Source organism: Oncorhynchus keta, chromosome 15, assembly GCF_023373465.1.
Source record: "Oncorhynchus keta strain PuntledgeMale-10-30-2019 chromosome 15, Oket_V2, whole genome shotgun sequence".
Taxonomy (NCBI): Eukaryota; Metazoa; Chordata; class Actinopteri; order Salmoniformes; family Salmonidae; genus Oncorhynchus; species Oncorhynchus keta.
The window spans coordinates 32,269,213-32,401,619 of record NC_068435.1 but is presented as its reverse complement, the minus strand read 5'-3'; the positions used below and the strand labels follow the sequence as shown (position 1 = coordinate 32,401,619).

At 43.5% G+C, this 132,407-nt stretch overlaps 1 protein-coding gene and 1 long non-coding RNA gene across 3 annotated transcripts; both read left to right on the top strand.

Annotated features, from left to right (window-relative positions):
• The first annotated feature begins 543 nt into the window (after positions 1–543).
• On the top strand, positions 544–29,201 carry LOC118395127 (uncharacterized). 2 transcript variants are annotated; one of them, XR_004827902.2, is made up of 17 exons: positions 544–1,332; positions 1,693–1,779; positions 2,069–2,205; positions 2,351–2,409; positions 4,672–4,757; positions 5,054–5,171; positions 9,827–9,922; positions 10,022–10,115; positions 10,603–10,786; positions 11,116–11,184; positions 11,344–11,483; positions 11,581–11,694; positions 11,957–12,099; positions 12,388–12,547; positions 18,834–18,968; positions 19,689–19,847; positions 20,247–20,727. It is a non-coding gene; the product is annotated as an uncharacterized LOC118395127 (long non-coding RNA). The 2 variants fall into 2 exon arrangements; XR_004827903.2 differs by lacking the exons at positions 19,689–19,847; positions 20,247–20,727 and adding an exon at positions 28,131–29,201.
• Positions 29,202–54,949: 25,748 nt separating this feature from the next.
• On the top strand, positions 54,950–108,215 carry LOC118395126 (kelch-like protein 14). The gene is made up of 9 exons (XM_035788901.2): positions 54,950–55,519; positions 56,409–57,312; positions 64,610–64,731; positions 96,622–96,711; positions 96,887–96,965; positions 103,416–103,606; positions 103,939–104,097; positions 106,182–106,339; positions 106,839–108,215. The coding sequence occupies exons 2-9, from the start codon at positions 56,432–56,434 to the stop codon at positions 106,977–106,979; spliced, it is 1,821 nt and encodes a 606-aa protein (XP_035644794.1). The 5' UTR covers positions 54,950–55,519; positions 56,409–56,431; the 3' UTR covers positions 106,980–108,215.
• Positions 108,216–132,407: the final 24,192 nt, after the last annotated feature.

The following is a 132,407-nucleotide window of genomic DNA, read 5'->3' as shown; positions in this document are numbered from 1 at the left end:
TTACATTAATTATGGTGTAATTGCAGCTTTAGCACAAAACGTGAAAATCAGGATGAGTCTCTTTCATTTAATTAATATGCTATCAAAACTTGCTTCGTGACTCATATTTCTACAAGCATTACCCCAATATAATCATATGTATCTGTTATCCCTTTGACTCCTAACCAAACAATTTCAATGTAAAACTTCCATAAACGTAATATTCAACCAGTTAGCCTAGCGGTTAAGCGCGAAAGGAAGCTGAAAGGTAGCTGGTGAAAAAATCTGCAATTCCGCTCTTGAGCAAGGCATTAACCCCAAACATCTGTACCCAGGACCCCGATGACTTGGACGTCGATAAAGCGTCGAGTTTGACACCCCTGCTTTAAATGTTGATAGTGTCTCAAAATGTGTAGACACTTGTCTAACCTTGGTGTAAACCTCTGAATTAATACAATGCATCACGTCCCCTAATTTAAAATGTCAGATGTATGCATGTACCATGCAAAGGGCCTCGAGCGGTCGACAACAACTGCAACATTTGGCATTTTGTAAAGTGAACAAACCTCCGCTGCTATAGTGCTCTTGGATGCAGCCCCGTTGAGAACCTGCGTGTTGCTTAGCAACAACGTGACACGGTAGTTTACGCAACCGTTCAAGGTAGAATATAATCTTATGGTGCATTATTGTATTTTATGTAGCCGCTAGCTAGCTAGCTAGTCAGAAAATACTTTTTTGAACATTTCGCAGGATATGTTGTAGACGGTAAAAGTAGCTGTGGGTGCTACAGTAGCGCCTGAATCAGGACGTTGACATGTAAAAAAAAAATTAAAACGAGGATATATCCATTCTGGGAACAAGTAAATTCATAGCCAACTCAACTCTCTTCAGTCCAGGCTAAATTAACGTTTTTACCTTCCTTCATGCCACATGACACACACCTAGCCAGCTAAGATTACATTTTGCCATTAGTTTACACAGTGGCAAGATGTAGTAGGTACCAAATAATATATTTAATTTCACTAACAATGATTTAACTAACAATTTGTTTTTGCACAGGATTGTGGCGATTGCATACTGCTACTGCCTTAAATGGAACCACTTAATTTCCATCCAGGGAAGGGGGGCCGAGATTACTAGGTTTTAATTATATTTTGCACGATATACCCCTCCCCACGCACACATACCTGAACACTTGAAAAGCAGTTGAAACAGAACAGAGATAGTGGTTCGCATTTTCCTACTATGGTTATACTCTGTCATCACACGTTGACTTCCTCCCAGACAATGAGACAGTTTGGCACAACACCACCGGTGTAATGTACTGTATCAAATTACAGACCATGACAAAAGGTGAGTCACTCACTTGCTTAATAACGTTTCCTATGAGCACTCCACTTGCAAGTATGTTGTACCTTGAAAGCACCGGCCTAAAGTGCATGTTAGACTGGGTAGGATATCTGTTTCAATATTCTGTAGTTAGGCCAGGAACTATACTGCAGCCAGATGGCGCCCTTAAACCACCAAGTCTATATTGCCACATGAGGCTCAAATTAAGCTTCCCTGGCCTGTTTACTGATGCTTACAATATGAACAGTTATGGGTGATACTGGAAGGACATAAGCTCATTATGTTATTGTCATAATAAGTGCATGACTTGGACTGAAATAGGTGACTGTACTAATTTTGGATGCCTGTATTGTTCATATTTAGGTGCAGGAACTCCACAATACTTCTGAGCTAATATTCTGCTGTTCATCACAACAAGTAGATCATTTGATGTGTCAATACTCAGTGCCGGTGAGCTCCTGCCCAAGTCAATCACTGCTTTAAATAATACTATGTCTCTTTCATACATAGTGGATTACATGTCCGATATACCATATGTACCTTTGTGTCTAATTTTAAGGGACAGACATTTCATGTTCATTCCTTATGCTATACAGTCATACTGTTATTTGTATGTATAGCATTTATGAAAATCAGTTATGTGTTTTTGGCTTTTCATCATGCCAACCAAAAGGAAACATGATTTGGGGCATAAATCTTCAATTTGATTTACGGCTCGTAATTTCTGATATCTTTTAAGATCAGGCAGATCTTCAAGCAGTGTGCCCCAGCAGACGTCGCAGTTGTGCCCTGGTTAACACCCCCTCACTGTGTGCCAACAAAGCTGTTTGCCATATTCAGGAGCTGAAGAGGCAACTGGAGAACTGGTGTCAACAGGTAAGATGCTGATGTCATAGTGTGATCATGCAAGAGAGAGAGAACTATGGGGCAAATATCAGTGATATTAACAAATGATCCAATCTATCTAGAAATACTGTAAGGTTGGATGCATTTCTGTAATTTGTCCTGTCCCCTCTATCAGTCAGGAAATGTTCAGCATCAGATGTCTCATGAAAAACAGAAAAATAGCTAAACTTTTAGGTAAGTAGTGTCGTGTTTATCCAATGTTAGTCTTCATCCAAAGCTTTACATTTACTGCAATTAAAGGGATAGTTCACCCATATTGGTTTCCGTACCCTGTTAGCAGTCTATGTACAAGATATGACACCAATACGTCCTTTGGTTTAGCTTCCCTGGTAATGTTTCCAAATGCTCATATTTTAGCAGTTGTGGCACAAATCCCAAATCCCATGTCATGAGATTGATATTAGGAAAGCTAAGGCTAGCTTTTTCAAACATAAATTTGCTTCCTGTAGCACTAATTCAAAAAGGTTTGGGACACTGTAAAGTCCATGGAGAATAAGAGCACCTCCTCCCAGCTGGCCACTGCACTGAGGATAGGAAACACTGTCACCACCGATAAATCTACGATAATCGATCATTTCAATAAGTATTTTTCAACAGCTGGCCATGCTTTCCACCTGGCTACCCCTACCCTGGCCAACATCTCAGCACCCCCTGCAGCAACTTGTCCAAACCCCTCCTCTTCTCCTTCACCCAAAGCCAGACAGCTGATGTTCTGAAAGAACTGCAAAATCTGGATCCCTACAAATCATTCAGGCTAGACAATCTCTCTTTCTAAAATGATCTGCAGAAATTGTTGCAACCCCTATTTACTAGCCTATTCAACCTCGCTTTTGTATCGTCGGAGATCCCCAGAGATTGGAAAGCTGCCGCGGTTATCCCCCTCTTCAAAGGGGAAACACTCTAGACCCAAACTGCTACAGACCTATATCTATTCTACCCTGCCTTTCTAAAATCTTCGAAAGCCGAGTTAATAAAGAGATCACTGACCACTTTGATTCCCACCGTAACTTCTCCCCTATGCAATCTGGTTTCCGAGCTGGTCAAGCCACGCTCAAGGTCCTAAACGATATCAAAACCGCCATCGATAAAAGACAGTACTGTGCAGCCGTCTTCATTGATCCGGCCAAGGCTTTCGACTCTGTCAATCACTGCATTCTTATCGGCAGACTCAATAGCCTTGGCTTCTCAAATGACTACCTTGCCTGGTTCAACTACTTCTCAGAAAGAGTTCAGTGTGTCAAATCGGAGGGCCTGTTGTCTGGACCTCTGGCAATCTCTATGGGGGTGCCACAGGGTTCAATTTTCGGGACGACTCTTTTCTCTGTAAATATCTATGATTGCTCTTGCTGCTGGTGATTCTCTGATCCACCTCTACGCAGACGACACTATTCTGTATACATCTGGCCCTTCTTTGGACACTGTGCTAACAAATCTCCAAACGAGCTTCAACGCCAAACAACACTCCTTCCGTAGCCTCCAACTGCTTTTAAATAATAGTAAAACTAAGTGCATGCTCTTCAACCGATTTCTGCCGGCACCCTCCCGCCCGACGAACATCACTACTCTGGACGGTTCTGACCTAGAATATGTGGACAACTACAAATACCTAGGTGTCTGGTTAGACTGTAAACTCTCCTTCCAGACTGACATTAAGCATCTCCAATCCAAAATTAAATCTAGAATCGGCTTCCTATTTCGCAACAAAGCCTCCTTAAGCCTCCTTCACTCATGCCGCCAAATATATCCTCGTAAAACTGACTATCCTACCGATCCTTGACTTTGGCAATGTAATTTACAAAAGAGCCCCCAACACTCTACTCAGCAAACTGGATGTAGTCTATCACAGTGCCATCCGTTTTATCATCAAAGACCCATATACTATCCACCACTGCGACCTCTATGCTCTCGTTTGCTGGCCAAACCCACTGTCTCCAGGTCATCTATAAGTCTTTGCTAGTTAAAGCCCTGCCTTATCTCAGCTCACTGGTCACCATAGCAACACCCACCTGTAGCACGCGCTCCAGCAGGAAACGAGCCACCTACGTTTCCCCACATGGCAGTTTCTTGTCATTGTTGCTAGCTACCTGGTCATCCAGAATCACAGCATCCTAAAGACTTCTGCCTCATTGAAGTGTGCGCATCGTTTTCATAACGCTGTCAGCTAACCCATTTATAGATGATTTAAACATGCTGCCAACAAATGCTAATTTGTTTGTTGAATGGGATTTGTGCCACAAATGCTCAACGTTAGCATTCGGAATCTGTGCCAGGGAAACTAAATCAAAGCATGGATAGGATAGGATAGCCCTCTTACCTTGTCCATATACTGCTTACAGGGTAAGGAAACCAATATGTAATTTTGTAATTTGTGTCAACTATCCCTTTAATGCGCCTATTTTTTCAGGTATGTGAAGAAATGTGTTCCGTCTTTTTCAGATTTCATTCCAGTGAATCCAAGTCTTCAATTATGTCTACTGAGTTATACATTGAAGACATTGGGCTAAGTGCAAGAACCGAAAGAAGTGAATTATTTTTCTCAAATGAGAGGGATACAGTACACAGCCTCGTGCCACATGATGTCCATGAACACAATGGAATATTTCTAGTAACAAAAATGTCCAGTGTAATGGCATCTATAACGTGCACATTATTCTGAATCGTCCATATGTAGTACAGCCCCTGTTGTTTGCAGATGCAATGAGTCCACTTGTAGTGTATTTTCGTTTAGCTTAGTTTAACTGATAATGACCAATATTTTTCAATAGATAAGGCTACTGGTATACGTATACTGTACAAACATCTTTCTTCATTCATACAGAATGTGGCCTGTTGTCTCCGCTGTGTAAGGAAACTACAAAGTTGGTGTATCTGATTGAACATCTTGAAGCTGATCGCCAGGATGCAGAGGAAGCACTACAAACAGAGAAGAAGAGGAGGTGAACTTTTGGGAGAAAAATGTATACTATTTCACTGTGGAAGCAGCCGTCCAGAAAGGTCAGTCAGTGGCATAAATGTAGCCAGCAAAAGTAAACCTAGCACAGGACACAGACTCATTTGGGGTTGTTTATTCTGTCGAAGCGTGCATTTAAAATAGGACAATGTAGGACGGAAATCACTGCAAGGTGGTCACCATAAAGTAAAGTTCAGTCTAAATCACCATCAAGTGAAGTAAATGTGTTAGTAAAGTGCATAAAAACAATCTGAGTACAATAAGTACAAAGAGAAATGCATAAATGGTAATGGCTCTGCTTTCTATAGAAAAACACAAGAAAATACACAGAACACAATGTTCACAGTTAGAATAGACTAGAATAGACTTTCTAACATTTTTCAAATGTCTGAGTACAAGATGTCCAGAAACAAAATGACATCTTGCATGAAAAACAAAAATACATTTAGTAATAAAACAATATGAGTACTTACAAACACAATGTCTACTTGATACCCAAACCCCACATGGAACAGTAGATCCTCACCACACCCATATAGCACTGGGGGAAATTATATACACTATATACAGTATACAAAAGTATGTCACTATATAAATTACAATTAAAAAATGAAACAAAATACAACACCCTGAGTCTTTACATGAAATCAAATGTCATTCTGATAATTATTCACGCTTCAAATAGTGTTATCAACTCCACAAAGTGGTTCTGAGAGCACTGGTATTCAGCTATGAAGAAGCTAACATCCTCATGTCAATCTGAAAGTATCAACAGGCTAACAGGCTAACAAGACCATCTTACAAGACAAACTCTCATACACTGCAGATGATGATCCTACTCGGGTACAAGAGTAGGATAAAAAATAAAGTAAGGTTGGACCAACGATGGATTTCAACAGCTATCCAGTGTAATTGCTTGCTTTCACTCTTACACACTGCGCATGCGCAATCCCATAATGGCTTGCACACATTATTTATGTAATCGGCAGGATAGAACAGCAGCCTCTGGTAAGACAAGGGGTAGCGGCCTATGTATATTTGTAAACAACAGCTGGTGCGTGATATCTAAGGAAGTCTCAAAGTTTTGCTCACCTGAGGTATAGTATCTCATGATCAGCTATAGACCACACTATCTACCAAGAGAGTGTTCATCTATATTCTTCGTAGCTGTCTATTTACCACCACAAACTGATGCTGGCACTAAGACCGCCCTCAATGAGCTGGATATGGCCATAAGCAAACAGGAAAACGCTCATCCAGAAGCAACGCTCTTAGTGGCCGCAGACTTTAATGCAGGCAAACATTAATGCAGCAAACTTAAATCCGTTTTACCTAATATCTATCAGCCTACTAAATGTGCGACCAGAGGAAAGAAAACTCAAGACCACCTTTACTCCACACACAGAGGCACGTACAAAGCTTTTCCTCGCCCTCCATTTGGAAAATCTGACCATAATTCTATCCTCCTGTTTCCTGGTTACAAGCAAAAATGAAAGCAGGAAGCACCAGTGACTCGGGCAATAAAAAAGTGGTCAGATGAAGCAGATGCTAAGCTACAGGACTGTTTTGCTAGCACAGACTGGAATATGTTCCGGGATTCTTCCGATGGCATTGAGGAGTATGTACACCACATCAGTGACTGGCTTCATCAAAAAATGCATCGATGACGTCGTCCCCACAGTACGTACATACCCTAACCAGAAGCCATGTATTACAGGCAACATCCGCACTGAGCTAAAGGGTAGAACTGCCGCTTTCATGGAGCGGGACTCTAACCCGGAAGCTTATGAGAACTCCCGCTATGCCCTCTGACGAACCATCAAACAGGCAAAGCGCCAATACAGGACTAAGATCGAATCTTACTATACCGGCTCCAACGCTCGTCGGATGTGGCATGGCTTACAAGCTGTTACAGAGTAACAGGGAAGCACAGCCGTGAGCTGCCCAGTGACACAAGCATACCAGATGAGCTAAATTACTTCTATGCTCGCTTTGAGGTAAGTAACACTGAAACATGCATGAGATCATCAGCTGTTCAGAATGACTGTGTGATCACGCTCTCTGTAGCTAATGTGAGTAAGACCTTTAAACAGGTCTCACATTGTAATAACAACATGTTTCAAGCAGACCACCATAGTCCCTGTGCCCAAGAATACTAAAGCAACCTGCCTAAATGGCTACCTACCTGTAGCACTCACATCTTTAACCATGAAGTGCTTTGAAAGGCTCGTCATTGGCTCACATCAACACCATTATCCCGGAAACCATAGACCCACTCCAATTTGCAAAACGCCCCAACAGATCCACAGATAGCGCAATCTCTATTGCACTCCACACCTGGACAAAAGGAACACCTATGTGAGAATGCTATTCATTGACTACAGCTCAGCGTTCAACACCATAGTACCCTCAAGCTCATCACTAAGCTAAGGACCCTGGGATTAACCACCTCCCTCTGCAACTGGATCCTGGACTTCCTGACGGCCGCCCCCAGGTGGTAAGGGTAGGTAACAACACATCTGCCATGCTGATCCTCAACACGGGGGCCCCTCAGGGGTGCGTGCTCAGTCCCCTCCTGTACTCCCTGTTCACTAATGACTGCATGACCAGGCATGACTCCAACACCATCATTAAGTTTGCCGATGACACAACAGTGGTAGGCCTGATCACCGACAACAACGAGACAGCATATAGGGAGGAGGTCAGAGACGTGGCCGTGTGGTGCCAGGACAACAACCTCTCCCTCAACGTGATCAAGACAAAGGAGATGATTTTGGACTACAGGAAAAGGATGACCGAGCATGCCCCCATTCTCATCGACGGGGCTGTAGTGGAGCAGGTGGAGTGGTTTAAGTTCCTTGGTGTCCACATCACCAACAAACGAACATGGTCCAAGCACACCAAGACAGTCGAGAAGAGGGCACGACAAAACCTATTCCCACTCAGGAGACTGAAAAGATTTGGCATGGGCCAGTACATCTCTGGGGCCAAGCCTTCCAGAAACTCTATACCAGGCAACGTCAAAGGCCCTAAAAATAGTCAAAGACTCCATCCACCCAAGTCATAGGCTGTTCTCTCTGCTACCGCACGGTAAGCGGTACCGGAGCGCCAAGTCTAGGTCCAAGAGGCCTCTAAACAGCTTCTACCCCAAAGCCATAAGACTTCTGAACATCTAATCAAATGGCTACCTAGACTATTTGCATTGCCCCCCTTTTACACTGCTGCTACTCTCTGTTTATTGTCTATGCATAGCCACTTCAATAACTCTACCTACATGTACATATTACCTCAATTACCTTGACTAACCGGTTCCCCTGCACATTGACTCTTGTACTGGTACCCTCTGTATATAGCCTCGCTGTTGCTATTTTACTGCTGCTCTTTAATTATTTGTTCATTTTATTTCTTTTTTTAAATGTCTTTTTCTTAAAACTGCATTGTTGGTTAAGGGCTTGGAAGTAAGCATTTCACTGTAAGGGCTACACCTGTTGTATTCAGCAGATGTGACAAACACAATTTGATGCAATCTAGTGGATATAAAGGAATACAGCTATGTGCTTTAACCACCTGGCTACATTCTCCCCTGCTACAAAGTCAACGTCCTCGGTGACTTAGCACAAATTTCTAACTTGTCTTCCAGCTTCTCTGAAGAACACAGTACCCAGACTGGTTATAACCTGGTACAACACTTCGGGACTGAGTGAAATTGCATTATTACAAGCTGATTTAGGAGCGTTATACGGGTTTGATTGTACCCAAGCATTTGCACTGGTACTTCTGTGTGGAGCAGGAACGGGCACTTCACAGAATCATCTGCATGAACTGGCTCAGAAACATCTTGTTCCTCAGTAATATTTTCATGTTCCTCTCTATCTGAAAAATAACTGTCACTATCAGCGTTACCAATTGGTTCTGTGTTTCCCTCTCGAGTTACCTTTGGATAGGAGACACCACACTTTACATTACATTTTTAAAATTTAACCAGGTGAGTTAGTTAAGAACAAATTCTTATTTACAATGACAGCCTACACCATTCATACCCAGTGCTGGGCCGATTGTGCACCGCCCTATGGGACTCCCAATCAGAGTCGTTTGTGATACAGCCTGGATTTGAACCAAGTTGTCTGTAGTGATGCCTCTAGAACTGAGATGCAATGCCGTAGACCGCTGCACCACTCAGTAGCCCTAGAAAAGCTTCTCGAAAAGAAAAAAGCTTCTATTAAAGAAAACCCTCTGAGTTCTATTAGATAGATAGCACTGAATCCATGATATGGCAGAGGTTGAAAAGCCATAACACAAGTTTTCTCAACAACAGATTATGTCCAATAATATCAATGGCTGCACTGAAATCTAACAGTGGAGCTCCCCCAATCCTCTTATTATCAGTTTCTTTCAACCAATCATCAGTCATTTGTGTCAGTACAGGACATGTTGAGTGCCCTTCTCTATAAGCATGCTGAAAGTCTGTTGTTAATTTGTTTACAGAGAATTAGCATTGTATTTGGTCAAACACAATTCTTTCCAATAATTTGCTAAGAACTGTCAGCAAGCTGATAGGTCTGCTGTTAGAACCAGTGAAGGCCATGCACATAAGTTCCTTACTCTTTGCAAATGCAATGTATATTTATGTTTTGGTCACAGGTTGTAGAGTTGAAAATATGAATCGAGGTAGAAGGTAGAACATTTTCACAATTAAAGGAAGGGATTTCAGAGCTGTGGAAAGAAGTCCATGCAACTGTAAGTTATGTCATAGTTATGTTGACATATCATATTTTTCACAATATTTAATTTATTGCATACGATATCCTCCTAATGTTGTGTCCGGGCATATTCCAGAGACTTGCAGGTGAAGCGGCGGTCTCTCACACCGAGGAGGGGTTCCTTAAAAGAAACATCAGGATACCTTGAATCTTCATGAGGAAAACAAAGAGTATTTATTTATTTATTTTTTTTTTTTTACCTTTATTTAACCAGGCAAGTCAGTTAAGAACACATTCTTATTTTCAATGACGGCCTGGGAACAGTGGGTTAACTGCCTGTTCAGGGGCAGAACGACAGATTTGTACCATGTCAGCTCGGGGGTTTGAACTCACAACCTTCTGGTTACTAGTCCAACGCTCTAACCATCACTTTGTTCATATCACAATATTTATATTTATCTAATACTAATCACTAAGGAAAGGAATCCGTGACACCAATATACATTGCAGTATCAAGAACTTGGTCAGTGTTGCTCTGATGGTGGGTCCCTCTGACATGTATGTGTGTGTGTGTGTGCGTGCGTGTGTGTGTGTGTGTGTGCGTGTGCGTGCGTGTGTGTGCGTGCGTGTGTGCGTGCATGCGCGTGTGTGCGTACATACCTGTATGTATGTGTGTGTACCTACGTACGAGTGTGTGTCTCTGTATGTGTCATTCAGTGAACAGGCAGCGAAGCAGCTTCAGAAGAACAGGAAGCACATGCAGCAGAAGTTCAGTGTGAACGAGGACCGGAGAGCAGAGGCTAAGGAGGAGCTGTCCCAGATGGCTACGCTGCACCCCAATGCCAAGGTCAACTTGGAGGAGCTGGAGCAGAAGACCTTCATGGTGGATCAGAGGATGCGAGTATGTGTGAGAAGAGCCATGCACTTAGCTAGACATCCATGCACTCTAACCTGTAGTAAATCCATCCTAGATATAGAGGTGGCATATCCTTATTGACACGTCTAATGTTTAGATTCAGCGCTTTGACCATTAGATATTGCCGATCACATAATCTGCACTAGTTGTCAGTGAAATAAGCACATACTTTTAGAGATTCATCCATGCATGGAGACTCACTAACAAGTTGGGTTTGTGAAAGGAAAGGAGCACTTGAAGATAGACGTTCAGATAGATCCATGTACAATGATGGAATGGGCTTCTTTACTAGTGTTACTGTTGCAACACATCAGTATCTCCTCAGAAAGTGACTGAGAATCCTAAGAAAGACGAGCGAGATGAAAGCCCTGGCCATTCTGAAGGTAAATCTCTTCTGTCTGTTTTCTTTACAGTTTTGAGTTTCACGGGTTGGTTCTGTCGAGTATCTTTTTACTCTCAGGTGTGTTATAAAAACAGTGTGACATGAGACTGATATGATTCGTTGTGTAGAACAGTTTCTTCAGTTTTGAACTGTATTTCAGGATAAAAGAACAACTATTGAAGCAGAATTACACCAGGAGCAAACCAACACAGGAAACGCCAGATGGGAACTTCATAAGGAATTTGAGATAGGCGTTATCAGCTACAAAACAACTGGAAATTGAACCGGAAAAACTGAGAGGTAATCTAACGTTTTATGTTCAGTTTACTGTATTTCTATTTTACTGAGAGATGTTGAGTATTTCAAATTCAATTGCTTATTAATTTCTCTGTTTCAGAAAGTGTGAAGTTTAAGGGAGCAACTCAGTGATTCTCCTACAGAACACAACAACACTTCAGTTTGTCTGTAAAAGGAAGGGAACCTAAAACTTGCCCATCCAAATACAGTCAAGGTATGATAAAGGAAGGGTTTACACAGAGTCACCTACCACTGTGTTTCATTTTCAAAATAGTGAGAAATGTCATGGATAGCACAACACATACCATAACATCTATTACATCTAATAGACATGCATCATTTTCAAGTTATACGGTCATGTATTTTGAATCAGAAGGTGGGTGGGACTTGTTGAAAGTTATCGATGTTGAAATCAGGCTGCCAATTTTCATTGTGGCTCATGGTTCGTTCATTTCAATCTCATTTATCATTGATAGGAATTACACCAAGCTGTTACCGACGGGTTTAACCATGCCTTGAGTAGGATCGCAGACCTCAGTGCTAAGTCCAAAGAGTACAGAACAGGCTCTCACATGGAGGAAACAGCAGCCGCTATGCCAGATGTCATTGAAGAACTACAGTAAGAATCTCTCCTCTCTTCACAACCACCCTCTGTTCTGCCAATATAATATAATAGGCCTTCTACCCTATCTAGAGTATTTGGAATTTATTATCATTGTAAGCCTGTTGCACCAGAGACCCTGGAAAGCTTGAATGTATTAGTTTGATTCATGCTGTTCTCAGAGCGTGAAGCGTCACTATTAACTTTGAAGTCTTGGCTTTTCCATCATTGATATCGCCACAGGAATCAGCTTGACATTATTCCAAATCAATTGATTGCCGTTCACCTGTATTTCACATTTATCAGGTTCGTCTTTGATGCCGTAGAGTTTCAAAACCAAACAGCTGTGTTGATCATGAACACCTTGGAACGTGATATCACCAACTGTCAACAACGGATGGAGCCAACAGTGGAAACTCATATTACTCTGTTCACAACCAGACAGGAGAAAATGGAGGAAACCAAGGTAACTAAACACTGGGTCATTTGGTTGAATACAAGGTGGTTTGGTTTATGTTGTACTCACTGTATTTGACTTTAGTATCACTGTTAATCCTAATACAGAGCATTTAGCTGGAATTGTGGATTTTATCTCTTGAAACCATGTACAATTCTGATTCCCCTGAAATGTTGACTTGCCACTTGTTTTAACGGCAGGTAGGCTGAGTGCTTGAAACTAAAAATGTTTCGATTTCAAACATGCCCATTGGCATTTGTTTTCAGAGTGGTACTGTATATTGGTAACAAACACAAGAGAAAGTCTGAAAGGGTCTTCAGCTTATTGTGTAGTTATTTGTGGATTAGCGTCAGTAGAATTACTCACCACAATCCGTTGTGAGAAGACAACAACAGCAATTAAATTTACAAGCCAAGGCCAATCTTTTTATTTTATTTTATAGGAGTCACAAATAACTGATGAGTGGTTTTAGGTCTCTCCTGTATTGGTGAATCTTTCTTGGTTAGACATTTGCGGTTTCAGTTACCTGTATGTTAAAACATCATATTCATTTCAACAAAAGGCTATTATTTTCAACCTCACACCATTGACAGCACAGTGATAAAAACACCTTTTCATCATTCTAATATTTTTTGGTATTCACCTCAAAAAGAATATGAGTGGGGGAAAAAATACTAGATTTTCTGTCTTGTACATTATTGGATATTTAATTGCTTTGTTTTAAATCCTTATACATTGTAAGGATTTCATCTACAGCATGCAGGATAGGATGATCAGCCCAGCCAGGGCCTCGTGGCTGATGGGAGTCTCACATGGCTTATCTAATGTGAAATCGCCATGTGGTATAGAGTTTCATTAAACGGTGATCAAGAATGCATTAGTTCAAAACAAGAAAAGGCAATGGAGCTTAGGCCGCCATGCATCCGCGAGCGCAGCAACTTTTAAAGAAGTTGTTGGCGTGAGACAATTTAAGAATTAGGAAGTCTTCCTTATAGATACAAGTCCCATTAGCCTGATAAAAGGCAGTCATGCAAAAAGAGCTTTAGCCTTTTTCACTTGAAGAAATCAAATGGAAACAACAATAGACCTATAGTCCCTCTCACCAAATGAAAAGATCAAGAGTTAGAGAGAGAGCTACGTTATAAGGAAATGGGTTACTTTGATCATTAGGTTCAATATAAAGCACTCACATAATATCCACATTAGCGTAACATAATAAGCACACTAAGCATTTGGGAACCGCCGTGCGTGACTCAGAGAATGGCGCACACACTGTAATGGCTGGACACGTTTGAGATATGAAATTACACAGGAGAAAGATGCTGACCTCATATCCTTGGAAGGCCCTGGAGGTCACTATGGATGTTGACTGTTGGGATGTTAACTGTCAGGTAGAGCCAATTAGCATGGCTATCAGCTCAGAGGAGGAGTGTGTGTGTGTGTGTGTGTGTGTGTGTGTGTGTATGTGTGTGTGTTTTTGATGGCATGCTCATCGGGTTTCCTCAGCATCAACAAACATAATTCACCTCTGTTGCTTGTATATACTGTAGACACATTAACAAAGAGTAACACTGAGTCAGTTTAAATTCAATTAAATGGAATCAGCTTGTCTTGTTGTCCTGTAGGTAAGCTGGCTGCCATCTCCAGTCCCCAAACATTTCCGAAGCGTTTCCACCATCAATACAGTGTCGTCCTTCGTTAATTTAATCAAGCGGTTAGCTGACGTTCGACGTAGTCACTGTGGATAAAGTAAACAATGCAAACAAACCACAGACGCCATCAGTTTCTTATGGGCAATGAAGTGTAATTTGTTCAATTTACACTTCAGAAAACAGCACCCATCAGATGGGCTTTGTCAGTAGTGCTGCATGCCTTGCCTGCTGTAATTAAACCTGAAATCAATAGCAGGCATTTGTCATGTTTACGGCCCGTCTCTCTCCCTCTCTTTCTGCTGGGTTAAACTCATCACTTTAGTGCTGCTGCTGTTGTGTTTTACTGCAGAGACACACTTCATTATGTTCCTTCGTTCTGCAGGTACAGTATAGTACAGTGCAGTCGAGATAGGCACCAGGATACAGGGGGGGAGGAGCGGCGAGAAGAGGAAAGAGAGAGAGAGATTGTTATTTATTTGCTTGCTTGATTCCCCCGAATAGTGTCCAGTTTAATTGTCTGTGTTTGTCCCTGTGTGCCCTAGTTTGTAAGACTTACGAGTACACCGGTATACACTTACGAGCACATACAGAGACAGTCTCACAGACATGTACACTTTCCATCTCCTAAACAGCCTATGGCAAAATATGTTATTGGAAATCAATTGTAAGCTCGTCATAATGCTGAGTGTACAGTATTTCCTAAATACATAAATCCATGACTTCACTCCCAGGTCTATGGGATCATAAGAATGCGTATCTCTCCTGTCTGTAGGCCCAACCTGGGACAGTGATCCATATCTTTGATGACTTATATAGTATCTGACATCCAACGTGTACTGGTTTAAGTACAGTATAACTTCTGCTTCAGCATGTGTTGTTCTTTGGTAGAACTGTAGCAGCTCTCCTCCACTAGGGCTTGATGGAACCAACCACCATGATGGAACTCCTCAGGCATACTGTACTCACTTAGAAAACTGCAACCTGCCATGTCTCCCCAATACTCTCTGTGACCATTCTCATAAGCCCTGTCAACTGCTTGATGTGACAGGAAACCTTGTTATCAAGATATGTGAAACCTGGTTTAAAAAAAAGTATAACTGAACTTGTGTTTCTCTGTGTGTGTTGTAGGCTGACCTAAAGGTAGCCCTTAAAGAGAAGGTTGAGTTGGCCCGTGAGTACAGAGAACTTAAGAATGCCTTCATGATCGCCAAGCGGGAGGCTGTGTGTGTGTTTGACAAAAGGAACCAAACAGAGGCTTTTTTTAATGACCATTGAATCATACATTTAAATCATGATATGATAAGATATGAAATTACACTCACTGGCCAGTTTATTAGGTACACTCATCTAGTACCAGGTCGGACCACTCTTTTGCCTGAATTCTTCGGGTCATAGATTCTACAAGTCGGAAATGGTCCACAGGGATGTTTTATCCATGCTGACGCGATGGCATCACACAGTTACTGCAAACTGGATGGCGGTACACCACCGCCACCAGCCTGTACGGTTGACACCAAGCAGGATGGGTCCATGATGCAACAGGAACCAGGATTCGTCCTACCAGGCAATGTTTTTCCACTCCTCAATGTCCACTGGAGCCGCTTCGTCTTGTTTTTAGCTGATAGGAGTGGAACCTGGTATGGTCATCTGCTGCAATAGCCCATCCGTGACAAGGATTGAAGAGTTGTGCATTCCAAAATGCCGTATTGCACACCACATATGTACTGCGCCTTCATTTGTCTGTTTGTTAGCTTGCACGATTCTTGCCATTCTCCTTCAACCTCTCTCATCAACGAGCTGTTTTCGGAGCCCTAGACAATGTCATGCTTGAAAAGCCCAGGAGGACTGCCGTTTATGAGATACTGGATCCGGCGTGCCTGGCACCGACGATCATACCATGCTCAAAGTAGCTTAGGTCACTTGTTTTGCCCATTCTAATGCTCAATCTATCAGTAACTGAATGCCTCGATGCCTGTCTGCCTGCATTATATTTCAAGCCAAGTGACTCACTGTCTGTAGGAGCGATCCATTTTTGTGATTGGGGTGGTATACCTAATTAACTGGGCGTTAAGTGTATATTATATTCAGTTTGCCAGTTGATTGGATTGTTTCTTTGCATGGTCAGTTATTTTCGGATGGTTTTAGTTGGGCAACCACTGAGGAGGTTACTGCAGTAATCTGATCTTAATGCGATAACTTTAGTGTAGGAGGATTATGGATGTGATATAGTAGTATTTCTGCCAAGGGGGAGTTGAGAGAGGCGATGGGTGGATGGAATTCATGCAAACGCATAAAGACTAAGTTCACTATGCAGTCTTGAATGGGTCTCTGAATAAGGATGCATCCGAAATCGCACCCTATTCCCTTTATAGTGCACTACTTTTTCACCAGGGCCCATAGGGCTCTAGTCTGAAGTAGTGCACTATAAAGGGAATAGGGTGCTATTTCGGATGCCTCCTTAGTCTTTATGCGTTTGCATGAATTGTCTTTCAAGGTGTTCCAAGGTGACATGTTTCATTATGTTTATGTTACACATTAGCTTCTGTTCACTAGGTGGTCAATGGGAGAGAGAACCATAGCAAGCACAGGTAAAGAATAGGAAAAGAGAATGCACTTGCAATGCTAATACTCCCAAAGGTTTTAAATGAGAAACTACAGAACAACTTATACTCCCAAAGGTATTGAATAGTTGTGAGACTACAGAATCGTTTTGGTCTTTATGGTCCGGGACGCAATTTAACTTTGATCTTGAGAGGAATTGCAGATGACAACCATATTCTATAGCCTAACCAGGAAATAAAACATGCACTGCCCGGCACTGCACTGGCAATAAGCAATAGACATGATTTGTTTCCCAAAATGACTAATACCTTTACTTGAGCAATTCGTCATCTGACTGCATGAATGTTATCAAGTGAGAAATGCATGCAGAAATAAAATCCTGTGGACAGGATTCTCCACGCTCATGATCAAAGCCTGATTTTCTTTTACTCTGGATTCAGCCTCCCTCAACCATTTCTGTTTGTTTCAAACTCTAGACAGGTTTAGAATAGCACCACCGTCCCAGCATTCACGTTCTCTACCCAAATTAAGCTTGATAATATGCCTGTAATTTACTTAAATTGACTATCATTATAGAATAGACAATGTTTCTCAGTGTTGTTTTTTAAAATCTCATCTAGACTTATTAATGTGTTTACCTAGGTAACCAAAATCTCAAATTTTCTCATTAAAAATACAAAACAGATTTAAGGTAATGTAATGAATTGTTGGTTTTTGATTGATTTGCTGATTTTCATATCCCTCTGCCAATCTCATTTCTATCAGTTGCCATTCTCAATACACAATGTGACACGTTTTTTTCTCCATAGTAGCTGGCTAACAGAGAAGAAAGACTAGTTGCCAAGGACACAGCACACTGGTGGGATCATATCATGGCAGACATTGTTTGACAGCCCATAGCAATACTGTGTACAGGAATGACATGGCTCCCTCCAAACATGTTACAAGTTCTCAGTTGTTTGAAGAGCCGGTAAAATGTTAGATATTCAGCAGAGGGAGCCAATAGAAGCTCTGACTCATCAAACCATGGTTTTACAGGCATTGGCCTGTTATAATACAAACACATGTAGCACCATGGTAATAAGACATTGTACTCACACAGATACCTCACCCGTTGTTAAGACACCGTACGCATTCTGAATGTAGGCATTTGTAATTAGTTGACATAAATAGTAAGTTCATGTTAGCTTTGGGTAAATTTTTTGAATCACCTGCAAATAGCTAAATGCTTCAATGCTCCAACCAAACACTTTTCCTCAAGTGTTAACCTAAAAATGGTTTGTGTTATTTCTCCTCCAATAGGATCAGTTACTTTATGGTTCATGTAAGTGTCCTCTTATCACTGCATTTAAGCATTGTTTTGTTTATGTGGATGGAGTTCTCTGCACAGGTTTTTAACAGGGTACGCCATAAAGAGCATTCCTGTTATTGTCTTTCCTTCAGCAGTTGATGGCTGAGCTAATTTGCTTTAGTTTCTCTATGCACTGGGGAACACATTGCCAAGCAATGATAAGCTTTGTAGGGAGAGAAGAGAAATGGAGGGAGGAAGAAAAAGCAATGGCATCTATCAGAATTGAAAGAAACCATTTTGCTTGAAACTGTGTTCAAATAATAAAGCGAGCAGCATGTCTTTCCAATAGACTAGGAATAATTTCTAGTTTCGGTGGGGGGTTCATGACTGTGTGTATGTGTAAAATATGTCTTGAGGGGATTGGTATAAAGTTAAACTGGGTGAAGTAGAAATATTTTACTCATCAGCTTTGCAGTCACAGAGTTTGCCTCGGCTAGAACAAAACTGCTGAAGCATTTAGAGAAAATTAACCCCCCATCCTGGCAGCCAGATGTGACTGGATTCTGATGACTGCACACGAGTGAGCAGAGAAACCAAGAGACTGTGAAATTCCTGTCAGGCCCGTGTACTGCAGAATGGGCTATTGACTGCGTTCTCTATTCCCCTCCATCATTCTTCTTGAACACTGCCATTAATTTCCTCTCCTGCCTTACCAATTCCTTTTTCTCTCTTTTCCTTTCCTTTCCCTTCCCTCTTTCCTTCTTTCTCCCTGTCTCCCCCACCCTCCTAGCTTTCTTTGTTGCAGAAGAGGATGCACAGAGCTGTGGTGAAATACTTCAGACAACGCAGCCTCTACAGCCTGGCTGAACTGGCCCGCTTCCAGAACCTCTCTAACGAGAACAACCAGAAAATAAAAACCATCCAGGTATGTATGTGTTCCATAGAACTTCTTTCCCGTGTGGATCCACACCCAGACAACATTATAACCATTCAGTTTAATGGGTTTTTCTTAAATTCTTCAATCTGCCTGCCTAGTCCTACAGTATATTTAAAGGGTTGGGAAGATCCATGGGTTGAGTCGATGTTTTAATTGAATGGGAGTATAATCATTTCTAACGGTATAATAACTTCATATAATGCTGAGCATGTGTGGCCTCCCACATCTAAAAACACGGCGAGCTGAGCGTCATGCCTTCATTTGCAAGGAACTAACCAGTGCACTAACCCACAGTAAAACATTCACCGGTCACCGTGGCCCTCTGTGGTGTCATCACACTAGAGTTAAAGACGCCGCCGCCATACATCCAGTCGTCACAACGCCAGCACAGTGACGTGATTGATGATGTGTCGGCGAGAGCGCCAATGGCATGCGGTGACCCGGTGTCTGAGGCTAGCTCTGTCTCCTCTCCAGATAACTATATCTATACATTCACACCATTAGGTCACCTATTTATTCACTACATTACATTTGGCTGTGTAGCTAGCCTACCTTCTGTTTTTTATTGTGTATAGGCTACGTTATGCGTTTACCTCATTTCTCATTCAGGCGTTGGCTGTGTTGGGTGTTACTGCTGGGATACCTATCTATGGTAATACCCCAAGCTACCTTTCTCAAAAAGAGTAGGCACGTATTCTGAATCTGCAGGATTGCATGGAGAAGTGGAGATCTTCGATTACTGGATAATGGGTGTGGCTAATATGTGGTGGGATGTGAGAGGAGGTCAAAGCAGACAGAAGGAGAGTGATGAATCTTTATCAAATGTCCTGTCCTGTAGCACCCTCACCGACCGTCATACTGTAGCAGGTAGGTGCCATTCAACCATGGAACCATTCACATTTTCTCATAGCCATTATATATTTTATGCAGAGGTGTTTACAGTTAGCATTGTTTCCTTCCCCTTGCTCTCCCGGTGTGACAATCAGCCATGTCGATCGGCTGTTCCCAATCTAGCACTACTATTACCTAGGTCACAGTCCCACAGACCTAGACAATACAAGTATTGCGATTAAAATATAATTCAACTGATTTGATTCAATCAGACTTATTCCCAGATAGAATTGATCTCATTCAACATAATTTCAGACCCTCTGTCTCTCTTCTTCTCTACACAGTGAGCAATAACACGTTTAGTGATGATTTTCCTCTCCATCCATTCCTTCCCCATTTTTATTGACAACATGCTTTTTGATGGGTCTTGTCCAGCCAGACATTACAGCCAGTCAGTCATTCAGAGAGGAAGGGTGCAGTCATGTCTCCCAGGCCTAGCCCCGAGGAGCAGAGGGGAGGCTGAGGAGAGGCCCAAGGCAGCTGAACACAGAGCAGAGCAGAGGGGAGAGCAGAGCAGGGAGGAGTGGAGCATGGAGGATGAGGAAAAGGAGGAGGGGAGGAGGGAGGAGCTATCAGGGAGCTGCAGAGTGTGAAGGACAAAAGAGCTGGTGTATTGAAGCGCAGCGCACCGTCACCCGTCACAGCCCAGCACAGGGTCCCTCCGAGCAGAGCAGAGCAGCTCCCCACTTTAAACCCCCAACCCGGCTCCTCCAGACGAGAGCAGAGTTTTACTACGCACTACGCACAGCTTAGACTCAGGGTCCTTACTAAGAGTAATGCACAATTTAACAGAGTCCCCTTAGAATAGTCCACACTAACAAAGAGACATGCCGTAAGCAATGCATACTTGTAACACAAAGACCCTATGAGAAGTGTACACTTTAAAACCAAATTCCCTCAGAGAAGCACATGCTTTGTGCCCAAAACATCCTTCCACAGGAGTTTTCAAACTTTTCTTTCCCAGGGACCCCCCGCCCACGCATATCAGCGACCCAGGGACCCCCCGCCCATGCATATCAGCGACCCAGGGACCCCCCGCCCACGCATATCAGCGACCCAGGGACCCCCGCCCACGCATATCAGCGACCCAGGGACCCCCCGCCCACGCATATCAGCGACCCAGGGACCCCCCGCCCACGCATATCAGCGACCCAGGGACCCCTGCCCACGCATATCAGCGACCCAGGGACCCCCGCCCACGCATATCAGCGACCCAGGACCCCCGCCCACGCATATCAGCGACCCAGGGACCCCCCGCCCACGCATATCAGCGAACCAGGGACCCCCCCGCCCACGCATATCAGCGACCCAGGGACCTACATCGAATGTTAGCTAACAATAAATAAATAGTGTCTTGTCTTATCATCAGGTGAATAATAATGGCAAGTAAATTAATAGATTTTCTAGACAGTTTTATTATCCTGACCTCCCCACAGTCAATTGGAAGAGGAGTGTAAAACTAACATAGAAAGGTCAAGGTATCTTGGTAGAGAAAATGTTGCTGTTCAACAAATGATTCAATTGTACTGAGAGAACATTTAGCCGTTTTGAAGCAAATTTCCGGCAATTCTACAGTTTGGCAATTTCCTGCAATTCTATGCATTGTGCTATCGCTAATGCTGTGTTCCTCTGCTCAAACTTTAGAACAAAATCTATGGGCATGTGCCCTGTATGCTGTTTTCTTCTCTCTTCTCTCGATTCTCCCTGATTGTCAAGCTTTTATTTGATTGTTAGTTCTCAAAGATGAAATTATTTAAAAATATACACTGCCTTCGGAAAGTATTCACACCCCTTGACTTTTTCCACATTTTGTTACGTTACAGCCGTATTCTAAAATGGATTATATATACACTACCATTCAAAAGTTTGGGGTCACTTAGAAATGTCCTTGTTTTTTAAAAGAAAAACAAATTTTATGTCCATTAAAATAAATCAAATCAAATGTATTTATATAGCCCTTTGTACATCAGCTGATATCTCAAAGTCCTGCAATGCAGGTGTAGAAAAACATAGCCTGGCTAGGAAAAACTCCCTAGAAAGGCCAAAACCTAGGAAGAAACCTAGAGAGGAACCAGGCTATGTGGGGTGGCCAGTCCTCTTCTGGCTGTGCCGGGTGGAGATTATAACAGAACATGGCCAAGATGTTCAAATGTTCATAAATGACCAGCATGGTCAAATAATAACAAGGCAGAACAGTTGAAACTGGAGCAGCAGCACAGTCAGGTGGACCGGGGACAGCAAGGAGTCATCATGTCAGGTAGTCCTGGGGCACGGTCCTAGGGCTCAGGTCCTCCGAGAGAGAGAAAGAAAGAGAGAATTAGAGAGAGCATATGTGGGGTGGCCCGTCCTCTTCTGGCTGTGCCGGGTGGAGATTATAACATAACATGGCCAAGATGTTCAAATGTTCATAAATGACCAGCATGGTCGAATAATAGTAAGGCAGAACAGTTGAAACTGGAGCAGCAGCATGGCCAGGTGGACTGGGGACAGCAAGGAGTCATCATGTCAGGTAGTCCTGGGGCATGGTCCTAGGGCTCAGGTCAGTTGAAACTGGAGCAGCAGCATGGCCAGGTGGACTGGGGACAGCAAGGAGTCATCATGTCAGGTAGTCCTGGGGCATGGTCCTAGGGCTCAGGTCCTCCGAGAGAGAGAAAGAAAGAAGGAGAGAATTAGAGAACGCACACTTAGATTCACACAGGACACCGAATAGGACAGGAGAAGTACTCCAGATATAACAAACTGACCCTAGCCCCCCGACACAAACTACTGCAGCATAAATACTGGAGGCTGAGACAGGAGGGGACAGGAGACACTGTGGCCCCATCCGAGGACACCCCCGGACAGGGCCAAACAGGAAGAATATAACCCCACCCACTTTGCCAAAGCACAGCCCCCACACCACTAGAGTGTATAACAACAAATTGATCAGAAATACAGTGTAGACATTGTTAATGTTGTAAATGACTATTGCAGCTGGAAACGGCTGATTTTCAGTGAAATTTCTACATAGGCATACAGAGGCCCATTATCAGCAACCATCACTCCTGTGTTCCAATGGCATGTTGTGTTAGCTAATCCAAGTTGATCATTTTAAAAGGCTAATTGATCATTAGAAAACCCTTTTGAAATTATGTCTTCTTGCTCAATAGTGCACCGGGGCCTTCCACTCCTCTTTCTATTCTGGTTATAGCCAGTTTGCGCTGTTCTGTGAAGGGAGTAGTACACAGCATTGTACGAGATCTTCATTTTCTTGGCAATTTCTATCATGGAATAGCCTTCATTTCTCAGAACAAGAATAGACTGACAAGTTTCATAAGAAAGTTCTTTGTTTCTGGCCATTTTGAGCCTGTAATCGAACCCACAAATGCTGATGCTCCAGATATTCAACTAGTCTAAAGAAGGCCAGTTTTATTGCTTCTTTAATCAGAACAACCGTTTTCAACTAAAGTAACAGATATGGACTCATGTAGTAACCCCCCCCCAAAATTTAAGTAGCCACCCTTTGCCTTGATTACAGCTTTGCACACGCTTGGCATTCTCTCAACCAGCTTCATGCAGTAGTCACCTGGAATGCATTTCAATTAACAGTTCAGTTGTGTTGTGACAAGGTAAGGTAAAAGAGAAAGTCCATATTATGGCAAGAACAGTTCAAATAAGTAAAGAGAAATGACAGTCCATCATTACGTCAAGACATGGAAGGGCAGTCAATCCGGAAAGCAGGCTCAAAAACCATTAAGCGTTATGATGAAACTGGCTCTCATGAGGACCGCCACAGGAAAGAAAGACCCAGATTTACCTCTGCTGCAGAGGAAAAGTTCATTAGCATTAACTGCACCTCAGATTGCAGCCCAAATAAATGCTTCACAGAGTTCAAGTATCAGACACATCTCAACATACACTGCAGAGGAGACTGCGTGAATCAGGCCTTCATGGTCGAATTGCTGCAAAGAAACCACTACTAAAGGACACCGATAATAAGAAGAGACTTGCTTGGGCCAAGAAACACAAGCAATGGACATTAAACTGGTGTAAATCTGTCCTTTGGTCTGATGAGTCCAAATTTGAGATTTTTACTTACTTACTTACTGACTTCATTGTCCCCGTGGGGAAATTCTGTCATGTACACATTCAAAGTGGCGTTTAAATACAAAACACGATTGACAAAACAACTTTCATAACAGTTACGCACGAATTAATAGAATAATAGTAAGAAATAAGAAATAAAACATTGAAACAAATATTAAATAATCTTTTTTTTAAAGAAAAAAAGACTAGCCTGCTGGCCTTACGGGGTCAATGGGAACATTCGCCCGAGCTATTTAGGAGGGATATCACACCTGGTACAAATGATTGTCTCGTTCTATTTTTCCTGCTGAGGGGTGCCCTATACTTGCACCCAGAGGGGAGTAATTCAAAGTCCAGGTACAGGGGGTGGCTTGGGTCTAAAATTATTTTGTGAGCCCTACGGAGGGCCCTGACCTTAAAGATCTCATCCAGGCCTGTCTGGTTGACTCCAAGTACCTTGCTTGCGGTGGTAATAATCCTTCTCAGCATGTTTCTCTGGCTGACAGCGGCATTGCCAAACCAACAAACAATACAAAAAGTTAAAATACTCTCAATAAAGGATTTGTAAAACAGAGTCAATATAGTACAGTCTATATTAAAAGAACCCAACTTTTTTTGGTTCCATCCACCGTGTCTTAGTGAGATGCAGAGTAGGTGAGGGATGATGTCCGTATTTGTGGTTCCCACCATGAAGCATGGAGAAGGAGGTGTGATGCTGTGGGGGTGCTTGCGCTTAGTGGGACTATTGTTTGTTTTTCAACAGGACAATGTCCCAAAACACACCTCCAGGGTATGTAAGGGCTATTTGACCAAGAAGGAGAATGATGGAGTGCTGATGACCTGGCCTCCACAATCACCAGACCTCAACCCAATTGAGATGGTTTGGGATGAGTAAAGTAAAGAAGCCAATAAGTGCTCAGCATATGTGGGAACTCCTTCAAGACTGTTGGAAAAGCTTTCCAGATGATGCTGGTTGAGAGAGTGCCAAATGTGTGCAAAGCTGTCACAAGGCAAAGGGTGACTACCATGAAGAGTGTATAATATAAAATATATTTTGATTTGTTTAACACTTTTTTGGTTACTACATGAATCCGTTTGTGTTATTTCATAGTTTTGATGTCTTCACTATTATTATACAATGTAGAAAATAGTAGAAATAAAGAAAAACCCCCGAATGAGTAGTTACAGTTGAAGTCGGAAGTTTACATACACCTCACCTTTAATACATTTAAACTATTAAAAAAATCCCTGTCTTAGGTCAGTTAAGATCACCACTTTATTTTAACAATGTGAAATGTCAGAATAATAGTAGAGAGAATGATTTATTTCAGATTTTTTTTCTTCCATCACATTCCCAGTGGGTCAGAAGTTTACATACACTCAATTAGTATTTGGTAGCATTGCCTTTAAATTGTTTAACTTGGGTCAAACGTTTCAGGTAGCCTTCCACAGGCTTCCCACAATAAGTTGGGCGAATTTTGGCCCATTCCTCCTGAACGAGCTGGTGTAACTGAATCAGGTTTGTAGGCCTCCTTGCACGCACACGCTTTTTCAGTTCTGCCCACAAGTTTTCTATATTGATTGAGATCAGGGCGTTGTGATGGCCACTCCAATACATTGACTTTGTGGTCCTTAGGCCATTTCGCCACAGTTTTGGAAGTATGCTTGGGGTCATTGTCCATTTGGAAGACCCATTTGCGACCAAGCTTTAACTTCCTGAATGATGTCTTGAGATGTTGCTTCAATATATCCACATATTTTTCCCTCCCTCATGAAGCCATCTATTTTGTGAAGTGCACCAGTCCCTCCTGCAGCAAAGCATCCCCACAACATGATGCTGCCACCCCTGTGCTTCACAGTTAGGATGGTGTTCTTCGGCTTGCAAGCCTCAGCCTTTTCCCTCCAAACATAATGATGGTCATTATGGCCAAACAGTTCTATTTTTGTTTCATCAGACCAGAGGACATTTCTCCAAAAAGTACGATCTTTGTCCCCATAAGCAGTTGCAAACCGTAGTCTGCCTTTTTTATGGCGGTTTTGGAGCAGTGGCTTCTTCCTTGCTGAGCTGCCTTTCAAGTTATGTCGATATAGAACTTGTTTTACTGTGGATATAGATACTTTTGTAACTGTTTTCTCCAGTATCTTCACAAGGTCCTTTGCTGTTGTTCAGGGATTGATTTGCACTTTTCACACCAAAGTACTTTCATCTCTAGGAGACAGAATGCGTCTCCTTCCTGAGTGATATGACAGCTGCGTGGTCCAATGGTGTTTGTACTATTGTTTGTACAGATGAACGTGGTACCTTCAGGCATTTGGAAATTGCTCCCAAGGATGAATCAGACTTGTGGAGGTCTACAATTTATTTTCTGAGGTCTTGGCTGATTTCTTTTTGATTTTCCCTGCATGCAAAAAGGCAGTGAGTTGGAAGGTAGGCCTTGAAATACATCCACAGGTACACCTCCAATTGACTCAAATTATTAGAAGCTTCTAAAGCCATGACATCATTTTCTGGAATTTTCCAAGCTGTTTAAAGGCACAGTCATCTTAAGTGTATGTAAACCACTGACCAACTGGATTTGTGATACAGTGAATTATAAGTTAAATAATCTGTCTGTAAACAATTGTTGGTAAAATTATTGTGTCATGCACAAAGTAGATGTCCTAACCAACTTGCCAAAACTATAGTTCGTTAACAAGAAATTTGTGAAGTGGTTGAAAAACGAGTTTTAATGACTCCAACCTAAGTGTATGTAAACTTCCGACTTCAAATGTAGGTTAAATTAAGTTAAAATAAAGTAGAAATAAAAAAGGATATATATATATTCCTGACTGACATTGCTCGTTCTGATAGTCCTTCATTTTTATTTTATCTTTTTGGATTATGTGAGTATTGTTTAGTATTGCTATGTTTTATTACTGCACTGTTGGAGATTTTAGAAAATACAAGTATTTCGCTGCACATGTGATAACATCTGCAAATCTGTGTATGCAACCAATAAACTTGGATTTTATTTTGATTCTCAACTGTATTTCAATCCCAAAAATTACCACTTAGGTGGCCTGCCTAAGAATTTTCTTCCCAGAAAAAAAACCCTCCAATGACTGTAATGTCCTCCATATTAAAGGGATTGTTCGAGATTTTGGCAATGAAGCCATTTATATACTTGCCAAGAGTTGAATGGACACGAACAGCTAGCATGTGAACAGTTCCTCTAGACCTCCAGTAATTGCGCTAACGCTAGTTAGCATTGGCTCATGAAACTACCTCTAACTTCCTTCATACTGGGCACAGAGACATAATAATGGTATCCACGATGATATTCTGTTGCAGCTAGCGATATTCCTAAAATTATTATTTTTAACAAGAAATATATATATTTATTTTGTATATATATTTTAATCGCAGGCCGGCCTTATGAACCATTATTGAAAACTGCACAATACAGATTGTGATGGCCTCACAGACAAGGAGGCAGTGGACGGTGGGTTGGGGAACCCGGGGAGTGTGGGATGGTGGGCGTGTGGGTGCGTTTGTGTGTGGTGGAGGCTCTGTCATCCTGTAACACTGCTGCCAGAACTGGCAGTTGAGTTTTTGTGTTCTGCCAGTTTTCACCAGGGATGGCATAATTGACAATGGTTAACAGCGGCAAGGCTCACAGTGCAGAGTGCTTGTTGAATGGCCAGTAATGATAGCAGCAGACGAGCACTAGCCCCGGTCTCCAGAGACAGTAATCCAAAAATCCTGTTTCTGATATAATTGTTAGTCAGAGAATGTCTGCATGGCTAGGCCGGTTCAGATTCCCAAGCTGGTTGACAGTGCCAGGCAGTTTAATAGACAAACTGGATTCTGAGGTTTTTAAAACAGAGGCGCACTGAACCTTTACCACGATTCAACCAGGAGCCTCTCTCTCTTGTTCTCATTATTGCTCTCTCCTTCAAGACGCTGGGTGTAACCTACTCTCACTATCTCTAGACAGCCTGATGAGCAAACAGCAAGTAGTGAAACAGATAGACCGAGAACCGAAAGAGTATCAAATCAACACTAGAGTTATCTGTATGTCTGTGTCTGTCGCCAAAACGGCTGCTTCTCTCCTCTCTAGCCTCCTCGACTCAACGTCATCCATCGACTGTCGTCACTCTGTTTTCTTAATTAGCTGGTATTCATTGACTCTGTTTGCTCCCTCATTCAAACAGGAGGAGTTGTCAGAAGCAATCCAGCGCGTCTCTGCTTTCCTTCAGTCAGTGGCAGATGACTCAACTACAGTAACAGTGATCATGCTGCGACAATAGAGACAGCAGCAGAGAACAAACAAGCGGGTCCGGATGCCATTGGATTGAACAAGAAGAAGATTCCTACAGTTCAAATAACAGTGTAATTGGACATTCACCTGGTCCCAGACAACTTACTTACCCCAGCACGCTTCACTAATTCACTATGCTCCCTCTCTCTCTCTTACCAGCAGCAGATCCATAACAATGAAACAGGTGACTTTCATGCTGCTGTCAGGACTGATCTAATTTTAGCTGGGTGAATGATTGCAATTGGCTTTGCCTCATCAGATAATTAATCTATGTCACCATTAATTGGAAAAGAGAATAATTACAGGCAGTGTTGACAGAAACTCTACGCTTCTCCAGATTTCGAGATCTAATTACGACTACTAAAACCCTCCGTGACCTTAACTAGCACTTAGTACATCACCTCGACCACCCTGACCAATGCCGAAGCAAAAAAACTTCCTCTCAGTAGACATTAAGCCCTGTTTTTGTTGTTTCATTTTTTTCTCCCTCTCCCCTTTTCTCTCTCACTCTGTGCTCTCCTCGAAAGCTGTCTCCCTCAATCACTTTTCAATGTTCAATCTTCATTTTGTGGAAGTTTAGCATTTTCAATGAGCTGGATATGAATGATTAATGAATAAATTTAAATGCTTCATTTTGTCCATGGATCATTAGTTAAGTCCTTTGTGTGAAGGACCTGAAAAAAGGAGTAAAAATTATTGAGACATTAGCCTGGAGCAATCTAGGGGTAAATAGTGTGCACATTATAAAATAATGTTGTGTAGCGGGTGCAGTATCCTACTGGCTTTCTAACTGAAGAACCCCCAGGTAACGCTGCTTTCAATTTAGGCTGAATCCCACATAGTATTTATTTGTAGGAGAAAATGTATTATTTCATCATGCATGTTCCCATTGCTTTATATGCCTACTAATGATGTGGCACATTAATATTTATTACGTTTAGATTTTTCTGTTTGATAAAATTTGTGATACAAATATTGTACGACAACATTGTTTATATTAGATTATTGTGATGATACAATTTCAAACTATGGCGGAAATGAGCTATTGGGCTATGGAGATGGCCATTGGATTTATGTATGATATTTTCTCACCAAGATGTTCTTGAACTCAACTCAAGAACTAGTGACAGTGTCACTCAGCCAGGTGATGGATACTGTTGGTCCATTCAGGTATGCTGTCTTCTGGTTCGCTGTGTGGTTGATAGAGACGTTGTTTGTTTGTTGATGGCACCGAAGCCTCTGTCCCCTCCCTGCCTGCCAGCCAGGACAGAGGGGGGCAGTATGAAACAACAAGCTGAGAGGGAGACATTGACATCACCATTGACTTTAGCAAGACAAGCTCCATTTCTTCCTTAGCATGTCCACGTTCATGCTTTGTCATAGAATAGCATCTTAAAGTGTGTGTTCAATTTGATCATTTGGTCTTTTTAAATATAAAGACAGATAGAGTTAAAGTTAAAGGCCCAGTGCAGTCAAAATGTGATTTTCCTGTGTTTTATTTATTTCCACACTGAGGTTGGAATAATACTGTGAAATTGTGAAAATGATGATAATGCCCTTTTGGTGTTTGAAAAGACTTCCTGAAATGTCAGCCTGTTTTGATGGGACGGAGTTCTGACCTGTCTGGTGACATCACCAGAAGGTAAATTAGTTAATAGACCAATAAGAAATGGAGTTCCAAACCTCTGCCAATAACAGCTAGTCTTCAGTTTCCTCTCCCCAATCAGACCACTCCCAGAAACCTCTGGCAAGATTCTTGCTTAAGAAATTGCTCTTTGCTCCTTTGTTTCTTTTGACAATTTTAATTGAAAACAATCAGAGTAATGAGAATGGTGCCGGAGGAAATGGCTGCAGTTTTATGGGCTTCTAACCAATTATGCTATTTTGTGTGTTTCTTCACATTGTTTGTAACTTATTTTGTACATATTGTTTCTGCCACCGTCTCTTGTGACTGAAAAGAGCTTCTGGATATCAGAACAGCGATTACTCACCTCGAACTGGACAAAGATTTTTCTTTAACGAGTCGGACGCGAAGGATTTACTGCTGTCACCGGACCAGGCCCAATTCCCCTTCATCGCATGAAGAAGAGACGCCGATACAGGGGACACAGGTCCGGGTGCCTTGTAAGAATAGTCGGCAAGCGGGTAACCCGCCTCTACCATCCGTCCTATTGGCCAACGTGCAATCATTGGAGAATAAACTGGATTAGCTCCATTCAAGACCATCCTACCAATGGGACATTAAATACTGCAATATCTTGTGTTTCCCTGAGTCGTGGCTGAACGACGACATGGATGATATACAGCCGGCTGGGTTTTCCGTGCATCAGCAAGATAGAACAATTGGTGGAGGTCTGTGTCTATTTGTCAATAACAGCTGGTGTGCCAAATCTAATATTAAGGAAGTTTCAAGGTTTTTCTCACCTAAGGTAGAGTATCTCATGATAAGCTGTAGACCACAATATTTACCAAGAGAGTTTTCATCTATATTTTTCGTAGCTGTCTATTTACCACCACAAACTCCTGCTGGCACTAAGACCGCACTCAATGAGCTGTATAAGACCATAAGCAAACAAAAATGCTCATTCAGAGGCAGCACTCCTAGTGGCCGGGGACTTTAATGCAGGGAAACTTCAATCCGTTTTACTTTGTTTCTACCAGCATGTTACATGTGCAACCAGAGGGAAAAAATTAGACCACCTTTACTCCACACACAGAGATGGGTACAAAGCTCTCCCTAGAACTCCATTTGGCAAATCTGACCATAATTCTATCCTCCTGATTCATGCTTACAAACAAAAACGAGAGCAGGAAGTACCAGTGACTCGCTTAATACGGACATGGTCAGATGACGCAGATGCTAAGCTACAGGACTGTTTCGCTAGCAGAGACTAGAATATGTTTGGGTATTAATCCAATGGCATTGAGGAGTTTACCACATCAGTCACCGGCTTTATCAATAAGTTCATCGATGACGTCGTTCCACAGTGACTGTACGTACATACCCAAACCAGAAGCCATGATTTACAGGCAACATCCGCACTGAGCTAAAGGGTAGAGCTGCCACTTTCAAGGAGCAGGATTCTAACCCAGACACTTCTAAGAACTCCCGCTATGGTCACCGACAAACCATCAAACAGACAAAGTGTCAATACAGGACAAAGATTGAATCCTACTACACTGGCTCCGACTCTCATCGGATGTGACAGGGCTTACAAACGATTACGGACTACAAAGGGAAGCTCAGCTGCGAGCTGCCCAGTGACACAAGCCTAACAGATTAGTTAAATTACTTCTATGTGTGCTTCGAGGCAAGGAACACTGAAGCATGGATGAGAGCAACAGCTGTTCCGGATGACTGTGTGATCATGCTCTCCGTAGCCAATGTGAGGAAGACCTTCAAACAGGTCAACATTCACAAGGCTGCAGGGCCAGATGGATTACCAGGACATGTACTCCGAGCATGCGTTGACCAACTGGCAAGTATCTGCACTGACATTTTCAACCTGTCCCTGACTGAGTCTGTAATACCTACATGTTTCAGGCAGACCACCATAGTCCCTGTACCCAAGAACACCAAGGCAACCTGCCTAAATGACTACTGACCCGTAGCACTCACGTCTGTAGACATGAAGTGCTTTGAAAGGCTGGTGATGATTCACATCAACACCATCATCCCTAAAACCCTAAACCCACTCTAATTTGCATACCGCCCCAAAAGATCCACAGATGATGCAACCTCTATTGCACTCCACACTGCCCTTTCTCTCCTGGACATAAGGAACACCTATGTGAGAATGCTATTCATTGACTGGCCATAAGTCAGTCAGTTCAGCAGGGTTATGTCAACAATGCCACAAATTGATCAAAAACCATGGCAACTTGGCTTTGGGTCTCATATTTCTCAGTGTTAGTCTTAGAATTGGCCCCTGTCATTCTAAGCTGAGACATGCTCATTAGCTTTTTAGCTATTCTGAAAGGTAACCTTATGGGCTTTCTGTTTCAATGACAATCTAAGCTACGGACCCTGGGACTAAACATTTCCCTCTGCAATTGGATCCTGGACTTCCTAACGGTCCACCCCCAGTTGGTAAGGGTAGGCAACAACACATCTGCCACACTGATCATCAACATGGGGGCCCCTCAGGGGTGTGTGCTTTGTCCCATCCTGTACTCCCTGTTCACCCATGACTCCAGCAATATCATTACGTTTGCAGACAACACAACGGTGATAGGCTGATCACCAACAACGATGAAACAGCCTATAGGGAGGAGGTCAGAGACCTGGCAGTTTGGTGCCAGGACAACAGCCTTTCCCTCAACGTGATCAAGAGAAAGGAGATGATTGTGAACTACAGGAAAAAGAAGGCATCATCAATGGGGCTGTAGTGGAGCACGTTGAGAGCTTGAAGTTCCTTGGTGTCCACATCACAAACAAACTAACATGGTCCATACACACAAACACAATCGTGAAGAGGGCACAATAACACCTATTCCACCTCAGGAGACTGAAAAGATTTGGCATGGGTCCTCAGATCCTCAAAAATGTATACATCTGCACCATTGAGAGCATCCTGACTGGTTCTACTGGGCCGTAGTGTGTACGGCCCAGTACATCACTGATGCCAAGCTTCCTGCCATCCAGAGCCTCTATACCAGGCGGTGTCAGAGGAAGGCACTAAAAACTGCCAAAGACTCTAGCCACCCTAGTCATAGACTGTTCTCTTTGCTATCGCACGGCAAGCGGTACCGGAGCACCAAGTCTAGTTCCAAAAGGCTTCTTTAACAGCTTCTTTTTAGACTGCTGCTACTCGCTGTTTATTATCTATGCATAGTCATTTTACCTCTACCTACATGTACATATTACCTCGACTAACCTGTACACCCGCACATTGACTCAGTACCGGTAACCCCTGTATATAGCCTCGTTATTTAATTTTTAAAAATTGCATTGTTGGTTAAGGGCTTGTAAGTAAGCATTTCACATTAAGGTCTACACTTGTTGTATTCTGCGCATGTGACAAATACTATTTTATTTTGAATTGTTACCCAGAAATGATTTAATATTGAGTTAAAAACGGCTGCGTTGGACCTTTAAAGATGTTCCTGTTCGGAGAAGGAGGCACCCTAGGTGCAATACTACTAAGTTGTGTTATTTTCATCACATGTAAAGGGTAACAATTAAATTTACTATAGATCAGGGATCATCATCTAGATTCAGCCAAGGGCCGTTTTTTCTTTCTTGAGCGGATAGTCAGGTGGCCGTAAACACAATGACAAATAATTTGTAGACATGCAAATTGACCGCAAGAAGCCCCAACAGATATAATACTGTATTTGACAAAAATATATTTTTATTAATTAAAAACAATACAATAAATACAGACAATATAAACAACACAAATGGCCGCTCCCACAGCAGGTGTACTGGTCAGAGGGTGCGCTCGCCCCTCCCTTCTGAGGCGCCGGCAAGGCTCCGCTCATGGTCCAAAGGGATTTTCCACAGCCGGGAAAAACCAAGCCCTGCCCGATGCCCGCGCAGGCATGGAAGCGAGCGCACCCATAACTACCAGGACCAGCACAGCATGAAGCCAAAACACAAAACATAAATAACGAAAAGCAAAACATACAATAATCACATCCCCACCCTCGACATGATTGGAGGACCTCAAACACTTACACTGTGCATTTGTGTATATAATTATTCCAACACACATCAATTCCACCCTTCAGACAGCCACAGATCAACCTATCTTCCCCAGTAAATCATCATTCTTCCATTTCCTCTTGCCATACTCCATTCTCCATTGGTGTCTCATGAAGGACTTAAACCTTCCGATCTGCAACATTTCTGCTGAAATTGCCCCCAAAATAAAAAATTTACCCAAGAGCACAATGATATTTCAAACCTTGCTTACATTTGTATATGATCACTTATATCTCTTTATTATGCATGGGAATACTTTGGAACAGATTTCGAAAATGTAAATCACTTGGAGCGGATTTGCTGGTATTTTTGGTGTTTTATGTGCCCCCCCCTCAAAATAGATTTTTTTGGTCAAAGAAAATCACCCACGGGACAAATTTGGTTGAGGAACCATGCTATTTTGTTGTATTGTATCATCCGATTCCTCAACAGACATGTCTAAGACACTCACATCGGTTAATGGTGCTAAGACCGTGTTTCAGATCAGCGTCTTACTAAGGTGGGAACCGGTTCACTCTCTAAAAGCACCTTGAGGACATGGGAGTGTTTTGAAAAATGCACTGACTGTCTGCTATCTCTTAAATATTATATGGCAATATATCAAATGAAGGCACCGCCCCAACACATTCATCTCCTCTCCTCGCATCTAATCAATCCCCCAAATAAATGACACTGAACCGGCGCCGGCTGTCATCACATTTGTCTGGAGGCTAGACTCAAGGTACACACACCTGAATGTTGCTACATTTTAGTGGGTGTACTGATGTATACTTGTGTGTGCACTACTGTAGTGTGTGGAGATGTTGATGGAAAAAATGCTTGACAACTGAGATATACACATGTAGGCCTACTGTACAATAGTTGACATTTATTACATGTTATATACACACTGGTATTATTATGTAAAGTCTATGATGAGCAAACAAAATTAAGAGCATGTCTTGCAAACATAAAACAGCACACACACTTTATGGTACCTGAGGCATTTTTATTGTTGCCATAATTTGTGACATGTCACAGTCAGTGAAGGGGCTTTCACTATTTCAAACAGACGGGTTGTAAAGATATGGTGGGAGGAACTGATTTACAGGTAGTCTAATACTGTCTGTCTGGGATCATGGAAAATGGGGGTCAGTTTGCTCCTTGTCCCATAAAGCCTTCCTCTCTGGTTGTTCATGAGAGACCATCACTTAAAAAGAGTTGTTTCTGTGTGTGCCATTAGGCTTTTTACTAAGTTCTACAGGAAGAAAAAGTGGTTATGTTTTTCAACAACCTGGATTTAGGGGTAGACGTAACATAGTAAATGTATATCCGGGCCACTCTAACTAGTATAATATGTTACATTTAGTATTGCATGTATTCATTTGTCGATGTACATCATCCATTTCCATATGATATGTTAGGAATTACAATTCGTATGATACGTTTTGAATTGCAATTCGTACAATTTTGCCTCAACTTACTGTAAGTGACCTTCTGTCTTATGTAACCACACCAAACGTAACATATCCTACTCATTTGAGTGTCCCTGAATGACTTTACTAATGTTATGTCTTGTCTATGAGTCCAGGCTAGTTTCAAAATGGCTGGAGTTGAGAGCAGTAGAGAGCTCATGGAGGCAAGGAAATAATAGACTGGAGATGCAGCTGTGTCTAACATATCAATGAGGGAGATGCTGCCAAGTTTTAGTAGACACAACAGGAATAAGGTCTGTGCTTAACAAAGAGAGGACCAATTGCTACTGTAGGTTCCTAGATGAACCTTTTTAGACTTGTAATTGTGTAGACATTGCAGCCAAGCAGAGTTCTCAAGCTTTCGGGAGATATACAAGTAGGGCTGCGGTAATTTACCAAAGTTACCGGAATCTTCAGTAATTTTGGTAATTAACAGAAAATCTATGGCAATCTATCGTAACTTTGGTAATTTATGCTTGACTAACTGTAAAAGTATATATTCTTATCGTATTCATTTATTATATCTGTATTCATATTTTCCACGAGTTTCTAGTAGATAGAAAATAGCCTAATTAAGGAAAAACAGCTAATCAACAATGCCACTATTTTCAATTAACTCTGCAACTCTTCCAACTATTGACTTCTTTCACTACTTCAACCAGTTTGATGGCAAAATATCGACAAGAAATACATATTGACATAGTCAAATAAAATAGAATATATATAAATAAAGGATATTTCTTGCTGAAACCCTCATATTAAACACCAATGGTATTTTACAGCTTTGTCATTCTATTCTTTATTTTAAAATCATCTTGTTCAAGGCCTCACAGAGGGCCAGAGACTATTACAGACACCTGTGATAATCTGAAGTACCCAAAAGGGACACTAGATGTCTTGAGATAGATGACATAAAATCCTTGAAAGATAGCAAAATTCTGGTAGTTTACTGGTAAACTTCAAAAGTTTCCAATAATATACATTTCCTCTGCAACCTTATGTCTAAGAGGGTTCTCTAAAAGGGTGGCATGTAGACTAGTGGTTGGAGCATAGGGCCAGTAACCGAAAGGTCGCTGGTTCAAATACCCAAGGTGAAAAATCTGTCGACATTCCCTTGAGCAAGGCACTTAACCCTAATTAGCTCCAGGGGTGCCGTACTACTGTGGCTGACCCTTTAAAACGGCACCTAACTGCTGTATGTGACAATAAAACATCTAAAGTAACTAACACGCCTCTATTTTCTGTCTTTCCACCATCTCAGTGGAAGACCATTTATAAGTTGTATTCTTTTTTTTTTAAGAGTAGACAACGGAAGTTTAGATAGTACATAACTTTCCATTCATTGATAACAATATCAATCTTGCAGGCCTACCAATATATTCATGTTGTTAATTCTCAGTCAGACTTTTGAGAGGAAATTAGAAATCTGCACATAAGGTTTCCAGGCTACTTTTGCAATGTGTGACCAACACGTAAAAAAACATGCCAAACAAAATGTATCACGCAAATAATACTACATGTTGATAATAATAATACTACATGTCGATAATAATAATACTACATGTTCCCTGTGTTTCCACACTCCCTTGATGTCCAATACATTCATCTTAACAGGATAATCATTTGTGAAAGTCTGTGACATTTGTGGCTAGCTAGCATGATAATAAATCCATGGCTCTCAATTTTGTTGTTGTTAATTAGAGTCAATCAATCCAAACTTTGCTCACTTACCGGTGTGAAACCAAAGTATAATGAGCAGAAATCAACATGGCGATTGGGAAACAACAAATTACAGCTGTTAAAGAAAAAGCATCCACTCCTCTTTCTGTTGATGTCAAATCCGGCTGTGGGGATTTAAACATGGTATGACATTATTTTAATGGATGTTAGAAGGGAGGGAAAAAGTGATCCACAATTATTTCAAAGCCTTTCATATCCCATGGTAAAACTGCCTGCCAATACAGTCAAATCATCAAATCAAAATGTATTTGTCATATGCGCCGAATACAACAGGTGTAGACTTTACCATGAAATGCTTACTTTCGAGCCCTTTCTCAAATAATGCAGAGGTAAAAAGTAAAAACATTTGCAAATTATAGTAGAAAATACTAACACAATAAATAACAATAATGAGGCTATATCCAAGGAGTACCGGTACAGAGTCAAAGTGCAGGGGTACGACGTAGTTGAGGTCATATGTACATGTACAGTACCAGTCAAAAGTTTGGACACACCTACTCATTCAAGGGTTTTATTTTTACTATTTTCTACATTGTAGAATAATAGTGAAGACATCAAAACTATGAAATAACACATATGGAATCATGTAGTAAAACAAAGTGTTAAAGAAATTAAAATATATTTTACATTTGAGATTCTTCAAATAACCACCCTTTGCCTTGATGACAGCTTTGCACACTCTTGGCATTCTCTCAGCCAGCTTCATGAGGTAGTCACCTGGAATGCATTTCAATTAACAGATGGACCTTGTTAAAAAATGTTTTGCTTCTTATTGCGTTTGAGCCAATCAGTTGTGTTGTGACAAGGTAGGGGTGGTATACAGAAGATAGCCCTATTTTTTAAAAGACCAAGTCCATATTATGGCAAGAACAGCTCAAGGAGAAATGACAGTCCAACATTACTTCAAGACGTGAAGGTCAGTCAATCTGGAAAATTCCAAGAACTTTTTGAACTTTTCTTCAAGTGCTTTCGCAAAAACCATAAAGCGCTATGATGAAACTGGCTCTCATGGGGACGCCACAGGAAAGGAAGACCCAAAGTTACCTCTGGTGCAGAGGATAAGTTCATTAGTGTTAACTGCACCTCAGATTGCAGCCCAAATAAATGCTTCACAGAGTTCAAGTTACAAACACATCTCAACATCAACTGTTAAGAGGAGACTGTGTGAATCAGGCCTTCATGGTAGAATTGCTGCAAAGAAACCGCTACTAAAGGACATCAATAAGAAGAAGAGACCTGCTTGGGCCAAGAAATATGAGCAATGGACATTAGACAGGTGGAGATCTGTCCTTTGGTCTGCTAGGTCCAAATTTGAGATTTATGGTTCCAACCACTGTGTCTTTGTGAGACGCAGAGTAGGTTAACGGATGATCTCCATATGTGTGGTTCCCACTGTGAAGCATGGAGGAGGAGGTGTGATGGTGCTTTGCTGGTGAAACTGTCTGATTTATTTAGAATTCAAGGCACACCCAAAACACACCTCCAGGCTGTGAAAGGGCTAATTGATCAAGAAGGAGAGTGATGGAGTGCTGCATCAGATGACCTGGCCTTCACAATCACCCGACCTCAACACAATTGAGATTGTTTTTAGATGAGTTGGACCGCAGAGGGAAGGAAAAGCAGCCAACAAGTGCTCAGCACAAGTGGTAACTCCTTCAAGACTGTTGGAAAAGCATTCCTCATGAAGCTGGTTGAGAGAATGCCAAGAGTGTGCAAAGCTGTCATCAAGGCAAAGGGTGGCTACTTTGAAGAATCTCAAATATGAAATATATTTTGATTTGTTTAACACTTTTTTGGTACTACATGATTCCATATGTGTTATTTCACCATTGTGATGTCTTCACTATTATTCTACAGTGTAGAAAATAGTCCAAATAAAGAAAAACTCTTGAATGTGTAGGTGTGTCCACACTTTTGACTGTTACTATAGGTAGGGGTAAAAGTGAATAGGCAATCAGGATATGCCTGTATAATAAACACAGTAGCAGCAGGATATGTGGAGAGTGTGAAAGTGTGTGTATGTGCCAGCGTGTGACATCGATATGTGTGTGTATGTGTGTGTGTGTGTGTGTGTGTGTGTGTGTGTGTGTGTGTGTGTGTGTGTGTGTGTGTGTGTGTGTGTGTGTGTGTGTGTGTGTGTGTGTGTGTGTGTGTGTGTGTGTGTGTGTGTGTGTGTGTGTGTGTGTGTGTGTGATGGAAAAAGTACCCAATTGTCATACTTCAGTAAAAGTAAAGGTGCCTTGATAGAAAATGAAAGTAAAAGTGAAAGTCACCCAGGAAAATACTACTTGAGTTAAAGTCAAAGAGTATTTGTTTTTAAATATACTTAAGTATCAAAAGTATATGTAAATTCCAAAATATACATAAGATCAAAAGTAAAAGTATAAATCATTACACATTCCTTATATTAAGAAAACCAGACGGCACAACTTTCTTGTTATTTTTATTTAGCCAGGGGCACACTCCAGCAACATCATTTACAAACGAGGCATTTGTGTTTAGTGAGTACACCAGATCAAAGGCAGTAGGATGACCAGAGATGTTCTCTTGATAAGTACGTGAAATGGACTATTCAACTGTCCTGCTAAGCATTTAAAATGTTACCAGTGCTTTTGGGTCTCAGGGAAAATGTATGGAGTAAGTATGTGTGCGTGTGTGGGTAGAGTTCAGTGAGTGTGCATGGAGTCAGTGTAAGAGAGTCACTGCGTTTTTTGGTTGATCTAAGAATTCAACACGTTACAAGTATTACTTTTATAAAGGTAAAACTTGATCTGCATGATGTGTATTGGCAACTCTTACCAAAACCCCTCAAACTTTGTCTTGTGTGTTGGTATTGTGATTGTGTGCTTGTACTTTGAGCCTGGGTTATATTTATGTTATGTGTGTTTCTGTTGTGTCTGTGTATGCTGTGCTCTTTATGTGAGATTGTGCTACCTATGCGCCTGTATGTACAGTACCATGCCTCTGTGCTGGTCAGTGATGACCTTGCCTGAGTTGCTGGACATCGATGCATGTCCATGATGTACAGGACAGGACAGTCTGTGCTATGAAGGGCACTGTATGTACTGTACTGTATATTTACGGTCAGGTTGTATTCATATTGTTCCTGCCATCCACCAGAGCGTTATCAATGTAATGGTGTGAGCAATAACCTGGTAATAACCTGATGATATTAATAAGGTCTTGTAATGGGACCTATATCCATTCTATGGTCGGAAACCAGACTGAGAATGTCTGTCCATCCATGCTGTGGACTGTGGTGACTACATCATCAGCAAGGATGACCTCACGGACTGTGTGGTGACTACATCATTCTCTATAACCTCTCATTTAGCAGGAAGTAGTATTTTCCTCTCTATCAAAGAGCTATTCTAAATGGGAGAGCTTATGTTTAGTTTTGTCCCCGGGGTTGGTCATAGCAGCTTGCCATTGTATTAATCATTGTTGGGGTATCCAAGGGGTGTAGATAATACAGAATGCACTGGTTGGTCCCCATTTGTTTTACTTGTCAGTGGAGTGAATAATTGGGAGTGCTGACAAAATTAGCCACAAAGAATATTCTAAAAGATACAAAAAATGAAAAGGCATAATGTCTGAGAATTTTTCGAATCAATATGACATCGTGTGTAAGGTCCTCGGTGCCAAGAGCATTTACTATGTCTGTTATATATTATATATCAGTTCTGTCCTGTATCACAGCCAAACTCTGCTTTATGATAGAAAATGATGCTATACATCCCCTTTCATACTACTATGGTTTTAATCAGTGTCGTAAAGTACTTAAGTAAAAAATACTTTAAAGTACTACTTAAGTCATTTTTGGGGTATCTGTACATTACATTACTATTTTTCTTTTCCAACTTTTACTTTACCTCACTATACATTCCTAAAGAAAATAATGTACTTTTTACTCCTTACATCTTCCCTGACACCCAAAAGTGCTCGTTACCTTTTGACAGGAAAATGGTCAAACTCACACACTTATCAAGAGAACATCCCTAGTCATCCCAACTGCCTCTGATCTGGTTGACTCACCAAACACAAATGCTGTGATTGTAAATAATGTTCGAGTGTGCCCCTGGCTATCCGTCAACAAAAATGTAAAAAATAAAATTGTGATGTCTGGTTTGCTTAATATAAGGAATTTTAAATGGTTTATACTTTTTCTTTTCTTTTTGATACTTTAAGTATATTTGAGCAATTCCATTTACTTTTGATCCTTAATGTCACGAGTCCGACCGAGGGTGTTTCCCCTTCCCGGGCGGTTGGCGCTCGGCGGTCGTCGTCACCGGCCTATTAGCTGCCACTGATTGTTTTTCCTCTCCCTCCTTGTATGTTTAGTGGTAGCACCTGTTCATGGTTAATCAGTTAATTAGTTTGTCTTTATTAGACAGCCGGCCCGCCTGGTTGTTGTGCGGGATTATTTCAGTGTAACCTTCGGCTCTGTTGTTAGAGGTACGTGTTAGTGCCTGGTCGTTACTTTTTCCGTTGTACATTCTCATTCCCTGTGTTTGGGGCCGTTACTATTGTGAGCACCCTGTGATGCGTTGGCGCTATTAAAGACGCACAGCTTTGCACTCACTGTCTCCTGCGTTTGACTCCACACACCTACGACACCTGAAGTGTTACAGAATCCCGCACCTAAATCAAATCGAATGGAGTCAGCAGGAGCAGCAGCCAACCCTCTCCCATCGATGGAGGAACGGGTTCTCCACCACACCACCATTCTCCATCGGATCGGATCCGCGATGGATCAAGTGATGGAGAGAATGGACCGATGGGAGAGGAGTGGTCTCCTCTCTCCACCTTCGGCACCCCGACTCCGGACTCCCCATCACTCGACTCCAGCACCCTTCGTCTGACGCTACCGAGGGCTTATGATGGAGCGGCGGCGGGTTGCCAGGGGTTTCTGCTTCAGCTGGAGCTATACCTGGCCACCGTTAGACCCCCTCCCTCAGGAGCGGAGAGGGTGAGTGTCCTCATCTCCTGCCTCACGGGTCGTGCTCTGGAGTGGGCGAACGCAGTCTGGAATGGCCCAGACTCAGCGCGGGAGCACTACCCAGAGTTTTCCTGCCGCTTCCGTGCCGTATTTGATCACCCTATAGACGGCCGAGCGGTGGGAGAACGACTTTTTACGCGCTGGAGTTCCGGACCTTGGCAGCCGGATCTGGGTGGAACGACAGGGCCCTTATGGACCACTACAGGTGTGGTCTCCGAGAGGACGTCCGCCGGGAGTTAGCGTGTCGGGACACCACTCTGTCACTGGATCAGCTGATTGACATGTCCATTCGACTGGACAATCTGCTGGCTGCCCGCGGGCGTTCAGAGAGGGTCCTGTGCGTTCCACCACCCAGCCCCTCCGCTCCCATTCCGATGGAGTTGGGAGGGGCTGCGCCGAGGGGTACCGGAGGAGGAGGCCTTCCCTGCACCAACTGTGGTCGGAGAGGACACACGTCTGATCGGTGCTGGGGGGGTCCGTCTGGGAGTAGAGATGGCAGGCGGAACGCTTCTCGGTCACCCCAGGTGAGTCAGCATCAGACTCACCCAGAATCCCTTGTTGGCCATATGTTTGTCTTAATCTCTTTCCTTCACTTTTTTCCCTCTTCCCAGCATAGGGCGCTAGTCGATTCAGGCGCAGCTGGGAACTTTATGGATCGCGGACTCGCCCTTAAGTTAGGGGTTCCGCTGGTGCCGATAGATTCTCCTTTCCCCGTGCACTCCCTAGATAGCCGGCCATTAGGGTCAGGGATGGTCGGGAGACCACGGTCCCACTGGACATGGTGACGCAGGGGAATCATAGGGAGCGTATCAGTTTTTTTATTATTGATTCGCCTGCGTTTCCAGTGGTGCTGGGGACTCCCTGGCTGGCCCGGCACAATCCTAAAATTTCGTGGAGACAAGGGGTTCTCCAGGGGTGGTCAGAGGAGTGTTCTGGAAGGTGTTTGGGAGTTTCCATCGGTGCCACGTCGGTGGAGAGTCCAGACCAGGGTTCCACGGTGTGCATTCCCCCGAGTATGCCGATTTGGCAATCGCTTTCAGTAAAGTGAAAGCGACTAAATTACCACCTTATCGACCGGGAAGGGATTGTACGATAGATCTCCAGGTAGACGCTGCGCTTCCCAAGAGTCATGTGTACCCGCTGTCCCAGGAGGAGACGTTGGCAATGGAGACATATGTCACGGAGTCGCTGGGACAGGGGTACATTCGGCCCTCCATTTCACCCGTCTCCTCGAGTTTCTTTTTGTGAGGAAAAAGGAGGGAGGTTTGCGTCCGTGTATCGATTATAGAGGTCTAAACGCCATCACAGTGGGGTATAGTTACCCTCTACCTCTCATCGCTACGGCGGTGGAATCGTTCCACGGAGCGCAGTTCTTCACAAAACTGGATCTCAGGAGCGCGTATAGTCTGGTGCGTATTCGGAAGGGAGACGAGTGGAAAACCGCATTTAGTACTACATCCGGCCACTATGAGTACCTCGTCATGCCGTATGGGTTAAAGAATGCTCCAGCCGTTTTCCAATCCTTTGTAGACGAGATTCTCAGGGACCTGTGCGGTCAGGGGGTGGTTGTTTATATCGATGACATTCTGATCTACTCGGCCACTCACACCGCGCATGTGTCTCTGGTGCGCAAAGTGCTTGGAAGACTGCTGGAGCATGACCTATACGTCAAGGCTGAGAAATGCGTGTTCTCTAAACGAGCCGTCTCTTTTCTGGGATATCGCATTTCCACCTCGGGGGGTGGTGATGGAGGGTGACCGCATTAGGGCCGTGCGTAATTGGCCGACTCCAACCACGGTAAAGGAGGTGCAGCGGTTTTTGGGTTTTGCCAACTACTACCGGAGGTTTATCCGGGGTTTTGGCCAGATAGCGGCTCCCATTACCTCACTGCTGGGGGGGGGCCCGGTGCGATTGCAGTGGTCAGCACAGGCGGACAGGGCATTCAACAAGTTGAAGGCGCTGTTCACTGATGCGCCCGTGTTGGCGCATCTGGATCCCTCTCTAGCATTCATAGTGGAGGTGGACGCGTCCGAGGCTGGGGTGGGTGCCGTGCTATCACAGCGCTCGGGTACGCCACCAAAACTCCGCCCCTGCGCTTTCTTCTCAAGGAAGCTCAGCCCAGCGGAGCGTAACTATGATGTGGGGGACCGGGAGTTGCTAGCGGTGGTTAGAGCTCTGAAGGTGTGGAGACACTGGCTTGAGGGGGCTAAGCACCCTTTTCTCATCTGGACCGACCACCAGAATCTGGAGTATATTCGGGCTGCAAGGAGACTTAACCCACGTCAGGCAAGGTGGGCCATATTCTTCACCCGGTTCCGGTTTACTTTGTCTTATAGACCGGGCTCCCAGAACGTGAAGGCTGACGCACTGTCCCGCCTTTACGACACCGAGGATGGGTCCACCGAACCTACTCCCATCCTTCCCGCCTCTAAGCTGGTAGCCCCAGTGGTATGGGAGGTGGACTCGGACATCGAGCGGGCGTTACGGGCTGAACCCGCGCCTCCTCAGTGTCCAGCGGGGCGAAGGTACGTGCCGCTTGATGTTCGGGACAAGCTGATTCGGTGGGCTCACGTCCTACCCTCCTCGGGTCACCCTGGGGTGACGAGGACAGTGGGGAGCCTTCAGGGGAGGTATTGGTGGCCTACGTTGGTTAAGGACGTTAAGGGTTATGTCTCCTCTTGCTCAGTGTGCGCTCAGAGTAAGGCTCCTAGGCACCTTCCTAGAGGGAAGCTACAACCCCTCCCCGTTCCACAGCGGCCATGGTCACATCTGTCCATAGATTTCCTGACCGATCTTCCGCCGTCTCAGGGGAACACCGCGGTTCTAGTGATTGTGGATCGGTTTTCTAAGTCCTGCCGTCTCCTCCCGTTGCCCGGTATCCCTACAGCCCTGCAGACTGCGGAGGCATTATTTACCCATGTCTTTCGGCACTACGGGGTGCCGGAGGACATCGTTTCTGATCGGGGCCCCCAATTCACGTCTCGGGTATGGAGAGCGTTCATGGAACGCTTGGGGGTCTCTGTCAGCCTGACCTCCGGTTATCACCCCGAGAGTAATGGGCAGGTGGAGAGATTGAACCAGGAGGTGGGTAGGTTTCTGCGGTCGTATTGCCAGGATCGGCCAGGGAGTGGGCACGATACATTCCTTGGGCTGAAATGGCTCAGAACTCACTACGCCACTCCTCTACTAACGTGTCCCCTTTTCAGTGTGTGTTGGGATACCAGCCGGTCCTGGCACCATGGCATCCGAGCCAGACCGAGGCTCCTGCGGTGGAGGAATGGGTACAGCGCTCCAAGGAGACCTGGAGGGCCGTCCAGGAATCTCTACGACAAGCGAGTGGACGGCAGAAGAGGAGTGCTGACCGCCACCGCAGTGAGGCCCCGTGTTTGTACCGGGGGACAGGGTCTGGCTCTCGACCCGAAACCTACCTCTCCGCTTGCCCTGCCGGAAGCTGGGTCCGCAGTGTGTAGGGCCCTTTAAAGTCCTGAGGAGAATAAACGAGGTGTGTTATCGATTACAACTCCCTTCCTATTATCGAATTAACCCCTCGTTTCATGTGTCTCTCCTCAGGCCGGTGGTAGCTGGTCCCCTGCAGGACAGTGAGGTACCGGAGGTCCCTCCCCCCCCTCTGGACATCGAGGGGACCCCGGCGTACACGATCCGGGCCATTCTGGACTCAAGACGCCGGGTGAGGGGCCTGCAGTACCTCGTGGACTGGGAGGGGTACGGTCCGGAGGAGAGGTGCTGGGTACCGGTGAGGGACATCTTGGATCCATCCATGTTGAGGGATTTCCATCGCCTCCATCCGGATCGCCCTGCACCTCGTCCTCCGGGGCGACCTCGAGGCCGGTGTCGGCGCGCTGCGGGAGCCGCGCGTCAGGAGGGGGGTACTGTCACGAGTCCGACCGAGGGTGTTTCCCCTTCCCGGGCGGTTGGCGCTCGGCGGTCGTCGTCACCGGCCTATTAGCTGCCACTGATTGTTTTTCCTCTCCCTCCTTGTATGTTTAGTGGTAGCACCTGTTCATGGTTAATCAGTTAATTAGTTTGTCTTTATTAGACAGCCGGCCCGCCTGGTTGTTGTGCGGGATTATTTCAGTGTAACCTTCGGCTCTGTTGTTAGAGGTACGTGTTAGTGCCTGGTCGTTACTTTTTCCGTTGTACATTCTCATTCCCTGTGTTTGGGGCCGTTACTATTGTGAGCACCCTGTGATGCGTTGGCGCTATTAAAGACGCACAGCTTTGCACTCACTGTCTCCTGCGTTTGACTCCACACACCTACGACACCTGAAGTGTTACACTTAAGTATATTTAAAACCAAATACCAGTATTTTACTGGGTGACTTTCACTTTTATCTTGACTCATTTTCTATTAAGGTATTTTTACTTTACTTTTCCACCACTGGTTTAAATTGACATGAATACTATAGGGACTGGACTGTATGTTCCATATAAATGATTGATTCTATAATTTGGTATAAAAAAAACATCTTACCAAAACTGGAAATACAGCATTTGTTTTGCAGATACCACATTTTCTTTGCATCCCTACATTTGTGGCTCAACAGCATTGATACAATTTGGGGTGGGGTAGTGAGGGGTTTGCTAATACAATGGGGCTCATCTTACAATTCTCCCAAGGAATAACTATCAGTCGTGCAACAGCAGCTCCAGCGTCCCTAGGTGACCGCGCCACTGAGCCCGTGCTTGCTCCACCGCACCCCACTCCACGTCTGCTGCCACCCTGAAGGTAGATGCATCACGCGGGGGAGACTGCACATTGGCACCCCCTTTCTCCCCCCAGTCTCCAGCCCTCACACACCACACTAGTCTACACCACCGTGGCTTTGGTTGGCCCTTCTGTCCTCCACACCTTGATGTCCTCTCCAGTCTCCACCACACCTCTTCCTGTCCCAGTAGCCTCTCCCTAGGTGAGTCTTTCCTCCCTCCGTGTCACTTCCCGGTCCCCTCTGTCTTTCCCTCCTCTATCGCTCATCCACTCTCCTTTTGTCATTTGAGAATGCCTCGCTCCCTCTCACACACACACACACACACACACACACACACACACACACACACACACACACACACACACACACACACACACACACACACACACACACACACACACACACACACACACACACACACACACACACACGTACGCTCCTGTGTTCACTCTGGAGGGGACACCGCCTGTTCTTCTCTCTGCTCACCTCCCGGCTGCTGGCTGACTCTGTGAGCCGTGTCTGTGTCTATGGTGCCTACACTCCGCCATGTGTGAGGATCTGGGGGTTTCAAAAATCAGCAGCAGGCCCTCTCCATGGTCCCAGAGTTACCAACGGCAGCAGTAGAATTAATACACGGTAGACTTTAGATGAGTACCAACACTAACTTTTCGCTGACATGAAACCTGTACTGTAGCCGTCCACATATTAGAGGAGTTGATCATTTTATATACATCACAGCTTTACTTCTCCTTACAGTGATGTATTAGCAGCTGGTGCTGTACAGACAACCGCACCTTTCACTGTGTAAATGAGGGACTTCCTTCCCATGGTTATGGATCATTTTCAATAACAGAGCAGGCCAATAACTGACTTTGTTTATAACTGGAATAGTTTGTCTCCAGCAAATTCCAACTGCTCTTTTTGTGACTAGACTGTGCAGAGTGGAGATGATTGAACTGGTGAAACTGGCGTCGGAGACAGTTAACAATGCTTAATGTTCTGGAGCAGTGAATCAAATCAAATCAAATTGCATTTGTCACATGCGCCGAATACAACAATCTTAGCGTGAAATGCTTACTTGCAAGCCCTTAACCAACAATGCAGTTTAAAAAAATAGAGTTAAAAACATATTTACTAAATAAACTAAAGTAAAAAAATATGTATAAGTAGTAACACAATAAGATAACAATAATGATGCTATATACAGGGGGTAGCCGGTACCGAGTCAATGTGCGGGGGTACAGATTAGTCAAGGTCATTTGTACATAGGGGTAAGGAGTAAAGTGACTATGCATAGATAATAAACAGCGAGTAGCAGCAGTGTAAAAACAAAGGGAGAGGGGGGTGGTCAATGTAAATAGTCCGGGTGGCCATTTTATTAACTGTTCAGCAGTCTTATGGCTTGGGGGTAGAAGCGGTACCGATTGCTGTGTGGTAACAGAAAGAACAGTCTATGACTTGGGTGACTGGGCCTTCCTCTGACACTGCCTAGTATATAGGTCTTGGACATCAGGAAGCTTGGCCCCAGTGATGTACTGGGCTGTAGCACCTTACGGTCGGATGCCGAGCAGTTGCCATACCAGGAGGTGATGCAAACGGTCAGGATGCTCTCGATGGTGCAGCTGTAGAACTATTTGAGGATCTGGCGACTCATGCCAAATCTTTTCAGTCTCCTGAGGGGGAAAAGGCGTTGTCGTGCCCTCTTCACAACTGTCTTGGTGTGTTTGGACGATGATAGTTTGTTGGTAATGTGGACACCGAGGACAACTTGAAACTCTCGACCTGCTCCACTACAGCCCCATCGATGTGAATGGGGATGTGTTTGGGCCTCCTTACCATGAACTGTATTTGTCCCCCACTTTATCTTGAACTGCCTTTACTCACACTAATAATATCCCTCCAACAGGAGTGAAACTCTTATCAAATACAATGAAAGCCTGCAGTGATTAAATAAAGAGGAAAGTGTTTGAGTTTACAGTAGACATCAGATGCAGAGGTCATTTGAGGTTACACCTGGGAAAAACTGCAGTTGCTATCATATTGTCAATGAAAGCTGTTAAATCAATAGTAACTGAATTCATAAAACATGAACTGTACACATGTTATGTACAACAGACATTCTGTATGGAATTACTATTTGATGTGTATAATTTATGCACGTTAAAATGGATAGCGTTGGTGATCAAACACAAAAAAATGTTTTTTTTTTGCCACATAATGAGATTTTAGAAATGTGCTTCGCATCGCAATATCTTCAGATTTTATTCATTTTCCAAAGATTTTTGGAGAAAGGAATATAAAGTCTTTAACCTAGAACACTTACATTGAAAATCTCTAAATTAGAACTTTCCCTCTGATCCAAGGTTCCCATACCACCACACTTAGTTAACAAAATATTTTTTACAAACAAGATGATATCACCCTCTCCATGATATTAATATGATATGTTCTGTGATCTGTAAACAGCTGGTTATCTTGCTTTTCCATGATAAGAGAAAGTGCTGAGGATTTCCGGTTTGTGAGCACATTTGGGCTGAATCTTTCACACGTCACAAATTGCAGATGGGAAGCAGTGATCTTGAACAGCCGATCACATTTCCGTGACCATCTGACACCTTCCATTTAGGAAAATAATACTTTCTATCTTAGCATACCCTCTGCTGCTGTTGCAGCAGCCAGCAAAATGAATTATGCCTGGTAGACTTTGTTATGCTTTAACTTCCAGATAGATTCTCCATGTTTTGTTTCATTGGGATTGATTAGATGGAATGCTTTAATCTTTTATCTGTTCATTCTGGGCGGTAATCATTTTAGCAGTTTTGTATTATTTCGGTATTTCTATGTATTGCTGTTGATATGCCTATCGCCACAATGTTATTTCCATTATTGACATTGTAAGAGCGTCGATATATTTAGTGATATCTTTCACAAAAGTAAACAGCTTAGTTCACATTTTGTTGAGATGCACAAAGCGTATCGCATTCACATTTCTTAACCATTCCTACATATTTCACACGAAATATGTTTTCTTTCTCTGCATATCCTCTATGTAGAAGAGCAGTGGGCAGCAACCCTAGTCTTTGACATCTACAGGGTGTCAGCTTTTCTTTCAGCCTACCACAAACAGAATTGATTCTGCAAATCAAGGTCCTAATAATTAGTTGATTATTTCAATCAGGTGAGCTGAGCTGGAACAAAAGCCTGCATACCCTGTGGTTCTCAATGACCAGGACTGAAAACCACTACTAGGGTTAGCCCCAGCCTTAGAGCTCACACTAAAGCTCAAAACACATTCATATATTCCATACATAAGCAGTACATCAATAAGTCAACTCCGGTCAACAGAAGTAAGTTGATATTCCGGTCAACAGAAGTAAGTTGATATTCCGGTCAACAGAAGGTCAACAGAAGTAAGTTGATATTCCGGTCAACAGAAGTAAGTTGATATTCCGGTCAACAGAAGTAAGTTGATATTCCGGTCAACAGAAGGTCAACAGAAGTAAGTTGATATTCTGGTCAACAGAAGTAAGTTGATATTCCGGTCAACAGAAGGTCAACAGAAGTAAGTTGATATTCCGGTCAACAGAAGTAAGTTGATATTCCGGTCAACAGAAGGTCAACAGAACTCCGGTCAACAGAAGTAAGTTGATATTCCGGACAACAGAAGGTCAGTTGATATTCCGGTCAACAGAAGTAAGTTGATATTCCGGTCAACAGGAAGGTCAACAGAACTCCGGTCAACAGAAGTAAGTTGATATTCCGGTCAACAGAAGGTCAGCAGAACTCCGGTCAACAGAAGTAAGTTGATATTCCGGTCAACAGAAGTAAGTTGATATTCCGGTCAACAGAAGGTCAGTTGATATTCCGGTCAACAGAAGGTCAGCAGAACTCCGGTCAACAGAAGTAAGTTGATATTCCGGTCAACAGAAGTAAGTTGATATTCCGGTCAACAGAAGTAAGTTGATATTCCGGTCAACAGAAGTAAGTTGATATTCCGGTCAACAGAAGGTCAGTTGATATTCCGGTCAACAGAAGGTCAACAGAAGTAAGTTGATATCCCCGTCAACAGGAGGTCAGTTGATATTCCGGTCAACAGAAGGTCAGTTGATATTCCGGTCAACAGAAGGTCAACAGAAGTAAGTTGATATTCCGGTCAACAGGAGGTCAACAGAAGGTCAACAGAAGTAAGTTGATATTGGAATTATGTCTTGAGGTGGTTGTAAAAGCATTTTGCTTCTGTTTGATAACAGAGTGGATATAGTGTTCAATCTTATTTTTCAATTACCTTCCATAAAATAGATTGTAATTCCCTCTTCAAGGAATACATACGGTACAGTGTATGTAATATGAATGTGACAGATAAATATGAGTTGGGTTAACTGGTATAGAGAGAGTTGTAAATCACTGTACTGTGATTCTCTGTCTCAACGGGTTTAATTAGTCCAGAAACTCTTCTCTTGTCTGATGACTGACCCCCCCCCACCACCACCACCACACACACTTCCTCCCTCCCCCTCTCCTCACTGTAACAACCTACCACCATATAAATGCCCTGCAATTTGAAGACCAGTGGCCTCGGGAGACTGAGTTGCTACAAATAGCTGAAAGAGTTGGAAATTGTCATTTCATAGCACTAGAATGGCTCGCCTGAGACTTGCGTAATGCCATCCTAATTGACTGTTGTATTTTCTTTGGCAAATATTGTAGTCCCAGACATACCACAAAATGGGTTATAGCTAGGCACTAGAATGTGATTATACTGTATGTTGAGTCCTTTGGAAGGATTGAAGTATAACCAAAATTATTGTGTTTTAACATGATAAAACACTAATTCATTTAACAATATCTAGTGATGGACATTGCTTGAAACATGTACAGCCAAAGCACCAGATGAGTACGCAGGATGCTCAGATGGCCTGGTTCCACTTTACAAGAACAAATTGCTCTGGTAACAACATGATCTTATACACCACACTGAGTTGAGAAGTGGTCCTGTCCTGTTGTCAAACATTCAACCATCAAAAGGCATCAAGAAGGATTATCTTTGAACAACGTTATAAACCCACTGTTTGCGTGGCCTGCTATTATCTGATGGTTGCCTGTGGTGTTACTCTATTTCATAGTACGTGAACAAGCCCATTTATCCCTATCTGTCATTTTCGAACTTGTGAGGAGGTATCTGTCAGTTCTCGTCCCAGGGGACAACTGGATGTGCAGGTTTTTGCTCCAATTGAGCTCTTCATTTAATTGACAGTTCAGTCCAACCTAATAAGTGCTTCAACAGATTTGAAATTGATTTGCTTGAAGGCTTTGTTTTCACTGTTTACTTTGTGTGAAATACATGTTTGATTGACTTGCTTCGTTACACATGGCCCCTCGATATGACAATTGTGATGAGGCACCATTTTAATGCAGCATATAGTCAATTAAGAATGACAATTGAATTGTAAGTGATAAGATACGGTACTACATAGTGGAAACACCAAAAAGTTGAACCAGACAGTTCTGGACATAAGATGTTACCTCCCAAGATGCGTGTAGTGTTACAACAAAACTTTTAGAAACAGAATTATGTATGGCTTTTTAACATACAGTGCCTTGCGAAAGTATTCGGCCCCAATGAACTTTGCGACGTTTTGCCACATTTCAGGCTTCAAACATAAAGATATAAAACTGTATTTTTTTGTGAAGAATCAACAACAAGTGGGACACAATCATGAAGTGGAACGACATTTATTGGATATTTAAAACTTTTTTAACAATCAAAAACTGAAAAATTGGGCGTGCAAAATTATTCAGCCCCTTTACTTTCAGTGCAGCAAACTCTCTCCAGAAGTTCAGTGAGGATCTCTGAATGATCCAATGTTGACCTAAATGACTAATGATGATAAATACAATCCACCTGTGTGTAATCAAGTCTCCGTATAAATGCACCTGCACTGTGATAGTCTCAGAGGTCCATTAAAAGCGCAGAGAGCATCATGAAGAACAAGGAACACACCAGGCAGGTCCGAGATACTGTTGTGAAGAAGTTTAAAGCCGGATTTGGATACAAAAAGATTTCCCAAGCTTTAAACATCCCAAGGAACACTGTGCAAGCGATAATATTGAAATGGAAGGAGTATCAGACCACTGCAAATCTACCAAGACCTGGCCGTCCCTCTAAACTTTCAGCTCATACAAGGAGAAGACTGATCAGAGATGCAGCCAAGAGGCCCATGATCACTCTGGATGAACTGCAGAGATCTACAGCTGAGGTGGGAGACTCTGTCCATAGGACAACAATCAGTCATATATTGCACAAATCTGGCCTTTATGGAAGAGTGGCAAGAAGAAAGCCATTTCTTAAAGATATCCATAAAAAGTGTTGTTTAAAGTTTGCCACAAGCCACCTGGGAGACACACCAAACATGTGGAAGAAGGTGCTCTGGTTAGATGAAACCAAAATTGAACTTTTTGGCAACAATGCACAACGTTATGTTTGGCGTAAAAGCAACACAGCTCATCACCCTGAACACACCATCCCCACTGTCAAACATGGTGGTGGCAGCATCATGGTTTGGGCCTGCTTTTCTTCAGCAGGGACAGTGAAGATGGTTAAAATTGATGGGAAGATGGATGGAGCCAAATACAGGACCATTCTGGAAGAAAACCTGATGGAGTCTGCAAAAGACCTGAGACTAGGACGGAGATTTGTCTTCCAACAAGACAACGATCCAAAACATAAAGCAAAATCTACAATGGAATGGTTCAAAAATAAACATATCCAGGTGTTAGAATGGCCAAGTCAAAGTCCAGACCTGAATCCAATCGAGAATCTGTGGAAAGAACTGAAAACTGCTGTTCACAAATGCTCTCCATCCAACCTCACTGAGCTCGAGCTGTTTTGCAAGGAGGAATGGGAAAAAATGTCAGTCTCTCGATGTGCAAAACTGATAGAGACATACCCCAAGCGACTTACAGCTGTAATCGCAGCAAAAGGTGGCGCTACAAAGTATTAACTTAAGGGGGCTGAATAATTTTGCACGCCCAATTCTTCAGTTTTTGCTTTGTTAAAAAAGTTTGAAATATCCAATAAATGTCGTTCCACTTCATGATTGTGTCCCACTTGTTGTTGATTCTTCACAAAAAAATACAGTTTTATATCTTTATGTTTGAAGCCTGAAATGTGGCAAAAGGTCGCAAAGTTCAAAGGGGCCGAATACTTTCGCAAGGCACTGTATGTAACATGCTCATAACAGTGGATGTGTTCAAGAGCTCCTTCATTGAGGCCTTGAAGATGGCTGACTCATTGACCCACCTGAATATGAGTTATAAAAGACCAAATATCAGACAAATATGTGGTGTGTCTTTATTCAAGTTGACAGTGCATCTGTACACCAACTCTAAGGTGAAATGACTTACAAATGCTGTCAAAATAGGTTGAGGCCTATTTTGCATGGGCTCATTTGTAGTGATGTGTAGGCGGAATATATAGAAAGAGTATCTTCTTACATCAAACCTATCCACACAGGATGGATCATGTGAGTCCGGTTCATATTACACTCATCCCTTCTATTGTGTAGGCTCTACAGCAGGACTATATCCATGCAGGACTACATCCATGCCACAATAATTAGTCTATCAAGCTGCAAGTATCTGAAAGTTAACTTCTGCTTTTAGATAATAATATAATGGATGTTTTTATGCATAGGAATTTAAGTTGATACAATGTGGCTGGTTACTGGAATGATGGCCTTATGATTTGTCAAACATAGAAAAATATGTTTCATAATTAAATTTTGACAAGTATTATACATGTAATACGATACTCTATGTTCAAATGTGATGCATATAAAGCACTAAAGTTTGTATAGAGCATTTTTTGAAGGACTAGCAGGAGCAGAATGAGATGAGGGGTTATTTTGGTGATGGAGATTAAGGCAGCCTTTTTGTCATTTGTGCGAGACAAGCCATTCATCCATCCAGTTCACAGCCAAAAAAAGGCTGGTCCCAGAAATTAGCAGTTTCAGCTCAGCAGCAAAGTCGTCGGGCTGTGAAGGCAGAGAGAAATTGACTAATTAGCAATGCGCACTAAAACTTGACGGTTCTCTCTATAACAGCGAGGGAAAGACTCGGTTTTTCTCCCCCTTTCTCTTTTCTTTCTTCCATAGATGTTTGAAATCGCAGTCATTTACGCTCGACAGTTTTTACAATAGCCTTGAGCCATAATTTTGCGAGTCTCTTCAGCATCCATACCCCTGCATGGTCTCTCTCCACCGGCCATGCACGACCGTTTCTCTCCCCAACCGTGGATTTCCTATTACTCTCGTTACGACTCACTGAGCCCCAGGCCCAAGGATAATGATGTGTTGTTTCTTGGTAGCATAATTTGTCACACGTATATTTCTTCTTCTTCTTCTCTTGCAGAAAGCACAGCTCCCTCTCACACACTCACACACTTCTTGTTAATTCAGAAGAACAAATTACCAACGTCAACAAATAACCTGAAATAGTGACTTTATGAGTTGAAATCAATCATTATTTTGAGGCACCGACCATAGACTTTTAAAGGAAAGGAATACAGCAAAAGAAAAAGGAGAACAAAGGAAAGCCAAGTGAGAATATTGGGAACCTAAAGCTTTACTTTCTTTTTTTGTCAAGATCGTAAGTCAGGTAAGTTTGGCTTGTTCTCAAGCAAGCTGCTCACATCATTTAGTTGTGACAGGCGCTTTAGAAAATGTGGCGACTATGAAACGAGGTAGTACAGGACGCTTATATCAAGTTTACAAACATATTTCATACAGTAAATGCATGTTTGGCGTTATACAGCAACATACCCATGTGCGTGTTTCATTTATATTTGAGGGATAGCTGCATTGAATTAATAATTTCGGATACTCAAGTCTGAATAGTCGTAACTCAGGTATAAGGGAAAACGCACACGCACAGTGATGATGTCGGCTGTGTGTGGGACAAACTAATTGCTTTTGTATCACTCCGTGCGTGCATTTGTGGATGTGTAAATTTCCTCATTGTGGGAGTGCAGCAAGATAAGAGGAGAACGATAAGTGTTAGCTGAATGCTGCATAGTATCCGTGCACGGCACCGTAGGGGTTGCCTTTTCCTCTTATCCAACAACTTAAATTGCGTTATCGAAGATAAATAAGGCGATGCAGCATCTCCTATAATATTTTGTTTTGACAGTGCGCTTCAAACAACAGCGTCCATTAAAAATGATCTTGTCTTGAACGACTGACAATATCAAGGGAATAGCACATTATTGGGACTATACGTTTTTGTTTTCTCTTCCGACCTGAGCCAAAGTTCAAATGATACCGGACTGAACGATATTGTTCACTGTAGAATAATATCGGAGGGAGCAGCATGACGGTTTCCAAGTTCAGTCGTGTGTATATCCACCATTTAACCATTTTGCTCGGTATAACGTGAATGTATAGAGACAATTCCATCCTGACTGTAATGATGATATCATGTTATGTTATTCACAATTAAATGGGCTAGCGGTAGGCTAAATGGCTTGCATGGTGTATTTGTTGCCTAGGTGGCGTTAACAGTCAGGAAGTCATGTCCAGATCCGGTGATAGAACCTCCACCTTTGACCCTACACACAGTGACACCCTGCTGCACGGGCTCAACCTGCTATGGAGGAAACAGCTTTTCTGTGATGTGACTCTCACTGCCCAGGGACAGCAGTTCCACTGCCACAAAGCCGTGCTGGCATCCTGCTCACAGTATTTCAGGTGTCTCTTCTCCAGCAGTCATATGCTAAACAACGAAGGGAACAACAACAACAAAGACCAGGGGAGCAGTGGTACCCCGTCTTCCTCCCCAGATGACAAGCTGATGGCCAGCCCCCGGTCCATCAACAACCTGGTCCTTCAGGGCTGCTCCTCCATCGGACTACGGTTAGTGCTGGAGTACCTGTACACTGCCAATGTCACGCTCTCCCTGGACACTGTGGAAGAGGTGCTCTCGGTCAGCAAGATCCTCAACGTCCCTCAGATCACCAAGCTCAGCGTGCAGTTCCTCAACGACCAGATCTCTGTGCAGAACTACAAGCAGATCTGCAAGATCGCGGCGCTGCACGGCTTGGACGAGACCAAGAAGCTGGCCAACAAATACCTGGTGGAAGATGTGCTGCTGCTGAACTTTGAGGAGATGTGCGCCATGCTGGACGCTCTGCCGCCCCCAGTGGAGTCGGAGCTGGCCCTCTTCCAGATGTCGGTCCTCTGGCTGGAGCATGACCGGGAGACTCGCATGCACTACGCCCCGGACCTGATGAAGAGGCTGCGCTTCGCCCTCATCCCAGCCCCAGAGCTGGTGGAGAGGGTGCAGTCGGTTGACTTCATGAGGAGTGACCCTGTATGCCAGAAGCTGCTGATGGACGCCATGAACTACCACCTGATGCCCTTCAGACAGCACTGCAGGCAGACCACAGCCAGCAGGTGAGGACAGATACACACACACACACACACACACACACACACACACACACACACACACACACACACACACACACACACACACACACACACACACACACACACACACACACACACACACACACACACACACACACACACACACACACACACAAATAAGGGTTAGGAGTGGTGTGTAAGATGTTGTTAGCAAAGGTTAGTAAAGGTACTAATATTGCATACTTGCATAAGGTTAGGGTTAGTGAGGATGCTTTAGAATGGTCTACCTTATTTTGCATACCATCTCAATTCCAACGCTACACTATATAACTTAGTTACTCTTGGTAAAATAGTTTTTTCTCTGTAAAGGTTTTAAGTCCATAACATATGGAGGAACATACATTTAGTCAATAGTTGTACAGTACATTCAGGCATTTCTTCTGAAATAAGAAATTATTCTTATTTCCTATATATTCCAAAAATATATAGGTCACTCATAACTAAAAATATGACATAAGAGCACATTAACATTTGTGTTGACATAACTTGGGTAGATATCACCTATATCACTTATAACCTATTTATACACAACCAGTAGGTATATTTCTTTATTAGCAAATAATGGAAAACAACTCATGGGTTATAGAGTTATAGGTCTGAGTGATCCATACTTAGGAAAGTTGCTTGGTCTGCCTCACCTACAGTACACAACCATGGGAGATACAGTACTGCATGGCCAGGTATGCTTGTTATGGTCTGTTTGTCATGATGAGCATTTTCAGAGATAATTAATGGACAGGATGTTGACAGGAAGATGATTGATTGGCAGTGCTTTATGATGCCGTTGTTTATAGAACACAATTTAGTTTTTATAAGTCTCAAGTATTATGGAGCAATTTTGACTTTTATATTTGTCTAACGTTATCTGCTTCATTCAGAAACAGTAGACTATATGATTGGAAAAATATTCGCACAGTATTGTAGAAAATAGAAATCAACAATTCTCTTGCAGATGTGGGGTACTATTTATTTACCAGGGTAATTTCACTATTTCTTTCTCACAATATCTTTATAGAGCACATAAGTGGAAATCCAATAAACAGTTTTATCATAAATCCAGAGAGGAAACAGCTGTGATATTACAAAGCTGATTTTCTGTATTCAGAGGTAACACTATTATTTGGAAGTATTATCATGTACATTCACATGATTGTTAAGATGTTACAGCTATGATCTACTGGATATAGCTCATATTACGTTGGCCAAAATGGACTTTTTCTCCATGATAGGGAACATTATTTTGTTATCTAAGTCTTCCATATAGAAAATGGTTACTGTGCATTCGGAAAGTACTCCAAAAAAATACATCCAATAAAAAGTTATGTGGAATGGAGAGGGCCTGCATGTGCTGTAGCATGTAGCCATTGCCTCGTAGTCTCAGTGAGATACCCATAGATGGGTCCAGACACAGCACAGATCTAGGGTCTAGACTGCTCATGTTCATATCACAATCCACTGTTTCTCTCCCCTCAATGAATTAGCCTTATCTATGTTTAGTGGCCATTTGCAGGTGAGAATAACCCCCCAAAACACGAGTCGGCCAGTATCCAAGTGGGTGCATGAGAGGGCGGTCATTTAGTCAATCGTAAAACGAGAACGGATGCAAATGCCTGGAATTAATGGCCAATGTTGTTTAAACGACTGTTACTTTGTGGTTAGTTGTTTAATTGCATTGCACTTAATTAGATGACCGGACTCAATGTACAGTAAAGTATGTGGCCCTGAAATTGTGTTTCACAAACCAACCCCACAGCTCAAGAATACGCTGCACAATTGGCTCAGAACTATCACATGGAGAGTCTTTGCCAATGGAATAGCAAGATTTTATGTAGTAGTTGATCTACTGTGTATTGTCCAGTCATAATATTATTTGCCTCACTGTATGGAACCCTGGCACCCTGTAGAAAAGTTCTGATGAATTCACACCTAATTGAACAGATATCTTTAGGCTGTAAACCCTCTTTAGACCGAAACCAAATGAAAAACAAGCTTTATTGAAAGCTTTATCATAAATTCAGAGAAAAAACAGCTGTGATATTACAAAGCTGATTTTCTGTATTTAGAGGTTACAATATTATTAACATGTTACATTTACATTTAAGTCATTTAGCAGACGCTCTTATCCAGAGCGACTTACAAATTGGTGCATTCACCTTATGGCATCCAGTGGAACAGCCACTTTACAATAGTGCATCTAAATCTTTTAAGGGGGGTGAGAAGGATTACTTTATCCTATCCTAGGTATTCCTTAAAGAGGTGGGGTTTCAGGTGTCTCCGGAAGGTGGTGATTGACTCCGCTGTCCTGGCGTCGTGAGGGAGTTTGTTCCACCATTGGGGAGCCAGAGCAGCGAACAGTTTTGACTGGGCTGAGCGGGAACTGTACTTCCTCAGTGGTAGGGAGGCGAGCAGGCCAGAGGTGGATGAACGCAGTGCCCTTGTTTGGGTGTAGGGCCTGATCAGAGCCTGGAGGTACTGAGGTGCCGTTCCCCTCACAGCTCCGTAGGCAAGCACCATGGTCTTGTAGCGGATGCAGCTTCAACTGGAAGCCAGTGGAGAGAGCGGAGGAGCGGGGTGACGTGAGAGAACTTGGGAAGGTTGAACACCAGACGGGCTGCGGCATTCTGGATGAGTTGTAGGGGTTTAATGGCACAGGCAGGGAGCCCAGCCAACAGCGAGTTGCAGTAATCCAGACGGGAGATGACAAGTGCCTGGATTAGGACCTGCGCCGCTTCCTGTGTGAGGCAGGGTCGTACTCTGCGGATGTTGTAGAGCATGAACCTACAGGAACGGGCCTTGATGTTAGTTGAGAACGACAGGGTGTTGTCCAGGATCACGCCAAGGTTCTTAGCGCTCTGGGAGGAGGACACAATGGAGTTGTCAACCGTGATGGCGAGATCATGGAACGGGCAGTCCTTCCCCGGGAGGAAGAGCAGCTCCGTCTTGCCGAGGTTCAGCTTGAGGTGGTGATCCGTCATCCACACTGATATGTCTGCCAGACATGCAGAGATGCGATTCGCCACCTGGTCATCAGAAGGGGGAAAGGAGAAGATTAATTGTGTGTCGTCTGCATAGCAATGATAGGAGAGACCATGTGAGGTTATGACAGAGCCAAGTGACTTGGTGTATAGCGAGAATAGGAGAGGGCCTAGAACAGAGCCCTGGGGGACACCAGTGGTGAGAGCGCGTGGTGAGGAGACAGATTCTCGCCACGCCACCTGGTAGGAGCGACCTGTCAGGTAGGACGCAATCCAAGAGTGGGCCGCGCCGGGAGATGCCCAACTCGGAGAGGGTGGAGAGGAGGATCTGATGGTTCACAGTATCGAAGGCAGCCGATAAGTCTAGAAGGATGAGAGCAGAGGAGAGAGAGTTAGCTTTAGCGGTGCGGAGCGCCTCCGTGATACAGAGAAGAACAGTCTCAGTTGAATGACTAGTCTTGAAACCTGACTGATTTGGATCAAGAAGGTCATTCTGAGAGAGATAGCGGGAGAGCTGGCCAAGGACGGCACGTTCAAGAGTTTTGGAGAGAAAAGAAAGAAGGGATACTGGTCTGTAGTTGTTGACATCGGAGGGATCGAGTGTAGGTTTTTTCAGAATGTTGTTACCAAATACATAGGAAGTATTATCATGTACATACGCGTGATTGTTAAGACGTTACAGCTGTGATCTACTGTAATATAGCTCATTTAGCATTGGCCAATATGGATTTTCCACCATGATGGGAAACATTATTTTGTTATCTAAATCTTCCATATAGAATACAGTTACAGTGCATTTGGAAAGTATTCAGACCCCTTGACTTTTTCCACATTTTGTTACTGTACAGTTTTATTCAAAAATGTTATTCAATCATTTTCTTCCCTTGTCAATTTACACACAATACTCCATAATGACAATGCAAAAACATAATTTTTGCAAATGTATTAAAAATAAAAAACATTTACTTAAGTATTCAGACCCTTTACTCAGTACTTTGTTGAAGCACCTTTGGCAGCGATTACAGCCTCGAGTTTTCTTGGGTGTGACGCTACAAGCTTGGCACACCTGTATTTAGGGAGTTTCTCCCATTCTTCTCTGCAGATCCTCTCAAGACTTTCAGGTTGGAGGGGAAGCATTGCTGCACAGCAGTTTTCAGGTCTCTCCAGAGATGTTCCATCAGTTTCAAGTTTGGGCTGTGGTTGGGCCACTCAAGGACATTCAGAGTCTTGGGCCTCCTGGGTGGCGCAGTGGTTAAGGGTGCTGTACTGCAGCGCCAGCTGTGCCATCAGAGACTCGGGGTTCGCGCCCAGGCTCTGTCGTGACCGGGAGGTCCGTGGGGCGACGCACAATTGGCCTAGTGTCGTCCGGCTTAGGGAGGGCTTGGCCGGTAGGGATGTCCTTGTCTCATCGCGCACCAGCGACTCCTGTGGCGGGCCGGGTGCAGTGCGCGCTACTAGTCCCCTAGTCCCTACCACTGAAAAACATCTCCACAGCATGATGCTGCCACCACCATGCTTTATCGTAGGGATGGTGCCAGGTTTCCTCCAGACGTGACGCTTGGCATTCAGACCAAAGAGTTCAATCTTGATTTCATCAGACCAGAGAGTCTTGTTTGTCATGGTCTGAGAGTCCTTTAGGTGCCTTTTGGAAAACTCCAAGTGGGCTGTCATGTGCCTTTTACTGAGGAGTGGCATCCGTCTGGCCACACTACCATAAAGGCCTGATTGGTGGAGTGCTGCAAAGATGATTGTCCTTTTGGAAGGTTCTCCCATCTCCACTGAGGAACTCTGGAGCTCTATCAAAGTGACCATCGGGTTCATGGTCACCTCCCTGACCCTTCTCCCCCGATTGCTCAGTTTGGCCAGGCGGCCAGCTCTAGGAAGAGTCTTTGTGGTTCCAAACGTATTCCATTTAAGAATGATGAAGGCCACTGTGTTCTTGGGGACCTTCAATGCTGCAGAAATGATTTTGGTTCCCTTCCCCAGATCTGTGCCTCGACACAATCCTGTCTCTGTCCCTGTCATGTCTTTGTTTTTGCTCTGTCAACTGTGAGACCTTATATAGGTGACAGGTGTGTGCCTTTCCAAATCATGTCCAATCAATTGAATTTACCACAGGTGGACTCCAAGAAAGTTGTTGAAACATCTCAAGGATGATCAATGGAAACAGGATGCACCTGAGCTCAATTTCGAGTCTCCGAGCAAACAGTCTGAATACTTATGTAAATAATGTATTTCTGTTTTTTATTTGAATACATTCGCAAAAATGTCTAAAAACCTGTTTTCACTTTGTAATTACCGGGTATTGTGTGTAGATTAGTGAGGAAAACATTTAATTTCATACATTTTAGAATAAGGCTGTAACGTAACAAAATGTGGAAAAAGGAAAGGGGTCTGACTACTTTCCAAATGCGCTGTCCCTGGTGTCATGACTGTCCAGAGAATCCAAATAGATCAGGTTTGCAATGAATAACTTCAATCAGACCCCCTCTCACCTGCAGAGAGGGGAGAAAATAACTAGTGGGGTTTGACATTCACGTCCTGTTGTAAATGAAGGGAGAAGATCCAGGCCTCTGCTCTCAAGATTCACCAAAGGAATGTGCTTTGTTTCAACAGACCCTTTTTCCTGCTGAAACTCTAACATGTTCAAAAGCGAATAGTGGAACAATATTTCTAACGTAGAACGTGGGGAATGGTCTGAGGCGAACTATAGAACACTAATGTAATTTTGTTTGTTATTTTGTGATGTCATTAAAAATGTTATGAAGGAAATACTGTAACTTGGAAAGTATACACACTACATATATGAAGTTTCCACACTAAGCGTTGTGCATGTAATATGAAAATGATAAGTGTTTAAGTGTTTTCCATAACTTTGCACAGTGAGTAATCACCGCCCTGGAGTGAGGTCAGGGAGCGTGCCAGCCTGCCGGAACCGCCCCTTTCGAGCAAAGGGTATAAAGGATGGGTTAAGAAGTTAACACGGGACCAGAAAAGTGTGAAGCTTCAGCTACATGTTTAAAATGGTTTGAACTTTGAATCTCAACACGAGGTGGAGACGATAAACTCACCTCCCGGACAATCACTGGTATGGCGGATTAGCTGTCCTAAGTAAAGTTACTTCGAAAGTGAATTTATGCTCAAACCATCTTATTACGCTACTCTCATCACCACACTGGGGAACCATCGATACGGCTGGCCATTATTTCTTCAAAGAAGCATCTTCAAGAGAAAATGGAAGGAACATCAACTCTGTAGTTCTGTTCAGGACCCAACGACAAGTCACCGGATACCGGATAACTACGAAGAAGGACAACAGTAGAAGACTTGTTGGAACCCATTTCGGATTGTCAGAGCTTTACAAGCATGCCGAGAAAATTCCCTACCCCCTTTCCAAGGCTGCCCGGTTCACTGAGAGACCCCCGGCGAACCCAGGCATTTCACGTAAATACATTAATGATTTTTTTCTCAAAGCGGGCGGCGGTTCGTGTGCAAAGTATATGGTTACATTAGGTGGTAGTAGTTTCTGAATGTTGCAATGTTAAGTGTCTATGTCTCTCTATCTTTTCTTTAACAAGAAGCCATGTTGTTGTCATTCCGCTAGGGACCTATTTTCAGCGTGTTAAGTCTCCAGTCAATAATCGTTGCAGAGTGTGTATGTTTATCTGTATTCCCATTTAAGTAGCTAATAAATAAATAATTCAACCAATTTGTGTAGTACTGAATCATAATTAAGGCTCAGGTTTTTGCAGATGCAAGGTTACGACTGTTCAGAATGACATGATATGAGGTTCTGATTAATACGTTGACTGGTTATAGATGTGACTGGGAAAGACCTTTTAGAGTTTAATTCGGGAGAACTCTTTAAAGAACCACTCTTGTGGTGCCCCAGATCCTAATGAGTTAGTTACATGATTAATTGAATTGGGCAACAATTAAACATAGTTAGTTCATTAGATAAATAACAGTCTTCAGATTAATGTTAAAGTCAAGTCACGACAATGGGCTACAATTCAATGATTACCAACACAATGACGTTGTTGGGATTAGTTACAATTGGCTTTCTACTCAACAAAAACGGTTCTCTGTATGTTTATGTGTGCAACTGGTTGTTTTATTTAATCTATATCTGTTATGTAATCTATGTTTCCCGGCTCTTGTCCCCCCCAACCCACTCCATACCCTAACCCACCTCCACACCCCAACGCCTCCACCCGAATCGCTCCAAATCCCAACCCCCTCTACACCCCGAAACCCTCAACACCTCCTCACCCACACTACTCCAGGATTCGTTCCAATAAGAGGATGCTGTTGTTGGTGGGTGGCTTGCCCCCTGGACCCGATCGACTCCCCAGTAATCTGGTCCAGTACTACGATGACGAGAAGAAGACATGGAAGATCCTCACTAGTGAGTAGAAACCCGATCTTTTACCGATATGCTCTTTCTGTTATAAGCTTATTTAATAAAGAGGAATCAACATGCCAACGTGTCAACGTACACATTTTTCTACTTCATATTCATCATCTCCATCTCCAGCAACACCCCAACTTCAACCTATGTGATAATGGAGTGTTTCTATGTTTTGTGGTCAGAAAGATAGAGGAAGATAAGTGTTTACAAACCTTTGCCTACTTATAGTTGGTTAGAATCACATAATGCACACCAGATGATGTCAAAATGGCTTCTAATGACATTGTTGATCATCTGGTGTGCATATTTTTGACTACAAAACATAAAAATACACCGTATTCACATTTGTTGATGTTGTGGTGGGGCTGAAGATAATGAACCTTAAATTGAACAATTGTGAAATGTCCCTTTAATCGATTTTTGGGTTGAATTCACAAAAAGTAATCGACATAATAATTTAACCAGATTTCAACCACAAATCAATGACAGGATTTTAAGAAGTTGTTTTTTTTCAAGTTGAACATTCCTAAGGTTTTGTCTTGAGCACAGGTTCATTTCCAGGTAAATTGAAGGGAAGAACAAAAGGAGTTCCTTAAATCCTAGAGGTAATGATGTATCACTATCACTTTGAACATACGTTTTTTAAACTGAGCGTGGCTTTACAGTAACAGCCCTGTGGCGTGGAGCTTTCTGCCTGGTTTCCCTTGTTTTTGCTGAAATCTCTTGGCAAAGATGCATGGCCAGATTTATAATAATCTAATAATCTTGTGAAGTGTAGATCTAACATTATATAATTACATGTTACTGTCCAGCTGCTTTAAAATACAATAATATTAAGTTATAATATATTATTATAAAATATTGAACATGCCAGATAGATAGCAGAGCGAGGGAAGGAGAAAACATCCCTCCAAGATGATAAAACCATTTGGTAATTGGACATGCATGGACGTCTTGATAAACCTTGCAAAGCCAAAAGATAATTGTGTGGGTCTTTTTTGCCCAATAATATGTTAAAATATATTTTTTCCCGCAAATGTTTGACAATGAATTGAATAATTCTAAAATTCATAATTATATTGATTTTATGGTACAGTTGAAGTCGGAAGTTTACATACACCTTAGCCAACTACATTTAAACTCAGTTTTCACAATTCCTGACATTTAATCGCAGTAAAAATTCCCTATTTTAGGTCAGTTAGGATCACCACTTTATTTTAGGAATGTGAAATGTCAGAATAATTGTAGATAGAATGATTCATCTCAGCTTTTATTTCTTTCATCACATTCCCAGTGGGTCAGAAGTGTATATATACTTAATTAGTATTTGGTAGAATTGCTTTTAAATTTTAAACTTGGGTCAAACGTTTCGGGTAGCCTTCCACAAGCTTCCCAGTCTAAGTTGGGTGAATTTTGGCCCATTCCTCCTGACAGAGCTGGTGTAACTGAGTCAGGTATGTTGGCCTCCTTGCACACACACGCTTTTTCAGTTCTGCCCACAAGTTTTCTATAGGATTGAGGTCAGGGCTTTGTGATGGCCACTCCAATACCTTGACTTTGTTGTCCTTAAGCCATTTTGCCACAACTTTGGAAGTATGCTTGGGGTCATTGTCCGTTTGGAAGACCCATTTGCGACCAAGCTTTAACTTCCCGTTTGATGTCTTGAGATGTTGCTTCAATATATCCACATAATTTTCCTACCTCATGATGCCATCCATTTTGTGAAGTGCACCAGTCCTTCCTGCAGCAAAGCATCCCCACAACATGATGCTGCCACCCCTGTGCTTCACGGAAGGGATGGTGTTCTTCGGCTTGCAAGCTTCCCCCCTTTTCCTCCAAACATAACGATGGTCATTATGGCCAAACAGTTCTATTTTTGTTTCATCAGACCAGAGGACATTTTTCCAAAAAGTATGATCTTTGTCCTCATGTGCAGTTGCAAACCGTAATCTGGCTTTTTTATGGCGGTTTTGGAGCAGTGGTTTCTTTCTTACTGAGCGGTCTTTCAGGTTTTGTCGATATAGGACTGGTTTTACTGTGCATATCGATACCTTTGTACCTGTTTCCTGCAGCATCTTCACAAGGTCATTTGCTGTTGTTCTGGGATTGAGTTGCTCTTTTCGCACCAAAGTACGTAATCTCTAGGAGACAGAACGCATCTCCTTCCTGAGCGGTATGACGGCTGCGTGGCCTCATGGTGTTTATACTTGCGTACTATTGTTTGTACAGATGAACGTGGTGCCTTCAGGCGTTTGGAAATTGCTCCCAAAGATGAACCAGACTTGTGGAGGTCTACAATTTTTTGGGGGGTCTTGGCTGATTTCTTTTGATTTTCCCACGATGTCAAGCAAGGAGGCACTGAGTTTGAAGGTAGGCCTTCAAATACATCCACAGGTACACCTCCAATTGACTGAAATGATGTCAATTAGCCTATCAAAAGCTTCTAGAGCCATGACATCATTTTCTGGAATTTTCCATGCTGTTTAAAGGCACAGTCAACTTAGTGTATGTAAACTTCTGACCCACTGGAATTGTGATACAGTGAAATAAATCGGTCTGTAAACAATTGTTGGACAAATGTCCTAACCTACTTGCCAAAACTATAGTTCGTTAACAAGAAATTTGTGGAGTGGTTGAAAAACGAGTATTAATTACTTTAACCTAAGTGTATGTACATTTCCGACGTCAACTGTATACAGTTGATGGTAGAACTCCAGAGTATATAATGTGCACAGAACATAAACAAATGATCTAATGGCTTCTGCAAATACAAAGAACAAGCTTTCTATTATAGTACTATCCCTTAATGAAAAAGCAAAAACAGGCTTTTAGAAATGTTTGCAAATTATTTTAAAAGACAACTGAAATATAACATTTACATAACAATTCAGACCCTTTAATCAGTACTTTGTTAAAGCACCTTTGGCAGGGATTACAGCCTCCAGTCTTTTTGGGTATGACGCTACAAGCTTGGCACACTTGTATTTGGCGAGTTTCTCCCATCCTTCTTTCCAGATCCTCTCAAGCTCTGTCAGGTTGGATGTAGAGCATCGCTGCACAGCTGTTTTCAGGTCTGTTTTCAGATGTTCGATCGGGTTCAAATCCGGGCTCTGGCTGGGCCATTCAAGGACATTCAGAGACTTGTCCCGAAGCCACTCCAGTGTTGTCTTGGCCGTGTGCTTATGGTCTTTGTCCTGTTGGAAGGTGAACTTTCACCCCAGTCTGAGGTCCTTAGCACTCTGGAGCAGGTTTTCATCAAGGATCTCTCTGTACTTTGCTCCGTTCATCTTACCCTCAATCCTGACTAGTCTCCCAGTCCCTGCAGCTGAAAAACATCCCCAGAGCATGATGCTGCCACCACCATGCTTAACCGTAGTGATGGTGCCAGGTTTCCTCCAGATGTGACGCTTGGCATTCAGTTCAAAGAGTTAAATCTTGGTTTCATCAGACCAGAGAATCTTGTTTGTCATGGTCTCAGTCCAAGCGGGCTGTCTTGTGCCTTTTACTGAGGAGTGGCTACCGTCTGGCCACTCTACCATAAAGGCCTGATTGGTAGAGTGCTGAAAAGATGGTTTTCCTTCTGGAAGGTTCTCCCATCTCCACAGAGGAACTCTGGAGCTCTGTCAGTGTAAGCATCGGGTTCTTGGTCACCTCCCTGACCAATACCCTTCTCCCCCGATTGCTCAGTTTGGCCAGGCGGCCAGTTCTAGGAAGAGTCTTTGTGGTTCCAAAATTCTTCCATTTAAGATTGGTGGAGGCCACTGTGTTCTTGGGGACCTTCGATGTAGAAATGTTTTGGTACCTTTCCCCAGATCTGTGTCTCGACACAATCATGTCTCGGAGCTCTGTCAACTGTGGGGCCTTATATAGACAGGTGTGTGCCTTTCCAAATCATGTCCAATCAATTGAATTTACTCCAATCAAGTTGTAGAAACATCTCAAGGATGAGTGGAAACAGGATGCACCTGAGCTCAATTTCGAGTCTCATTGCAACAGGTCTGAAAATGTATGTAAATAATGTGTTTCTGTTTTTTATTCTTAATACATTTGCAAAAATGTCTAAAAACCTGCTTTCACTTTGTAATTACGAGGTATTGTGTAGATTGATGAGTAAACCTTTTAATTTTATCCATTTGAGGACAAGGCTGTAAGTCAAGGGGTCTGAATACTTTACAAATACACTGTATAGCTTTTTATTCAACCTTTATTTTACTAGACAAGTCATTTTAGAACAGATTCTTATTTATAATGACGGTCTACTTGTAAACCCTCCCCTAACCTGATGCTGGGCCAATTTTGCACTGTTCTATGGGACTCCCGATTGCAGCCGTTTAGGATTGAACCCGGGTCTGTAGTGAAGCCTCTAGCACAGCGATGCAGTGCCTTAGACTGCTGCGCCAAGTTTCGTGTCCTATGCTCAGTCTCAGTTTAGTATGTTCACCCTTTGAGATACACCATTATATTCTTGCCACATTCCAAAGATCAAACAGGTGCTAATGGGAAACCTTATCTGTCCTTTGCATCATCATCATCATCTTCTGTCTCTCAGTTGAGTTGTTGTCCTCTTGTCTGGCGGGGAGCATCTCTCACTAATGTCTCTCCATTCATCGGTATTAACCACTGGCCGATGCTGTCAAAGACCCTCTATACTCTCTCACAATACAATACAACTTTCTAGTCCATTTGTCACAACTGCTCTCAATCCCACCCCAGACAACACACAAACAACACTCACTTTGTGGCCATAGTTATTTCTGGTCCTGGTCTGGTGGTGCGAGTATCATGTACCATGATTCCATTTTAACACATACCATCTGTAGCTAGATAGAAATGTAGTGGTGTTCCCAAATATTACCCACCTGTTTACTATCTGTCAATACTCAACAAGTTAATCGTCTGCTCTATTTGGTGTTACATTAATGGTATTTTAACATTTGCCTCAGATTTTTTCATACATGTACCTGTTTTCGAAAAACATTGATATTTCACTGTTGACATTTTTTTCCATTAAAACTCATCGATATGTGTAACCGTGTAAAACAACTAAAAGGTCAATGGGGATTACCATTATTCAAAACTTAAAGTTAACGCTCAAATGGTCCGTGTCTGAGTAGAAGAACAAAACTGCAAAATCATCCCCTTAACGTAACACATCGATCGCCACTTGATGTAGCTGCTACACAATGGATGTGGAATAGAGCATGATTAACATTCAATCGTAACTTTTCAATAAGGCAAACGCCTGAGATGGACAACGTTTGATTAAGACTTTTATCAACACGGTTTAAGGAGAATCTGATCCCTCTCGTCGCGTCAGATCACTGCAGCTCGTCTGTTCTACAAACTAGAGGAACACTTGCTTGCCATCTAGTGTACCTATAGCACCGCGAAGAAGCAGGAGAGGAAAGTAAGACAAAGACAGTGGCTCATTTAAAGTAGTGACTGTCTGTCCACGGGCTGATTCTACAGTACCTGAGTCAACATTGCATTAACACCTCATGGCTTCAAAAATCAATCGTTATCCCAAGCACAGTACTGAACAAAAGAATGCAATGTGGTGGGATGCAACACTAATGACGTTAGATGGCAGTAGTAACGCAACGTTGGTTGGTCCAGTTGCCGTTGAGTTATTCTGTCGACCCCGAGCAAATGTGTTTCAATGCGAGGTATCTAACTCCCTCTAGTGAGCCTGAGAGCGTACTGTAAAGCTCAGACAAGTCCAATTCTAAGGGGCTGGGTTTGTGCCCCATAGTGGTCTTACTGTTTCGGCTCCAGTGGTAAGTTAGGGGACAATTCATTGACAAAAATGTTTGATATCAACATCTTTCAACATCATGATCCCTGATCAAATGAATTAGCCAACTTGAACGTGTGTTATGGATAGTAAAACCGCTGTTTTGAGTCATGTTATTACCTTTACCCCTTAATGGAGGCAAAGTGTCTGGTTACCTATGTAAATAAGGTGTCTGTTTTGTATTTTTTAATAAATTAGCAACAAGTTCTAAAAACCTGTTTTTGTTTTGACGTTATGGGGTATTGTGTGTAGATTGATGAGGGGAGAAAATGATGTAATCCATTGTAGAATAAGGCTGTAACGAAACAAAATGTGGAAAAATGACGGGGTCTGAATACTTTCCGAATGCACTGTTCTAAAAAATATATATGTTTCTTCATTATATATTTTACTTCCCTAATTGGAGTAAACTAATGGGCATCAATATTTAGGCTACTACTTCCAGCTTATACATACTATGTACATTTTACGGACACAGTATTCTTTACATTAGTTATCTTGTTGTTTTTTGTCCCACCCTTCAACTGAACCCCTCCCATCTATCTCTGAACACCATCCAGTTTTGATTTCTGTTTTCCATGTATTTTCCAACTGTGCTGAGATGTTTCACAAGTTATGAACCTTTCTATCCTCATAGTTTTTCAAGTTTGTAACTTATATTTTTTTTGGTTAAGAGCATTATTATATTATTGATCGATTGACTATGACTTTTTACATCACCCATTAGTGCTATTTGCAGAGTTAGGTAAATGTTGCAATTATTTAGCCATTCCTGAACCTGTGACCAAAATCAAGTCACATACTGTATGGACAGTACCAAAACAAATGATCTAATGGTCTAATCTCTTCGCAACAAAATCTGCAGAGCTGTGATGGTTTATCCCCCCTATATATAACATTCTATTGGTTCCAAAGATTTTGTATAATCATTTAAATTGAAACATTTTACGTTTTGAATCAAGTGTTTTTCATAAATCATGTGTCATGGAATCGGTACAAAGAAAATCTCTTCCCAACTATTTTGCAATCTATATGGCACAGTTGTCAAACCTTAAAATTAACTGGTATAATTTTCTATTATTCACAATTTTCTTTAACCAATTTTGGTCTTTAATGCAGAAAAGTTCCTTACTTGTTCCCCCTTCCACTTGCTCTCTTCCATTTTTTGCCGTAATGCTGCAATAAGTTGCCTGTAATTTTGAGTAGAGCAGACATTTCCTACCCTAACCAGAAACCGTGGATGGATGGTGGCATTCGCACGAAACTTAAAGCGCGTTCCACTGCATTTAACCATGGAAAGAGGTCTGGGAATATGACTGAATATAAACAGTGTAGTTATTCCCTCCGCAAGGCAATCTAACAAATGCCAGTACAGGGACAAGGTGGAGTCGCAATTCAATGGCTCAAACACGAGATGTATTTTGCATGGTCTACAGGAAATCATGGACTACAAAAAGAAAACCAGCCATGTCACGGACACCGACGTCACGCTTCCAGACAAACTAAACACCTTCTTTGCCCGCTTTGAGGATAATACAGTGCCACCGTCGCGGCCCGCTAACAAGGACTGCGCCTCCCCCACTCCTTCTCAGTGGCTCACGTGAGTAAAGCATTTAAACGCGTTAACCCTCGCAAGGCTGCTGGCCCAGACGGCATCCCTAGCCGCATCTTCAGAGCATGCGCAGACCAGCTGTCTGGTGTGTTTACAAACATATTCAATCGCTCCCTATCCCAGTCTGTTGTCCCCACATGCTTAAAGATGGCTATCATTGTTTCTGTACCCAAGAAGGCAAAGATAACTTAACTAAATGACTACATATCATCAACCCTTTTGAAATACTTTGCCCATGGGAGAACTATATTCTGTTCCTCATCAATCTACAAACAATACCCCATAATGACAAAGCAAAAACAGGTTTTTAGAAATGTTTGCAAATGTATAAAAAAAAACTGAAATACCTTAGTATTCAGACCCTTTGCTATGAGTCTCGAAATTGAGCTGTTTCCATAGATCATCCTTGAGATGTTTCTACAACTTGATTTGAGTCCACCTGTGGTAAATTCTATTGATTGGACATGATTTGGAAAGGCACACACCTGTCTATATAAGGTACCACAGTTGACAGTGCATGTCAGAGCGAAACCAAGCCACGAGGTTGAAGGAAATGTCTGCAGCGCTCCAAGACAGGATTGTGTCGAGGCACAGCTCTGGGGAAGGGTACCAAAACATTTCTGCAGCATTGAAGGTCCCCAAGAACACAGTGGCCTCCATCATTCTTAATTCCTAAGTCTAGGCGTCCCGCTAGCGGGAGGGTGCGCAATTCGAATAAAAATCATAAAAACTATGGATATTAAACATTTAGGTACATATAAGTGTCTTATATCGGTTGAAAGCTTAAATTCTTGTTAATCGAACTACACTTTCTGATTTACAGTAGCTATTACGGCGAAAGCATGCCATGCGATTGTTTGAGGATGGTGGCCCAAATCAAAATATTTTTCCACCGGCACAGGTTTCATAAATTCACAAATAGCGATTAAATATTCACTTACTTTTTGAAAATCTTCCTCTGATTTGTCATCCAAAGGGTCCCAGCTATAACATGTAGTGTTGTTTTGTTAGATAAAATCCTTCTTTGTATCCCAAAAAGTCTGTTTAGTTGGCTCAATCAATTTGAGTAATCCACTCTTTCAACATGCAGATAAAGGAATCTGAAAATCTACCCCTAAATTTTGTTTCAACAAGTCAAAATACATTTCTATATACTCCTCAGATACCCTAAAATGTAATCAAACTATAATATTTCTTACGGAAGGAAGTATGTTCAATAGGAAACCGATTTTAACAGGTGCGTCCTGTCTACATAGCGCGTGCAAACACACATTTCCAAGACAGTGTCCCTGTACTAAAAGTGATATTTCTTATTCATTTTTGAAGTTACCAGCTTGAAACCTTGAACATACCTTGAACCCTGTGGAAGCCATAGGAATTGCATCCAGGGAGCTAATTATCAGCATGACCTTATACTTTCCATTGTAAGAGGATGGTCTCTCAAAAAAAAAAATCCCTACGGTAAAGCATGTTGGTGGTAGCATCATGCTGTGGGGATGTTTTTCAGAGCTCTTTGATGAAAAACTGCTCCAGAGTGCTCAGGACCTCAGACTGGGGCAAAAGTTCACCTTCCAACAGGACAACAACCCTAAGCACACAGCCAAGACAATGCAATGCAATGCTTCAGGACAAGTCTCTGATTGTCCTTGAGTGGCCCAGCCAGAGCCCGGACTTGAACCCCATCGAACATCTCTGGAGAGACCTGAAAATAGCTGTGCAGCGACACTCCCCATTCAATCTGACAGAGCTTGAGAGGATCTGCAGAGAAGGATGTCCTCAAATACAGGTGTACCCAACAAGACTCAAGGCTGTTATCGCTGCCATAGGTGCTTCAACAAAGTACTGAGTAAGGGGTCTGAATACTTATGTAAATGAGACATTTCAGTTTTTATTTTGAATAAATTTGCTAAAATATCTTTTAAAACAGATTTAGCTTTATAATTATGGGGTATTGTGTGTAGATTGATGAGGGAATTTTATTTTTATAATCCATTTTAACGAAACAAGAAGTGGAAAAGTCAAGGGGTCTGAATACTTTACAAATGCGCTGTATATTTGAAAATCTAGCATATCTTAATTTATTTCCACAATTAACAAGTAATATGTGTAATAATGTAATTTCATACGAAGGATTGCTACCTATAATCAGGATTGGCATTACAAGAATTACATTTTTGGCAAGCAATTATTGTGATTCATCCTATATTGTCCCTAACATTATTACCCTGTGGGTTACAGATGTGGGACACACACACACACACACACACACACACACACACACACACACACACACACACACACACACACACACACACACACACACACACACACACACACACACACACACACACACTCCCCACCCTTCCCCCACAAACAACCACAAGATCAGATGTTCAACAGTTCAAATCAAATGTTGTTGTTCACATACACGTGTTTAGCAGATGTTATTGCAGGTGTAGCGAAATGCTTGTGCTTCTAGCTTCGACAGTGCAATAACATCTAACAATTACACAACATACAGTGACTTGCGAAAGTATTCACCCCCCTTGGCATTTTTCCTATTTTGTTGCCTGGGGGTCGTATCATTTGATTTACACAACAAGCCTACTACTTTGAAGATGCAAAATATTTTTTATTGTGAAACAATAAAAAACTGGAAAAAAAACGGAAAACTTGAGCGTGCATAACTATTCACCCCCCCCAAAGTCAATACTTTGTAGAGCCACCTTTTGCAGCAATTACAGCTGCAAGTCTCTTGGGGTATGTCTCTATAAGTTTGCCACATCTAGCCACTGGGATTTTTGCCCATTCTTCAAGGCAAAACTGCCCCCAGCTCCTTCAAGTTGGATGTGTTCCGCTGGTGTACAGCAATCCTTAAGTCATACAACAGTTTCTCAATTGGATTGAGGTCTGGGCTTTGACTAGGTCATTCCAAGACATTTTCCCTTAAACCACTCAAGCGCTGCTTTATCAGTATGCTTAGGGTCATTGTCCTGCTGGTAGGTGAACCTCCGTCCCAGTCTCAAACCTCTGGAAGACTGAAACAGGTTTCTCTCAAGAATTTCCCTGTATTTAGCGCCATCCATCACCATCTATCATTCCTTCACACCAGTTTCCAAGTCCCTGCTGATGAAAAACATCCCCACAGCATGATGCTGCCACCACCATGCTTCACTGTGGGGGTGGTGTCCTCGGGGTGATAAGAGGTGTTGGGTTTGATCCAGACATAGCATTTTCCTTGATGGCCGAAAAGCTCCATTTTAGTCTCATCTGACCAGAGTACCTTCTTCCATATGTTTGGGGAGTCTCCCACATGCCTTATGGCGAACACCAAACATGTTTGTTTATTTCTCTCTTTATGCAATGTCTTTTTTCTGGTCACTCTTCCGTAAAGCCCAGCTTTGATACTCCAATCACTGCTGTGGAGCTTTGCAACTCCTTCAGGGTTATCTTTGGTCTCTTTGTTGCCTCTCTGATGAATGCCCTCCTTGCCTGGAGGTTTGGTGGGCGGCCCTCTCTTGGCAGGTTTGTTGTGGTGCCATATTCTTTCCATTTTTTAATAATGGATTTAATGGTGCTCTGTGGGATGTTCAAAGTTTTGGGTGTTTTGTTATAACCCGACCCTGATCTGTAGTTCTCCACAACTTTGGAGAGCTCCTTGGTCTTCATGGTGCCGCATGCTTGGTCGTGCCCCTTGCTTAGTGGTGTTGCAGACTCTGGGGCCTTTCAGAACATGTGTATATATACTGAGATCATGTGACAGATCATGTGACACTTAGATTGCACACAGGTGGACTTTATTTATCTAATTATGTTACTTCTGAAGGTAATTGGTTGCACCAGATCTTATTTAGGGGCTTCATAGCAAAGGGGGAGAATACATATGCACGCACCACTTTTCCGTTTTTTATTAAATTTTTATAAAATACATTTGGGGACTATTTTGTATATGTCCACTACATGAAATCCAAATAAATTACAGGTTGTATTACAACAAAATTCAAAAAACGCAAAGAGGGATGACTACTTTTGCACGGACCTGGATACCCAAATACACACAAATCTAAGTAAAGGAATGGAATTAAGAATATAAAAATATATGGACCAGCAATATCAGATCGGCATAGAATAAGATACAGTAGAATAGTATAGGATACAGTATACACATACAGTTGAAGTCAGAAGTTTACATCATCTGAGTCAATTGGAGGTGTAACTGTGGATGTATTTCAAGGCCTACCTTCAAACTCAGTGCCTCTTTGCTTGACATCATGGGAAAATCAAAAGAAATAAGCCTCAGAATTATTTTTTTAGACCTCCACAAGTCAGATTCATCCTTGGGAGCAATTTCCAAATGCCTGAAGGTACCACATTCATCTGTACAAACAATAGTACGCAAGTATAAACACTATGGGCCCAACAGCAAAGGACCTTGTGAGGATGCTGGAGAAAACAAAAGTACAAAAGTACAAAAAAAGTACAAAAGTACAAAAGTATCTATATCCACAGTTAAACAATTCCAATATTGACAAAACCTGAAAAGCCGCTCAGCAAGGAAAAAGCCACTGCTCCAAAACTGCCATAAAAAAATCCAGACTACAGTTTGCAACTGCATATGGGGACAAAGATCGTACTTTTTGAGAAATGTCCTCTGGTCTGATGAAACAAAAATAGAACTGTTTGGCCATAATGACCATCGTTATGTTTGGAGGAAAAAGGGGGAGGCTTGCAAGCCGAAGAACACCATCCCAACAGTGAAGCATGGGGGTGGCAGTATCATGTTGTGGGGGTGCTTTACTGTAGGAAGGACTGGTGCACTTCACAAAATAGATGGCATTATGAGGTAGGAAAATTATGTGGATATATTGAAGCAAGACATCAGTCAGGAAGTTAAAGCTTGGTCACAAATGGGTCTTCCAAATTGTCAATGACCGCAAGCATACTACCAAAGTTTTGGCAAAATGGCTTAAGGACAACAAAGTCAAGGTATTGGAGTGGCCATCACAAAGCCCTGACCTCAATCCTATCGAAAATGTGTGGGCAGAACTGAAAAAGCGTGCGTGAGCAAGGAGGCCTACAAATCTGACTCAGTTATGACTAATTTATCGGCCATGGAGAATGAGAGCCAATTGTTCTTGGTAGCGGGCAGCGTCGGTGGCACGGTGTTATCCTCAAAGCGGGGCTGGGCGTTATTTTCTCATGTTTTGACCCAGTCGTTAATTCGAATCATTCTATTCATTTGACGTTGCTATGCTAAACAAATCATTGGCATGTCGCTAGCTAGCAGAGATTCAACGATGATGAGAGACAAGAACTCCAATAAATAATGATTGAATAAATATCCAATAGGCCTACATAGACCGCACTGCACTGGTTAATGATTGAATGGAATTCTAATGGTTTCCGGTTTCCGTGGTGAATTATTAGCTAGCTAGCCTACTGGCATGGGAGAGATCGCGTTTGTAAAATGATACATGCTTGCACAAGCCGTAGAGGCATACAGGTAGGTTTATACAACCCCCAACTGTTGCGAGCCAAATAGTAATAAGGAAAAAATAATGTGTAGGTGCTTTTTTCCCGAGCGAGATTACGTTTATGAATTTCCTGCATGGGCTGCGGGACAGTGGAATTATGACATTTCCCAAACCAGAGACCGAGAAACAGCTTCTATATCCAGGACATCAGACTGATTAACAGCCACCACTAGATGACCTCTGCTCAATACCTTGCCCTCTGCCAAGTACTCTACTCTGCCCCTCAGTCACTGTCACTAGCCAGATAGCACCGGGCACTGTACCCTGCACCTTAGGGACTTCTGCCCTATGTACATAGTCATTGAACACTAGCCACTTGAATTATGTTTACGTACTATTTATATATCTTCTGCTGTACAAAATGTTGGATTATTTTAAAATGTTGGATTATTGTGTGCTTGTTGACATTTACTGCATTGATTGATAGGAACTAGGAACATAAGCATTTCGCTGCACCCGGCATAACACCTACTCAACGGTGCACGCGATCAATAACATTTGATTTAACTAAAAGAACCACTCGTTCAAATCTTTAAACATCAACTGAATGTTAAATATTAAGGCATTTAAGGAAATCTGACACCTACACGCTCCTTCCATTGTGATGCACTGAAGTCAGGGACTATAATCCCCTTTCCTCATTCAAGATAAAGCTGTGTTAGTTCCCCTATCTGTCTGAGGCTCAATGGAAGACCTCCGCGTGTCAGCCACACACACACACACACACACACACACACACTCACACACACACACACACACACACACACACTCTCACACACACACACACACACACACACACACACACATTACACACACACATTACACACACAGAGAAGATAAAGCTATGTTAGTCAGTCCCTATCTGTCTGAGCTAGACTCCCCTCAATGAATGGAAGACTTTCGCATGTCAGCTAGCCACAGCGATTGAGATTGCAGCTGAGGAGTGAAGAAAATAAATTAGATTCAAGGCTGTCTAATTTTACAGCAACTGTGATCCATCAGACTAGCGGGAGGTGACAGTGGAAATGACGGATGGAGACAGACAGGTGGCCTTACCATTTCACTGATTTACGCTCAAAAGCACGGCATGGGCCCCTAGATTTATTGAGTGAACATGATCCTGTTCATTATGACTGTCACCTAAGACCATTTCTCTCCATCTCAACGGGGGTCACTTTAGCAGGGGAAGATGGAAAGGAGAACATGAGAGGGATAGGAGGACAACTTTAACATATAGACAGTGTACAGGCAGGGAGGTTGGGGGGAGTTTTTTTGGCCCTGTGAGCTGCCGAGTGTTGTCAAATATAAAACAACAATCAATGAAATGTATTTTTTTAAAGCCCTTTTTACATCAGCAGTTGTCACAAAGTGCTTTACAGATACCCAGCCTTTACAGATACCCAGCCTTTACAGATACCCAGCCTTTACAGATACCCAGCCTTTACAGATACCCAGCCTTTACAGATACCCAGCCTTTACAGATACCCAGCCTTTACAGATACCCAGCCTTTACAGATACCCAGCCCAAATGAACAAGCAATGCGGAGGCAAAAGCAGAAGCACAATGGCTAGGAAAAACTCCCTATAAGTCAGGAACCTAGTAATAATAATAATAATACTATTTGCACCTTTCAAGATATACAAGGACACTTACAGAGTAAAACATAAAATAGCAAATATAAACATGGCAATACTAAAAGCAAAGGACCTGATTCCGACCCGAGCTAAGTGCGCATAAATGGAACGTAATTAGATTTGTATGCACTTTTCTCTCTACACATATTCTGACCTTGAACTTAAACATGAGAACAGCATGCTGTTCACCCGCTATTCATTTGGGGTAGAGATCAAAGACCTGAAGGTGCTGCGGAGGTATTCTGATCTTGACTCAATTCCCACATAATTCAACCGCCTTTACGCACAATGAAATGATGAATAAGGTCGAGGAACCTACCGGTTCCAAGTGGAGCAACATCTACTTTCTTCTTTTTCAGATAGAAATAACACCATTCTTCATGCAATGTCATTTTTTAATTGATAAGAGCTAGGTAAATGAGTAAGCCGTTTGGATGACGAGATTTTATATATAAATGACAATGGATTTAGATCTATTTTACCTTACGATCGCTGGAGACCAATGTGAAACCTGTCATATGGCAGCAAACTGAAGCATATCAACATATCACCTTTTCCACAGTGAAGTTTATGACTTTGGATGAAATTTGGAGACCCATCGTATAGGCTTCTGTAGCCATGCACAAATGACAGTATAGTACCAAACCTACCGAGTTGACTTATGATTTCTAGAATGTTTAAATCATAGGTCCGCACTTTTCACTGTATTTGTATTTATTTATTTATCGGTAGCCACCGTCAGTAATACCCACATCAAAGATGAAGGCACGGGCCCCATGGAGAGTAGTCTGGTGAGTGGGGTTACCAGTAGGCCAGAGTCAGAGGATCGAATACTGTGGGTGGGGGTGTAGCATGTTGGAGAGATAGGAGGGAGCCAAGCCTTGCAGGGATTTGTCAGTGAGGAGAAGGATTTTGATTGGAAACCATTAGAGGAGTGTGGGTGTGATGTGTTCCCAGGGTTTGGTGCGGGTGAGGAGTCTCGCAGCTGAGTTTTGGACACACTGAAGTTTGTTGAGGGAGTTGGCAGGGAGTCCATACAGAAGAGCATTGCAATAGTCCAGGCAAGAGGTAATGAAGGGATGTATAAGTGTTTCAGCAGCTGAGTCTGTAAGGGAGGGGCGAAGGCTGGCAATGTTCTTAAGATGGAAGAAGGCAGATTTAGTGAAGGTTTTAATGTGGGCATCAAAGTAGTGTTGAATCGAGGAGATAGGGCAGGCGTTGATGTTGAGGTCAAACTCCTCCACCTTCTTTAAGAGAGATCTGGGGGCCACCAACATGGCCTGTGTCTTATTGCCATTGAGCTTCAGAAAGTTTGACCTCATCATCCATCATTTTTATTTTAGGCAGTTGATGAGGGATGATGGGGAAGGTCAGAGGTGAGTTTGGAGTGAACATAGATCTCTGTGTCATCAGCATAGCAATGGACTTGGAGACTGTGTTGACGGATGATTTCTCCGAGGGGTATGATGTAAATGAAGGAGAGGCCCTAGGACTGAGCCTTGGGGGACCCCCTGGTGGACAGGTGCGTGGCCGGATTTAAAGTACCCCAAACTCACAAGTGCTGGAGTCCACATGGATGTTTAAAGTGGAACTTACATCATTTTAGCAACATGAAACCAACATAAAAAAATCTGTTCATATACACCCCCAGGAAGAATATGACACAATGTTTTACATTTTCTGACAAGCGAGCACTAAGATATGGTCATTTTCACCTTTTCATCAATTCATGGAATTTTTGGGAATGATTTATATTTAACAATTTGTGAAAGTTCTATAGCAATACAGGGTGGGAAAGCCACTGCAGTAAATAAAACCAACAACAAAAACATTTGTCTTGTCCAGGACCGGAGTCTACGCAGATCGTTGCGCCAATCAGAGCTACAGTAGGGCTATATGCAAACAAGCCATTTGCCACACGGGCCTGCCATCATTCACTTTAAACTGGACTGTGTGTGTACAGTCAGTAGCAACAGCACAACTTTAGATCGGTAGAACGCATTCGCCAAAAGCCACAAAATACACCTGAATGGATTTCTGCAAATAAGTTTTTCCTAGCCACCGTGCTTCTACACCTGCATTGCTTGTTGTTTGGGGTTTTAGACTGGGTTTCTGTACAGCACTTTGTGGCATGATGTAAGAAGGGCTTTATAAATACATTTGATTGATTGATGTAAATACGACGGGAGTCCTGTTAGATTTGGGAACTTCACAGTCCTATTGAGCAAACAACCAGGTAGGCTCTCTCACCCTCAGTTGCCTATGAACATCAACAACAACAAGATCAACAACTAATGCTAGCCAGAGCAAGATGAGCTACATTCTAACAAGGGAACATTAGATAAACCCTCTCAAACTTTTTCAGCTAGTTGGCCATCAAAATTTCACTGATAAATGATGGGGAATAGCCTGCTCCTACTTCTGCAGCTTGCCTGCCAATGCATGCTTGTCCCAACCCACGCTTTGACAACTGAATTGGAACTTGCCTCCCTCCCTGCCCATTTGATCGATGCTCGATACATTTGGTTGACAACTAAGAGATATGGATAGCAGTTGTTCAAGTTCAGCCTAGCTAGCAAAGCGATTCACCTTTCTTGCTAGCTAACCAAAAGACATCGGCATCTCTAGCTGTAGCCAGTACCCACCGAAAATTACAATATGATGGGAAAAGGTCGGTCACTCACCCACTCCTCCAATGACATAACATCTTCCCAGAAGCGAGTTAGCTAGCTAACGTTAGGCTTCATGTTTTTAGCTTGCTAAATAAATAGATAAGCTAGCCCAGGGGAGTCAAACTCAATCAGCGCATGGGCCATATTGAAAAAATAAGGAATTTGCAGGCCAGACATACAGTAGATGATTCTTATTTTTTCTCAACCTGCAACTGCGACCCAAACTGGCCATTGTTTGAACACATATGGCCCTTAATAATGTCTGCTTACAGCAGTGCTTCTCAATTATTTTCTGTTACACTTATCAGCGTGATTGGGGTGTAATGTCTTTAAGTGATGCCTTCATTTATCTGGCTTCATGCTGTCCGCTGCCAACATTTTTAGACAGAGTAAACATACCGGTCTTTCCTCATCTCCCACCGTAGTCACAGTGAAGCCAAGCGCTACATACGCTTCGTCATATTTCCTCGTCTTAGCTTTCGATTGTCTCATTATCTCCGTCTCTCTCCACCTTTCTTTTCATCCCTGTTAAATATTTTAAGGGTTTGTTATCTGCACTCTTAAGGGTTTGTTATCTGCACTCTCAAGGGTTTATTATCTGCACTCTTAAGGGTTTGTTATCTTCACTTCATATCTCCTGATCTGTGCTGTGTGCTCTTGTTCGGTACAACAACAAACAAAAAAACTACTCCCTGCGGCAAAAAAAAAAAAAAAACATGTTCCCCGGGGTCACACGCGCCCCCCCCCCTGGCATCGCTCGCCCCACTATTTGAGAAGGACTGGCTTACACCTTAGCCAAATACATTTAAATACAGTTTTTCACAATTCCTGACATTTAATCCTAGTAATAATTCCCTGTCTTAGGTCAGTTAGGATCACCACTTTATTTGAAGAATGTGAAATGTCAAAATAATAGTAGAGAATGTTTTATTTCAGCTTTTATTTCTTTCATCACATTCCCAGTGGATCAGAAGTTTACATACACTCAATTAGTATTTGGTAGCATTGCCTTTAAATTGTTTAACTTGGGTCAAACGTTTCAGGTAGCCTTCCACAAGCTTCCCACAATAACTTGGGTGAATTTTGGCCCATTCCTCCTGACAGAGCTGTTGTAACTGAGTCAGGTTTGCAGGCCTCCTTGCTCGCACACGCTTTTTCAGTTCTGCCCACAAATGTTCTATAGGATTGAGGTCAGGGCTTTGTGATGGCCACTCCAATACCTTGACTTTGTTGTCCTTAAGCCATTTTGCCACAACTTTGGAAGTATGCTTGGGGTCATTGTCCATTTAGAAGACCCATTTGCGACCAAGCTTTAACTTCCTGACTGATGTCTTGAGATGATGCTTCAATATATCCACATATTTTCCCACCTCATGATGCCATCTATTTTGTGAAGTGCACCAGTCCCTCCTGCAGCAAAGCACCCCCACAACAAGAAGCCCCGTGCTTCACGGTTGGGATGGTGTTCCTCGGCTTGCAAGCGTCCCCCTTTTTCCTCCAAGCATAACGATGGTCATTATGACCAAACACTTCTATTTTTGTTTCATCAGACCAGAGGACATTTCTCCAAAAAGTGCGATCTTTGTCCCCATGTGCAGTTGCAAACCATAGTCTGGCTTTCTTTTATGGTGGTTCTGGAGCAGTGGCTTCTTCCTTGCTGAGCGGCATTTCAGGATATGTCGATATTGTGACAACACAGAGGCGGATGCAAGATGCAAGCAACGATGATTTAATGAATACAGTTTACAACAGCAACAGGACAGACAGACTGTACTTAGACAGAATCCGACCCAGGGACTAGGGCGCATCTTCCAATGATAGCGTGCTGAGAAATCCAGGGGAGTGTGTCCGGATGGGTAGGAAGGAGCACAGCAGATAATCCACACAAGGACGGCGAGAGAAGAGCACAGACACACAACACAACCTCAGGAAGTAACAACGATCTGACAACAAGAAACACTGGTTACAGAACATATAAAGGGAAGATAAGTGGTTTCAGCTGGTCGCAGACAATCAGGCCGAGATTGGGAACCACGCCCACACAAACACGAGAGAGAGAGAGAGAGAGAGAGAGAGAGAGAGAGAGAGAGAGAGAGAGAGAGAGAGAGAGAGAGAGAGAGAGAGAGAGAGAGAGAGAGAGAGAGAGAGAGAGAGAGAAAGGGAGGCAGTGGATTCATGAACCGTGACAATACCCCCCCCCCTAGGAACGCCTCTTGGCGTTCCCAGGCGAATTTACCTGTCGATTGAAATCATCGATAAGGGAGTGATCCAGAATGTCCCTAGCAGGTACCCAACTTCTCTCCTCCGGGCCGTAACCCTCCCAGTCCACCAGGTACTGGAATCCGCGTCCCCTCCTTCTAGAGTCCAAAATACGATTGACAGAAAGGTGGGTTCCCCATCAACAAGTCGTGGCGGCGGGGAACCGGGACCGGCGGGTTAATGCGTGCCTGAAACACAGGTTTTATTTTAGACACATGAAAGGTAGGATGAATTCTCCTATACGCTGGAGGAAGCTTGAGCCGGACCGCCACCGGACTAATGATCCTGATGACTTTGAACGGGCCGATAAATTTGGGGGCAAGCTTGTTGAAACGGATCGGAGTGGAATGTTCTTAGTAGAAAGCCACACTCTTTGGCCAACGACGTATACCGGAGGCTTCGACCGGTGGCGATCAGCCTTAGCCTTGGTGCGCGCCCCCACCCAGAGAAGAGTCTCACGGGCTCTGCTCCATGCGTGACGGCACCTCTGGATGAAAGCGTGAGCGGAAGGAACAGTGACCTCGGACTCCGTACTGGGAAAGATAGGTGGCTGGTAACCTAAACTACACTCAAACGGAGAGAGACCCGTAGCTACCACTGGCAACGAATTGTGAGCGTACTCAACCATAGAGAGTTGTTGGCTCCAGGAAGAGGGATTCTTAGAAACCAAACATCGCAACACTCTCTCCAAATCTTGGTTGGCCCTCTCCGTTTGACCGTTGCTCTGGGGATGAAACCCTGAAGACAGGCTGACACTCGCTCCCAGTAACCTACAAAACTCTTGCCAAAACTTGGACACAAATTGGGGCCCCTGTCAGAAACTACGTCCATCGGCAGGCCATGTAAGCGAAGACGTGATCGACGACAGCTACCGCTGTCTCCTTGGCAGATGGTAATTTAGGCAAGGGAATAAAATGAGCTGCCTTCGAGAACCGGTCCACCACGGTCAACACCACCGTCTTGCCCTGGGAGGGCGGGAGGCGGTAACAAAATCTAGCGCGATGTGGGACCAGGGTCTCGAAGGGACCGACAGCGGTTGGAGTAACCCATCTGGGGGTCGATTAGAAGTCTTCCCAGTGGCAAAACCGAGCAAGCCAAGACAAAACTGTGAATGTCACGAGCCATCAGTGGCCACCAAAAGCGTTGCTTAACCAAAAGCTAGTGCGGCTGACTCCTGGATGACACGCTACGTTGGAGCAATTCCCCACCGAATAACATCGGACCGACACCCCTCCGGCACAAACAACCGATTAGGCGGGCAACCGGGCGGAGGCGTGACCCCTTCTAAGGCCGTTTTGACCCTCGATTCAACCTCCCATGTGAGTGTGGATACTACTAGGGTCCCGGGTAGGATGCACTCGGGAGTGGATGGGCGTTCGGAATGGTCAAAAATGCGAGAAAGGGAATCGGGTTTGACATTCTTGGAACCCGGGCGATACGAGAGAGAGAAGTCAAACGTCCGAAAAGAGTGCCCACCGCGCCTGCCTGGAGTTGAGTCGCTTGGCGGTTCTGATATATTCCAAATTTTTGTGATCGGTCCAAACTATAAAGGTACCCCGAACCCTCTAACCAATGGCGCCACTCCTCCAGTGCTAACTTCACTGCCAACAACTCTCTGTTGCCAATGTCGTAGTTGCGTTCCGCAGGTGATAACCGATGGGAAAGGAACGCACAAGGGTGCATCTTGTCGTCAGAAGAGGAACGTTGGGAAAGTACCGCACCTACCCCCACCTCTGAAGCGTCCACCTCTACTACGAACTGACGCGAGGGATCGGGAGCTATGAGGATGGGAGCCGAAACAAAGCGGCTCTTGAGTTTGGCGAATGCAGCCTCGGCTGTATCGGACCACCTGAACGTCACTCTGGGGAGGTTAAGGCGGTAAGAGGAGCGACTATCTGACTAAAGTTGCGAACGAAACGCCGGTAGAAATTGGCGAATCCCAGAAACCTCTGTAGGGCCTTACGGGAATCTGGGCTTGGCCAATCCACCACAGCCTTAACCTTGTCAGGATCCATGCGAATACCTTCAGTCGAGACGATGTAACCTAGGAATGGAACGGATTGTGCATGAAAAATGCATTTCTCCGTCTTGACAAAAAGTCCATTCTCCAACAACCTCTGAAGCACTCGTCTGACGTGCTGAACGTGTTCCTGGAGAGAAGAAGAAAAAATCAGTATGTCATCCAGGTAAACATATATGAACTGATCAATCATATCTCTCAGCACGTCATTGACGAGTGCCTGGAAAACCGCTGGGGAGTTGGATAGCCCAAAGGCATGACCAAATATTCGAAGTGCCCTCTGGGGGTGTTAAACGCGGTCTTCCATTCGTCCCCCCTTATGCGAACCAAATGATATGCATTACGTAAATCCAACTTAGTGAACACGGATGCTCCCTGTAACCTTTCAAAGGCTGAGGACATCAACGGTAAGGGATAGGTATTCTTCACTGTGATGTTATTCAACCCACGGTAATCAACGCAAGGACGCAGAGATCCGTCCTTCTTCCCCACAAAGAAGAACCCCGCCCCGCTGGAGAAGAGGAAGGACGAATGAATCCAGATGCCAGAGAATCAGAGATGTATCTCTCCATAGCCTCCCTCTCAGGAACAGAGAGTGAATATAACTTGCCTTTAGGCGGAGACTCACCTGGCAATAATTCTATTGCACAGTCATAGGGACGATGCGGAGGAAGAGAAGCAGCACGGGACTTACTGAACACCTCCTTCAGGTCGAGGTATTCAACGGGCACGTTAGACAAATCCACTGCCTCCTCTAGAAACACAGAATCAGACACAGACGAACAGGCAGACACTAAACAGGACTCAAGACACTTGTTACTCCACATGGATATAGAGTTATGACCCCAGTCAACTCTGGGGTTGTGTTGGGTGAGCCAAGGGTGGCCGAGGACTAATGGTGCAAGGGGTGAGTCCATGAGTAGAAATGATAGTGTCTCAGTGTGATTGCCAGAAGTGATGAGTGTGATAGGTTCAGTGGTGTGAGAAATGTTGGGGAGTTCTTGACCATTGAGAGCGTTGACGGATATCTTGTGCGTGAGTGAGGTGATAGGAATCTGGAGTTTGTGAGCGAGCTTGAAGTCCATGAAATTACCCTCTGCTCCTGAGTCCAGTAAGGCTTGGGTGTCGTGCGTGTGGGTGGCCCATCTTAGTCTTACCGGGAGGAGAGTAGATGATGAGGTCTTCTCTGTGGTGACACCACCCGATAGTAGCCTCATGTTTACTACCGGGCCTGATCTTTTACCGGGCAGGAGTGGATAAAGTGGCCCGCTCTACCACAGTAGAGACAGAGTCCTTGGGATCTCCGCCTCTCCCTCTCTTCCCGGGAGAGGCGAGCTCTCCCAGCTGCATGGGTTCGTGAGCGGAGGCTGAACTGGCCGTGTTCCCGCCGCTGGCATGCCCGCCCTCCGTGTCGTTATACGGTCTGTTAGGGCATGCTCGGCGGCCAATACGACTCAGACGAGCGTCGACCCTCAAGGCTAGTTCCACTAGTCCGTTTAAACTCCTGGGAAGGTCCAGAACATAAATCTCCTTCTGGATCCGGTCCTCCAGCCCATGCAGGAACATGTCCCACTGCGCCTCCTCGTTCCACTGACACTCTGCGGCCAGAGTGCGGAATTGGATGGAGTATTCCGATACTGAACGGTCTCCTTGGCGAAGGTCAGCGAGTAGTCTGGCCGCCTCCCTACCCGCCATGGCCCGATCGAAGACCCTTCTCATCTCCTCGGAGAGTGTCTGGAAAGAGGTGCAGCATGGGTCCTGGTTCGCCCACACCGCCGTTCCCCAAAGGGCCGCTTTGCCTGATAGCAGTGTGAGTACGAATGCTACCTTAGACTGTTCACGGTTGAAGGTCCGTGGCTGCAACGAGAAATGCATGGAACATCTCGTAAGAAAGGCTCTGCAATAGTCAGGATCACCTGAATAACCCTCTGGTGTCGGTAGCCGTGGCTCTAGCTGGGAATCCGGCTCTGGCGGGCGGGTTGAACTGCCGGTGTAGGTGGCGTGGCGGAACCCCTCAGATGGTGTAATTGTTGGATCAGCTGGGCTACCTGCGTCGCAAGGGCTTGTACTGCCTGACCGGTGCTGGAGATGTTCTCCTCTTGTTGATCCATTCTCGTGATACTGCGGAAATGAATTCGGTCAGACTCGTTGAACTCGCTGCATCCATGGTCTGGTCAGATCGTTCTGTGACAACACAGAGGCGGATGCAAGATGCAAGCAACGATGATTTAATGAATACAGTTTACAACAGCAACAGGACAGACAGACTGTACTTAGACAGAATCCGACCCAGGGACTAGGGCGCATCTTCCAATGATAGCGTGCTGAGAAATCCAGGGGAGTGTGTCCGGATGGGTAGGAAGGAGCACAGCAGATAATCCACACAAGGACGGCGAGAGAAGAGCACAGACACACAACACAACCTCAGGGAAGTAACAACGATCTGACAACAAGAAACACTGGTTACAGAACATATAAAGGGAAGATAAGTGGTTCCAGCTGGCGCAGACAATCAGGCCGAGATTGGGAACCACGCCCACACAAACACGAGAGAGAGAGAGAGAGAGAGAGAGAGAGAGAGAGAGAGAGAGAGAGAGAGAGAGAGAGAGAGAGAGAGAGAGAGAGAGAGAAAGGGAGGCAGTGGATTCATGAACCGTGACAGATATTGGCCTTTTTTTGCTGTGGATATAAATACTTTTGTACCTGTTTCCTCCCTTTTTCCTCCGAACATAACAATGGTCATTATGGCCAAACAGTTCTATTTTTGTTTTATCAGACGAGAGGATATTTCTCCAAAAAGTACGATCTTTGTCCCCATGTGCAGTTGCAAACCGTAGTTCGGCTTTTTTAATGAGCGGAATTTCAGGTTATGTCGATACAGGACTCGTTTTACTGTGGATATAGATACTTTTGTATCTGTTTCCTCCAGCATCTTCACAAGGTCCTTTGCTGTTGCGATTGATTTGCACTTTTCACACCAAAGTACGTTCATCTCCAGGAGACAGAACGTGTCTCCTTCCTGAGCAGTATGGCGGCTGCATGGTCCCATGGTGTTTATACTTGCGTACTATTGTTTGTACAGATTAACGTGGTACCTTCAGGCATTTGGAAATTGCTCCCAAGGGTGAACCAGACTTGAGGAGGTCTCCAATTTTTTTTCTGAGGTCTTGGCTGATTTCTTTTGGTTTTGCCTTGATGTCAAGCAAAGAGGCACTCTGTTTGAAGGTAGGTCTTGAAATACATCCACAGGTACACCTCCAATTGACTCAAATGATGCCAATTAGCCTATCAGAAGCTTCTGTCATAAAATTATTTTCTGGAATTTTCCAAGCTGTTTAAAGGCACAGTCAACTTCGTGTATGTAAACGTCTCACCACTGGAATTGTGATAGTGAATTTTAAGTGAAATAATCTGTCTGTAAACAATGGTTGGAAAAATTGCTTGTGTCGTGCACAAAGTAGATGTCCTAACCGACTTGCCAAAACTAAAGTTTGTTAACAAGCAATTTGTGGAGTGGTTAAAAAACAAGTTTTAATTACTCCAACCTAAGTGTATATAAACTTCCGACTTCAACTGTATATATATAGCATTTTACGTATTAAATCAAAAGAAGAGATAAATCATATTTGTCCAGCCTTTGCTGCTATGCTTGAGATGTGCATAATATAATGCAACCCTAATCAAAAATAACAAAAACTGAGCTATACTGTGGGTTGTTGTAACATTTAAACTTAAAACATGTTTTAATTTTTTTGCACAGCATGGATCACAGGTGTGGTTGAATGCAGCAGTACTGTATGGTGCACTCAAAATGTATTGTTGTTGAGTAGCCAGCAGTGGTATAAAGTACTTAATTAAAAATACTTTAAAGTACTACTTAAGTCATTTTTTTGGTATCTGTACTTTACTTTTACTTTTACTTCACTACATTCCTAAAGAAAATAACATACTTTTTTTACTTTATACATTTTTCCTGACACTGAAAAGTTACATTTTGACAGGAAAATTGTCCAATTCACACACTAATCAAGAGAACATCCCTGGTCATCCCTACTGCCTCTGATCTGGTGGACTCACTAAACACAAATGCTTAATTTGTAAATTATGTCTAAGTCTTGGTGTGTGTCTCTGGCTATTCGTAAATGAAATTTAAAAAATGGAAATTGTGCCGTTTGGTTGACTTAATAGAAGGAATTGGAAAGATTCATACTTTTACTTTATATTAAAACAATTCTATTTACTTTTGAGACTTAAGTATATTTAAAACCAAATCCTTTTAGATTTTTACACAAGTAGTATTTTACTGGGTGACTTTAACTTGAGTCGTTTTCTATTAAGGCAGCGTTACCCAAGCGTTACTCAAGTATGACAATTGGATACTTTTTCCACGAGTGGTAGCCAGCCTGGGTTACCTGCTCAAATGTTGCTGTAATATACCTGCATGTTTCTCCTTTGCATGGTGTTTTGTTCCAGGTTTTTTGGGGGGGTTATTCATGGTTGAGCTTTAAAAACCAAAGCCAGACTGCAACAGTTTGGTAGCCTAGCTAGGACTCTGGCATGTGTCTGTACACTTTCCCTGTAAACGGGACACACAAAAGCAGCGCAATTGAAGTTGAATTCACTGGTTTATCAGGCTGTAATTTCATATAGTAGATGACAACTGTTGACTCATTTATGGTCCCTTGTGTGTCCTAGCCTATTAGCCACGTTATGACTGACTTTTGATCAATGCCCTTGCTAGATTGATTGCATTGACATTCCCAGCCGTAAGTACAGTCGTCCGTTTTTTCTCAAAATATTGCGTCATTTAAATTTGAACAGTGCATCCCGAATGGGTGGAGGCAGCAAACAATGTACCAGGTCAGCTGTGATTTGCAATCTGATAGCAATATTTTTGGGACTACAAAGAAATATACTGTATTCATGAATTATATTAATCATGCATTGAACTGCATCCATCTATTCTGCCAAGAATGCCTTACTGTACATCATGGAATTTTGAGTCAAATATAACCTATTTTTAAAACATCTTATAAAGTTGGTTTAGAAGCATGAACTAGGAATTTGATATTTTTGACTGATATTATGATTGTCTGTTTCATATCTACAAAGTAGTTCAAATACTGCCAGTTGCACTTTAAAGGTCCAATGCAGACGTTTTAATCTAAAAATCAAATAATTTCTGGGTAACATTTACCTTACAGTGATTGTTTTCAGTTAAAACGGTCAAAAAGAAACTTCTTAGCAAAGAGCAATTTCTCAAGAAAGAATTTTGCTAGGACTGTCTGGGGGTGACTTGAGTGGGGAGGGGATAACTGAAAACAAGCTGTTATTGGCAGAGAGGTTTGGAACTGTCTTTCTAATTGGTCTAATTTACCACCTTGTGGCCAAAACTACTTCCCACCAAGACTATTTCCCACGAAAACAAGCTGATAATTCAAACAGCACTTACAATAAAAGAGCATCATAATTTTCACAATTTCACAGTATTATTCCAACCTCATAATGTGGATATACAGTACCAGTCAAAAGTTTGGACACACTAAAAAACATGTTATATTTGAAATTCTTCAAAGTAGCCACCCTTTGGCTTGATGACAACTTTGCACAGTCTTGGCATTCTCTCAACCAGATTTATGAGGTAGTCACCTGGAATGAATTTCCATTACCAAGTGTGCCGTGTTAAAAGTTCATTTGTGGAATTTCTTTCCTTCTTAATGCGTTTGAGCCATTCAGTTGTGTTGTGACAAGATGGGGTTGGTATACAGAAGAAAGCCCTATTTGGTAAAATACCAAGTCCATATTATGACAAGAACAGCTCAAATAAGAAAAGAGAAATGACAGTCCATCATTACTTTAAAGAAATGAAGGTCAGTGAATCCGGAAAATTTCAAGAACTAGGTGTCACGCCCTGACCTTAGAGATCATTTTTATCCTCTATGTTTGGTTAGGTCAGGGTGTGACTCAGGTGGGAAAGTCTATGTTTAAAATTTTTTAGTTTTTGGCCGTGTGTGTGTGGTTCCCAATCAGAGACAGCTGTCTATCATTGTCTCTGATTGGGGATCACATATAAGTTGTCATTTTCCTTTTGGGTTTTGTGGGATCTTGTTTTCTGTTCAGTATCTGTACCTGACAGAACTGTGTGCTTTCGTTTTCACGTTTGCTATTTTGTTTGAGTGTTTTTTGAAAATAAAAATCATGAACACTTTCCACACTGCGCTTTGGTCCACTCCTTTTGACGAGAGCCGTTGCAAAAGTGCAGTTGCAAAAGCCTTCAAGCGCCATGATGAAACTGGCTCTCATGAGGACCACCACCGGAAAGAAAGACCCAGAGCTACCTCTGCTGCAGAGGATAAGTTCATTTGAGTTACCAGCCTCAGAAATGGGCAATTAACTGCACCTCAGATTGCAGCTCAAATAAATACTTCACAGAGTTCAAGTAACAGACACATCTCAACATCAACTGTTCAGAGAAGACTGCGTGAATCATGCCTTCATGGTTGAATTGCTGTAATGCAACCACTACGAAAGGACACCAATTATAAGAAGAGACTTGCTTGGGCCAAGAAACAGGAGCAATGGACATTAGACCAGTGGAAATCTGTCCTTTGGTCTGATGAGTCCAAATTTGAGATTGTTGGTTCTATCCGCTGTGTGTTTGTGAGACGTAGAGTAGGTGAACGGATTATCTCCGCATGTGTGGTTCCCACTGTGAAGCATGGAGGAGGAGGTGTGATTGTGTGGGTGTGCTTTTGCTGGTTACACTTTTAGGGATTTATTTAGAAATCAAGGCACACTTAAGCAGCATGGCTACCACTGCATTCTGCAGCGATACGCCATCCCATCATACCATCATTTGCGCTTAGTGGGACTATCATTTGTTTTTCAACAGGACAATGATCCAAAACACACCTCCAGGCTGTGTAAGGGCTATTTGACCAAGAAGGAGAGTGATGGAGCACTGCATCAGATGACCTGTCCTCCACAATCACCCGACCTCAACCCAATTGAGATGGTTTGGGATGAGTTTGTTTAACAATGTTTTTGGTTACTACATGTTTCCATAAGTGTTATTTCATAGTTTTGATGCCGTCTTCACTATTATTCTACAATGTAAAAAATAAAATAAAAACTTGAATGAGTAGGTGTCCAAACTTTTGACTGGTAATGTATATATAAAACACCTTTAAGTCCCCAAGCAGCACTGTGGCAGGGCATGTGGAGCAGGAAGATGTTAATACCGTAGATCCTTCAGAGACTAAGACAGGGGAGGATTTGGCAGGCCTTTATATCAGAATGAGGAGCAGTGGTTTTGGGCCAGACAGTTTGAGCGCTAGGCATTCAAATAAGGTCAGATTCTGTACCTGCGTTAATGACATATGTAGGTCTGATCGGTGGAGAACAGCAACACCCCCTGCAGGGCATGTGGAGCGATGTTTCCCTGTGTAGACGTAGCCAGGAGAGGCAGAAATGTTGAGAGACAGAAATTCTTTGGGTTTAGTACAAAGGTTTCATTCAGACAACGATTGCATTTTCTGTGATGACATTGTTAATTAGGTTTTTGTTATTGAGGGATTATGTGTTAATTGGAGCAAACTTGAGTTTGACAGAGGGGGCTGGTTCAATGTGGAATAGTCAGATTTTGTAGCTTAAAACTCATTAAAACTCAGCAGCCTACAGCAGTAAAAATCGGTAATCCCCAAAGAAACGCTAAAAGGTCTGATCTGCATCTGAGTTTCTATATTTCTATGACTTATGACAGGATGGCAGGTAGCCTAGTGGTTAGAGCATTGGGCCAGTAGCTGAAAAGTTTCTGGATCGAATTCCTGCGCTGACAAGATAAAAAATCTGTTCTAGCCCTGTTCTATCCCTGAGCAAGGCAGTTAACTCACTGTTCCCCGGGTGCTGAAGACATGGATGTCGATTAAGGCAGCTCCTTGCACCTTTTTGATTCAGAGGGGTTGGGTTAAATGCGGAACACACATTTCAGTTGTACAGCTGAATTTAGTTAATTACAATATGAGTGAAATAGTTTTCCTTCCCAAAAATTGTAATGAAGTATTTTAAAAAGCAGCTTTTCTGTGTTGGAAGGGTGTGGGCATTATTTATGCTTTGGCCTCAAATACGAGTATAGGATTAGTCAACAACTCTATTTGGATATAAATTAAATTAATATTATCTTTTAAAAACAAGATTTTAACTGGACAGTTACTTTAATAGTCCATGCAAAATGTGATACAAATTAAAATGAGAAACAGTTCGAGAGAAGCTAGCAAGAATCTAGGAAGACACCTACAGAGAAGAAACCTAGAGAGGAAGAAACCTAGAGAGGAACCGGTCTCTGAGGGGTTGGACAGTCCTCTTCTGGCTGTACCAGACAGAGATTTAAGAGTACATGTGGCGTTTCAAGACGTTCAGATGTTCATAGATGACCAGCAGAGACCAGCAACACTCAACGCTTCAAGATTCTATGTCAGTTGACTTTTTATAAGAACCCCAACACACCAATGTCTGAATAAGTTACAACAATGAATTGTTTTGAATCTTTTGGTTGATTTTGTGCTAATGTTCATTTTAGATGGATTTCTAGCATTTAAACTGCAAGAACATGCTCAGTTTACGAACATATGATTTATCAATTATCCCAGGTTTTCTTATTAAGTTTCTGACTTACAGTTGAAGTCAGAAGTTTATATACACTGAGGTTGGAGTTATTAAAACTCGTTTTTCAACCACTCCACAAAATTCTTGTGAACGAACTATAGTTTTGGCAAGTTGGTTAGGACATTTACTTTGTGCATTACACAGGTCATTTTTTCAACAATTGTTTACAGACAGATTATTTCACTTATAATTCACTGTATCACAATTCCAGTGGGTCAGAAGTTTACATACACTAAGTTGACTGTGCCTTTAAACAGCTTGGAAAATTTCAGAAAAATGATATGTCATAAGCTAATTGACATCATTTGGGTCAATTGGAGGTGTACCTGTGGATGTATTTCAAGGCCTACCTTCAAACGCAGTGCCTCTTTGCTTGACATGATGGGAAAATCAAAAGAAATCAGTCAAGACCTCAGAAAATAAATTGTAGACCTCCACAAGTCTGGTTCACCCTTGGGAGCAATTTTCAAACACCTGAAGGTACCACGTTCATCTGTACAAACAATAGTATGCGAGTATAAACACCATGGGACCACGCAGCTGTCATACCGCTCAGGAAGGAGACACGTTCTGTCTCCTGGAGAATAACGTACTTTGCTACGAAATGTGCAAATCAATCCCAACAACAGCAACAGCAACAACAGCAAAGGACCTTGTGAAGATGCTGGAGGCAACCGGTACAAAAGTATCTATATCCACAGTAAAACAAGTCCATATCGACATAACCTGGAATGCCTCTCAGCAAGGAAGAAGCCACTGCTCCAGAACCGCCATAAAAAAGCCATACTACGGCACATTGGGACAAAGATCGTACTTTTTGGAGAAATGTCCTCTGGTCTGATGAAACAAATATAGAACTGTTTGGCCTTAATGACCATCATTATGTTTTGCGGAAAAAGGGGAAGCTTGCAAGCCGACAAACACAATCCCAACCGTGAAGCACAGCATCATGTTGTGGGGGTGCTTTGCTGCAGGAGGGACTGGTGCACTTCACAAAATGCATGGCATCATGAGGTAGGAAAATTATGTGGCTATATTGAAACAACATCTCAAGACATCAGTCAGGAAGTTAAAGCTTGGTCGCAAATGGGTCTTCCAAATGGACAATGACCCCAAGCATACTTCCAAAGTTGTGGCAAAATGGCTTAAGGACAACGAAGTCAAGGTATTCGAGTGGCCATCACAAAGCCCTGACCTCAATACTATAGAAAATGTGTGGGCAGAACTGAAAAAGCGTGTGCGAGCAAGGAGGCCTACAAACCTGACTCAGTTACATCAGCTCTGTCAGGAGGAATGGGCCAAAATTCACCCAACTTATTGTGGGAAGCTTGTGGAAGGCTACCTGAAACGTTTGACCCAAGTTAAACAATTTAAAGGCAATGTTACCAAATACTAATTGAGTGTATGTAAACTTCTGATCCATTGGGAATGTGATGAAATAAATAAAAGCTGAAAGAAATCACTCTCTACTATTTGTCTGACATTTCACATTCTTAAAATAAAGTGGTGATCCTAACTGACCTAAAACAGAGAATATTTACTTGGATTAAATGTCAGCAGTTGTGAAAAACTGAGTTTAAATGTATTTGGCTAAGGTATATGTAAACTTCTGACTTCAACTGTATGTCCTGCACCATTCTGTGTCCTTTTATAACCCATTTCTGACATCCTCCACTATGTCGCGTTGTGTCTTCCAGTAATGCCTTACAACAGTGCCCATCATTGTGTGGTAGAGGTGGAAAACTTCATACTACTTCTGGGTGGAGAGGACCAGTGGAACCCCAATGGTAACATCACTACTGATACTACTACTAATACCAGTAGTAATACAAATGAATATATATAAATGTTTAGTATTTATATTCATAATTTGCACTTTATTTCCCATCAACATTGTTTGATTAGATAAGTGTGGCCATATGAACTATTTATGGATCTTGATTATGTCGGGTATTTTTGCAGGAAAGCACAGCACCAATCATGTCAGCCGTTATGATCCACGATTCAACAGTTGGATACAACTTCCCCCGATGCAGGAAAGGTAAGTGAATGCGAACAAGATTGACAAAGTAATGCAATACGATAGATGTGCTGCATTATTCCACTGATTATTAACACTGAATGATTACGGTGTCTGTGTGTGACATTACACTTTTAAGGAGATGAAATCTGAACTTTTCTGGAGTATAGAAAGACTTCATCCTGGGATGTTTTGAAACATAACATGGTGTCTTGTCACACCACTTTAATCAAGTGTTGTGCAACACCTTGCCAGGGACTGGGAGCATTACTGTGAAAGGCAGAAAACACTCATTTGGTGTTTCAAGTTTAGTGCAGAATTAGATACCTTCTTTTGTGTTGTTTCCTCTCTAAAGCTCCTAAACACTATTATGCTGTTTCAAATCCTGTCTCGTGCAGAATTGGATCACTTGTTCTGGTGTATTTTCATATTTAAAAACGATTTACATGTATCGGATTATTTGACCAGTTTAACGCATTTTGGCAGGCATTGGTGAGCACAGTGCTCAATCCACAGCAAGCATAGCAGGATACTGTATTTGCCTCTACCATTAGATGTTGGATTTGTGGGAATGGGTCGTCTCATCATTGATCGTTCATCATGATCCATTACACCTCATGGCAAGCTGCTCAATACTAATATAGAAGTACACTTTTTTTTAAAAACATGCATACATTGTGTTACCCATAATCCTCTAAAAACCTAGCCACGTGGCAAGATATTATAAAGGAGCATTTTTATGGTGAAAATGGTCTTCCCCAAACTTGAAATTCACGTGCCGAGTATATATGCCAGTTAAAAAAAACATGCGCTGTTTGCCTTAAACTGTGCATCATTCACAAGTGATAATATATCATTAATTAGTGATAGGCTAATATTGTCACCCATCAGACAACTCTTGATTTAATCTTGGCTTGTACTCAACATGTACTCAACAATGCATGTGTGAAATTAGTTTTGATTTAGAATGGACCATTATCATGCACCTGTCTCGAAACTGGGGCAGGGGAAAAATACATGTCATCTATGCACTTAATTAGCGAATGTAGGACGTTTTTGCCGTGGTTCATTTTCATGCCAGCCAGGTAGGCTATACTCCTGCTGTAAAGCAAAGCAATGTGCTTAATATTAGAAAAGTTGATAAATAACTATAGCAGGCCTAGCTTATAGAAAGCTGATGGAATACTCCACTTTTTAGTGTTTTAGTGTTTTTTTTTGTTTTCTTGCGCGATTGCATAGCCAAAATGACGGCGGAAGAAATGGCAGCAGTTTTACGGGCGCCCAACCAATTGTGCTATTATTTTTTTGCGTGTTTTGTAACTTATTTTGTACATAATATTTCTGCAACCGTATCCTATGGCAAAAAAGAGCTTCTGGATATCAGGACAGCGATCACTCACCTCGGATTAGACAAAGATTTTTTCTTCAACAAGCAAGATGCACAAGACATTCTCCAAACACCCGACAGGGCCAACATCCCCGTTATTTGCAAGAGGAAGCGACGCAGGTACAGAGGACAAAGAGCCGGATGCCTGGTCAGGACCCAGAAAAGGCGAGTGGGAAAGCTGCCTTTACCGTCAATATTACTCGCCAACGTGCAATCATTGGACAATAAACTAGATGAGGTACGATCACGAATATCCTACCAACGGGGACATCAAAAACTGTAATATCCTATGTTTCACGGAATCGTGGCTGAATGACGACATGGATATTCAGCTATCGGGATATACGCTGCACTGGCAAGACAGAACAGCACACTCCAGTAAGACGGGGGGTCTGCGCATATTTGACGAAATCTAAGGAAGTCTAGATTTTGCTTGCCTGAAGTAGAGGATATTGTGTTAAATTGCAGGCCAAACTACTTGCCTAGAGAGTTTTCAGCTATACTTTTCGTGGCTGTTTATTTACCACCAAAGACAGATGCTGGCACTAAGACCGCACTCAGTCGACTGTAAAAGGAAATAAGCAAACAGGAAACCACTCACCCAGAGGTGGCACTCCTGGTGGCCAGAGACTTTAATGCAGCGAAACTTAAATCAGTTCTACCAAATTTCTATCAACATGTTAAATGTGCAACCAGAGGGAAAACAATTCTAGATCACCTGTACTCTACACACAGAGACGCGTACAAAGCTCTCCCTTGCCCTCCATTTGGTAAATCCGACCACAACTCTATCTTCCTGATTCCTGCTTACAAGCTAAAATTAAAGCAGGAAGCACCAGTGACTCGGCCTATTAAAAAGTGGTTAGATGAAGCAGATGTTAAACTACAAGACTGTTTTGCTATCACAGACTGGAACATGTTCCGGGATTCTTCCAATGGCATTGAAGAGTACACCACATCAGTCACTGGCTTTATCAATAAGTGCATCGAGGACGTCTTCCCCACAGTGACTGTACGTACATACCCCAACCAGAAGCCATGGATTACAGGCAACATTCGCACTGAGCTAAAGGGTAGAGCTGCCGCTTTCAAGGTGTGGGACTCTAACCCGGAAGCTTACACGAAATCCTGCTATGCCCTGCGACGAACCATCAAACAGGCAAAGCATCAATACAGGGCTAAAATTGAATCATACTACACCGGCTTCTGACGCTCGTCTCATATGGCAGGGCTTGCAAACTATTACAGACTACAAAGGGTAGCACAGCGGCAAGCTGCCCAGTGACACGAGCCTACCAGACGAGCTAAATCACATCTATGCTCACTTCGAGGCAAGCAACTCTGAAGCATGCATGAGAGCATCAGCTATTCCGGATGACTGTGTGATCACGCTCTCCGTAGCCGACGTGAGTAAGACCTTTTAACAGGTCAACATACACAAGGCTGCGGGGCCAGACGGATTACCAGGACGTGTGCTCCGGGCATGTGCTGACCAACTGGCAGGTGTCTTCACTGATATTTTCAACATGTCCCTGATTGAGTCTGTAATACCAACATGCTTCAAGCAGACCACCATACTCCCTGTGCCCAAGAACACAAAGGCAACCTGCTTAAATGACTACAGACACGTAGCACTCACGTCCGTAGCCATGAAGTGCTTTGAATGGTTGGTAATGGCTCACATCAACACCATTATCCCAGAAACCCTAGACCCACTCCAATTTGTACCCTCAAAAACTCATCACTAAGCTAAGGATCCTGGGACTAACCACCTACAACTGGATCCTGGACTTCCTGGCGGGCCGCCCCCAGCAACACATCTGCCACGCTGACCCTCAACACGAGCTCCCCAGGGGTGCATGCTCAATCCCCTCCTGTACTCCCTGTTCACCCACGACTGCATGGCCAGGCATGACTCCAACACCATCATTAAGTTTGCAGACTACACAACAGTGGTAGGCCTGATCACCAACAACGACTAGACAGCCTTTAGGGAGGATGTCAGAGACCTGGCCGGGTGGTGCCAAAATAACAACCTATCCCTCAACGTAACCAAGAATAAGGAGATGATTGTGTACTACAGGAAAAGGAGGACCGAGCACGCCCCCCGAGCAATAAAAATATTTGGCATGGGTCCTGAGATCCTCAAAAGGTTCTACAGCTGCAACATTGAGAGCATCTTGACTGGTTGCATCACTGCCTGGTACGGCAATTGCTCGGCCTCTGACCGCAAGGCACAGTACATCACTGGGGCTAAGCTGCCTGCCATCCAGGACTTCTACTCCAGGCGGTGTCAGAGAAAGGCCCTACAAATTGTCAAAAATCCCAGCCACCCCAGTCATAAACTGTTCTCTCTACTACCACATGGCAAGCAGTACCGGAGTGCCAAGTCTAGGACAAATAGGCTTCTCAACAGTTTTTACACCTAAGCCATAAGACTCCTGAACAGGTAATGAAATGGCTACCCGGACTATTTGCATTGTGTGTGTCCCTAACCCCTCTTTTTACGCTGCTACTCTGTTTATCATATATGCATAGTCACTTTAACTATACATTCATGTACATACTACCTCAATTGGGCCAACCAACCAGTGCTCCCGCACATTGGCTAACCGGGGTATCTGCATTGTGTACCACCCGCCAACCCCTTTTACTATACTGCTACTCTCTGTTCATCATATATGCATAGTCACTTTAACCATATCTATATGTACATACTTCCTCAATCAGCTGTACTGTATATATAGCCTCGCTACTGTATATAGCCTGTCTTTTGTACTGTTGTTTCTTTACCTACCTATTGTTCACCAAATACTATATTTTTTGCACTATTGGTTAGAGCCTTTAAGTAAGCATTTTACTGTAAGGTCTACACCTGTTTGTATTCGGTGCACGTGACAAAGAAACTTTGATTTGATTTTGAAATGTTGATCAACATAAGCTTATAGGTTCTCATTAAGTTTTTGATTAGATTTTCGATTACATTTGCATTGATGTCAGAGTGATTAGAGGGGCAATAGTGTGGAGTTAGCAAGTTTGGTAGGCTACTAACTTGCAGAATCCTACAGTAATTACCGTGACTAAATGGTCACGTGGAATTTGACTGCCGTCACGACTGGTGATTGCCGTTGTGGTGTTAATACGGTCACCGTAACAGCCACACACACACACACACACACACACACACACACACACACACACACACACACACACACACACACACACACACACACACACACACACACACACACACACACACACACACACACACACACACACATTAGTTTTAATATCAACAATACCTATGATGAAAAATACTTTTCAACAAACTGTTTTTCCTGATGAAAACAAATGACAATAACGAGATGCCCTGAAAAAAGGAGAACTATTACCAATGGCTTTTCATTTTAGTTTACGAAAAGGTAACGAGATGAGAATTCCATGTGAGACTAATGGTCATTCCATTTGACATGAAACGCCTTTTCATCTGTTTTGTCCAATCATAAGCATGCATCCCTGTGCATAATATATAACGCAATCCTCTCATTGGCTGCTAAAGTCTTTCTGTTGCGTGGGCTGATTGCATTGATCTGGCTCCCCACACGCTCACAGCTCCCGGTCACTTCAATCACTCATCTCTGTTTTGAACGGATGCACTTGTAACAAACTAACCTAAATTAGAAACAATAATGTCTTTATCATCTTTGCTTTTTCACATCAGAAGCTCTGTTTTGCCATGTGCGCTGTTATTCATCTGTTTTGACAATAACGAGTTTTGCTGAATATTAGGACTGCAGTAATACTTCTGACATTGTTGCAAAGCTCATGTTCTCCACTTTTCAAGGACATCACTGTTATTTAACCCCTTCGATGCTTATGATGCTGAAAAAATCGGAACCTAAATTGTTTAACCTGTAGGATTTATATCCTATAGTCTATGGTAAATTATGGCTGGCATTGGTTACTAGCTAAGGTATACATGGTGATAGTGGCGCCTCTATTTGGACAAGGCTATCTGAGTGTGCACATGGTGCAAGTAAGAGCTAAGAAATGCACCAACTAATATGTGACTAAAATGACTGACTAAACCAGACTAAAATTGTCCAGCGTTTTCGGCGACTGATAATAATTAAAATGAACGAAGGATGAAAAGACTAAAATGTGACTAAGACTAAAATATATATATATTTGTGTTGTTACTTTTTACACCTTTTTCTCCACAATTTCATGATATCCAATTGGTAGTTAGTCATCCCATTGCTGCAATTCCCGTACGGGTTCAGGAGAGGCGGAGGTCGAGAGCCATGCGTCCTCTGAAACACGACCCCGTCAAGCCGCACTGCTTCTTGACACACTGCTCGCTAAACCCGGAAGCCAGCCTCACCAATGTGTCGGAGGAAACACTTTACAGCTGGCGTCCGAAGTCAGCGTGCATGCGTCCGGCCCACCACTAGGAGTCGCTAGAGCGCGATGGGACAAGGACATCCCGGGCCGGCTAAACCCTTCCCTAACCCGGACGTCACTGGGCCAATTGTGCCTCATGGGTCTCCCGGTCGCGGAAGGCTGCAGATCGAACCCGGGACTATAGTGACGCCTCTAGCACTGCGATGCGGTGCCTTAGACCGAATATATTTTAAGATCAGAACTCCATCTAAAATAGCTGCAGAAATGAACACTGACACACACACACCACTGGCATAGCACTTACCCCCACAGCCCCTGGGGGGGCCCAAGAGCTATATATATTTGTTTTTAATTACAGGAAATGTGCTTTATAACAGCAACATTTTCTCTCAGCCTCATGGCAAAATGTGTAAAATAGCATGAGATTAGCTATAAAACTGCACATTTTTCTCTCTGCCCCATGGCAACAACAAAAAAGATGTGACCCTTGCTCAAACCAAAACTGTGCATACCACACACACACACACACACACACACACACACACACACACACACACACACACACACACACACACACACACACACACACACACACACACACACACACACACACACACACACACACACACACTGTCCTGCTTATTTTAATTATGTTGTCTGGTTTGACACCTCCTGCTCAGGAGAGCCAGTTTCTTCGCCTGCTGCCTGGATAAGCACCTGTATGTGATTGGCGGGAGGAACGAGTCGGGCTACCTCTCCAGTGTGGAGTCTTACAAGCTAGAGACTAACGAGTGGAACTACGTGTCCTCCCTGCCCCAGCCTCTAGCCGCACACGCTGGAGCAGTGCACAATGGGAAAATATACATCTCAGGTCAGACCTCACTCATTTTATAGAACCTTTATTTTACAAGGTTGTCCCATTTGTCCAAATACCTATTTTTCAAGGGACACCCACTGATCATCTTATTCATGAGAAATTAGTTCATGTTGGAAATTAAAAGCTGAAAAATTATTTACTCAGACACAGTCAAAATGAGAGTACAAAATCTACTGATCTGCAGTATTGTGATGAGTGCAGGACTGCTAAATTTCACCTATCAATGCATACAGACTTTCCAAAAGCAGAGTGATGTGTCCATGGATCCTGATCCTGCCATTCGCAGCTAATAGGTCTTTATGTGTGTATCTGCCATACCACTATAGGAGGAGTCCACAATGGAGAGTACGTATCCTGGCTGTATTGCTACGACCCCATCATGGATGTGTGGGCCAGGAAACAGGATATGAACACAAAGAGAGCTATTCATGCCCTGGCTGGGATGAACGACCGCCTCTACGCTATCGGGGGCAACCATCTGAAAGGTAAGGACTGGCATGTCTCAGCTACTGTACTGTGCAGAATAGACTATGTGGAATACAAGATGGATTTTTTGAATAGTTGTTCTTATTATTATATTATTATATTATTATTATTATATTAGGGTTGTTGCGGTGAGCATATTACCACACCGGGAGTCATGACTGTATTAAAATTCTACGTGACCGTTGAGCCACGATAATCTCCTCTTATGCACTCTGGACCTGCGTACCCTTAGTACCCAACTCGCTAACGGCCATCAGGTCGCTGATGGTTTGGTACTCAGCACTCTATTGTCCCTCTAACCACTCTGACATCAATGCAAATACAATCGAAAATCACATCAAACACTTATCATCAAAACAGTATGTGCTTTTAAAACTCACCTCAATGTCAATTGATCAATTTGACGAAAGAAGTTCCAACAACAGGTTGAAACTCAGTGGAAAATATAGTAGTTGTGGACGTTGTTTCAAAGCCTAACACAACGAAATGGACAGAGCTTTCTAAAGTCATTATTAATTCTAAACACCTGTAGGCATATTATGCAAATGCATAGGCCTATGAACCCAAGCCCGTAAAAAAAATATGGAATTAACATAATGCTGTTATACACTATATAGCCTACCACATATACACGCAAGAAAAACATTTCCGTGTTTTTATTTATTTAAGATATTTTTCGTACATAATTGGTTTAGCCTATACATCAAAATTAAACCAATTCTAGTAATCGCCTTTGTGTAGTGTGTAGTGTATTATGCATACTGGATGGACTTGTTACCTTATACTACGCTCTAAACTTTCTATCCATGAGTCTGGGAGATAATGTATAGGCCTAGGCGATGCTGTTTGTTCATTGATTGTGCAGAACGGTTTCCAGAGTTAGCCTAAAATTATAGTGAATTTCTATTTGAATAATTAATGTGCTGACACATTACCTTTAGCTGCAGAATATCTCACCAATGTGAGTTTCCATCTCCTTCCTTCTCTTCTTCATTCTTTTCTTGAACCCGCATAGAGAGGAGAGGGGCGGTCAGAACTATATTGAAGTACAGAAATACATTGACATTTGTTTGGTAAAAACAGTAGGAGTCTATTCCATTCCAACTTTGATGTTGAAGTATAGACACCTGAGTTGCCTAACCCGTTCACAGGATTGGTTAACTTTTGAAGTTCCTAGGGTCTCTCCACCAAGTTTGGTATATCTGGTTTTAGTTTTAATGTGCCGTATTGCTGGAATAAACTCAAAATACATTTCATATTCATGTTCTGGTGCCGTTCGGGCAGTTCAGAGTATTGATTGGGGACTTGTGGAGGAATGTAACTGTTTTTCTGGGTGATGTGTGATGATTTATTTGTGCTTCCCATGATTGTGTTTTTGTATTTTGAAGGAAACTTCCACCCAAAAAAACTAGTCCCAAAATGTTTTTCTTGTCAGCGATCAAGTTTTCAAGATATGTAACTTTCAAAAACATTTATCATACCCGTTTGATGCATTTTACATCATATAATACTTTGTTTTGCATCATATGATACTTTGTTTTACATCATATGTATCATTTCTGTATTTTGAAAGTTTTATATCTTGGAAACTTAATTGCAGACAGGCAAAGCATTTTGGGACTGTCAACAATGGACCAATGAAACAAATACCAAGAGATCGTTTTTGGGTGGAATTTTCCTTATGTATATAGTACAGTACCAGTCAAAAGTTTGGACACATTCATTCAAGGGTTTTTCTTTATTTTTTTCTTTATTTTGACTATTTTCTACATTGCAGAAAAATAGTGAAGACATCAAAAATATGAAATAACACATATGGAATCATGTAGTGTGATAAAAGTGTGAAACAAATCAAAATACATTTTATATTTGAGATTCTTCAAAGTAGCCACCCTTTGCCTTGATGACATGTGATAATGTATCTGTGACATTCTGTAGCAGCTGATGTTGTGACTTCTTACAAGGGTCTCGGGCAGGTGTTTACAGAACATTAGGGCCTATCTGCGATCGCTCTTCTTTTTTTATTCACCTGTAAAATCCCATTTACAATCGCATGTATCATTAACTGTTATTTTGTGCTCAGGGTTCTCTCACCTGGATGTGATGCTGGTGGAGTGTTACGACCCCAAAGCAGACCAGTGGAACATCCTCCAGACGCCCATCCTGGAGGGCCGCAGTGGCCCCGGCTGTTGCATACTGGACGACAGCATCTTCCTAGTGGGCGGATACAGCTGGAGCATGGTAAAGACGCATCTCACTCTCAACTTGATATCATTCATTCACGGCAAACCTAGGTAGGTCGTTTCACAAAAAAGAGTGCCTTTTGCGTCCCTTTGATATTTTAAGTAGTCATTTTTTGAAGATTAAATTAATAACAATGTGATTAGTGATTCATTTATGCTTGTCCCTCATTTGAAGGTCAACCCTGTTATGTGAACTGAACTCTCGTTTTAATATGGTGAAACAATATTTTTTGTGGTGGTGGTGGTGGTGGTGGAAAACGGAGCAGGTCTGGAATAACACTTCAACCCCGTTGACAGGCTAGAATTTTTTTATAAATGTCATACATTTTTTTGTGAAGGTTGTGTTCAATTGCCACTCACTGTTGTACATAACAAGCTTCCATTCCCTCTGTCATGAGGGGATTTATGGTTGATTTAAGAAAATCGGCAACTATATTTCGTTCATCGCTATTATTATTATTATTATTATTATTATTATTATTATTATTATGTTGCAGGGAGCCTACAAGTCTTCCACCATATGCTACAGCCCAGAGAAGGGGACCTGGACAGAGCTAGAGGGAGAGGTGGCTGAGCCCCTAGCAGGCCCATCCTGCTCCACTGTCACACTGCCTGCCTGTCTGCCCTTCAACAAATAACACATCGCTAGGTACAGAGCAGGATGAGGAGGGAAATAGGTGAGGAAGAGGATGGGGGATGGAGAAAAGGACCATCGATAAACGAACATTTGTAAACAAATTTTGTGATGAAGTACTCCAATCAGCCAATGGGATGTGTGTAAATTATTTTTTTACAGGTTTGACAAAAGAGCACTTTCGTTATTATTGCCTACTGAAGGTTTGAAAAAGTAAGTAATCATGTATTTCATGTATTTAAATCCCCATCTGTGTTGAACATTTTCCAGACAATAGTCACATTTCATGTCAGATTTTTTCTTTAATCGATAGTAAGTGTTTTTGGCTTATCTTGATATAGCACGCATAGTGTTTAACTGAATTGTTATAGCTTTAAAAAATCAATTTGTATCTTGTTATTAGTAGGAGACATAAATCCAAAACAGAATGCAGTGTTGTTAAAAAGAATAGACACTGGAAACAAACTGTCTGTCGACCAAATCACACTGAAACTGAGTTCTGGTTAATATGCTCTTTTTTTCCCAACCAAAATCATGATTCTGTGTACAGTATATTGTAAACCAGAGACTAACTAACAGTTCATCTGCAGCAAATGAATCATTCTTTAAGCTGCAAGCGAGAACAATTTTTACATTCAACATCGATTCTGACCTTTGTAAAAACGGCACTAAAAAACTAATATGGTTATTTAAGGATGTTACAATCAAATGATTATTATTCATTGCTAGCCATTGGTATACACGGGTAGCAATTTTAACTGAGTGATAAGGTAGGTTTTATGTTTTATGTTCAATGTTACCTGTTAATGTTTAACAGAGCCTATTTCCAGAGAGCACACAATAAATTCCTCAAAAAGGGTACATCCCATTTACGATTATGATAAAGCACAGAGTGGTCCTCAATGCACTAATGGTGAACCTTAAAAACAGTTGTGTGTAAGAATGGTTCACAAAACTCAAAGTTGAATTGCTGTTACCTTTAGTATGCTATGTTCAGAAACATGATGAAAAGTGAATTCAACTGTCATGTCCGCGTTCTACTATTTTGTCTAAGTAAGTGTGCAAGGTCCACACCTGAATATTGGTACCTGTTGAGTTACGTATAGATACGGTATGTTCCTTTTTTCTTGTAAATAATAGCTTGCAGTGGAACATTTTTGTGCACTCAACCTGGGATTTATTCTCAAATCCTGTTATGTCCTTTGCATTTTAGAATATGAAAATAAAAAGGAAACTTGACAATTACAACAATCTCTGCAGTTTGTTTCAGGTACTGCAAATATTTCCAGTCAACAGACACTCACTTCACATTGTACTTCCAGTATACAAGGACATTCACAGATCCATTCAAACAAAGTAGCCATTCAGACATCTCTTGAATGTAATAACTATCAAGCAGGGTTGGGTAGGTTACTTTCTTAATGTAATCCATTACAGTCACTAGTAACCTGTCCAAGATTTTAATCAGTAACGTAACTTTCGGATTACCAAAATTCGGTAATGTAATCTGATTACATTCTGTTACTCTTAGATTACTTTCCCTTTAAGAGGCATTAGATGAAGACAAAAATGTATGTTTCCATTTGAATGACATCTATTGCAGGATAAATCAATGTTAAGGCTTACATACCTGGCATATATGGATGTTACATTTTACCCTATGGGCTGGTTATGTAGGATTCCTCTAACCCATTCCTTTCTATTACAGATAATAATACGATTAAATTGTCTTTACATTAAAAATCTATCAGAATTCTAGTCATTCCAATAAATGTTATACCCCTTAGGACTTGGAAATATTGAAGTATAGATTAGCCAAATTGTTTTACCTGAACATGACCCCAAAACGAAGGACTTATTAGCCAGCCCTATTCTGTTTATGATTTTGTTGTCATGGAGGACTGATTGGGCTCATTGATTCGAGTTGAAAAATAAATGCTACGCTCATGGAATGACATGCTTTGAGCACTACTGAAAAGTGCTATTTACATGTGAAGAATGAATGCCATATGCTGCATTTGCTATAGGCCTATTGTTTACATTCTTTGTTGGTGACACTTTGATATCTTCATAATATGCAGCTGTTAAAGGGCAAGAAATTGCCAAGAAACTGAAGCTCTCGTACAACGCTGTGTACTATTCCCTTCACAGAACAGCACAAACCGGCTCTAACAAGAATAGAAAGAGGAGTGGGAGGCCCCGGTGCACAACTGAGCAAGAGGACAAGTACATTAGACTGTCTAGTTTGAGAAACAGACACCTCACAAGTCCTCAACTGGCAGCTTCATTAAATAGTACCCGCAAAACACCAGTCTCAACGTCAACAGTGAAGAGGCAACTCCGGATGCTGGCCTTCTTGACTCAAATGATGTCAGTTAGCCCATCAGAAGCTTCTAAAGCCATGACATAATTTTCTGGAATTTTCCAATCTGTTTAAAGGCACAGTCAACTTAGTGTATGTAAACTTCAGACCCACTGGAATTGTGATACAGTGAAAGTGTAATAATCTGTCTGTAAACAATTATTGGAAAAATTACTTGTGTCATGCACAAAGTAGATGTCCTAACCGACTTGCCAAAACTATAGTTTGTTAACAAGAAATTTGGTTGGTTGAAAAACAAGTTTTAATGACCTAAGTGTATGTAAACTTACGACTTCAACTGTATATATATCATTTATAAGTCCAAAAATGGATGTAGCAACTATTGTCACGCCTTGGTCTTAGTATTTGTGTTTTCGTTATATTATTTGGTCAGGCCAGGGTGTGACATGAGTTTATGTTATTGTATTTTCGTATTGGGGTTTGTAATATTTGGGATCGCGGCTGATTAGGGGTGTGGTATAGGCTTGGCTGCCTGAGGCGGTTCTCAATCAGAGTCAGGTGATTCTCGTTGTCTCTGATTGGGAACCGTATTTAGGTAGCCTGGTTTCGCTGTGTATTTTGTGGGTGATTGTTCCTGTCTCTGTGTAGTTTCACCAGATAGGCTCGGTCACTTTGGTTTTTCTTTTTACTTGTTTTGGAAGAAGAGAACGAGCGCCATTCTCCTTGCGGAGATGGTGCTAAATACATCAACACGGTCGGTCCCTGGGATTGGGCTGGCCAACACGATTCGGTTTGCTTGGAAGGAAATGGAGTTGGAGCCTTTAGGACGGGAATCTTTTGGAAGGATAATATTGATGGGGATTCTAAAGCCGACGGTGAAGGACGTGTTTTGTTTCCAAGGCAACTCGTTGGAGGGAGCATACGACGTGGCACTATATACAGAGGAAAAACACGATGATATCCTGAGAAGGGCAAGAGCAGTGGGAGGTGAGAGGCCGATGTGCCACTATGAAATAACAAGCCTGGCGAAGAATAACTTTAGGGTTGTAACTGTCAACATTTACAACCCTTACGTTAAGGACGAAGAGGTGAGGGCTTTTCTGGGGAGATACATGGATAACGTCTCCTCAGCAAGGCACCTCAAAGACTCCCTTGGGTTTTGGAATGGGAGGAGAGGCTTCCAGGCCCTCCTCAGAGAGGACCCAAAGGGACATGGTGGCTACCTCCATCCTCCTGCTATGTTCTCCCTAGGGGCTGACAGGGGGACGTTGTTTTATGCACGTCAGCCCCCATTTTGCAGGCGATGTATGGCCTACGGTCACATATTCGCCTCGTGCAGTACAAGAAAATGCAGATTTTGTGCATCTGAGGATCATGAGGCGAGGGATTGTGACAAGCCTAAGACGTGCCATGGGTGTGGCTCGTCAGCACACCTGTGGCGGGAGTGCCCGGCCCGTCAGGTCATATGCGTCTGCGGCTGGGGGGGGAGCAGGAGCGGGGGATGGGGGAAGAAGAGGAGGGGAAGGAAGCACGCCTCATGACCAGAGTACAGGTCCAGAGGGGAAGGCCACAAGGAAGGAAGAGGAGCAAGAAGCGGCAGATGGAAGAGAGAAGGAAACGGAAGGCACGGGAGTAGGAGAACCAGGAAAAGCGGCGGAAGAAGGCAACCGAGTGGAGGAGCATGAGAGAGAAGAAAGCGAGGGAGGAGTGGTGGAGAAGGAGACGGTGGAAGAGCAAGTGGACTGGGGGGAAAGTGCCCTGGTGGAAGAGATGATGGGTATGGTGGAGGAGCTGGAGGGGGGTATCTCTCCACTGCCGTCATCACCAAAGAAGAGAATGAAGAGGAGGGTGCGATTGGCCGACAGTGAGAGGGAGGGGATGGCCAAGAGAGTGATGGGGGTGGGAGAAACCTCTGGGTTGCTGCTGGTTTCCCCAGGCCCTCAACTTCTGTTGGGTGGGGACACACCTAACAAGACTCAGGACTGGGTACAGGAGGAGGTGGGGAGTTTTTTGTTTGGGGACTCAGCCTCCCCGATTTTTTTCCAAACCAGCTGCAACACTGGGGAGGGGGAGGATTGTGCAGGGCACCCCGGAGCCAAACACTATTCCTGCATCCTGGGATGGTGTGATGGAGGAAGAGGGGGGGATGTCGGGAGTACGGATGGTGTTCTCACCGGTAGATATGGAGCAGGGGAGCATCGGGTGAGTCTCCTGTTTTTTTTTCTTTTCTGTCTGGGTTTAGAATTTGAGTGTAATACATGTTTTTATTTTTTTCATGGAGTCTAATTTTACTTTTGTTAGTTTAAATGTAACGGGTTTAAGGGATTTTGTCAAGAGGAGGGCGGTTTTTAGTTATTTGGAGGGTGTGGGGTTTGATTTTTGTTTTTTACAGGAGGTTCACCTGAGGGATGGAGGGGATGTTAGTAGGTTTAAGAGGGAGTGGGACAAGGGGGAGTCGGTTTGGGGTGTTGGGGGGGTGCACTCATCAGGGGTAGGGATTTTGTGTGGGCACAGGGAGGTAAAAGTGGAGGATTCTTTTGTGGTAATGCAGGGGAGGGTTATAGGGGTGGATGTCACGATAAGGGATTGTAAATTTAGATTAGTGGTGGTGTATGGGCCACAGGTGGTGGCAGACAGGAGGGAGATGGTGGACTGTCTGACGCCCCTGTGTGTCACAAATAGGAAATTAGTGATAGGGGGGGATTTTAATACAGATTTAGGAAGAGGGGGGATAGCAGTGCAGGCGCCATTGCCAGGCTAATGGCTTGCCATGGTCTGGTAGATGATGGTGGTCTGCACACTACTCCGAAAATGGACGGTCCTACATGGCGCAACTCCAGGGGGGTTGAGCGGAGGCTCGACTATATTTTTGGACCCAGATCTTTGGGTAAGTTGTCTGGGCGGCTGTTGCCTGTTTTCTTTTCGGATCACGACGGGGTGCTCCTGCAGGTGGGGTCGCCAGTCTGCCTCTTTGGTAGGGGGTACTGGAAGCTAGATCGGGATGTGCTGGAGGAGCATGCTTTTGTTGACGGGTTTTATGGTTTCTTTTGGAGGCTTGAGGGCCTCCGGTCCATGTGCGAGGGGGTGTTAGAGTGGTGGGAATTAGTTAAGGTGAGGATTAGGGCTTTTATAATAGGGTATTGTAAGAGGAAAAAAAGGGAGGAGAGGAGGGAGGTGGATCGTATCCAAAGGTTAATTGAACTCGAATACGAGGCAGGCAACCTCGGCGGGTCGTTTGACTGGGAGAGATCCGCAACCCTAAAGGCGCAGCTCAGGGAGTTGCAGGAGCGGAAGGCTCGAGCTTTCCTGGAGCGTGCGCATAGTGGCTTTCTAGAACATAATGAGACTTGTTCTGCTATGTTCTTTAAGTTGGTTAGGGCCAGACAGAGTAGGAAGGTAATGCATGGTGTTAGGGAAGAAGATGGTAGTATAGTTAGAAAACCAGAGGATATGGTCAGGGTGACAACTGATCATTTCCAAGGTTTATTTAAGGAAAGGGAAATAGATGTAGAGCAGGGAAATGTGTTTTTAGAACACTTGTCCAGGCGGTTGCCGGAGGACATTAGAGAAGTGATGGAGGCCCAGATCTCACTAGAAGAGGTTGAGAGCGCTCTTAGGAGGATGGGAAAAGGGAAGGTGCCTGGGATGGATGGGCTGCCGGCTGAGTTTTATCTCAAGTTTTGGGGTATACTTGGACCAGTGGTCCTCGAAGTCTTGAAGGCCATCCTTGAGACGGGGGTCCCGGGGGGATCAATGGCTGTTGGTGTGCTGCCACTTTTATATAAGAAGGGGGAAGTAACAGACCTTGGCAACTGGCGGCCGTTGACCATGCTGTGTGTAGATTACAAGCTACTTGCAAAGGTTTTAGCAGACCGGTTGCGCACAGCCCTTCCCTACGTCGTTCATGAGGATCAGACGTGCGGGGTAGAGGGCCGCTCTATTAGATGGAACCTACAGTTAATCAGGGACTCCATCGCTTGGGTTGAAGATAGAGGACTGCCTTTAATGGTAGCAGCGCTAGATCAGGCGAAAGCCTTCGATCGCGTGAATAGATCCTTTTTATTCAGAGTGTTAGGTCGATTAGGATTTGGGGAGAAGTTTATAGGATGGATTCGTACATTATATGTCGGAGCGGGGTGCCGAGTTTGTGTAAATAGTCACTTGGGTGACATTTTTGACCTCTCGTCTGGGGTCAGGCAGGGGTGCCCACTCTCGGCTCTCCTCTTCGTTCTGTATATGGAGCCTCTGGGGGCTGCCATTAGGGCAGACACAGGGGTGGAAGGTTTGCTGATCCCTGGAAGTGGTGGGCTGCGTGTTAAGATGACGCAGTACGCCGACGACACTTCCTTGCTGTTGTGCAAGGACTCGTGCCTGACAAGGTCTCTTGCCATCTTTGGGGATTTCACCCGAGCGTCGGGAGCAGTTCTGAACCATGCAAAGTCTTCCGTCAAGTTTTTCGGAAGATGGCGCGGTAGAACAGATGTGCCTGGGGGGTTATCTCTCTGTGAGGGGGCCCTGAGGATTCTCAGGGTCCATTTTGAGACCTCCGGCTCAGCGACGCTAAACTGGAACATGCGTATCGCAGTGGTACAGAGGAAGCTAGCAATGTGGAAAGCTAGGTATTTGTCTTTTATGGGCAAAGTCCTGGTCCTAAAGGTGGATGTGTTGCCGTATCTTTTGTTTTTGGCATACATCTACCCATTGCCGGCTTGTCTGAGGAGGCCTCTAGTGAGGCTTGTGTTTCAGTTTATGTGGAGTGGCAGGTGCGAGTGGGTCGCCAGGGCACGCATGATCTGTCCCATCGGGCAGGGAGTTAGGGGGGTACCACATTTCCCCCTCAAGCTGGACACAATTTTTGTTTCTTTCTTGTTAACGGAGCTTGCTCAGCCAGTGATACACCCGTCCGGTTACTTCCTGCGGGTGTTTTTCTCGTATCAGGCGAGAAGCATAATGGTGTGGTTTAACACGGGACCTCGGGCGGAACAGCTGCCGTGGCACTTTGGTCATGCGGCCACGTGGCTGCGTGTGCACCCTGAGGTTGAAGTTGCCCGAGTAGGTTTAGATCACAAGCACCTGTACGAGGAGGTCAGAAAGGCAGGGAGTCCGGCGCCTGTAGTGGGCATCTCGGAAGTGGTCTGGGAGGGAGTGCAGGCGCGGGGTCTGGACAACAGGCTCAAGGACCTGAATTGGTTGAGCCTTCATAAGTGTTTGCCGGTACGTTCCATCTTGTCCAAGATCCTCTTGTGGCAGGGAGGAGACTGTGCGCCATGTCTTTTGGGACTGTGCCTTTGCCGGAGTAGTATGGGCTAGGGCACGGGTGTTGTTAGGTTTGGTAAAGGGGGATTTTGTATTGACGTGGGCCAGGTTAGAGAGGGGTGTAGGGAGAGCGAGAGGGACGGATAGGGACAGGTTTCTGTTCTGGCTTCTCATGAGTCTCTTTAAACGGGGGCTGTGGGAAGCAAGGCAGAACATGGTGAAGACAGGAAGAGATTGGGGGGTGGAAGGGATAGTGAGGAGGGTGGAAGGAGATTTGAGGGGGAGGATGAAGAGGGAGGAGAGGAAGTGGGGGCAGCATGCTGCTCGGGAGAGGTGGAAGGGGGGTTTAGGGCTGGGTGTCATTTAGATTTGTAAGAGGATAGATTAGGGACGGGGAGATAGGGAATGGTATTTTGTAGGGTGACGGGGAGGGCAGATGCTCCCCTGAGGTTTTGTTTGGGGTTTATGTTTAGTTTAATTAGTTTAATTAAAATACCATTATTTGAGTATGTATGTAAATTATGAGTTGTAAAGAATGAATGGTATTGAAGATAATAAATTATTTTTATTTAAAAAAAAAAATAGGCTGTAATAGGTTTCACGTTCCGTTTGTTGTTTTCGTATTTGTATAGTTATTTCATGTATCGCTTTTTTCCTTCATTAAAGACATGAGTAACCACTACGCTGCATTTCGGTCCAACTCTCTTTCCACAAACGAAGAACGCCGTTACAGAATCACCCACCACACTCGGACCGAGCAGCGTGTTAACAGGCAGCGACAGCTTGAACAGCGAAGGGAGGACGTTATGGATAGCAGAGGCATGGAGTATACGACGTGGGAAGAAATCGACAGGTGGGCGGCCGACCCAGAGAGAGTGCAGGTGCCCGCCTGGGATTCGCTGGAGCAATGCGAAGGGCTATAGGCGAATGGAGTCAAAAAGAAAGACACGTCGGCGCAGAGCGAAAACCGAAAGGAACCCCCAAATATTTATTGGGGGAGGGCGCAGAGAGAGAGTGGCTGAGTCAGGGTTCAGACCTGAGCCAACTCTCCCTGTTAATCGTGAAGAGCAGTTGCAGTGGGAGAGGCTGCACCACTTGGAGAATTGGACATGGGAGGAGGAATTAGACGGAAAAGGACCCTGGGCTCAGCCTGGAGAATATCGCCGTCCCAAGGAAGAAATAGAGGCGGCTAAAGCGGAGAGGCGCTGGTATGAGGAGGCAGCACGGCGACACGGTTGGAAGCCCGAAAAGCAGCCCCCAAAAATTATTGGGGGGGGGCTAAAAGGGAGTATGGCTATGCCAGGTAGGAGACCTGTGCAAACTCCCTGTGCTCACCGTTGGGCTAGAGAGACCGGGCAGGCACCGTGTTATGCTATGGAGCGCACAGTGTTTCCAGTGCGGGTGCATAGCCCGGTGCGGCACATACCAGCCCTTCGTATTGGCCGGGCTAGAGTGGGCATCGAGCCAGGTAAGCTTGGGCAGGCTCGGTGCTCAAGAGCTCCAGTGCGCCTGCACGGTCCGGTCTATCCAGAGCCACCTCCACACACCAGTCCTCCGGTAGCAGCTCCCCGCACCAGGCTTCCTGTGCGTGTCCTCGATCCTGTAGCACCAGTTCGAGCACCACGCACCAGGCCTTCTGTGCGCCTCGCCTGTTCAGCACAGCCAGAGCCTTCCTTCCCTCCTGCGCTGTCGGAGTCTCTCGCCTGTTCAGCACAGCCAGAGCCTTCCTTCCCTCCTGTGCTGTCGGAGTCTCCCGCCTGTTCAGCGCTATCAGAGCCTTCCTTCTCTACAGCGCTGCCGGAGCCTCCTGCCTGTTCGGAGCAGCCTGAGCTGTCAGTCTGCATGAAGCAGCCAGAGCTGCCAGTCTGCAAGGAGCTGCTAGTCTGCAAGGTGCTGCCAGCCTGCATGGAGCAGTCAGAGCTGTCAGCCTGCATGGAGCAGTCAGAGCTGTCAGTCTGTATGAAGCAGCCAGAGCTGTCAGTCTGCATGAAGCAGCCAGAGTTGTCAGTCTGCAAGGAGCTGCTAGTCTGCAAGGAGCTGTCAGTCTGCAAGGTGCTGCCAGCCTGCATGGATCAGTCAGAGCTGTCAGCCTGCATGGAGCAGTCAGAGCTGTCAGCCTGCATGGAGCAGTCAGAGCTGTCAGTCTGCATGAAGCAGCCAGAGCTGTCAGTCTGCATGAAGCAGCCAGAGCTGTCAGTCTGTAAGAAGCAGCCAGAGCTGTCAGTCTGCATAGAGCAGCTAGATCCGCCAGTCAGCCATGATCTTCTAGATCTGCCAGACAACCAGTCTCTTCCAGATCTGCCAGTCAACCAGTCTCTTCCAGATCTGCCAGTCAACCAGTCTCTTCCAGATCTGCCAGTCAACCAGTCTCTTCCAGATCTGCCAGTCAACCAGTCTCTTCCAGATCTGCTAGTCAACCAGAATCTTCCAGATCCGCCAGCCAGCCAGGATCTACCGGAGCCTACTACCTACCTGAGCTTCATCTCAGTACTGGGCTTCCTCTCAGTACTGGGCTTCCTCTCAGTACTGGGCTTCCTCTCAGTACTGGGCTTCCTCTCAGTACTGGGCTTCCCCTCAGTCTCGAGCTGCCCCCTGGGCTTCCCCTCAGTCTCGAGCTGCCCCTCAGTCTCGAGCTGCCCCTCGAGCTGCCCCTCAGTCCCGAGCTGCCCCTCAGTCTCGAGCTGCCCCTCAGTCCCGAGCTGCCCCTCAGTCCCGAGCTTCCCCTCAGTCCCGAGCTGCCCCTCAGTCCCGAGCTGCCCCTCAGTTCCGAGCTGTCCCTCAGTCCCGAGATGCCCCTCAGTCACAAGCTGCTCCTCAGTTCTGTGGGGTTCTGGGTGAGGACTATTAGGCAATGGTCGGTGGCGAGGGTGGATTATCCCAGGACGCAAAGGGGAGGAACTAGGACATTAATGGAGTGGGGTCCACGTCCCGAGCCGGAACCGCCACCATGGACAGACGCCCACCCGGACCCTCCCTATGGTTTTGAGGTGCGTCCAGGAGTCCGCACCTTAGGGGGGGGTTCTCAATCAGAGTCAGGTGATTCTCGTTGTCTCTGATTGGGAACCGTATTTAGGTAGCCTGGTTTCGCTGTGTATTTTGTGGGTGATTGTTCCTGTCTCTGTGTAGTTTCACCAGATAGGCTGTAATAGGTTTCACGTTCCGTTTGTTGTTTTCGTATTTGTATAGTTATTTCATGTATCGCTTTTTTCCTTCATTAAAGACATGAGTAACCACTACGCTGCATTTCGGTCCGACTCTCTTTCCACAAACGAAGAACGCCGTTACAACTATAGATTGCCCATTTAAGTCTCTCAAAAGTGTGCATGTTTGAGCATGTCTCCATTAGTCATATATATATATATTTTATCAGCATGAATTAGATTGAGCAATAAAAGCCCCGCTTTTATTCCATAGGCTTGGATCCGCACTATGCAGCTGTTGTTCCATAGGCTTGGTTCCGCGCTATGCAGCTGTTGTTCCATAGGCTTGGATCCGCACTATGCAGCTGTTGTTCCATAGGCTTGGTTCCGCACTATGCAGCTGTTGTTCCATAGGCTTGGTTCCGCACTATGCAGCTGTTGTTCCATAGGCTTGGATCCGCACTATGCAGCTGTTGTTCCATAGGCTTGGATCCGCACTATGCAGCTGTTGTTCCATAGGTTTGGATCCGCACTATGCAGCTGTTGTTCCATAGGCTTGGATCCACACTATGCAGCTGTTGTTCCATAGGCTTGGTTCCGCACTATGCAGCTGTTGTTCCATAGGCTTGGTTCCACACTATGCAGCTGTTGTTCCATAGGCTTGGATCCACACTATGCAGCTATTGTTCCATAGGCTTGGATCCGCACTATGCAGCTGTTGTTCCATAGGCTTGGATCCGCGCTATGCAGCTGTTGCAAGAGCGCAAGTTTCACTGGCTGTCCACTGGTTTCAAAAACAATGAGCTTAGACTTATTGAATTCAACCATTGTGTTCAAAAACACATTTAGATTTGTGAACAGCCATCCACAACAACCATGATCCGTGAGGCGCTAAATGAGAGAGCAGAGGTGTGATTCACGTATCACCGCAGACTACACCACTGCTTTCATCCTTACCGCCAAGCGTTTATTCAAGTTGGATAATCTTTGGATGCCGACAGCAGTCGCACCATTGGAAGACATAGCTTGGACTGTAGCCTTCAAAAGCCTATTCTTGCTTTTTTCCCGCGATCCAAACACATTTGGTGTGTCATCATAGCGGTCTCTGGTTGGTGGTCATCAATGTGGTCTCTGACTTGTGGTCAGATACGCTCAGGTGGAACAAACTTAAACTTGCACCTTTTTTTCAATGCTGATTTGAATGTCATTGAGAATACAGAGAAGTGTCCAAGATTTTTTCCCGCAAATATCATAAAATTTAAAAGTAATCCTTGAAGTAATCATCTAGTTTTTCCAAAAGTACCTGTAATCTGATTACAATATTTTTTACTGGTAACGTAACAGATTACAGTTAGATTACATGTAATCCGTTACTCCCCAACCCTGCAATTAAGTAGTACTGCATCTTCTTGAGAGATGATATAGATACATCTGCATTACAGGGGTGAATTGAGTTTGGATGATGCAGAGTGAAAGCCTGTGGATTTAAATAACCACTGTAAAAAACTGCAGACAAGAGTTCTGAAAGATTACTGACAACCTTAATTTCTCCTACACTAAGCAACAATGAGCAGCAGTAAAACAACAATAGCAAGGGGGGGAGGTCAATGCAAATAGTCTGGATAGCCATTTGATTAGGAGTTCAGGAGTCTTATGGCTTGGGGGTAGAAGCTATTTAGAGGCCTCTTGGACCTAGACTTGGCGCTCCAGTACCGCTTGCCTTGCGGTAACAGAGAGAACAGTCTATGACTAGGGGGGGCTGGAGTCTTTGACAATATTTAGGGCCTTCCTCTGACACCGCCTGGTATAGAGGTCCTAGATGGCAGGACGCTTGGTGATGTACTGGGCCGTTCGCACTACCCTCTGTAGTAGCCGAGCAGTTGCCATACCAGGCAGTGATGCTCTCGATGGTGCAGCTTTTGAGGATCTGTGGACCCATGCCAAATCTTTTCAGTCTCCTGAGGGGGAATAGGTTATGTCGTGCCCTCTTCACAACTGTCTTAGTGTGTTTGGACCATGTTAGTTTGTTGGTGATGTGGACACCGAGGAACTTGAAGCTCTCAACCTGTCCCCTGCAGCCCCCTTGATGAGAATGGTCCTCTTTTTCCTGTAGTCCACAATAATCTCCTTTGTCTTGATCACATTGAGATTGTTGTCCTGGCACCACACGGCCAGGTTTCTGACCTCCTCCCTATAGGCTGTCTCGTTGTTGTCGGTATGTATCAAGTTGAGGGATCATGCAATTGGCATGCTGACTGCAGGAATGTCAACCAGCACTGTTGCCAGAAAATGTCATGTTTATTTCTCTACCATAAGCCACCTTCAACATCATTTTAGAGAATTTGGCAGTACGTCCAACCAGCCTCGCAACCGCAGACCACATGTATGGCGTCGTATAGGCTGATTTAAACTTTGAACAGAGTGCTCCATGGTGGCTGTGGTGTTATGGTATGAGCAGACATAAGCTACGGGCAACGAACACAATTGTATTTTATTGATGGCAATTGGAATGCACAGAGATACCGTGAAGCGATCCTGAGGCTGGGCGATTGTCGTGCCATTCATCCGCCGCCATTGCCTCATTATCATGTTTCAGCATGATAATGCACACCTCATGTCACAAGGATCTGTACACAATTCCTGGAAGCTTAACATGTCCCAGTTCTTCCATGGCCTGCATACTCACCAGACATGTCACCCATTGAGTATGTTTGGGATGCTCTGGATCGACGTGTATGACAGCATGTTCCAGTTCCAGCCAATATCCAACAATTTTGCACAGCCATTGAAGAGGAGTGGGGCAACATTCCACAGGCCACAATCAACAGCCTGATCAACTGGTGGTCATAACAGATACTGATTGGTTTTCTGATCCACGCCCCTACATGTTTTTGAGGTATCTGTGACCAACAGATGCATATCTGTATTTCCTGTCATGTGAAATCCATAGATTTGGGCCTAATTAATTTATTTAAATTGACTGACATCCTTATATGAACTATAACTCAGTAAAATCTTTTAAATTGCTGCGTGTTGCATTTATATTTTTGTTCAGTATATGTAAGAAGTTGTTGGGTTGTTCTGCTGGTTAACTTTCCTCTCGTTGATCTGGTCTTATTTAAGACTTAATTATTGGCAGTGTACAAGATTTTCTTTCAATGCATCACTCAACAGAACACTTCAACTGTATCAGTTCCTGGATGGGAGACCAGATGCTGCTGGAAGTGGTGTTGGAGGGCCTCTTTCCTCTGGTCTAAAAGAATATCCCAATGCCCCAGGGCAGTGATTGACACTGCCCTGTGTAGGCTGCCATCTTTTCTAATGGGATGTTAAACGGGTGTCCTGACTCTCTGAGGTCATTAAAGATCCCATGGCAGAAAGAGGCCAAAAGGCTACGTTAGGTCCAGAAGTGTGTGTCAATTTTGGACAATGATAACACACTTGTAAAAAGCTTACCAGAATGCTGTCCAGTTTCCTCTGGCTTGAGGCTTGTTGCGAAGGTCTGGCCAAACTTATTGGTTAGGTCCACCTCTACCTTCTTGCAGCCATAGGCCTTTAAAACCTCACAAGCAGTGTTAATAAACATGAACAGATGCACATCCACACAGAAACACACCCAAACACGGGAAGACCTGACTCCACAAATCCTGCTTCTGTTTCACCTGAACCTCTGCCATATTATCGAAGCTGAGGGTGCACTTGTAGGTGTGGTGTCTGTCCTCAGGCTTCTCCCATGGAAGCCTATTAACTTTTCCTTCTGGGGAGATGTCCTTTAGGATCTCCCAGCTGAGGTCAAAAACAGAGACATACGAGGGTCACTCCACACCACACAAACAATGAGCAACCACCTGTAAAACGAATGTGTCAGGTCAGGAGATTCCCATTCCCTAGTGTTCCATATCATGTTAGCTAATTCACACTTGTTGGGTGAAATAGCTGATTGCGTGAATCGATGTGTGAAAAGTGGTAATCTATGTATTTATGCCCAGGTTTACCATCCTGTAGCTATGCTTGCTGTGGGTGTCCAGATCACATCCCTCTGCATATATCCCCAGAGAGATGTCTGGTTTTTATCCTTGTCAGCCAGGATGCGTGGCCCGTGCCAGCTTGCAGTGGGTCCAAATGTGCCCAGTGGCCAGATACACCAGCCTGGTCACCCCAGGCACTGTGTGGGCCACCGCCATAGGGATCTTAGCCTTCTTTGGCTTAGGCTTTGGCTTGTTTGGTTCTTTGGCAGGCTGTTTTGCCACCTGCTTCAGCCTGGAGCTGCTGGTTTCCACCTGCCATCGCCAGTGGCTGCTGCAGCTTACTGGGCTGCTTCATCTTTCCCCCACTGAGGCCAAAATCATCATCGAACCCATCATCCCCGAGTTAGTCCAGAAGCTCATCGAGCTCATCTTGAGGTTTAGTATTTTTCACCTCTTTGGCTGGACTGACTTCGGCGACAGTGGTGTGGCTGGCCTGTGTCTGGACAGAGTCTGGAACAGGGAATAGTTCTAGTAGGAGACAGTACTGGACACTTCAAAAAGGAACTTTTCAAAACACGGACAATACAAAAGCAATATGAAGGGATAACTCACCTGGCTTTTGCTCTGCTCAGGAGGAGATGGCAAGTGCTTGCCAGTGCTGTTGGTGCTGCTGCTTTAGCCACTGCTGGAGCTGTGGCTGAACCTGGAGTTGCTCTCCTTACTCACGCTCTCCCCAGAGGACTGAAAGTCCTCTTCATAGTCAGCCTCAGCATGGTGACAGACACATTCAGTTACCCACAGTAACAGGACATTACCTATGGCCAATAACTAGGTACAACATGTACATTCCAAGTAAATAATAAAAGTTACTCTGTTACCTCATCCGACGACACCTTCTCCTCCTTCTTCTCTCCACCTCACTAACAGCATCTGTACTCGCCTGAGAGTGAATGTGAAACCCATGAGAGAACTTCTAAGCTAACTACACGTTTACACAGAACAAGAGATAGCTGAGATGTGTTTGCAGTGTGGTCCAACTCAGTTTACCTGCAGCTGCTCCTCACAGCTGACTACCATGGCCTCACTGGTGGAGTGTGTGTCCTGCTCCTTGTCGTCAACCAAGGACACTCCAACACAGGAAGAAACAGTCTTCAAGCAAACACTCAGAATAAAGTAGGAAGGAACCCTACAGAGAACTTCAACCGACTAGAGCAGTGGTTCCCAAACTTGTTATGTCCCGTACCCCTTCAAAGATTCAACCTTCACCTGCGTACCCCCTCTAGCACCAGTGTCAGCAGACTCTCAAATGTTGTTTTTTTGCCATCATTGTAAGCCTGCCACACACACTATACGATGCATTTAAACATAAGAATGAGTATGAGTTGTTGTCACAACCCTGCTCGTGGGCAGTGACAAAGAGCTCTTATAGGACCAGGGCACAAATAATAATATAATATAATAATAATCAATCATTTGTCTTTTTATTTAACCATTTTACATATAAAACCTTATTTGTTAATTGAAAATGGTCAATTACTCACCACAGGTTAATGAGAAGGTTATACTTGAAAGGATGCACATAACTCTGCAATGTTGAGTTGTAGTGGAGAGTCTCAGTCTTAAATCATTTTCCACACACAGTCTGTGCCTGTATTTAGTTTTCATGCTAGTGAGGGCCAAGAATCCACTCTCACATAGGCACGTGGTTGCAAAGGGCATCGGTGTCTTAACAATGCGATTTGCCAAGGCAGGATACTCTAAGCGCAGCCCAATCCAGAAATATGGCAGTGGCTTCTGATTAAAATCCATTTTCACAGAACCGCTTGTTGCAATTTCGATGAGGCTCTCTGTTCAGATATCGGTAAGTGGGCTGGAGGCAGGGCATGAAAGGGATAACGAATCCAGTTGTTTGTGTCATCCGTTTCGAGAAAGTACCTGCGTAATTGTTCACCCAACTCACTCAGGTGCTTCGCTATATCACATTTGACATTGTCCGTAGCTTGAGTTCATTAGCACACAAAAAAATCACAATGATGTGTGTTGTCCTTGTTAATGCAGACAGAGAAGAGCTCCAACTTCTTAATCATAGCCTCAATTTTGTCCCACACATTGAATATAGTTGCGGAGTCCCTGTAATCCTAGATTCAGATCATTCAGGCGAGAACAAAACATCACCCAGATAGGCCAGTTGTGTGGGAAACTCATCTTCATGCAAACGGTCAGACAAGTTAAAATTATGGTCAGTATAAGAAAACTATAAGCTTGTGTCAATACTTTGCCCCTTGATATGTTGTAAAAGCGTTACATGGTCGCTGCCTATAACGTTGCATAGTGCGGAAAATATACAGGTGTTCAGGGGCCTTGCTTTAACAAAGTTTACCATTTTCATTGTAGTGTCCAAAACATCTTTCAAGCTGTCAGACATACCCTTGGCAGCAAAGGCCTCTTGATGGATGCTGCAGTGTACCTAAGTGGCATCAGGAGCAACTGCTTGCATGCACGTTACCACTTGACTATGTCTCCCTGTCATGAGTTTTGCGCCATCAGTACAGATACCAACACATCTTGACCACCAAAGTCCATTTGATGTCACAAAGCTGTCCAGTTTGTAAAAATGTCCTCTCCTGTTGTCCTGGTTTCCAGTGGTTTGCAGAAGAGGATGTCTTCCTCCTTCACAATAGTATTGGGCTTGCCTGCCCTAGTTACTTTTTAGCTCACCATATAAGACGCTTCATTAATGGTATCGGTTGCTTCTATACATGTCTTACTACTCGAAAGTCGTCTTAATTTAAAAAACTCACGTGGCTTATTTTTCAAATGGGCATGTTTTGTTTCTAAATGTCTGTGCAAGAGTGAATGTTTAATAGAGTTGTGAGATAGTAGTTTTGCACATATAACACACTGTGGCTGAGGAAAGGCACTACTCCCAATATGAGTGAACCCCAATTCAATGTAGTTCTCATCGTATTTGCTCATCTTCGATGGTCCAACATCCCTGTCTGTTGTTCGGTGCTATCCTTGGAAAGGGGGCAGTAGCTCTTCAGCTGCATCAGATTCACAACTGTCATTGTACATTCTAGCTGGGCGAACAACAAATGTAGAATTACTGATGTTAGCATTGCATGTGCTCATGTAAGCAGAACAACTTGTGTCGTCGACAGGTGCAGGTGTAGCACTGCTGGTCGTAGCAGTATACCAGTAGAGCTGGTATTTAACCATTTATACATTTTCGAGCAAACGAAATGAGCAGCAGCTACGTTTGGCTAAATACGGACTTTTAGTGGTATTCCTGCGAGAGCGTAACGGTTAATGTGATTGGATGTTAATTATTCCACTAGGCTACCTGAATAATTATTCAACTAGGCTACCTGAATTTGACATTGCAAATGTATTAAAAATAAAAAACAGAAATATTACATGTACATAAGTATTCAGACCTTTTGCTCTGTACTTTGTTGAAGCACCTCTGGCAGCGATTACACCCTCAAGTTTCTCCCATTCTTCTCTACAGATCCTTTCAAGCTCTATCAATTTGAATGGATAGTGTCGCTGCACATCTAATATCAGGTCTCTCTAGAGATGTACAATCTGGTTCAAGTCCGGGCTCTGGCTGGGCCACTCAAGGACATTCCGAGACTTGTCCCAAAGCCACTCTTGTGTTGTCTTCACCCTCCAACAGGTCGTTATCCTGTTGGAAGGTGAACCTTCCCCCCCAGTCTGATAGGCCATAGAGGTGAAATAATTACAATTTAGCATTAACACTGGAGTGATAGATGTGCAGATGATGTTGTGTAAGTAGAGATACTAGGGTGCAAAAGAGCAAGAGGGCAAGTAATATTATGGGGATGAGGTAGTTGGGTGTGCTATTTACAGATTGGCTGTGTACAGATACAGTGATCGATAAGCTTCTCTGACATCTGATCCTTAAAGTTAGAGAGGGAGATATAAGACTCCAGCTTCAGTGATTGTTGCAATTCGTTCCAGTCATTGGCAGAAGAGAACTGGGAGGAAAGGCGGCCAGATGAGGTGTTGGCTTTGGGGATGACCAGTGAGATATACCTGCTGGAGTGTGTGCTATGTGTGGGTGTTGTTATCGTGACCAGTGAGCTGAGATAAGGCGGAGCTTTACCTAGCATAGACTTATAGATGACCTGGAGCCAGTGGGTTTGGCGACGAATAGGTAGCGAGGGCCAGCTGACTAGAGCATACAGGTCGCAGTAGTGGGTGGTATATGGGGCTTTGGTGACAAAACGGATGGCACTGTGATAGACTGCATCCAGTTTGCTGAGTAGAGTGTTGGAGGTTATTTTGTAAATGACATCGCCGAAGTCGAGGATCGGTAGATTAGTTAGTTTTACGAGGGTATGTTTGGCGGCGTGAGCAAAGGAGGCTTTGTTGCAAAATAGGAAACCGATTCTAGATTTATTTTGGATTGGAGATGTTTAATATGAGTCTGGAAGGAGAGTTTACAGTCTAGCCAGACACCTAGGTATTTGTAGTTGTCCACACATTCTATGTCAGAACCGTCCAGAGTAGTGATGCTAGTGGGCAGGCGGGTGCGGGCAGCGAACGGTTGAAAAGCATGCATTTAGTTTTACTAGCGTTTAAGAGCAGTTGGAGGCCATGGAAGGAGTGTTGTATGGCATTGAAGCTTGTTTGGGGGTTTGATAACACGGTGTCCAAAGAAGGGCCAGATGTACAGTATATAGAATGGTGTCATCTGCGTAGAGGTAGATCAGGGAATCACCCGCAGCAAGAGCAACATCGTTGATATATACAGAGAAAAGAGTCGGCCTGAGGATTGAACCCTGTGGCACCTCCATAGAGACTGCCAGAGGTCCGGACAACAGGCCCTCCGATTTGACACACTGAACTCTGTCTGCGAAGCAGTTGGTGAACCAGCAGTCATTTGAGAAACCAAGGCTATTGAGTCTGCCGATAAGAATACAGTGATTGACAGAGTCGAAAGCCTTGGCCAGGTCGATTGTACGGCTGCACAGTTCTGTCTTTTATCGATGGTGGTTATGATATTGTTTAGTACCTTGAGCGTGGCTGAGGTGCACCCATGACCAGCTCGGAAACCGGATTACACAGCGGAGAAGGTACGATGGGATTCTAAATGGTCAGTGATCTATTTATTAACTTTGCATTCGAAGACTTTAGAAAGGCAGGGCAGGATGGATATAGGTCTATAACAGTCTGGGTCTAGAGTGTCACCCCCTTTGAAGAGGGGGATGACCGAGGCAGCTTTCCAATCTTTAGGGATCTTGGACGATACGATTGAGAGGTTGAACAGACTGGTATTAGGGGTTGCAACAATGGCGGCGGATAATTTTAGAAAGAGAGGGTCCAGGTTGTCCAGCCCAGCTGATTTGTTCGGGTCCAGGTTGTGCAGTTCTTTCAGAACGTCTGCTATCTGGATTTGGGTGAAGGAGAAGCTGGAGAGCTTGGGCAAGTAGCTGCGGGGGGTGCGGAGATGTTGGCCGGGGTTGGGGTAGCAAGGAGGAACGCATGGCCAACTGTAGAGAAATTCTTATTGGCATTCTCGATTATTGTGGATTTATCGGTGGTGACAATGTTACCTAGCCTGAGAGCAGTGGTCAGCTGGGAGGAGGTGCTCTTATTCTCCATGGACTTTACACTGTCCCAATACTTTTTGGAGTTAGAGCTCTACAGAATACACATTTCTGTTTGAAAAAGCTAGCCTTTGCTTTCCTGACTGACTGCGTGTATTGGTTCCTGACTTCCCTGAAAAGTTGTATATCGCGGAGACTATTTGATGCTAGTGCAGTCTGCCATAGGATGTTTTTGTGCTGGTCGAGGGCAGTCAGGTCTGAATTGAACCAAGGGCTACATCTGTTATTAGTTCTACATTGTTTTGAACGGGGCATGCTTATTTAAGTTGGTGAGGAAATTACTTTTAAAGAGCGACGAGGTATCCTCGACTGACAGGATGAGGTCAATATCCTTCCAGGATCCCCAGGCCAGGTTGATTAGAAAGGCCTGCTCGCAGAAGTGTTTTAGGGAGCGTTTGACAGTGATGAGGGGTGGTCGTTTGACCGCGGACCCATAGCGGATGCAGGCAATGAGGCAGTGATTGCTGAGATCCTGATTGAAAACAGCAGAGGGGTATTTGGAGGGCAAGTTGGTCAGGATAATATCTATGAGGGTGCCCATGTTTACGGATTTAGGGTTGTACCTGGTGGGTTCCTTGATAGTGTGTGTGAGATTGAGGGCATCTAGCTTAGATTGTAGGACTACCGGGGTGTTAACTTCTTGGTGACAGGGGGCAGTATTTTCACATCCGGATGAAATGCATGCCCAAATTCAACTGCCTGTTACTCATCCCCAGAAGATAAGAAATGCATATTATTAGATTAGATTTGGATAGAAAACACAAGTTTCTAAAACTGTTTGAATCATGTCTGTGAGTATAACAGAACTTATTTAGCAGGCGAAACCCAGAGGACAAACCATTCAGAATCTTTTTTTTTGAGGCCGCTCTCTTTTTAATTTAATTGGGAATCCAGTTTTCTAAGAGACCTTCTTGCAGTTCCTACCGCTTCCACTGGATGTCACCAGACTTTAGAAATTGGTTGATGTTTTTCCTTTGTGTAATGAAGAAGTAGCCCTGTTCAGAGCGAGGGTCACTTGAAGTGTACTGTTAGATAGAGGCGCGTGGCCAGAAAACTAGCTACAGTTTGTTTTCCTCCTGTATTGAACACAGATCATCCTGTCTTCAATTTGATCAATTATTTACGTTACAAAATACCTAAAGTTGTATTACAAAAGTAGTTTGAAATGTTTTGGCAAAGTTTACAGGTAACTTTTGAGATATTCCGTTGCGCAAGTTGGAACCGGTGTTTTTCTGGATCAAACGCGCCAAATAAATTGACATTTTGGATAAATATCGACGGAATTAATCGAACAAAAGGACCATTCATGATGTTTATGGGACATATTGGAGTGCCAACAAAAGAAGCTCGTCAACGGTAAGGCATGAATTATATTTTTATTTCTGTGTTTTGTGTCGCGCCTGCAGGGTTTAAATATGATTTTCTCACTTTGTTTATGGAGGTGCTATCCTCAGATAATAGCATGGTTTGCTTTTGCTGATAAGCCTTTTTGAAATCTGACATGTTGGCTGGATTCACAAGTGTAGCTTTAATTTGCTATCTTGCATGTGTGATTCAATGAAAGTTAGATTTTTAAAGTAATTTATTTGAATTTAGCACTCTGCATTTTCCCTGGCTTTTGGCCAGGTGGGACGCTAGCGCCCCACATATCCCAGAGAGGTTTAGGTCCCAGTTTAGGTCACCTAACAGAACGAACTCTGAAGATAGATGGGAGGCAATCAATTCACATATGGTGTTCAGGGCACAGCTGGGAGCTGAGGGGGGTCTATAACAGGTGGAAACAGTGAGAGACTTATTTCTGGAGAGATTAATGTAAAACATTTGAAGCTTGAACTGTTTGGGCATAGACCTGGAAAGTATGACAGAACTTTGTAGGCTATCTCTGCAGTAGTTTGCAAATCCTCCCCCTTTGGCAGTTCTATCTTGATGGAAAATGTTGTAGTTGGGGATGGAAATCTCTGGGCTCTGAAATTTGCAGCCCAATAGTATGTCTGAAAATCTGGTAGAGCTAAAACACCCATTAGACTTCTGTAAATGTTTTCTCCCAATCCGTGGAACCTTATCCACCTTTCTTTTGGGACTTTTTCAGCGCAACATTTTCTCTTGATTGCAAGCTGTTTTTCCCCAATCAATGCACAAATAAATATCTAAATCAAATTTAATAGAGACATTGGTGATTTTATCAATGTAATCAGATTGAAAATATTAGGCTGTTATTAACATTGAACTGATTATATAGCCTACTAACCAGATGTGTTAAAAATTGTGTTTATATGAATTGGGCTGCTATTATGTTCTGTTCCTCCAACTTTTAGCTGAGAATTTGTTTTTGTCCCAAGCCCAAACCTATTGCCGACGCCTGCTGCACATAGTTTAGCGGGATAGGAGGGGGGCGGCAGTTTTTTGTCTCGCCTAGGGCAGCAGAATGTCCATGGCCGGCCTCTGCCAGTAGGTGTACAAAAACATTAAAGGGATTTTTTTTTAAAAGTGGGGTAACAAGTTGACCAATTTTCAAAGCAGAATTACTTTCACATTGTTCCTAGTGTATGATATACCATTTTCTAGCTCTGAGTGTTTACTTTTATCCAATGTAAAAAACACAATTAAAAATGTTGCTACTTAAGAACGAATCGAGCCTGTCGGTCAGTTATAAAACGGGTTGTTTGGGTCCTGGATGCGGATTGGTTGATAGCAGGGATTTATAGCACCACAATTCCCATATTCCATGGGGAATGTCTGTTAACAGTTCAGTAAGATTTATTAATGCGCATCCACTGTCCCACAGCCCAGCCAGTAAATTTATAAACTTAATCTCCCCCGGAAAAAAGTGTGTCGACAATATTTCGTCCCCATGTAACAATCCTAGCATGTGAAACATGTTGCAGTTTTGTTTGTCATCTCCACTGTGCCATGCATATGAATGTTATGAGACTGACAACTTCTCTGACCCAGGCAAGTTCATTTATTAAGGATACATTAATATAATGGATGTACAGTTTAAGTCAGAAGTTTATATACACCTTAGCCAAATACATTTAAACTCAGTGTTTCACAATTCCTGACATTTAATCCCAGTAAAAAATCCCTGTTTTAGGACAGTTAGGATCACCACTTTATTTTAAGAATGTGAAATGTCAGAATAATAGTAGAGAGAATGATTTCTTTCTTTCATCACATTCCCAGTGGGTCAGAAGTTTATATACACCAAATTAGTATTTGGTAGCATTACCTTTAAATTGTTTAACTTGGGTCAAGCATTTTGTGTAGCCTTCCACATGCTTCCCACAATAAGTTGTGTGAATTTTGGCCCATTCCTCCTGACAGAGCTGGCGTAACTCAGTCAGGTTTGTAGGCCTCCTGCTTGCACACGCTTTTTCAGTTCTGCCCACACATTTTCTATGGGATTGAGGTCAGGGCTTTGTGATGGCCACTCCAATACCCTGACTTTGTTGACCTTAAGCCATTTTTCCACAACTTTGAAAGTATGCTTGGGGTCATTGTCCATTTGGAAGACCCATTTGTGACCAAGCTTTAACTTCCCGACTGATGTCTTGAGATGTTGCTTCAATATTTCCACATCATTTCCCTACCTCATGATGCCATCCATTTTGTGAAGTGCACCAGTTCCTCCTGCAGCAAAGCACCCCTGCAACATGATGCTGCCACCCCCGTGCTTCACGGATGGGATGGTGTTCTTCGGCTTACAAGCATCCCCCTTTTTCCTCCAAACATAACGATGGTCGTTATGGCCAGACAGTTCCATTTCTGTTTCATCAGACCAGAGGACATTTCTCCAAAAAGTACAATCTTTGTCCCCATGTGCAGTTGCAAACCGTAGTCTGGCTTTTTTATGGCGGTTCTGGAGCAGTGGCTTCTTCCTTGCTGAGAGACCTTTCAGGTTATGTCGATATAGGATTTATTTTACTGTGGATATTGTAACTTTTGTACCTGTTTCCTACAGCATCTTCACAAGGTCCTTTGCTGTTGTTCTGGGATTGATTTGCACTTTTCGCACCAAAGTACGTTCATCTCTAGGAGACAGAATGCATCTCCTTCCTGAGCGGTATGACATCTGTGTGGTCCCATGGTGTTTATACCTGCATACTATTGTTTGTACAGATGAACGTGGTACCATCAGGCATTTGGAAATTGCTCCCAAGGATGAACCAGACTTGTGGAGGTCTACAATTTTTTCTGATGTCTTGGCTGATTTCTTTTGATTTTCCCATGATGTCAAGCAAAAAGTAACTGAGTTTGAAGGTAGGCCTTGAAATACATCCACAGGTACACCTCCAATTGACTCAAATGATGTCAGTTAGCCTGTCAGAAGCTTCTAAAGCCATGACATAATTTTCTGGAATTTTCCAAGCTGTTTAAAGGCACAGTCAACTTAGTGTATGTAAACTTCTGGCCCATGGGAATTGTGATACAGTGAATTAGAAGTGAAATAATCTGTCTGTAAACACTTGTTGGAAAATTACTTGTGTTATGCACAAGGTAGACAAAACAACAACAAGTTGGGCTCAAAACAGGTGACGGTGTCGCCACTGCAGCAAACTATGTGCATTTTCATTTGTTTTACCTTAGTTTCTATTGCCAATTCTTAGGATACAGTTGAAGTTAACATTTACATTTACATTTACATTTAAGTCATTTAGCAGACGCTCTTATCCAGAGCGACTTACAAATTGGTGCATTCACCTTATGACATCCAGTGGAACAGCCACTTTACAATAGTGCATCTAAATCTTTTAGGGGGGATTACTTATCCTATCCTAGGTATTCCTTAAAGAGGTGGGGTTTCAGGTGTCTCCGGAAGGTGGTGATTGACTCCGCTGTCCTGGCGTCGTGAGGGAGTTTGTTCCACCATTGGGGGGCCAGAGCAGCGAACAGTTTTGACTGGGCTGAGCGGGAACTGTACTTCCTCAGTGGTAGGGAGGCGAGCAGGCCAGAGGTGGATGAACGCAGTGCCCTTGTTTGGGTGTAGGGCCTGATCAGAGCCTGGAGGTACTGAGGTGCCGTTCCCCTCACAGCTCCGTAGGCAAGCACCATGGTCTTGTAGCGGATGCGAGCTTCAACTGGAAGCCAGTGGAGAGAGCGGAGGAGCGG

Coding starts and splice junctions, on each gene's coding strand:
- LOC118395126 (XM_035788901.2), top strand. CDS start 56,432: ATGTCCAGATCCGGTGATAGAACCTCCACCTTTGACCCTACACACAGT. Junction 96,966..103,415: donor CTTCCCCCGATGCAGGAAAG/GTAAGTGAATGC, acceptor CCTCCTGCTCAG/GAGAGCCAGTTTCTTCGCCT. Junction 106,340..106,838: donor GCGGATACAGCTGGAGCATG/GTAAAGACGCAT, acceptor ATTATGTTGCAG/GGAGCCTACAAGTCTTCCAC.